The sequence below is a fragment of the Lampetra fluviatilis genome, chromosome 4 (genome assembly GCF_964198595.1).
Source record: "Lampetra fluviatilis chromosome 4, kcLamFluv1.1, whole genome shotgun sequence".
Classification (NCBI taxonomy): Eukaryota; Metazoa; Chordata; class Hyperoartia; order Petromyzontiformes; family Petromyzontidae; genus Lampetra; species Lampetra fluviatilis.
This window is the reverse complement of record NC_136278.1, coordinates 3255485-3399663: the sequence shown is the minus strand read 5'-3', so window position 1 is coordinate 3399663 and position 144179 is coordinate 3255485. Positions and strand designations below refer to the sequence as shown.

The following is a 144179-nucleotide window of genomic DNA, read 5'->3' as shown; positions in this document are numbered from 1 at the left end:
AGAACGAGAATGGCAGCCAAAAGAGTGAACACGTCAAACAAAACATCAATGACACACATTAGTTGGGTCTTTCGGTAAAGTCACGTAGATAGGATCGTCCTGATGACGTTTCGATCACAACACAAGCGGTTGTCCTGATGACGATCGCTTGTGTTGTGATCGAAACGTCGGAGTTTTTTGTTTTATTTTATTTTTATTAATTTGAACCGATCTACGTGGCTTTACCGAAAGACCCAAAGAATATGAATTCCGGCAGTCACGAAAGCTTTAAGGCAAGATCTACGACACACTTTTTTGGGACTAAATAGTAAGTGTGTCTATGTAACAGAGGTACGTGAGCGATAAACTTTCTCCCCATTATGGACACTGCCCACGGACATCTGTGGAAACAGAGCTTTACAGCTCATAGGATTGCTTCAGTATAAATACATATTCTGAATCTGATACTGGTCGCATTTGCCACCCCGAGGTGGAACCAACGAACCCCCATTGGATCATGGGCTCAAAAGCAGGGGATGGGCTTTTGTGAGCGGCGATAATTTACGGTGGGATGTGCGGTACACGCAAGGACATCACTGCTAGGCCGGCTCGGGCCACTGACCACGAGCGGGTCCGATCTGATTCTTTATGAGTATGACGTGAATCTCTTAAGGAGACAATAGTGGACCCACCCTGACCTCTCCCACGACAGCCTGTGCCCTCCTCTCCCCTCCATCGCTTGCTTTACAGCTGCCTTTCAATACAATCGGCTCAATGTGATTTACACGCGCGCGCACTAAGACAAAGGTCCCCGCATGAAGCCTGAATAGAATGTTGGGGCAAGTGCCGCTAGCGAGCACCTATGAAAATCCGGCAAAGCGCACGCCCGGCCGCCTTTGTCTCCCTGTGTTTACACATCGCACCCCCAGGAGGCTGAGTCGACCTAGGGGAGGCCCAGGACCGGCTCAGACATTCGTCACCGGCGTTGGTGGCCGGGAGAGGGAATCGAACTTAGGCAACACCGGGTGTGTTGTGCAGCGCGCTGACCGCTGCGCGCACCGCAGGCGCGCGCGCGCAACAACCACAGGCTTGCACAAACATTTTGCGCAAACAAACACGTCCTTTCACTTTCCCTCCCAAATGCGTTGTACAATGCCAATGCATACACCGTTACAAACCGCGTACACCACCATCACCGCGTGTACACACTGGAAATAAACACAATTATAGTTTTACACATTGATTTAAGTATTTGAAAAACAAGGAAACCGCATACACACACCGGCAATACACACACGTGCACTGTTATCTGCACTTATGTGTACGCATTGGAAACGAAATAACAGCAAACGTTTGAAATTAATGAGCAGCATAGCCCTAAGCTGGTGATGGGAATTCTACTTTTTTATGGCAGGGCCCAGTATTTCCACTATCCACAGCACAATAATCGTCGACCCTCTCACCAAATGATGTAGCCCATGTAGATGTGCAGTTATAATTGCGCTGATTCATGCTGCTACCAACATGGGCCAAGCCAACCCCGGTTTGTATTTGAACTCATGCCCTCACCACTACTACGACTAGTACTACTCAGAGGTGGGACAAAGTCATTGTTATGCAAGTCCAAGTCGAGTCGCAAGTCATCAAATTCATGACTCGAGTCTGACTCGAGTCCAAGTCACATGACTCGAGTCCACATCTCATAGGTGGGACAAAGTCATTGTTATGCAAGTCCAAGTCGAGTCGCAAGTCATCAAATTCATGACTCGAGTCTGACTCGAGTCCAAGTCACATGACTCGAGTCCACACCTCTGGTACTACTACAGCACCACGACTACTGGCTGGCAACTCTGCCAGCCGAGCGATGCTCCCTGGGCAGAGGTATCACTCACCGCTGCGGTAAACGTCTCAGTTCCCGTTCGCAGTGCCGCATTCGGACGTGGTATAAATTCAAATGGCATCATGCATTTTTTATTTTTAATCAACAACTACTACTACTACACCCGGACGAGCGAACCCGTTTAGGCGATCGCCGCTATGAGAACTCGAAAGAGGAAGGGGGTGTTTTTTGTTGTGTCCCTCCCCACCCTATTCCACAGCCGAGACTGAATGTCCACGCAGCCCATCGATGCTGTGCAGATGCTGGATTGGGGAACGTCTCAATCGCAGTGCCGAGACAATGACCGCTTGCCCACAACGCCATTATTCTTGCGTTGCTGACATGGCTCGCGGGCTGCCCAACCGGCTCTCTTTGTCTTCACTTTTCTCTCGGTAGCATTTTCCCTGCACCCCCCGCCCCTCCTCCTCCAGCCGGCTCCCCCTCCTTGCTGCTGTCAGTTCGGCATTGTCAGCCTCACTGTGACCTTGGCATGGCGGAGACGGCGCAAGTCGCCCCCAAATGATCTCGGCGAGAAAATGATGGTCGAGTTCCAGCCGAGTTAGTCCCCCCCCCCCCAAACCCACTACCCCAACCCCCCCCCCCCTCCCCTCGTCTAATAAAGATGTGCATCTGTTCCCTCGTGACCGCTCACCTCTCAGTAAACGCGATGCCAGCCGCGGTTGCATTTCTCCGAAAGAGGCAACAACAACAACAACAACAAATCGTAAATAATACAACAAAAATAACAGGTCTGTTGGAACAAAAATTGAGGGTTACGCGTGAGACATCGTCGATGAAGATTTGGCCTCCACCTGCAACATCTTGATATCTGGAGACGCCTTAACGGAGACGTCTTAACGTTGTAGGGGGACCGGCCGCATGGCAGCACACAAGGCAAGGCCGTTGTTGTCCTTTAATTAAAAGACGACTGCGTATCTTTCACGCAGTCCGACATCATTACGCGCATTCGCCAGCGGAGAAGCTGATTCTCAATTGGGGTGCGGGTGAGGGGACGGGAGTAGAGGGATAACGAGTTAAATTAAAACTTGGCCGGTAATTTGGCATCGGCACAGCGGCGGACAATGGGCACCTTTCACAAAGGGGGGGGGGTCATGGGATCTTCAGTGGCCGGCAAGGGGGGGGGGTCCTGGCTTGCGACGTCCAGATTAATGTCACCTCCAAAGTGAGCGGGTGAGGACCAACCTTCTTTGAGCCTCTCTCTCTCAAGCCACCCCCCCGTCCCCTCTTTCTCTCGTTCCCCATCGCTCGTTCGTTCGCCCCCACTCGTTCCACCGCACGCACGCGCGCACGCGCGCGCCAGACACCCCGCGGAGTCGTCAAGTGACAGCGTCACAGAGCCTCAATGACGCGGCCCCTTCCGTCACCCCCCACCATCCTCCTCCTTCGTTCCCTCGCTCTCTCTCTCTCGCTCCCGGCCCGTCTCTCCAGCGCACAAAGGCTGGCCGGAACCTCGGCCTCTCTTTCCCACACTCCCTGCGTAACCCGCGGGAAGTGTCATGCTAAATAGATACATTCTGTGTATGTGTGTGTGTGCGCGCGCGCGTGTGTTTAATTTATTTATTTGCTTAGCATCTTAATGGAGAAGAAGAGGTTTTATGCAGCCAACAAGTTTATTTGAGAGCTGCCCCCGCGCCAAGAGAATGCGGGACATTTTGTGTTCCTCGACTAGGGCATGTGCCCACTGCTAAGCCGTGTGCGGTAGGATGTCTTTCTCTCTCTCTCACACTCACTCTCTATAGGAGCCTCGATTCTTCGCGTGAAGGTGCCTCGAGGATGAGCACGTGACCCCACGGACACCGTGGAGTTCACAGCCCGGCAGCCCTGCCAACGTGTGCGGCGTGCGAGATGAGAATAACCGATTTTAGTGGCTGATGGGGAAATCACGAACCTATATATTCAACTGTGTCCGTAAATTATGGGTGGGGAACCTTTTTTCTGCCAAGGGCCATTTGGATATGTATAACATCATTCGCGGGCCATACAAAATTATCAACTTAAAAATAAGCCTGTTATATTTGGTCAAACATGTAATTAACTCAACCCTAATGTGATGGCTTGAACTGCTTCTCTTTGGTGAGGCGTGCGATGTTAGCTGGTATTGATGATGTTGCCACTCGCAACTGCTTTTCCAGGTTTGCTCCTAGATTTGTTGAATTTCGAGTCCCGCCTGCGGTTGCCTTGGCAGGGCCACACCAAATGATTTCGCGGGCCTCATACGGCCCGCGGGCCGGACGTTCCACACCCCTGCGTAAACATTAAAGCATATCAAATGATTGTTTTTTATAATACCATACTGTGCAGAAATGCGTATCCATTGATACAACTTAAACGTTGCACAGCGCTTATGTCAGATGAGATCGTTCCCACGCAGTGTGGGTCTTCGGGGTTATTTGACCATACTTCACCGCCCTGGTCAGTGTGCGTTGGTGAATGCGGGGAGGTAGAGATTCGGAAGCGTAGAAGTACAGTACAGCAATGCATTTTGCAGCATTTCCTATCCGAGGCCCACCACATTGCTACAACGGAGCGGACTCGTTTCAAACGCAGCCGTGCGGAGAGAAAGAATCCCATACTCTTAGGTTTTTTCGGTAAAGTCACGTAGGTAAAAAATAAAATTAAAATTAATAAAAGTAATAATATAAATAAAATAAAATACAAATTTCACTTGATACAGTAAATCTAGCTGTGACGGTCCCACCTGATGACGGAGACTTGTGATGCCTCCGAAACGTCGTGATTTATTATTTTATTTCTATTATTACTTTTATTAATTTTAATTTTATGTTTTACCTACGTGACTTTACCGAAAAAAACCCTAAGAGTATGAATCCTTGCCGCCACGAAAGCTTCAAATCTAGAAGAAAGAATCCCGATCGAATCAACGCTTTAAAACAAAGTAGCTCTGAGCTGCTGGGCGCGCGCGTGCGAAGCTGCTGCGGCAAGCCACGCTCCGAATACTAACGAGTCAGAGCCCCCCCCCCCGCTTCCACAACTCCCGGAACCCCCCACCGGAAGCTCCCCCTTGATCAGGACACACACACAAACACAACCATCATCTACATCATTTTATCCCCCCCCCTCCTAACCCCCCGGGGGTGATCCCTTGCGCGAGATGCTTGATTGCTCAATGAGGGATGGCGCGCACGAGAGAGAGAGAGCTGGCGAGCAATTGCCCGTGCCAAGCGGGGTCCTCCTGCCAGCGATGGGGTCTCGTCATCAAAGGAGCCAAGGGCTACCGTGGGGGGGGGGGGTGAGGGAGCGGTGGCTCATCGCGAAGCCAATTTCCCGCATCTGTAGCCGTGCTCATTTTGCTAACGAAGCGAGTGACGTCGATATTCGTCAGTGACGTGTGTTGTTATTATTTGCGCGTGTGTGTGTTTTCTTTTAAAATAGACTTTGAGTCAAGCGTGACGACGATGGTGATGGCTGCTGCTGCTGCCCGCCAGAGACCAAGGCGTGACCGGCTGTGACGAGAGGATATGAAGGAGCCTGAATGAAGACAAGTCAGTCACGAAGATCGTTCAGTCACTAAGATAGTTCAATCACCTTATTAGAGACTTCTATGCACTGAGGTAGACCCACAAATGATAATTTACTGTTTACAGTACACGTGTGTGAAAATTAGTTCGCCGAATGGCTGACCTGACTATATTAGCGGGATATTGCGTGGCCCGTCACACGAACAATAACTAAGAGTGGACTAAAGTGGACACATTTTTTAGAACTGCTTTTTTATTGTTTAGTTTGTTGTCCTTCCCCCCCACACCTCCGATTAGTACGGTGCGAAAGAAGTTCAACACCCCGTACATACACACACATGATTGACAGAACAGACGAAGGGAATGCCTTCATAAAATCCACAGAATACGACTTGACTGCACATCCACGGGCTGTCTGTGAATCATCTATGGCAACTGCTGGCTAAACGAACACTGGCTTGCACCCCTGGGGTCATTCTTCAATCCGTTCCTGGTTTTGATGGTTCCGTCGTCAAAATGTCGTATCGATCGCCACCACCAACACAGTCCCAACAAGATGGCATTGCTTTGATTTCACCTCCACCTTCAAACTAAACTATTTCTATTTTACTAAGTAAGGCCCTCTGAGCTATCGTGCTCTCTTTCAGAAACGATCTGGCCAACAAACGAAGTGGCTTATCATCGTGTGGAAATTTATAGCAGCCACATACTCTAAACGCACGCTTCTAAATGCGGAGATGAAAACCGGAGGACCCGGTGAAAAATCCACGCGACGACGGGGAGAGAGACACGCAAACTCCAAATATACAGCAGCAGGCGTCAGGGTCGGGATCGAATCCACGTACTCCTGCATATCAGGCGAGGTAGTTAACATCTCATAGCCACTGTGATAATGATGAGAGAGAGAGAGACACGCAAACTACAAATATACAGCAGCAGGCGTCAGGGTTGGGATCGAACCCACGACCTCCTGCATATCAGGCGAGGTAGTTAACATCTCATAGCCACTGTGATAATGATGAGAGAGAGAGAGACACGCAAACTACAAATATACAGCAGCAGGCGTCAGGGTCGGGATCGAACCCACGACCTCCTGCATATCAAGCGAAGTAGTTAACATCTTATAGCCAATGTGATGATGATAAGAGAGAGAGACACGCAAACTACAAATATACAGCAGCAGGCGTCAGGGTCGGGATCGAACCCACGACCTCCTGCATATCAGGCGAGATAGTTAACATCTCATAGCCGCTGTGATGATGATGAGAGAGAGAGACACGCAAACTACAAATTTACAGCAGCAGGCGTCAGGGTCGGAATCGATGGAACGGTCAGCACGTTAGACTTGCAATCCAGAGGATTCTGCTTTCATCCTCCCTCCGTAGCAGTTTAAACAAAGGGCGCATTTCTATAAATCCACCCCCCCCCCAACTCGTCGATGAGTGGTGGAGTAAAGTGTGGGTCCTCCCAAGTTAGCCGGTGTGGAAGTGGCACCTGGCTGAGAACCGTCCTCCACCACAAGCACACGAAAACATGTTAACACTTATTTGGGATTTAAAGCTTTCGTGACGGCAGGGATTCATCTTCTTGGTTCTTTCGGTAAAGTCACGTAGAATGCAAATAATAAAATAATAAAAGTAAAACGTGATAAAATAATTCTCACGACGTTACTGCCACAACGCAAGCAGCCGTCCTCAGGTGAAGAACAGGTCTGTCGAGAAGACAGAGTCTGAATGAGACAGAGTCTGAATGACACACCCCAGACTGACCTGTTCTCCACCTGAGGACGGCTGCATGCGTTGTGGCCGAAACGTCGTGAGAATTATTTAATTGTTTTATTTTTATTATTTTATTATTTCCATTCTACGTGACTTTACCGAAAGAACCAAGAAGATGAATCCCTGCAGTCACGAAAGCTTTAAATCGAAGTGTTAACATGTTTTTGAAGCACGCTGTACAAACCGACGATCACCCTCAACGGCAGAGCCCGCAGGGGCAAGGCTTGTTTTTTTTTTACCGAAAGCCGATGTTTAGTCTGCCATGCATGGATTGTGACATATGCTCATGGAACAGAAACTATTCACGTGATTGAATTGCGAGCAAGTTGCAGTGTATATAAGGGTAAAAAAAAAGCATTTGTTAGTGTTCTGTGATAGGTACTGATTTAGCGTGCATAAATCACATTACACTCATAACACTGTCAAAGCTGATAAACATTGAAACGAGCTATAGAGAGTAACGCAATTGCAGTGTCGCAACTCAATTTGGAGATGCAAAAACAAAGCTTTGTTGTGAAACAGCCCCAGCTAATTCTGATATTATTATTATAACCCCAAAAAATCACCGATTTCTCATTTTAGGGATCACAATACTCTTTTAAATAACCTTTATTTGGATAAAATGTAATCGTACTCGGAATGTGTTTCTCTTTGCCAAGCCACCAACCTGATTCCGATTCCAGGCCGGAGGAATCCGAGGAGCTATAAAGCTCTTTTCACCGATGTCATTTAGACGTGATACAAACGAGACGATAAACCAGAGACGGAAGAAAAACAATCGCATCGAATCGTAATTTTAGTTTATTGAAAGTGTGCAAGAGCGATCTGATCACCAGCGAAGGTTGCTGGAGGGCGCATGGACGCAGCACATCCAAAACATCTCAACGGGGGCCTCTCCATCCGGCACGACCTCGTTTAACACGGTAGATGCGTTCCTGAAAAGTGCCACGCTAAGCGAAAACCCCGTTAAGCGAGGAATCGCAGTGTTACTGAATCACGCATGGACACTATAGAATCAGCCTGCAGTCATCCCACGACAAAGGACTGCGATGGGGATACACCGCTCTGTACCGTATCGTTCCGCGTACTGTATCACACTGCTCAGACGCACAGATCAAGGAATAATTTCGCCGTCGATCTTCCAGAAACCGCGTTATGACGGCCGCGTTCCGCGTTATATCGGGCGTGTTGTGCTATCAAGGCACGTTCTACGTTGTGCGAAAAGTGTCCCCTCAGAGAAGAACTGCGTTATGGCGAAAATGGGTTAAGCAAGGACTTACCGTACATTATTCAAGTATTTTTATGATTATTACATGATAACATTTCGATTTAAAGCTTTCGTGACTAAAGGGATTCATCTTCTTGGTTCTTTCGGTAAAGTCACGTAGAAGGGAAATAATAAAATAATAATAATTATTATATTACTATATTACTTCCCTTCTAAATAATACTTATTATATTATTTTCCTTCTACGTGACTTTACCGAAGGAACCAAGAAGATGATAAAAAATTTTAGGGCGATGCACACAATGCATGCAGTGCCAAGGTAAAGGATGGCAATATGATGACTTGGCCGCATTGTGAGGGTGATCCTGGTGTGCATCTGCTTGGCCAGGATGCTTATGTGTGGCCCTGCTTATCCACGGCCCTCCGTCCCATTGTCATGCTAATGCCGAAATGGAGTAGATGACACACGGCTGTCTGACATTCAGTGCCGCTTTCTCATGCTAATACCACGACGCCTAATCCGCGCCTTGTCTGAATAATAATAACACCGCTCGGCATCAAAGCTCTCGTGCAGATTTCAATGCCTTCATTATTCCGCGTTCGAAAAAAAACAATGCCACCGCGATGGGCTAAATCAAGTTGGATTTTAGCCGTCCCTTCAAATCAACCCGTCCCCAGTCCGAGTTCGCGTAGACGCCATCGACAAAGATCCGCCCCGCGTAGACGACACATAGGAGGTCGAGGCAAATGCGACGCGCGAGCAACTCGCGAAGCGAAGGTGGACACGGCGCTCGAGACAGCGGCGTGCCCTCCACCACGCCTTGCCACCTGTCCAGACGCCGCGCCAAGTCTCTCGATTGAGGCGACGTCAACCGAAGAGAAGCCCCCGGGGACCGTTGCGGATATTCGCCACCCATGTTAGCCGTGGCCAGGCATCGAACCCGGGTGGATGGGATTTTATTGCAGTGCGCCAATCGCTACACTGTCGCTCCATCCGACGAAGAGTTGTATCCTCCGTGTGGCCTACGCACGCTATGAAGGCTGGCACGTCGTGCGAGGAAATCACCGGGGTGGTGTAATCATAACCACCGTACATATACCTACACAGAGACAAAGATCCCCCCTATAGCCTGAACAGACTGTTGGGGCAAGTGCTGTTAGCGAGCACCTATCTATGAAGGCCGGCACGGCACACGAGGAGGTGGATGGCCAGCATCACGCCCAGCCGCCTTTGTCTCCCTTAGTGGCGATGTTTACACACCGCACCAGGTACTCATTTGAGGCTGAGTCGACCCAGGAGAGGCACAGGACCGGTTCAGATAATCCTCACTGGTGTTGGCCGTGAGCGGGAATCGAACTCGGGACGACCGGGTTCGTAGCGCAGCGTAGCGCTAAACCGCTGCTCAACACACTCAACACACACACGCGCGGGCACCCATGGAAACTCCCTTGTGGAGTCGGTAACGCAGGTGCCACCACGAGGCTTGTCAAGGGCCGGGTGGCAATCGTCGCGGACCACAGATGGACGGGGGACGTTGATCTCGGCTTGCGGCGTCTTGACTGCAGCTCGCGGCTCGGCCGATGCTATCTGGGGCCCCATCTGTCCGGCGCGCGGCTCCTCTGGGCAGTAAACAGATGCACTGATTATCTCTTGCTACCTCACTGACATATGGCCGAGAGTTGTCAGAACACATCACGGGGGTCACTGGACAACGGCCATCCACACCCATGGGCACGTACGCGATACATGCACCGCTAACCGGGCTTGGAAGAATAGTGGGTTTAAAATGTTGACCTTGAGCGATGAAATGTCTATTTTTCACTTTATTTGGTCATTTATTTTCCTATACTGCATTGCTTCTTAACTCCGCCCACCCACCTCACCCCCTTCCAAATCGATTTGGACATCTATTGTACACCTGTGAAAAAGAGCTTAATAGCTTACCGGATTCCTCCAGCACAAATGCATCTGTTTCCGATTGGCAGGTCACACTTGGTGGGGTAAAGTGTGGGTACTCCAACGTCTTTCTAAACGCCGAGGTAGCGTGTAAGGGTGTACCTTGAAGTGTAGGCCCTCCTGCCAACAACGGTGCGAGCGATAAATTTCAGGGCTGCACCTTTACCTATACCTTGCCTGAACAGAACGTCTCATATTTGTGAACAGGTGCTGTCGAGGAAATCTGTTTCAGGGCTTATCAGGCACAAGCAAGTCTTTATCTGAGCCAGGCACGTTGGCATACACAGGTAAGTATCCGGCACTTTGGAGGCAACGGTGAATGACGTACGGCTGTGAAACTCTCACATCCAATGGACTTGTGAGGTGGCCAGGAGACGGGAGTTCAACAAAGTGGTTTGAATCCGTCTGTGTGGAGCTTTGAATGTCATCTCCGAGGCTGCGCGAAGTTAGGAAAACGAAACACCTCAGAGGGTGAGTGAAATACGTGGACGCGCTTTCGGCTCAAGTTATTCTGAGCACGATTGTGAGCGTGGTACTCCGGGGGGGGGAAACTAGATTGCAGAAATAAATGGCGCAAACAACGACGGACGAAAATATGAACCACATTGTTGATGGCATAATTAATATAACAACCAGTGGAAATGAGCCACGTGAATTGATCGAATAACTTAATAAATAAAGGCGCGCGATGGTTATAGACGATAATTTAGATAACGAACCGTAGGGATTTGTCGCCAATGATTGTTTTCGTTAAAAAAAAATGTGAAACGCAATTAAAGCTCCCGTTGTTCAGTGGGCGAACAAATGGAACACGAATGAAGCATTGTCCGTCGCTCTTGAGATCTTGCCAAGCAATCTTGACGTCGAAATCACCGCACCTCCAATTAGCGCGGTCGGCTACTTACCGTGCGAAAGAAGTTCAACACACACACACAGAGACCCACCGAGACACACAGATGTGCACGGTTGGTTACGTACGGTGGGAAAGAAGTTCAACACACACACACAGAGACCCACCGAGACACACAGATGTGCACGGTTAGTTACGTACGGTGCGAAAGAAGTTCAACATACACACACAGAGACCCATCGAGACACACAGATGTGCACGGTCGGTTATGTACGGTGCGAAAGAAGTTCAACATACACAGGTAGGCAACGTGCCCCGCTCACTAAGACGGCGGTGATCGATGTGACTCTCGCACAGATGCCCTCGGCCACGTGGCTCCGCAGGGCCGCAAGCTTCACCCCGACGATTGCAGCAGGCCGGCTGCCCCGCATCTGTGTGGTGGTGGTGGTGGCATCTGTGTGTGGTGGTGGTGGCATCTGTGTGTGGTGGTGGTGGTGGCATCTGTGTGTGGTGGTGGTGGCATCTGTGTGTGGTGGTGGTGGTGGCAGCTGCTTCCAATGAGCCCACGTGGCGGCCCTCTCCTTCTCAAAACATTGCCGCTTATTTTCATTCGGGGTTTTCTGAATTGTTCTCAAAGCAATCACATCCCATGTGCGCTTTGAAAATACAATAATAATAATCATCATCATGGTCATAATGCTTAAGTGTATTGTAAGTATCTTTTTTTTTTCAAGATTGACTTTATCAATTTAACGTAAAAATGTTAGGTTCTGCCAAAGGCTGTGCGTCGTCCGGCGTGGCGAAGGGATTTGCTTGAGGAGACGCAAGGGCACTCCGAGCCACGCAAAAACCAAACTACCTCACACCTGATAATTATTTTTTTACCCATTTATCTGGCAACAAAACTGACACCTTTTTTTTACAAGGAGTCATGTTTGCATAGACCACAATACCTGCAGTCGTAATGCAAACAAAAAACATAGCTCTGATAATGTATGCACTGTCCTTGAAGTTGATTGGTCCACACCCGATACAGCTTTCCTTAGAGCCTAGTCTCACATGGTGTTGGATCAGATGACGCCATGTGAGACTAGGCTCTAAGGAAAGCTGTCTCGGGTGTGGACCAATCAACTTCAAGGACAGTGCATACATTATCAGAGCTATGTTTTTTGTTTGCATTACGACTGCAGGTATTGTGGTCTATGCAAACATGACTCCTTGTAAAAAAAAAAGGTGTCAGTTTTGTTGCCAGATAAAAGGGTAAAAAAACAATTATCATATTTGTTCTTCTGGCAAATGAGGTTCCAATGGTGTAAATACCTCACACCTATTGCTTTCCGTGTGAACTGTACGAATATTAGCGACGTCGACTCAACGACACCGATCGCAAAGCGCAACTCGTGTCTCTCCATTTCACAATTGTGTACATGCCACGTTCGCTACCATTGTGACCTGCTCGGCAATTAGAACTTGCGTCTTTTTTTCTCTCTCTCAGAATTGAATGGAATCATTTGTAATGCAATGTACATGCCATTATCAATCCACTGCTGAATGAAGGCCTCACTGTTCGGTAATGGAGGCTGCTTGACCATACTTCACCAAGCTGGTCAGTGCGCAGTGAAGGCAGCTATCGAGTGTGCAGGCGGTGCAATTGCACCGATGCCCGCGGGCCGAAGGGGCCAAGGTGCCGGGATACAAAGGGGAATATTTGAGATACGGCAAGTCCTCGCTTAACGTGTGGTGTTGACACAACGCGTGTTCGCGATAACGCGGTTCACATACAACGTGGAACGGGAACTACTTTATTGAACTGCGCAACTGAGCGGTGTGATGCAGCCCGCGGAATGATACAGCAACGGGGGGGGGGGGGGGGGGCGCACGCTAATCCCTGTTTATTTGTCCGACCATCTCACCGCGTGTGCGTATATCGCATCTCGCCAAACTTTATCGTTGCATTATTTATGGCGAAATTTTCTCTTGAACGCGTTTTCCGAACTTTTCAGGAACGCATCTCTCCTATCGTGTTAAGTGAGGACTTAATATACGGAACTCCATTTCATTCATTGCACCACAGTCCATGCCAACCACGCTACGCCACTGTCAGTGTGAGTTGGTGGTGAAGGTGTGTTCAGATCACTCGCCACTGATGTTTTCCTTGGCCGGAAACCAAACTGAGGTCACGGAGTGAGTGCAATGCGCTATACACCACCCCCTGGAATATTGTATTCCATGACATTTCCCTGTTGATGTTTAAAAGTGAAGGAGCTTAATGTTCAAATATCTGGAAGAAACACGGGGCTGCAAGGCTCCAGTGAATTGGAGAGAAAAAATGTAGCGTTTGATAGGTTCGCAGCCTGGATAAACAAATAAATAACTCTCGAAACAATGCACCATTATTTTCTCTGTTTTGGAATTTCCACGAGCCGAAATCAACTTTCCGAGTCTCCATATGCAATAGGCTAATAACATTTGATATTTAAATGTCACATGTAAAGCAGAGTAATGTAACTATTTTACAATATTATTTTTCAAACATATGAATAGAGATGTTCAATAATAATAATAGTAATGTTGGGAGTGCAGGAGCAGTGGATCTGTGCCACGAACCCGGCTCTGTGCTTCGAACGTGGCAGCGACTTTTATTTTATTCCAGGCAACGGTTCACATCAGTGGCCAAGTATAGTCAAGCTTCCATCCAGCAGTGGAGTAACAAAGGGCTGTAAACTACTGTGCAGTAATCTGGAGTGAATGCCAAACTTGAATTAGTGTCAAATATTTGAAATATGTATTTTTTTCCAGTCAGTTGATCTTGTAAAGTAATATTTGTTGACTCTATAACCATACCCCAAACAGCATCCATATTGATCTGTAATTTAAAACTCCCATATACTTTTCACAACCGCTAATATATTAAAGGGAAAAAAAACACGCTTTCATTCATTTTACAGTGTAATTTTAAATGTTTGCATTTCTTGTCTTGGAGGTCACCAGTCCATGAAAATTCGGATTTCATGGCATTACATATAATTTTAAATACCAGTTTGACTCAAAAGAAGAAAAAAATTATACGCGCACAAAAACAAATATGACCCACAGAGTGATACAGACTCTGTCGGAGCAAAATTCTGCCAGCGCTCAACTTTTAAGGCTCCCAAGGGAATGCTACAACTAGCAGCTTCGCGACGCCGCATTTGTCCCCCCAGTGCTGATGTTCACACACCACATCAAGCACTTATTTCAGGTTGAGTCGAGCTCTGGAAAAGCCCAGAATAGCTGCAGATGGCGCTTGCCATTGATGTTATTCGCGGCTGGAAAAGAAATCCAGGTCGCAGGGGTCGGAGCATACCAGTGCACCACTGCTCCACGTCACACGCAAACATAATAGTCCCGAATTTCTCTGTCTCGTACGTCATGCAACAGCTCAGCCTACACCAATAACATATTGGTTGGCCAAGTGGTTCGAACATCAGCAGGGAGTGCGTAATACAGGGAGGGCACAGCAGGACGTGAACCCCTGGTGCTACGGTGTGGTAGGTGAATGCAGCCTGACCAAAGTTGTCTCTACGCGTGACTATGTGTGTGTCTCTCTCTGTGTTATCTCTCTCTGCTTGTTTGTCTGTCTGTGTGTCTCCGTGTCTGTGTTTTGTCTCTCTCTCAAATTTAGCAATCTTTGGATGAACGCAATCAACCAGGTAGGGTGTTGACTGTTGTGTTAGCCGACTCTCTGTGTTGTATTGCATTATATTTCTAAGTGTACTAGGTTTGTTTTCTCTTTCATTTGTACCTGGTGATGATTGCTTGTGTTGCAATCGAAACGTCGTATGCTATTATTTAATTCATTTTTCTTTCTACGTGACTTTACCGAAAGAACCAAACAGTAATTCCTGCAGTCACGAAAGCTCCACATCAAGTTTATCTCTCAGGGTCAAACAAAGTCAGAGTCAAAAGTGAGTTTCCAGCCAAAATGTGAATTGAAGCGGTGCTCATCGTCCATTTACAGCCCTGAGTCAGTGGTGGCAATTCCACGTTCCTTTGGCGGGGGTGAGTATAACCAAAGGGTAACCACTGTTAACTGCCACACAAAGTTAATTTTATTGACCCGGAGGAATGACAAGCTGACGGTACCCCCTAACCAAGATTTGAACTCGCAAACTATCTATTGTTCACTCTACTGCTGGCTCACCTGGCCAAGTGACACCCCAGGGCTTAATTGGTTTTTTACCCTTCTATCTGGCAACAAAACTGACAGCTTTATTATAAGGAGTCATGTTTGCATAGACCACAATACCTGCAGCCATAATGCAAACAAAAAACATAACTCTGATAATATATGCACTGTCCTTGAAGTTGATTGGTCCACACCCGAGACAGCTTTCCTCAGAGCCTAGTCTTACATGGGTTGGACCAGATGACGCCAAAAGGCGCACAACTCAAAGACAATGCACCATCAGAGTATGAGAGCTCGGGGTAAGCACATTATCAGAGTTATGTTTTTTGTTTGCATTATGGCTGCAGGTATTGTGGTCTATGCAAACATGACTCCTTGTAAAAAAGGTGTCAGTTTTGTTGCCTGATAGAAGGGTAAAAAAACAATTTTCAGCTGGGTCTGTCTGGGGCGCTGACCCGAATAACAGTTCTACAAATTCTTTGGGTCTTACGGTAAAGTCACATGAATAGGTTTAAAAAAAAGAATAATTTTACAAGTTTTTTGTAACTTCGTTTTTTGTCTTTTTTTTACCTATCGAGGTGACTTTGCCGAAAGACCCACATAATATGAATTCCTGCAGTCACGAAAGCTTTAAGTCAATATTTAACAGTTCTACACCCAGCACACCACATCTGGTATACCTGTTGCTATGGCTGTGTCTACTCGTCATCACGTGTGCAATAATTGAGTGTCATTATGGAGAATATAAGTGTAGTGACGTAAATGGTGTCTCTAGGGTGTTCGTGCCAGCTACTGTTCGAGGAGTGCAACTGTGTGCCTGGAGCCTCTCTCCAGCACCAGAGTAAGTGCGGCATGTCAGCCAGACCTAGGGGGCATAGTCCTGGTGGTGGCCTGAGAGAGAGGGCAAGGGAGGACCTGAGTGGGACACGTGGTGCTCGGTCGAGATCCTTCGGGAAAGGTCTCGAAGGAGGCGTGGCCGAAGGCGGAGCGAGGCCACGCCCAGGAGCAACAAGGCGCAGTCTCGGTAGTGTTCTTGGCTCGTCTGTGGAATCAAGCCTGGGTCCCGCGTCTCGTCGTCTCCGGGTCTTCGTCTCGAGTTAACTCGCTGCTAGCATAGTGAGCCACATCGCCTTCTATAGAACCCGAGTTACGTTCAGTGTTAACCGCTAGAGAAGTTGTTAAATAAAGGTATTGCCTCCCAGTCCAGTGTGTGTGCCTCCGTGTTGAACACTACATAAGTAACAAAATAAATAAGCAGACAAATACACGTCCTCCCTTTAACACGTAGGCTTTCGCGGACAATATTATCCATAATAAAAAAAAATTGGGGTTATATCGCGTCAATATAAATGTGTCATTAAGTCCGCCACCACCCGACACAACCAATTAGTAAGATTTGTCAGGAAAACAGAACATGCCAATTTGTTACTAGTACAGCACACCGGTGTGTTGGAGAGTAAATCCGACACATTTAACGACGCATTTATATTTACGCGATCTCACCCAAAAACCTGTCGCTCCACATAAACAATTGAAGCGTTTTAAACATCCCATCAGCCGCACAGCCTTGTGGGAGTGCACGTAGAATTTCATCAGCATTGGTTTAATGCGTCAAAACTCTTGCCCGGTTTTGCCACTCAATGTTTCATCAGCAGTCAGACTTGCTTTGACTGGATACATATATATGGGGCTAATAGATGAGCACCATTTTAGCAGCAGGACATAACGTTGACTTTTGCCAAACGAGTGAGAAATTAAGCCTTGGTAATTTATTATTTTTAATTTCATTGTTTTACCTACGTGACTTTACTGAAAAAACTAAGAGTATGAATCATTGCAGTCACGAAAGCTTCAAATCTAGAATTAAGCCACCACCACCATCAGCACCCGGAGCCTCACGGGACCTCAGACATTTCAAGGGGCTCACAACGTCGTCTAGACGGCGCCAGTGGCACCTCCACACCACCGCCACCACCTTTCTCCTACCCTGTAAATAAAAAAAACACCACCCCCAATAATACGAAACCTTCGTCTTAAGCAACAGATAACAAAGCGCACATTCTGCTTGGCACGTTCCACGCGTGTGGCGCCGCGAGAGGCCCCTTGCCTCTGCCCCCGCCGGTTTGTTTTTGTGGGCTCGGCACTGGGACTGCCCCCGGGGGGGGGGGGGCGTGAGCACAGGCGGTAGGAGAAGCAAAAAAAGGGTCGTGTGTGTGATTTTTTTTCATTTTGTCGGGTGGAATGGGAGGGGGGGAGGCATAACGGTGGTGGTGGTGGTGGTCGGGAGGTGGGCTGGCTGTAGGAGGGAGTTGGGGAAGGAGGGGAGGGAGGGAGGGGAGGGAGGGGAACAGCGCCACACGTTTCCACTCACAGACGGCTCCATTCAGGGATCCTCGCCCCCGCCCGCCTCCCGCCGGTGAGACGGGGGCTGTGTGCCCAGGTTGAAGGAGAGGCGCGGAGGGAGGGGGGAGGGGGGAGCAGTGCAAGTGGGGAGGAGGGAGGAGAAAGGGGCTTCGAGAGAAAGGTGGTGGGGATGTGGGTGACGGAGGGGAGGCACACAAAGAGATGTTGTTCCGAGGATCGGAAAGCAACACGCAAACGCAAACACGTGGTCCGTGAGGTGGGGAGGTAGCCGGTGTGGTGGGGGAGCAAGGAAGGGGCGAGGGGGGGTGGCTGGACCCCCACCCCCCTACCCCCATGACCGGCTCACGTCGGGATGAAATTTTTTCTCGGCTCGCCGCGTTACCGCGCAGCTAATTTATCCGGACTGCGGCCTGGGTACCGAGGGTGGTATAGCCTTACTTTAATAACTCAGCACAGGGCTTACAGTCTACGACGCGCATATGACCCCACGTTTGGCTCACATTCGTGACCGCTCCTTTTCAGCCCTTCGTTGGCAAATCAATGACCTGTTTTGTTTTGAGCAGTGACGCCACGAAGCCAAATATTCCTTAACTTTTTGACCTGCCGAGGTCAAAGAACTGTTCATCAAAAAAAAATCTGCTGCACTTGAAATTTAGTTTTCTGAAAATCGCTAAATTATCACTTACACTTTGTCCTGTGTTACACCAAACAAACAACACAGGTTCCACTTTATTCAACATACCGACAGAAGAGGGATTCATTCATACCCGATTATAACGATCGTGAACATTGCACATCTGAAAGGGCTCAAGGCAAACGTTGTTGAACGTGTCTCACAAAGCTTCGCACATGATCTGAAGTCATATTCTCCGCACTCCCATTCAGAACCAGCTCCAACAACTGCTGCATTGTATCCCAACCGCGCCGCGGTGGTGGTTAATGCTTTGGCGCACTGAGCTTAGTACCTAGACTATCGCGACCATTGTGAAGGTGGTTGTGTTTATACTGCGAATAACCTCAGCAACAATACGTCCTGCATCTTGTCAGATTAACATGATCCGTTGTAATTTATATGACTACATTGAGCCCTCTCTGGCCATCATCGCACCTGATAGGCTCACAGTGATGCCACCACAATTGCTCTGTTTAAGACCGAAGCCAGGGGGCCTTCTTCACTTTAAGATGTTTTTTGTTCATGTTTTTGTTTTTTGTTTGTTGCGGTTGCACCCGATTCAAGAGCCGAATGGCTCACAGGGCTATACCTAATAAATGAACTTGAACTTCTTCACAATTCTGACTCATCGCCTGAGGATGGTGGAAATCACCAGCGAAACGTCGTCCTCGAATTGTAAATGTTGTGGGTTTACTCTCCAACACACCCGTGTGCTGAAGTGGTAACCAATTGGTTTGTTTTGTTTACGTGACAACCCTTATTAATGGGCTGCGTCGGGTGGTGGCGGGTTTAACGACGCATTTATATTCATGCGATATAACCCCAAACAAAACCCACTGAACTTACACTTGCGACCCAGTGGTCGCCGGTTGGATCTCTCCCGGCACGGCAGTGATAACAATGGGCTGTTCTAGATTTGAAGTTTTCGTGACTGCAAGGATCCATACTTTTTGGTTCTTTCGGTAAAGTCCCGTAGGTGAAAATAAAAAATAAGAATAAAAATAAGAAATAAAAAAATACAATTTTAAATAACTAAATTAAATAACGAAGTTTCGATTGCAACACAAGCAATAATCATCAGGTGTAAAAATCACAGCTAGAAATGATGATCGTCGTGATTTAATTGAGTTATTTTTTTTTAATCTTATTTTTTACTTTTATTTTTTCACCTACGTGACTTTACCGAAAGAACCAAAGAGTACCAATGGGCTGGTTTCTTACATGCCCCTCCGGCTCTCTTCACCCAGCAGAATGCACGGGTACACCACAGTGAGCGGATTCGGCAGCCCTGCAATTAATTTCTCACGCGTGGCATAGTGCGTGCATGTTTTGCATGTGAAGATGACGTCGCCGTTCCTGCATTTATAACGCACGCAGCCTGTGATAAGACACCTACTCAGAAGAGAGAAAAACATTAACCACTCAATTTTAGGCAATAGCAGGACAAGAAAAGTTTCACGCTCATTCGCGTTATTATATGCATGTTGAACTTCTTTCGCACCGCACGTAGCCAACCGTGCTAATCGGAGGTGCGGGGGAAGGACAACAAACTAAACAGAACAACAAGCAGTTGTAGATAAATTAGTTTTCAATCTATAAAGCGTGGGTACTGCCATGTCTTCCAAGACATCGAGCGAGCGTGGAGGAGTAGGACACTTGCCCTCGAGACCCTATAGATCGGGACTCTCCACACATCTTTCCGCTATCAGTAGCGTGAGCAAGCACTTGCAGGGCTGCACCTTTACCTTGAAATGTTTACATTGCCTCTGCATTTGCACCTTGATTTTGCACTCCCTATCGGGTTTTTTTGCATCGTTTGCTGTTGTAACTTGCTGACCAGTCCATGCTGAACATTTGTGAAAAAGAGCTTCATAGCTCATCGGATTCTTCTTGCAGTCTAAATAAACATTCTGATTTTGATTATCACTCCGTACAATGGCGAAGGTGACGAATGAGAGGGCTATGTGCGATGCTTTCCACTCATTCCGTTGGGGACCTGCCTTTCTTGGTTTTCGTGCACGCGTGCCAATGCTGTTAGACGAATATAATTTGGGAGTATCGTTCATTCGTAAATTCGGCGATATACGTGGCGGGCATCTGTTTCACTGGCAGCCACTGGAGAGATCAAATCGCGTTTGGTCCCGAGGTCTAAACCTTAAATCCGTTGTGACTCCTGCACCACGACAAGAAGATGAAGTTGTTTTTCATTCTCGCAGTCGCTCAGATTGAAAAGTCCATGTTTATTAGTGGCTGGCAACTCCTCCGTCACTCCCTCAGGGGCAGCACAGCAACATGAGGAAGTTAAATGTTTTCTAATGAGGTTAACATCGATGACTAAACGGTATTATTTGTAATTAGACGCGACGCGTTGGAGGAATTGAGAAACGCACCGATTGGTTCTGATTTCGCCCACAGCGAAGATGGAACGTGGCACAAAGATGTTCGTATCGATTTAGTGTTGTGTTACTGAATGCCTTGACACGACTGAGCTTATTTTTTTCTCTAAAAAAAAACATCAAACTGTTAAAGAAAATAAATGCGGCACTAAACCACAGTTGCACAATGCCAATTCATATTTTCACATTTTAAAAAAAATATATCAGTAAGTAAATTAAAAGGTTGGCCGGCAAACCACGGGCTTGCAGGAATCAGTTCAACCATTCATCCAACTGCAGCAATACGAGGCTCTAAATAATGCCCAACTATTCATACTTGTCAAGATTTCTACAAAAAATCTTTTGCAGAAAATTCCGAATCAAGAGAGGCCAATGTTCGCCCAATAAGGTGCCTTACAATGTGGAATGAAGAGGATCGCCATAACAGATTTTTATCTATAATCTTCGCAAACACACGCACAACCATGCTTGTGTTTTTTTATATTTTTCGCCCTGACCTGAAACTTTTGGTCAGATGCCGGCTTTAAATATGTGTGCGTTAGTTTGGTGCAAAGCAACAACAACAAAAAAGCCAAGTGTTTTTGTCATTACCACGTGATTGCATTCCACACGCGTGCGGTATTAAGTGTGCACTGCCAACGAGCCGCAATCCTCAACACCGCTCGCACGTCCTGTCTCGCGGCTCGTTTTTGGCCGATGTTCCTCCAGTTTCCTTCGCTCCCAGAAGAGTTGCGGTGATCGCCAAACTTTAAAGGCCACTTATCTTCCAAATCGCACGACTCCCCCGCTTCCACCCCCCTCCCCCGCCCCTCCACACCCCCAGAATAGAGTAGGGCACAACAAATTGTTCTAACGTCTTACTTTCTAAATGTTTTTGTTCTCACTCAACCGGCGCAGCGGAGCCAAGGAATCGCGTCGCTTTGACGCCATCCGACTCGGGACAGGCGTTTCTCGATCTCGAGCAGGAGCGAGGAGTTGTCGCTCGCAGTGGGGGTTCGTCGTTGCCAACTCCGTAAGGGAACCTCAAACGAGTCGCCAGGGCAGACGTTCTAAAATCGACAAACAAAAAATGTCAATAACAATGTTTCACAATTACACAAAGAAACCCGGCACAGGGGTGACCCGTAACGCACACGCGAGTGGGAATAAGCACCGACGACAGCGCAATGCCCTCCCCTCATCCCAGAAAGTCGACAAACTTTGTCACCGCCGCTCGCGTTTTGAAAAAAAAAAGTTGTCGCCAAAGATCTAGCGGCGAAAGTCGAAAACTTTTTTTGGCAACGCCCCCCCCGCCCCCCCCCCCCGTGACGGCGGCGTAGCGCGACCGCCGCACGCGGATTTATGAATTTACTGCCGCAGCCTCGACAGGGTAACTCACTCACGGCGCGCAGGCTCACACAAAGTCGTGGCCGTGTTCAGTCGGCGCGCCTCTCTGCTGCCCTTTGTCACAGAAGGGGGGGGGGGGGTTGGTTGGTCTGTGTACAAAACACGCCAGTCAATCCATCGGGCGGCTGCACACGAAGGCGCTGGAACAAAAGCAGACACGGCGCTTGCGGTTCCATCGCTGATCTACGCCGACGGCTCTCGGCTCTAGCGGCGTAGACGAAGAACGCTCCCCGCCCCCCCCCCCTCTAAGGAAATGAGTGACCCAGAGGGGCGCGTGGACCCTCTGCAGTGCCATCACCGGCCGGCCTCGTCCCGCACCGCCGTCTCAATCGGTCTCCAGAGGACCTCCAATTGGCGAGTGTCAACTCAAACGAGACACGGGCAAAGGCCAGAGATTCCGTCCATTGGAGTAACCGAAAAAACGAAGTCAAGAGTGTGCCAAGACGGCGTGGGAACGCTTGGGGTGTAATTGTAAATATTGTGCTTGATTGTAGCGAGCGGAATTCCACGTAGCTGGGCAGCACAGAAATAAAACACTGGCATTTTTCGTCATATTTTGCCAAACATAAAATCACGGGACGCGAGTCTCGTCATAGGGGAATATTTTTGTTATTGGCAAGATGAGAGTTGCCTGCAATCACCGGTTCTCCCAATGTATGAGCGGTGCACACGAAACCTCGTGTTGCTACGTGAGCTCATCCACGCTGAAGGCCTCTGGGACAAAGGGATGAATATAGATATCAGTCACCCCTTGGGGGATTCTTTTCCATCCAGCCTGGGAAGGTTATGGAGCACTGCTTACTCGGGGTGCAACAATTCACCCCCGATGTGATTCTGTGTCACTATTCAAAACAATTATAAATAATACTTTTTTTTAAATGGGTTGCAAATGTCAACATTCACTCGGTGAGAGGGCGTCCATTCTCTTCTGCTGCTGCTCAGATGGTCTGGAGCTCTCTTGCCCCAGCCAAACATGCTGTAGACTCCCTGCCCCTGGCCAAGCCCAACTTCAAGGCCTTCTCTTTTTCGTTCATGACTGACTGCCTCCCTCTCTCTCTAAAAAAACAAAAAATAAATATGCTGAGTTTCTAAACAGAATCTTGAGATGCGGTCACATTTAGATGCGATTTATATACTGTGCAGTAAATCCGAATTGGACTGTGTCGAATGTTCTGACTTATAGTGTCTGAAGGGGTCAGGCGAACCCATTGCGTACAACAAAGACAAAAATCACCAGCATAACCTTAATAGACTGTTGGGGAAAGTGCTGTTAGCAAGCACCTATGAAGGCCAGAACGGCACACGAGGATCTTCTTGGTTCTTTCGGTAAAGTCACGTAGAAGGGAAATAATAAAATAATTATAAAAATAAAACATAAAATACAATTCTCACGACGTTTCGGCTGTCTTTCCGACAGACCTGTTCTTCACCTGAGGACGGCTAATTGCGTTGTGGCCGAAACGTCGTGAGAATTATATTTTATTATGTTTTATTTTTATTATTTTATTATTTCCCTTCTACGTGACTTTACCGAAAGAACCAAGAAGATGAATCCCTGCAGTCACGAAAGCTTTAAATCGAAAATTAGGCACACGAGGAGTTTGGGTGGCCAAAAACACGCCTGGCCGCCTTTGTCTCCCAAGTGGCGATGTTTATACACCAGGTACTCATTTAAGGCTGAGTAGACGTAAGGGAGGCCCAGGACTGGTTCACATAATCGTCACTGGTGTTGGCAAAGCGCACTCGACCACAGGCACCGCTCCGCATTGCGTACGACACACACAACATGACAAACGGAGATGATTTTCAACGGAGAGAGTCAATGCATGCGTCCGTGAGCTTTGCGAATCGATGCTAAGGAACGCGTCGATTCATCATCTCGTGCTCGCCATTATAGAGACACACTTTGCACCACACTGGGCCAACCTCCATGGCAGCTCCACAAAATAAAAATGACACATCACTGCCGGTGCAGAGTGGAAACTTTGAGCCACAATCTATAAGAAAAACACGTCGTTTTGTGCTTTCAATCTCTTTCGGCGTCTCTTGTGTACCATTAGGCCCACAGAGTAGGCTCGTAATGTAAATTCTACACGTGCACCATGCGGTTGAGTAAATCTTGAGCATTACTAATTAAAGCAGTTACCGACCAAACTGTGGGGGCCACGTTTGCAAAATGCGAAATTTAAAAAGCCATGGGTTGCAATCTCGCGTTCGTTTTTAGGGAAAATGTTATAAAATCAACTACTTTATTTTCACCGCGGGTTTTATGGCACAGAGCTGTCGTTCACTCCCTCACGCAATGTGGAACGCGCTCATAATCATGTCCCACAAATAGGCAACGTTATCAAATCGTGTGAAGCTGTCGGCACCCAATAGCCATGCAGAAAATTGTCACTTCCAATCGGCGGAAACGATTTAAAAAACTAATTCAACTGTTTTTTTTATTTTACCAGGTAAGACCCACTGAGCTATACAGCTATTTTTTTCAGAAGCCACCTGGCCACAAATGATTGGTCGATGAAGCGACTTGTCACGTGGCAATGTACAGCAGCCAAATACTCTAAGCGCACGTTGATTCTAAACACGGAGGGGAAAACCCGAAGACTCGGAGAAAAATCCACGCGACCACGGGGAGAACATGCAAACTCAAAATATACAGGCGTCAGGCTCGGGATCGAACCCACGACCCCTGTATAGCTTGCGAGAGTTAACATCTCACCACCACGGTGAAACTCGTTACCATGAGCATATGTTTTTTTATTAGGACAATATCTGTAATTAAATTCAAGATAAGCAGGGACAGCCTTCGAAGTATAGAGCGGTGCACCGATGCATCAATATGTAAAAACCGATTCGTAAGTCGGCAATACACACGTCGAATCGTGTATGTTAAGAATCAATGTTTTGCGATTCGTTTGACGCTACCTCTACAGCTTCTCATGGCCGCTACTTTTACCACAACATGAAGACAAATCACTTCCTGACTCGAATCGCTTTCCAGAACCTCGACTTATTCTTTCGGTCTTTCGGTAAACTCACGCAGATAGAATTTTTTTTAAATCACGACGTTTCGATCGCAACACGAGCAATCGTCATCAGGTGAAAAAAATACAGCAGGCAACCTGCTGAGGCAGGAAGAAATGTAGCGAGAGAGCTACTGCAGCCAAAGTGAGAGCTCTCCCGCGACACATTTTTCTTGGACTCTGTGCAGAATCGATGGGTACAGGGACCAGGGCCAACAGGAGAGTGAGTGGGGTGACAAGGGAGAGAAAGAAGCTGATGACGAAGTTTCACCCCGTACCTAGGTGGAACTGCGTCCAGGTTGAACTGGAATGGGGATGTAGCTCAGTGGCAGAGCGCACGCTTCGCATGTGTGAGGCCCCGCGTGGCCTGGACAAAACGTCTCCTTGTTTTCATTCGTTATGATTGCTGAGTACAGATCCAGAAGCCCAACATGTCAAACGGTCAGCATTGAACAGCACTACAATCAAAGATGTCGTCGATAAGAGTCAACATATTTATGGAAATTATCAAGTTTATTAGACGTGATACCGCAGGATGGACTTCCAAATTCGAGCAGTGCGTGGAAGAAGCCGACAGAAAAATGTTGTGACCTGCCGAGTGGTGGTCGACCGGAGTGGGTGAGACGAAAATCAGTCTGGAGTCCTCATCGCTGAAGGATAACTCAACGAGTGGAATTATATCAGGATACTTGGGAAATTTTCTTTATAACTGTAGAGGTAAAACTTGCCTAGGAAATTGAATGAGAAATCAACTTGTGATTTGAAGAAATATGATCGTTGAATTTTTACCAAAACACTAAAGACCCAGATGGGACTCGAACCCACAATCCCCAGCTCCAGAAGCTGGTGCCTTATCCATTAGGCCACTGGGCCACATTCGTCAAGCCCTGTGTTCTTTGTGATGACCCCTAATGTAGATGAGATGTCACTTTCAAGGTACTCGGAAGTAGCCCAGGTAATGCTTGCTTCCAAGTGCCGCTATCGAACAAACGGGAAAAGGAATTGATCTGCGAGATTTCCGAGTATATTCTTCAAATCAGGCCATGACCCCGATAGCCCCCTTACACAACGAGGTCACGTTACTGGGTTCAGACTGAGCCAGTGTGGTGGGGATGTAGCTCAGTCGTAGAGCGCACGCTTTGCATGTGTGAGGCCCCGGGTTCAATCCCCGGCATCTCCATATCCGAAGCTTTTATTTTAAAATCCATTGGCTGTGCCCATGTCCCTGTCATTAACTCTCGTAAATATTACCATACTCGCATTTTGCCCGTCCTAGGACGGTACATGTTGTGTACGACGTTTATTGTGAAAATTCCGTCACAGTTCCTATGATCATTGTTTCATTGCTCTTATGGCTTTATTTTGGTGATTTTTCGAAAAGTTTTTTGGTTTGGCCATGTTTGTTTGTTGTAGCACAGTTAGACTGATGGCCTTAATCTAAGTTGTCTTGTGGTTGTTGTTGTTGTTTGACTTGCATCCCACTGGGATTTTTGCACACAGCGTTGGTGTACGGTGCTTTTTCTGCAATATTTTGCTGTCTTTTGTTGGATTTTCTGTTTGCACTTAGTCACATTAAGATGTTTTCTTGTTCATGTTTTGCTTTTTGTTTGTTGCGGTTGCACCCGATTCAAGAGCCGAATGACTCACAGGGCTACACCTAATAAATGAACTTGAACACACACGCAATACATCGCAAGCCTTTCACAAGCATTCCTGCCCCCCCCCCCGTCCAATAGCTGCTGGACATGCCAACTACGAAATAAATATGCACCCGTTTTATTTCCGACTACAAATATTTTTTTATCTTATTGTGGATAAACCGAATTTGCGATTAACATTTTCTGCACATTCTCAGGCAGCTCTGTGCCCCTGCCTCCGAATGCCTCACCACAAACACCTGCTCCTCAAACTCAAGGTTTGTTTTCACGTCGAGAAAGTCACCAAATTTTACTAAACTGGTAACCAAGCCCAAGTGTGCTTTTCCAAACTCTTGGGACAGTGTTATGTACGCGAGCACCATCTTGGTCCAAACACTCCGCGTCGTTCTATTTCACGAGTTAATTTCTCAGATTCCTGCGCATAACGAGCGCGTTTAATTCCAAACATTTATCTCCAAACAGGAAGGCTGCCAAAGCAGCCTCCATCGCTGGCACGCCAACTGACATTTAATTTCAAGCCACCGATTTCAAACCGTTTGCAGCAATCTGGACTGCTCGTTAAAAAGAGTTACATTTGCTGATATAGGAAATTGCAGATAAACATCACAACCCCCGCGACACATGGCAGTTCCCCCTGCTCTGGTTGGGCTGGCATGAAGAGAGCTGCAAGGAGTTGTGGTCCACTGACATCACCATCCCGGTCGATTGGCCTCTGGGACACAAGACAGATGGAGTGCAGCAACAATGTACAAATCTTGTTTACATTTAATAACCCCACATATCCAAAGTTACAGCAAAAATAAACACCGCATATTGGCACTATTCACTGGCCTGAGATTAATAGCGATCATCAATCGGTTATTTATGTATTCACGTGATTTAAAAAAAAAAATCTGTAGCCTTGCCACACAGCTGTGATGAAACATCTCTTGCGGCGAGTTCCATTTGTCATAAAAAAAAATGTTAACAGCATGCATGTACACGCGCGCACACGTCTTTCACGCAGAAAACTATGAAATACATCAAGGGAAATTGTTTATTTCACGTGAGATGTTAACCCTCGCACAAAAGAGTAGGAACTAGTTTAATGTTTGCAATGTATGCAATGTATACATTTATCAGCGTTGAAGAGGAGGCCAAATACCCTCTATAACGGGGACAATCAAAAGCCACCTTCTGTTGGAGGTCCTTCTGCCAGCAGTGGTGTGGGTAAGCAATTGCGGTCGCTGCACCTTCACCTTAAAACAAATCGATTGGTTTTGTCTCGAAGTGCAGCGTAATTCGACTGCGTCGATCTCCGTTCGCTCCGAGGACTGAGAGACGTCACCGGACGGGTGACGCACGTACCCCACTGTGACGCACGTATGACGCACGTACCACACCGCAGAGGTCGCAAACGGGTTTTGATTCCTTACCCGTACCCGGCCGCACCAGGGTCGCAAACGGGTACCCGTACCTGGCTGGGTACGGGTACGCGAATCGGGTACCCGATTGCGACCTCTGGGATGAAGCCATGTTGCAGGCGCGGGTGGGTTGATTCTAGGAACTTGAATTGTGAGAAGAGACAAGACGTTGGGAAATGAGTGACAAACGGTTACTCACCAGTGACTCACGGCCTGCCCGTACCCGTACCCGGCCGCACCAGGGTCGCAAACGGATACCCGTACCCGGCCGGGTACGGGTAGCCGGGTATCGGGTAGGGTACGGGTATCGGGTACCCGGTTGCGACCTCTGGGCTCCTGCCACAAGAGACGCGGCGACGGTTGAGTGAGAAACGGCGGGCGATGAGAATCTCTCTCCGTTGCCGGAGACTCGCGTTCAACGTCGCCGGACATGGCTGGAGGCGACGGTGGGGAGTGCGTGTCAGAGGGTGGGGTGAGCGATCGAGTGAGCAGTGAATGCGTGAAGCTGTGAGTGAGTAGGGTACGGGTATCGGGTACCCAGTTGCGACCTCTGCCACACCGTGACGTCCGTGTGCAGATGGCCTTAGAGATTTGTGGGCCACGCGTCGTCCTCAGGAGCACCACAAGCATCGCCTGTGCGAGCCGGGAGGCACGGGGACGGCTCGCGCATCCTCGAGCATATTACGGGGACGAGATGTTAACTACCTCGCCTGGTATACATGAGGTTGTGAGTTCGATCCAGACCCTGACGCCTCTGCTTTCTATTGGAGTTTGCGCGTTCTTCCCTGCGGTCGCGTGGATTTTTCTTCAGAGTCCTCTGGGTTTTTCCCTCCACATTTGGAACGGTGTGTTTTGAGTATATGGCGGCGATACATTTCCACGCGATAAGCCACTTCGTCGAGCTATCACTTTTGTCCAGGTCGCTTCTGAAAGAGAGCTGTAATACTCGGTGGGCTTTAACTGGTAAATAAGAAAAAGTTAAAAAACAAAGGGACGATGTGGCTGAATGAAACCTTTTATTGGTAAATCTCTGGAATTAAATGAAAGAGAATCACACGGGAAAAAAGATCAACCATTTGCCATGAACTTAAATGAAAACCGCAGTCGATACACTCTTTTAAGGCCAATTCCTTTTTCGTTTAAATATGTCTTCTCAGCACGTTGACCAGAATGTAACCCACATTCACAATATACTTTCTCCACAGCATTTTCATTTTGAATTTGTTTCGCTTACTCCCACTGTGCCCACACACATACTCAGTAAAATATTAACCTTAAGACATATGGCAAAACGTGAATCTTTTCGATGCCACAAAAATAAAATATAAAAAGGAAAGATAGTTTAATCTGCTTTATGTTATTCATGACAATTGAATAATGGAGTAAGATAAGCGGTCACTGTTCATATCTCTATATGTAATTCAATAAAAAAATGCAGACTGAATAAGCACAGTCAATTCTCGATTATCCGTTGGCGTATTATTTTGGATGTGGATCAATCGCGCTTCGTTCAATTTGCTCCTCTCCTCGCTCCTCGCAGGACGGTGACTCGGTGCCCGATCTCGACCGTGTCGCCAAATGAACCGATTATTTATCGGAGCGATAAAACCAGACGACACATCCTCAATACATTTTCACGGCCAAATTGACAGGTTTTTGCATGTCCCTCGTTATGTTTTTTCTGGGGCACCCCTCCTCCCCATGTTCCCAGATAATCGAGAATTGTCTGAACGTGCAGGTGTTTATGCGTATACATTAGACACCAACAAAGCACATTCCCCGCATGTTGATTACTTAACCGCCTCTACTCACTCACGGCCGGCATGCAATTTTCCCTTGAACGTACCCCTGGATTACCACTTGCAGAAACCTACACATACGTGCGGAATTATCACAACGTAAAGGTGCCAAGAGAACATCGGCAATCGCATAATCCTAACGGTTACATGGTCAAGGCAAACGAATCGGGAGGCTCTGGTCTAACAACATGCCGGTGGCCAGCACAGCAGAAACAAATGTATCATGATGGAACAATCCTACTAGATCACTGTCACCTCCTTCTCTATTTTTCATCAAATCCCTCGGGTTCCAGTCTCACCCGACCCATCAATCACACAAAAAATAAACACCGGTTTGTAACTAAGGCAATGGCGTGCATTCACTGCCGCAACTGTTGGCATGCATGTTGGTCGGAGTGCCCGCGACTTGCGCCCTCGTGCCGTCACAGCACCGGCCCCCCCCTGGAGGATGACGAGCCGACAGCGTTGGCCCGTTTTGGCCAATGGGGCAACGCCACAGCGACGGCCAATTGGCCGCCTGCGCCGAGCCCGTAACGTCTCGCCGCTTCCCGTGCCATCGCTGCCGTCCCCCCCTCTCCTTCAGGCCCGGAGCCCGCGATTCTCCCCAAAACCGCACGTCCGTTCTCTCCCGAGGCGCACCGGCGGCGCCGGCGACGGCGGCTTCGGTGGCGGCGGCGCCGTCAATGGCGGTAGAGCAGCATGCGCTGGGCGCAGGCGCGGCCCACGAGCCCGGCGAACTCGCGCACCTCCCCGTCGTCGCCGCGGCCCGCCTCGCCGCCAAGCCGCTGGTAGCGCCCGTACTGCATGGGGTGCATGTTGTAGAGCACCAGCAGGCGGGCCAGGTCATCCCCAGGGTGGTTCTCGTCCACTGTTTGCGGGGCGGTGGAGGGAGGGCGAGGGGCAAATGGGGATGCGTGGCGGAGATAATAATTTCACTTGTTTGTCCGGCAAAAAGCCTCGTACTGTGTACGCGCCGTGCGAAGTTTGGCAAGAGCGGAGGAGCAGGCCAAAATACCCTCCAAGAGGGCATCTCTAGAGTTCCCTCTGGTGACGGCACTCTCGCCAAAGCCGGCATGAGCGAGCAATTGCAGGGTTCCGCCTCTACCTCCGCTGTGTATGCAGTCACACGCACGTGTATATACATTAAGGCACGCATATAAACACAAGAGGCACAGGTGTGACATGATAAAGACCAAACGGATATAAACACAGGCAGCTGTCCCGATGGGCCTGCTATTCACTGTTTTCGCTACCAATCATACAAAGCTACTTCCTGCTCCCTCATAAAACCACAAATACCGAGAATTCTCAATTTCCTCCATCAGCTGGGCGCACGTCGCCCACGTGCGCGGAGCGGAGCGAGCGGGGCAGCGATGCCAACTTTGCCGCCATGAACCGGATTCGCCAGGAGCGGGAACATGCAGCAAATTCAGCGAGTACGCACATTCAGCGAGTACGTAAACTCGCTCGCAATGACGCGGGGCCGCGTTACCCCGAAGGGTCCTGCAGCGGACATTCGGCCTTGTAGGCAGCGGCAAGTAGAGTCCAAACGTCCCCGCAGACACGCTCGTTAGTGCAGACCCATTTTCCTGTCAGCACTCTTTTGTCCAAGACGATGAAACGCGATCTAAATTTACTTTACAGCAGTGAGGTCATTTATGCTATTTTATTAACGGCAACTTTTTGCGCGTAGAAATATGCACCGCGCCAACCTGCCCAGTCGAAAGGGGCCGCGCTTACAACTGTGCTAAACTAAATCCAGGCTTCGGGGATCATCCGTCCCACTGGGCTCATTTCCTCCACGTATCCCTTTAATAAATTCCTGCAACACGGAGTGCATCGCTCAGTTTTCCCGCGCGCGGCGCACGGTTACCAAGTCATGAAAAGCAAGACGCGGGTTTTACGTCCGGCCTGAGCCCCTGTCTGCTCGCGCCTTAAATCCACACCCTCTCGATCACGCACGCTCGCAGGCTTGCATGCACGCACGCTCGCAGGCTTGCATGCACACACGCACACGCACGCACCCACGTGCACGCACGCCTGCCAGCGCGCGCAGCAGCTACGGGCTTCCGCTTGCGCTACCAACGGAGGTCACGGACCTTAAATGGGAACGCATGCAAGTAAAGCCGAGTTCCGAGGGCGCAATACTGCTTCGTGAGGTCATTATCAGCAGCGTTATGTCTTGGTGGATGGAGCGGTGGGCACGGTCGTTAGCATTGCATTGCACTCTGAAACCAGGAGGCCTGGTTTACATTGCCAGCCATAGCGGTGAAGTATGATCAAGCAAGCTGCATGACCATCATGGCATTGACAGGCCTTCACCCAGCAATGGATTGACATAAGAATTAAACTATTACAGCTTGGGGTGACTATATTTTACGTATGTTTACATTTGTTAAACTATATTTTTTTGAAAATCACACGTAATTTTTTAAATGTATTTATTAATAATATATGTCCGGAATCATACATTTGTGAAGTCAACAGTTGCCCAGTAGCAAATCGTATGCACATTATATGCACATTTTATAGTGAGGTTAATGGCATGAACAGAATTATAATATACAAACTTAATGGTAAAAACAAGATTAAAAGAAATAATTAACTCTCGAGTCGAATCGTGATCCCAAAATTGTGACACCCCATCGAATCTCTGGGGAGTGAATCATTCGATACTTAATGCAGACATCGTCACAATAAATGAGTTTGCGTGTTTAATTGAATTCACAGCGTTACACATCGACACTGTTACATGTCATTTGTAGATTCCAATCACCTTTCGACAGGAAGTGCCAACGAGTGTTGGACAACGTTATGGAAAAACATCAAACGGGAGCCATTAGCTTTTATTTTAAGAATCTGCAGCCCCATCCGGACGGTGGAATGGAATAAGGCGAAAGTGCTGAATTCAGCTTTGCCCGGGCGGCAAAAATATACGCGAGAAACACAGGGATTCACACTTGGCATGAGGAGCGCGATGCTGACACCTGCCCTGCACTGTGCCCCTGCATCCAGACTTATTATAAACGCCCCCCCACCCCCCACCCACCCACCCAGTTGCACTTCCTGTGCCAGATATTCCGAGAACCTTTTTCCATTGCCATTTTTTTTTGCTTTAAAAATTCAGCTCCTGCCGCTTTAGGTGTCTACCCTTGACGCTGACTTTGGATGCGAGCCGCGAGAAAAAACATCCTGCATTTAATTTATGGACAGGCTACGGTTACCGTTGCCTCCGACTCAAAAAAACACACGCACACAAGAATAACAGTCGGCATCAAACACAATGGGGCCCTTTGTTGAGAGATGTTGAATCCCGGCAGCCGGCAGAGCCTGCGCCGCTAACACGACTGTGCCGCGCGTTCGCCGGGACCCCCCAGGGCACAAACGCGGTGTTCGCGGGAGGCTGCTGCAGAGGTCGCAAACGGGTTTTGATTCCTTACCCGTACCCGGCCGCACCAGGGTCGCAAACGGGTACCCGTACCCGGCCCGGGTACGAGTAGGGTACGGGTATCGGGTACCTGATTGCAACCTCTGGGATGAAGCCATGTTGCAGGCGCGGGTGAGTTGATTCTAGGAACTCGAATTGTGAGAAGAGACAAGACGTTGGGAAATGAGTGACAGTTACTCACCAGTGACTCACGGCCTACCCGTACCCGTACCCGGCCGCACCAGGGTTGCAAACGGGTACCCGTACCCGTACCCGGCCGGGTACGGGTAGCCGGGTATCGGGTAGGGTACGGGTATCGGGTACCCGGTTGCGACCTCTGGGCTCCTGCCGCACGAGATGCGGCGACGGTTGAGTGAGAAACGGCGGGCGATGAGAATCTCTCTCCGTTGCCGGAGACTCGCGTTCAACGTCGCCGGACATGGTTGGAGGGACGGTGGGGAGTGCGTGTCAGAGGGTGGGGTTAGCGATCGAGTGAGCAGTGAATGCGTGAAGCTGTGAGTGAGCAGTGAGTGAGCAATTAAGCGATCGAGTAAGCAGTGAGTGAGCGCGAGCAAGCGAGCAGCGAGTTAAAAATTGAGCAGTGAGTGAGCAGTGCGTTATACACTTCGTTAAATTATTTGTGTTAAGCAGGAACAAAGGTAATTCATACGTACATTTTTTGTTTTTAAGCAAGTTACAAAGAGCATGTGTGTATAGGGTACCTTTTAAAGCGGAAAGGCACTGCAAAGCATACGTGCAAAAAATATGAAAGTAAGCTACTTTGATTCATATTGAATATCCGTAATTATGCATGTATGCACCGCACATAACACCCGTTAGTATTCCTCAATATGGATTAACAAAATCAACTCTGTCGTAGCGCATGCATGACTGAGTGGAAGTCATGTTAATGGATGAGCCTCAATGACGCATTATATATTTTTGTTGTATGAAATTATTTTAAAAACAATTTTTTTTTTAAAACAACCTACTTATCATTCCATGAGTAGTTTTTGGTAGTGTACTGATTGTGGTGGTATAATGCGCGGATATATGCTTATATGTATGTATGTATATATTTATTTTCTAATTGCAGGAGCCTCATTAGTATCTCAGAGGAGGAAGGATCTACAGCTACTAAGGGGGGGGGGGGAGGCAAACTTCAAAAAGTGCTGTGAAGTCTGCTGTCATGTCCATCTATCGTTACGCTTCCTCATCATAACGATCACACACTCTGGCAGAGCGGAAAACCGAGCATTGATTTATGTGGCCAATTAAAACACTTGCGATGGCCAAGATGCTCATAAGACACTGAAGAATCAATAAGTCATAAGAATCATGACACGGCGAGGCTTTAAATAATCTGACGAAATCTCCGCGGTCGTACAAAATCACCAGCGCGGGAGATAAGCAAACGTCCAGCACAGGGCTCTCTCTCGCTCTCTCCGCGCGGCAAACGCGACGCACGTGTTCGCCTGGCGTGCACGTGCGAAGCCCACATTGTCTCTAGCTGCCTAAGTGCGAGGGTACCGAGCACATCCGCGGCCAAAAACCGTCCGGGAAGAATTCACAAAGCGCTAAGGCAAAACTCGTGGTGCCCGGCCACCGAAGTCCACGTGAAGCCAAAGGCCGGGAGATCCGTTGACAATCTCCTCTACAGATAAATGCTCGGAGGAAAAGGGATAGATACAAAGAAAAACTAACATTACTTCCCGCTAGGCCCAGATCTACATCTTCAAGCAATTTCATAAACATATGAGAGTAATTTCCATCAGGTCTGAATTAAATTACTCTCTGAAAATTGCGGTTTGCTGCTTGTATGGGGGGGATTTGGACAGTTACACAGGACAATTTAAGAGGAATAAAAGGCCTCTCTTAACACACCGAGCTTTGTAATACAACATTTGTCTGCGAATGGATACCTTTCACGTGACAAAATCGACCCGAGGCATTTTCAAAACGTCGCGAACCACTCAAAAATGCTCTATGGGCTGGAACCTTTAATGGCCCTTTCCGATGGGGACAAGGCATTCTGACGTCTCCACAAGTTCCCTTCGAACACGAACGGCCAAATTCTGAAAAGCTGGGGGGGGGGGGGGGCGGTCGGCGGCACTTTATTAACCTACACACGGCTCGCGGACTCTGCACAGGTTTGGACACCGCTTGCCAAGACGAATTGCGTCAGCCAGAGACCCACTCGGCTTTGCCTCGAGCACTTGGCAGGACACGCAACCGACATGTAGTACCAGGCCACGAAATGCCCGGCAGCAGAGAGAACGGTGTCTCTCCCAGAGCCACGTTGGGCTGCGTGCCGACACACTCGAGGCCACCTGACATCTACGTCAACAGCAGAAGGGGGGCTTGAGATCGACAAGATGCGGTGATGTCTCCCTTCCCACTGCCCCACCACCACCACCACCACACCGCAGCCACCCGTCGAAATAAAATAACAGGGTTTAATTATGAATTTTGGTGAAGCAGCATTACTGCGGCTAGTGCATCAAGAATAAAACTGCTTCGTAAAGATAGTCATCCTCACGTCCGATTAGCACGATTGGCTGCGTACGGTGTGAAAGATCTACAACGCACGTACATTCTCGCTTCGTCAACCATCACAGCGTTCGAAGAAGAATCGTCGTTGGGATTTGGACATTACGATAAGGCCTTTCCCATTAATCTCTTTTGGGTTCTGCTTTCTGGAGCGCCTCGCGAAGCAAAGGAAACTAAAACGTAAATATAATCCCGGGACTGAGGCAGCCTTTTAAACAAGCTGCCGGGAAAATTGCTGCTCAGATGAAGCAGAACCCCCAACTTCCTGTGCCCCGGGCAGGGAGATGGGTGCGATGTTTGGGTGTGAGGCGCGCTGCTGCCCCGTGCCAGCGACCCCCACAATCTCTGCCGCTCTCAACGGCAAGGCACGGGGAGCGTGGATTTCATTTCCTGTGGGGCGAATTTACGGAGACCAGAACACCCTTGCTGTGCAAAGGGTCAGATTCACTGGCAGCAGCGTGCAGCTTATTACCGCAAAAAAAGAAAATCACCCACCCCCCCACCCCAAAAAAGGCCCTTTGTGTATGCGGGATTTGTAAAAGTTCATCGGATTCTAACAGATAACTTACACAAGCGCCAATCACAAAAAAAATATGCCACAAACGTATGATTAATGTCAATATAATGTATACATTAACCTATTCATACAGTAACATATTCATGTATACTTTAAACGTAAACATTGAGGGAGAACGTGAAATTGATTTGCACATATATTTTAATGTCAATTACATTTGGTATTCCAAGGATGTGCACAAAAGTATGGCATTTCAACTTTTGGATGAGTCTCAGAAAATTTGAACCAGAAAAAAAAAAGCCTTCAGAAAAAAAGTGCCTTTCATGCGCAACAAAAAAGTCATCTCTAGCACTTAAATTTAATTAATCTTAGCTCGGAAACATTTGTGCAAGCCATGGACAAATGTCTTAAGAGCCCTTTATTCGATCGAAGGGTCAAAGATAGCACCATCTCCACTGCACGGGGCGCTAGCCACATGGGAGAAAATATATCACAAACAATAAAGGGTCATTCAAAACCGTGACGCTGGTGCAGAGCCAAGGGGTGTTTACCAGGAAGGAGACAGACGACATCTATCAGTTAAGCAGCAATCATTGAAATAAGTCACCGCAGACGCAGGGACTTGAGATGTTTTGCAAGAATCCAGACGCCTTGCCCTTCCTGGCTCTCTGTGGACCTGTATAGGGGGCACGGGTAATAGCCTGCCTCGATGGGTCAAAGGGCAGCCTCCTGCTAAGACGTTTAGACGTTTAGATGTTCAGACGGCAGAGCAGGGGTGGAACAGGGCATAGGCGAGGGCTCCACACAAATCTGAGTCTGCCTGCACTTGGCGGATGCAGGGCTCCTACTTAAAAGACACAGCATGGTCTAATCCACAGATATTTATTCTGAGTGGCTGCATAAAGAAACATTATATTTCACGGCAATAAATAAACTGCCATTTCTAGGTGCCCATACAGTATATACAGAGGTCTGGTAAAATACATAAATAGGGTGAAAGCTTTTGGCTTCACTACACCGTATCTCTGAATCCAAATTTGCTTTGGCATCCTCATATGATTATCAACCATATTCAGTCCACTGTTGAATGAAGGCCACCCCCAAGTTGCGATTCCCATGTACTGATGGTCCTGTAATGCCACGATCCAATTAGCACTTGCGCGAGCCAATTTCATTGCTCCATCTCCACGATGGACGCGGTCGTTGGAGTAAGTGGGGGAAAAAGAGGGGGGCTATTCCCGCTTTTGGCTGCCACTTTGTCGTTGGTCTCATGCACCGGCTGTCATCCCTTCTAGCAACGTGTCCTCTCCTCCAAGCCACTTACTTTTCTTAACCATCAATATGATGTCTTTAACTTGTGCCTGTAGGTTACATGTATTGTAATATCAAGAACGTGGCTCAAAACCTGGTTTTCCTGTCGTGGCTTCTTATTGCAGTTGGTATAAGTGGTCAAGTGAAGGTTGAAGGAATCGCATTCCGACTGAAACGGCGCGAGGCACGATTGGTTTTTATGTATTTTCTGCTGGCGTGTGCGCTCGCGCTCTGAATGCCTCTGTCGCATTAGCGAACAAATAAAATAACCAGGCCTAATCACAGTGTAAAGGTGAAGCCTTGTAATTGCTTGCTCATGCCACTCCAGGCGGAAGGGCTTGCAACTGGAGGCAGCACGACAGGCCCTCTGGATTGTATTTGTCCTTCCGTTCGAAGTTGGCCAGACATTTTGGAAGGGGTGGAAGTACCCACACTTTGCACCGCCACGCGACCTCCCAATCGACTCACTGTGGTGAAACCATTTATACTGCTAGGTGGGCAGAGGTGACAGGGGGGTGGATTTAATAAACGTTCCCATTGTTGCAACTACCACTCCGGGAGAATGAACCGAACCGGCGACCCCCCCTGGATTGCAAGTCCAGTGGTGCGATCCTTTAAATCGCAGGATGAACCCCAAACACAGTATCATAGGTGCAACTGTACACACGAGTGCTGTACCTTCGTGTAAACGTGTTACATTTTTTTTTCTTCTTGGTTTTTTCGGTAAAGTCACGTAGAAGAGAAATAATAAAAATAAAACATCATAAAATACAATTCTCACGACGTTTCGGCCACAACGCAAGCAGCCGTCCTCAGGTGAAGAACAGGGCTTTCAGATGCTGTCTTTCCGACAGCCCTGTTCTTCACCTGAGGACGGCTGCTTGCGTTGTGGCCGAAACGTCGTGAGAATTGTATTATGTTTTATTTTTATTATTTTATTATTTCCCTTTTACGTGACTTTACCGAAAGAACCAAGAAGATGAATCCCTGCAGTCACGAAAGCTTTAAATCGAAACATTTTTTTTTATTTAGAACTGCTCTTTGTGTGGTTAGTTTGTTGTCCTTCCCCCGCACCTCTGATGAGCATGGTTGGCTACACACGGTGTGCAAGAAGTTAAACGTGCGTACATAAAAATCGCCGCTAGCGCCAAAAAAAAACCATGATAAAGTGCCGAATGGGAAAAAAATGTTTTAAATATTTTTTGTGTTCAATAAAAAATAAAACATATGTCTAAGGTTTCAGATGAATTTGGCTTTGCGTTTACATTCCAGACTTCACTGCCTGACAGATGAAGCAAGAACTTTCCTTCACTTTTTAAGTATGGGACAATATTTCTATTCAACTTCTTATAATTCTTGACTTCAAACAGAAAGCAAAGATTTTTTCACGTAAAATGTTTAAATGCTAAATTAAAGGATTTATCAGAAAATTTGTTGGAATGCCACCGAGGCATATTCACTCTCTAAAATTATTTGCACAAGTGCCGATATTCAGAATACGTGCATTCCATTCGCTCTGATTTGGCGAGATTAAAATTCCAAACACCTTCACAAATGGGCAGGAACTCTCTCCAAGCATTGCGGACTTACAATGAAATGCATTTTTTTTTTAACACAACAGATGTGGTTTCAAGATAGTTCTTCTTCTGGACACAAGACCCTCAGCGGTCATTTGCCTTTGCCAATGATTTCTGTAAATGCAGGCCTTGCAGGACGTGAAGCTCATTAATAACTTCCATCGAGCTCACATATACCTCAATAAATGGATCAATAAGCTTCGTGATAATACCTGCCATAACATACAGAAATGTACATTACGATCTGGCAAAGCCAGTGAATTGACAACAGCGTACATTTTGTTAAGGGCGGGAGCTTACACAACATTCGAATGCTCCCACGCTATTCTTGCTGGTACACAACAGTGATCTTCTCTTTCAATGCTATGTTATCATCATTTCATTGCTAACATTACCCAAGAGCCACAGCGATCCGGGCACTCATATTGGTGGGGCTGTGCTATGATTCATAACTATTGATTTTGGGAATTTGTGTAGTTGTCATGGCGTAACGTATAGTGTCCTCGGAGGGACACACAACATTTTCTGGGCATAGCAATAAGTAGCCTATTCGTCTATCATGAACATAGCATGTTTGAAGATTCGTAAAAATGTTAACGCACACCATTGTTCAAAGCAATTTTTCCCTTGCAAGTAGACATGTTAAAGCAAATAAATAAGTAAAACATTTATTAACGTCAATAATTCAGGGTGCGCTCGGGGTGTGCCATAATTCAATACAGAGCACAACGTAAAAGTTTGGGTCTTTCAGAAAGGTCAGTACAGATTTGCTCTGCAGATGGAATATTAAATGAGGCCAGCACAAGGAAGATCTCTTATTTGAAAATGACAGGCAGAAGCTCGATAACCTACGCACGCATCTCAAGCCAAGTATTTATTATTTCCTGACGGTCGGTGGGAACAAACCCACAGGGGTCGGACGACTGTCATGCCTGCCCTTCCTGGCAGAGCCACTCGTTTGGAACGCAGCAAACCTGGCCGGGGTGATACGGGATGACGCGATTGGTACGCATGAGCAGCCTCGATGCCCTCAGCGTAACCTCACCTGCGCCAAGCGCACGTGCGTGTGTGCACACCGCGGCAATGCGGTTGTCACGGCTTGCCAGGGAACACCGAATATTTTGTGCGGTGGAGGCACGATGCCAAAAGGGCGAGTGCCGCAGAGACTGCACAATAAGCCGACGAGCTGGCAACGTTCTTCTCAAATGTAGCACACGCGATGATGCCACCACGTATCGCGGTCGATAGCTACCCGCATGCAAGGTGAATGTGGGCTGCACGCTAAAGCTGCACAGCTCAGGGTGCGCCTATCCCTAAAGTGGGTTCCAGGTCACCCGAAATATACCCGTGGGTGGCTGGCATACCGGGTGATTCAGTTATAGATACCCCCGATGAAATAATAGGGAGAGATTATAGAAAGAAATAACACCGTTTCGAAGCATCTACACGTCTCCTACAAATCTCAACACACCATGGAAAACTTTGAATACCCTCCGCCGGAGGTTTCAGAGCCATTGCTTTCACAATTTTTAGCGAGCTTTTGGAAGACAGCAAGAGGGTCATTATAAATCAGAAGGGAGGGGGAGGTTATCTATAAATGGGTGACCCTGTTTATGAATAATGAACGGGTGTAAAAACATGTTCGCGTTATATCGATAAATTGCAGAAACTTGTCAAACAGGCCAGGATTAGCGGTCACTTTGTTTGAGCACACCAGCTGCGCCAACTGCAAAGGATCTGCACCGATATACAATTGACAGTTGAGTCATGAAAACGTGCACTGTTGCTACGAGTGATAACAGAAGTACGAGTTTATATGCATGCAACTGCCGTGATATCTTCCGCCAAAAACGACCCAAGCGAAAGTGCTGTCGTGCATCGCACGTCTTTAACTCGGTCAACAGCGTTAGAAACGTTCAACATTGTACAGGCACCCTTGCCAAGTGTTGATCGAGTGTACCTGCTGCGTAGGCATGCGGGAAACGTATGCATACTGCGATGTAAGCTATGCGGCAAAAACGGAAACGCACATTTATTTTTCAATCCACAAAAGTGTGAAACTGTCATTTTTTCAGTTATCGAGCACGACTGCTAAGGACTCGCGGAAACATTTTGTACTGAAGATCATGGGGGCAATGAACCCAGGAAAATGTTCGTATATTTGCGTAATGTGCCTGTGTGACTGATGAATTAAACAATTGGGAGACAGCCGCTCCCCGTGCGCTGGCGCTTAGGCCATTTGTCACATCGATACACACATATATTAAATCTGCACATTAAACCCTAACATGACGAACAACAAAGGACCGCAATCGATATCTATTTAGTGACCTTGAAAGGACGCCTTTACAAAAGCACTATCTCACGAAGCAAAGTTTGCATGACAGGCAGCGATCAATCGGCTAATTCTGTGTCCAGTAATGTTTGCCTATTAATGCATTGGGATCCGGGAAGGACCGCTGAATCTTCGCGTCCGAGTGTGCCAGCCTGCGCCCACGTGAGCCCCAGACGCGTGCACGAACACGGGCGTACCCGGAGTAATTATTGCCAAGTGCTCTTCACACAAGCATCACGCTCATGCGTCCCACACGACGCCAGATCAATACACGTTACTGGAATATGCCGACCCAAATTACGGCCCAGTTAGCTTGACAAAACGTGAGAAGTGAAATTCCGGGGGTGGTGGTGGCGGGTGGTGGCGGGGGACATGACGAGGACGTGAGCCTCAAGCTCGGAGAGTGAGAGAGAGGCCTCTCGTATTAAATCCCAACCTGAGGAAAACAGCAATTGCACAGTTTGCTTATTTTTTGGTCCAATTTCATCGAGTCATCGTTGCCTAAGATTGTTGTGCGCTGCCAGGGGTTTTTATTGGAACGCTGAGGAGGCCTCATGGCCACCCAGGTAGACAATGTCTTACCGAACCTTATAATCCCATACCGGTAACGTGCCAAACTAGAGGACAAAGCCCCCCCCCCCCCCAAGTCAATAATTCCGCGTTTCGTTTCCACAAAAAATAAAACGCGCGTTATAGAGGGAGCCTAAAACGGTGGCCGTGGAAAATTTTCACGAAGGTCTCCGTAGCTCGTGGCGCGTGAATGCAACCATTATCCACACACACACACGGCGGCCAATTCAGCATTGTTTTCAGAATAAAGCTTGCATGACCAAAGTGTGCTTTACTCCGTTAAGTTATGAGTGGGTCGACAAAGTTCAACTTTTTGGAGGGGGGGGTGGGTGGTGGTAAAAATAAAAGCATTCAACTGCAACAATATTTTCTCCGAGGTTTATTCGGGTTATGAGCACCTTGAGAGACGACCATTAATTCTGGGAAAACCGAAATTCCTTGTGCGGACGTGTGGCTGGGTGGTCCACAAGGCTGGCACGGTTACCCAGGGACCAGAGCTTTTGAGATTCCATGGGTCAAACTCGGCTCGTATGTACGTAGGCATGCATGTTGAACTCGACTCATGTATCTATGATGCACGTTGGACTTCTTTTGCACCATATGCAGCCAACCGTACTAATGGGAGGTGCGGGGGAAGGACAACCAACTCAACACAAAAAGCAGTTCTGAAGAAATTCGTTTTCAATCCATATTTAAAAGGCTCAATCTAAAGTGATGCAATGGACGTGGCCCCAACACAGGAGAACTGGGACGTTCACTGATGTTAAAGTAAAGCATTCACCGCCTCAACCAAATATGTAAACTTACTTTTTATTACACATCACAAAGGGCAATATAATTTCTAGCGGGACAATATGTTACAATATTTCTACATTTGATAAAAAATGTATCCACTGACGGAGACATGCCCTTCACAAAAATGATCCCGTTGGTTTCTGTAACGTATGTATATACTCCCCATAGTTCATTAGCAATCAACATTGTAGATATGTTGAAGATGAAGCATGGCTGGGTGGTTCAGGGGTCACAGTCATGAGCCAGAACAGCTGGGATCCTGGGTTCAGATCTGGGCAGCCACCTATGATTAATCTGAGTTCACAAGTGTACTTAGTTGATGGTCTGAGCAAATAAAGGTTATCAAAAACCGCATTAAAATTTGGCTATCCAGGTTAACTTGGGCTAATTTCTAAGTTGTAGATTGAAAAAAGTATCAGCTCGACTGCCCATGCGATGAACATTTTCCTGTAGCAGGTTATGTTGGAAAGTGCACCCCGAGCGTGTGGATACAAAAATTGTATTTGAAAGATACTCAGAAGTTCTCTGAAATATCTATCTGTGAGATATTCTCTCATGCACAGGGTATGGCCCTGCTCAGCTAGAGTTCCGAATGGACGCGAATTGTACAACTGGAATAAGAGGACGACATTACTCCACATAAAAAAAACCAAAGCACACACAACAAAACTATCTTCAGACGATGCCTGCCTTTTAAACCACAGCACCGGCATCAATAGCATGCGCTCTCTAGCATCAAGCTGTACAGCTCATACACAGACACGCCGTTGTCGGATCACAAAGATCCAACGAGCGATGAAAATACGGTGCCCGCTTCACTCTCAACGCAATTAAGAATGCACGCATCACACACTGGGCGTTCTGACGTGGGATGAAATTATGTTGCGAGCCCTGCATTAACACGCACACGCTGGCACATTCCCCACGGCGTCTCTCCCACGTTTTCATCTTTCCCAGGCTCGTGCCGTCAAAACTGGCAAGCGACGGACTTGCCGCTGTGAGAGGCAGCATTAATTAGACGGCTTTGTGGGAAGTGTGGCCATGCGTGTTTCTCACTGCCTCCCACACCACCCCGAGCTCCTACACATCGCCGCCCATCACACGCGGCGGAGTGTCAACGACATGGTAGAAACCTTGCGCTCAGCCGGGAACGGGATCCCACCCCCCGCTCCCCCCCCCCCCGCTCCCCCCACCGATCCCCCCCCCCTCTTCAAACACCCAAGCCACGAAATGCCAAGAGCAAGAGTACAAATCATAACTGGAGCTTCGGCGGAATATTCGGGTTACGGCAGGACACGCACAAGGACCGGCTGACGGAATTCTCACATTGCATTTTCATTCGACGACCTACTCAATTCTGCCTCGTAGTTTTGCCGAATGCTAATGAATGTTGGCAATAACGCGACGTTAGTCTGTGCGTGCAGCTGAACAAACGAAATACAGCCGGCTTAGTTTTTTTTGTGTGTATATATATACAGTTATTTGGTTCATTTATTCATTTAATATGTTCATTTTTTGGCTATTTCTACACCCCAATAACATTTTCCATATTTTATTGCTATTTCTCGGCAAAAAAAAGCTAAAGGGGAGAGGTGCAGCCACGCAATTTTGAAGGAGCTTCACTGCTGGCAGTGGGACCTCCACTTGGGGGAACTTCAGGCAGCCCCCCTCAATAGGAGAGTTATGCTTCTCTTTCACGCGGGGCGAGACGTATTGGAAGAGGTGAAAGTACACACATGTCACCCCACCGTACGCGACCCGCCAATCGACTGTGCTGTACCCGCGTATACAGACAGCTGGGTGGACGGGAACCGGGAGAGTAAGGAAACTTGGGTCGTTGCTACAACTGCCACGACCGGGAGTTCGAATCAGACCGGCGTCAGCGTGCTAAGGCACCAAGGCAGAAACCCCGCAGTTATACGGTGCGAAAGAAGTCCAACGTACATACACATACATACTGTCCACAGATCAACCAAATAACGAACAAGATTGCGCGTATAAAAGCCCCAATAACTTTCCACGGATTTTAACACCAGCAAGCCAAAATGCATACGGATGAATCCCAAAGGGCAAAGGGATCTGGAGTGGAGATGGCAAGGCAACCGAACTGCATTCCACATTCACTCGCCGGTCCCTCAACCCGAGTCCAGAGCCCGGGTCTCATCCCCTTGGGGACATCAGAGCCGGCCCTGCATTTAATTGTTAGAAATCCTTGCAGGGGATCCGCCGCGCACTTAATTACGCCTGCCGTTTGATGCTCGCTGATGACGCCGCTCCCGAGCGCGGTGGGGCCTTGATAGCCGGTGATGCATGGCATGCGCAGGCTAAGTGAAAATAAACACAATTGCAAAGAGGCAATTCGTCCTCTCTGACACCGACAAGATAAAGGGCAGTGAGGCGCGGCCGAGTATATCCAATTGAAAGAGATACCGTCTTTAAAAAAAAAAACTTATCTCTCAACTCGCTATCCTTTCCTAAACCCAATTAGTGTCAAATTTCTGTTTCTTTTCCTTTTGGATGGGGTTCGTGGCTCAGCTCATCTTGTTAAGATTTTACGGGGTTTTTTTGACGCGTAGGCATCTTGGGATTTTTTTTTTAAGAAAACCTAAAAAACAAGAACAATTAATCCCAGAAAATAAAAATCAAACGTGCATGGTCTATCCATTGGGAACTGTGATGCACAAATCCATGTAGCTCCCGCACGCCAGCTCATCTCTTCCCCCCCATCGTTGTGGTGAACATCCTCTCAGGCCCATTCCCTTCTTTGGCTGCCACTGCATAATTCGTCTCCACCACCAGCCACCATTCATCCCTTCCAGCAACGTGTTCTGCCCATACGCACGTAATTATATCTTAACAGTCAATATGATGTCTCAAGCTTGCATTTGTTCTCTGATCCACGTGTTGCTCTTGTATGTTGCACTTCTTTCGCACCGTACGTAACCAACCGTACTAATCAGAAAGGACAACAAACTTGGTGTAATTCCGAGCATGCGCCGCTCTCCGTGCTTTTCCGTAAACCTTTCTGCTTTTGTTCCATTGTATTTGTCAATGGTCATGTTTCTGAGCCACATGTCAGAGCTGTTAATATGCTTTCAAGAAAACAAGAAAACTTTCTTTAACCACATTGGGTGCATAGCTTCCATTAACGAGTTCAGTTTTCCAAAAGCACCCACCTTTTTAGCCATGAAATTGTGGTCCCGGTATATACCCTCATTAATTTTCGTAAGTTTTTGCTCGTAAAAGTGTAAAATAAAATGTAACAAAAAATGCAGTTTCCAGTCGATTTTATTTTTGGCGTTTGACTAGATCTAGCGTTAGTGCATTAAACGAAAAAAAAATCTTCAACAGTAAAATGATTGTCCTGTTATGTTTGTTGCCACTGCAAAGCTAAACATTGTTGCCATGTGCGCAGCATGCACGGTTCTTCACGCGCACTCCGTGGCGTTGTGAAGGATCGCAGAGCTGGGCGTGTGACTCGAGAGAAAAAACAAATCCGTAACATTCCCAAAAGCAAGTCATAAATAAGACCCACGGTATAATTTGTACAAATTTGCCGGATTCGTACTTGCTGAAGCCAAAACAAGCCCATCAAGGCGCAATAAGCCTGATAAGAATCTGCTGAATTGAGCGCGACCAGCTCACTCGCAAATAAACAGAGGCGAGAGTGCAGGCAACGTACGAGCATGGGCAACGTATGCACATGCAAGAGCACTCCACAATGCGCGTAAGCAGGTTGAACTTCTTTCGCACCGTACGTAGCCAACTGTGCTAATCGGAGGTGTGCGATGGACAAAGGTGGCGTCAATGAGGCTATATCTCGGGGGTCATTCAAGCATTCAATTATTCCCTTTATTCGATTACAAATTAAATCACCAGGACCAACCAATGTATATCCAGTGCTATATCAAGTACTTCCAATGCAGGCATCAATCCTCACTCAACTAAACTTTTAACTACTTTTTTTTTTATTTTACCAGGTAAGGCCCACTAAGCTATATAGCTCTTTTTCAGAAGCAACCTGGCCACAAATGATAGCTTATCATGTGGAAATGTATCGCAGCCAAATACTCGAAGGTACGTTTTCAGCATTGGAATGTTTTGGCCAATTCCAGTTGCATTGTAAGGAAACCAGAAAACCCGGTAAAAACCCGTGCAGAAAGGAGGAGACCCATACAAACCCAACACAGAAAAGTGCCCGAGTTGGGAATCGCACCCAGCCCCTTCTTGCTGTGAGAAACGCCACCCTGCCTGCCCAAAGCCAGCGCTGATATAATTCGAAGTTACCCAGAACTCCTTTCAAAAAGAGAGCCGTGGTCTCTTGTGCGCTCTTAACCTAGTTTTAAGTAAATGGAATCAATCCATCTATTTACTTGAAATTATATTTTAGCTTGTTCTATTGTGTGCAGCTATACGTATTTCAGCTTCATGGTAGAAATATTTCTTCTTCGGTTCACCAAAACTTTTTTGTTGTTGTTGCCTTTTCAGCAGATTTATCATTGCGGTGCATTCACAAGAAGTGGATTTTCTGTTAAAAGCTGGGAGAAAGTAGCCAACGGTGATGGCATTGTTATTATAGCAGTGGTTAAAGCTATTATTTAACAGAGGCCAGAACAAAAACGGACCAACGCGTATTACTGTATCTTTCTATTTATCTCTGACACGTTTTCTATAAAACAAACAGTTCGAATAATTTTTTTATCCTGCACACTTTAACGACGCACGGCACTCTCTTCGATAACGTTTCACCAAGTTATCTGCGGTCGCTTTGTTTAACGTCAAACAAAAAATGTCGATTGCACTTGAATCACAATGAGAGAACACACTGGGCACATTTATAACTTAAGCAAAAAATGTGTCCCAATAGAGAGATGTGGGGGGAGGGGGGGCGTGGGGGGGGTTCACAAGTTTTTTTCGAGCGCAGCTGAGCGGATCTGTGGCTTCGGCAGGTCTCGGAAGCTAAGCAAGCTTGAGCCTGGATGGTGTCTGGTCCAGCGGTCATCAACCTGCGGCACTTCACTGAGGACTTGCTTCGTCACACGTTATTTATTAAGGACCACGATCTCTCGTATGCACGTCCATTGCAGCTCTTGAAATATTGAGGGTTTTTTTAATTGAAATTTTTTTTAAATGACCACCAAGCATGGAATAAATGGTGGGAAGTAGAGAACAGCCCAGCAAAATGCAATGCAGCACTGTACTTCTATGCTCCCGCATCTACGCTCTCCGTGTTCACCAACCCGCAACGACCAGCGTGGCAAAATACGGTCACGGATACTCCTCTTGACCCACTAGGTGCGGGGTGGGAGGGCCTTCATCCAGCAGTAGATTGGCACGTGTGACAGAGAAGCTGTGCACTGTTACTATGGGGAGGCGCTCTGTATACCCCGGCTCTTGCGATCGCTCCCTACGGGAAGCCAGGCAACGTACGCAAGCGATCGCAATTTACAGGCGCCTTGGTATTCCTTTTTCCACTTTTTTTTTGGAGGCGTTGCGAGGGCAAAGATACATGAAAAAAACATAACAACGACAATAAAAATGAAGAGTGATGAAGGCTCGGTCGGAAAAAATGTTGATTCGTATATGTTGCACGCTTTGCTTCATTAACTGCCGTATATTTCGACGTTGCCGAACTTTCCCTGCCCGTCGTTACTCTCCACCGGCTATTACGCACTTGAAACAAAACAAAAAAGGCCAATACTTTCCGTGCGATACGAGACCTTAAAGAGTACGGTGAAGTGCTACTGTGTATTCAAAACAAAACAAAAAACAGACCTGAACTCCTGACCCTTAAAAATGGAGCCCACAGGAGGCCCAGCCCAGGGTGGAACACCGCCACAGTTGCACATCTCACATTCGTGTTGTTCTATTGTACGGGGGGGGGGGGGGCCTTTGCCGGCTGTGCAGATAAAAAGAACATTCCCCTGGTCCTCCTCCCGCAGAATCCCATTCAAGGACTTCTCGTCGTTTTATCCCCCCCCTAGGACACGCTTCCTTACATCAATTCGTCGGGTGGCAGAGGACGATGCTCACGATGGCTTCTATCGAGCGGAGGACGACGAATTCGCAAACGAAGCGCCGATTCGTTTTTTTTCCCTCTCTCTCTCATTAAAAAAAAGGCGAATAAAGCTGTCGCCTTTTTTTTTGCGGCGGCGAGGCCGGCGCGATGAACGGGGCCCTCAAAGGAGGCGACAGGAGGAGGGCGTCGCCGCCACCGCCGCCGCTCGTTTGAGCCGCTCTCATTAGGGCCGCGCCGTCTCGCCGGAGCTGACGTGACACAGGGGCCGTCATTGTAAGCGTCCCCAACTCTCCACGGGCCAAATTGAGCCAGCCTTCGGGCACAAAAGATCCACAAATAAATTGAGCGAGCTAATAAACATATAAATAAATAACCACTCCTTTTCGAGGGGGTACGCGGCGGAAGGGGGGGGGGGCTTCAATTTGGCGGCGGCGGCGCACGCGAGCGAGCGGATGGACGGAATAAATGTGCAACTATGAGATCGCACAATGAGGAGAGAGCAAACGGGCGGAGGGCGATGCTGGCGGAGGGCGAAACCAAAACCCGGGTTTGGCTCTTACTCAAACAGCAGACGGGGGACGGATGAGCCTTTATGTAAATGAAGCCAATAATTACCCGAATGCATGCCTGGCGGGATTAAAGCAAACAGAGAATGAAGTGGTGCCAGGGCTTTCCAGCTCCGTGAGTTTTCTCCAAATAGGCGACTTAATTTCTCAACGCCTAAGCCGGTCCTCTCCCCCCCCCCCCCCCACCACGCCACCTTCAGTTCACACCGATTCCCACATTACCGGGGCAGCGGCGGGCGCATTCACGCGCGCGTGTGAAGCACTGATCCCGATTACGCCCACAGCTCGCCCGGCCTCCCAAAGCTCCGTAATCTCCAGAGAGCCAAAGGGGAGCTCCGACGTGGGCCGCCGCGCAACTCCCATGCCCCCGAGTGCCACTCTGATTATTCCGTTAAGCGCACACACACGGTCGCGCGTTCTATCGCGGGGCTCCCCGTCGCACAACGGGCCCCGAGATGCCTTTATTCGCCATCGGAAGTTTGGCAGAACCAAAGCTAGAACTAATTGAAGTCAAGGCAGATGTAATGGGCGTACGTTATCAATTATCGATGGAGAATTTGCTGCCAGGGGGCAACGGGGTCCAGCAAGTATCGCGCATTCCGCACTCACAAAGTACAGGTTTTGCTCGCGCACACAGACACAAGAAACTTGAAAAATTTTCTTTACATATATATACATACACACACACTCGACCCCCCTCCTAATAGATATTTAAGATAATATTTTAAAATGTATACATTCATTGGAAGAAAACTATTAGTGTGAAAGCTTAAAATGCATTTTTTTTACTGCAACATCAAAAGGGTGCGGCTTCCGTCACATGTTTCCCTGCGCGCAAATTTGTATAACCTCAGCAAAATAAAACTGACACGCATTGTAAATGAGGTGTCATATACGAATCTTTGCGATGGGGTTTGACAGGCCGTTAAATAGGCGAGCCTCTACATCTACAGACATTTGTCAAAGCCTTAACAGACTGTAGGGACAAGTGCTGTTAGCGAGCACCTATGAAGGCCGGAACGGTACACGAGGGGGTGGGTGGCCAGCACCACGCCCGGCCGCCTTTGTCTCCCCAGTGGCGATGTTTACACACCGCACCAGGTACTCATTTGAGGCCGAGTCGACCTAGGGGAGGCCCAGGACCGGTTCAGATAATCGTCACTGGTGTTGGCCGTGAACGGGAATCGCCGGATTTATAGCGCAGCGCGCTAGCCGCTACACTACCGCTCCCCGCATAGCAGTACAATACAAACATTTATTTTCATGCATTTCGCTCAGATGCTCACCATGTAGCTCCACAGCCTATACCAGCTGCTACACATGATGGTCGCCCACTCCAGCACTATCGAGGCTCAACCTCTGCTTAGCTTCTGAGAACAGCTGAGATCAGGTGCATTCTGGGTGATTCTGATGTAGGCTATTGGTGTGAAGCCTTCGATCCAGCAAAAATACAAACACGCAGACATATTTAAAGTCAAGAAATATAAATACACAGAGCATATATACATGCATAAATAAAGAGAATGATAGGCCCGATAAGATATCCAGGCAGACTCAGAGGAGTTGGGGCCCTTGTAAGCAGAGTGGGAGAGAGATGGTTATTCTACCACATTCGCCAATCAGCCTGTGACGACACACGAGGGCCAGATATCGAACATCTGTCTTGGCACGGATCCTCGGTTGCGATCGAGGCACGATTGCCACCGAGGATCTTACCGCCCCGTGCGTGGTGCTACTCAGTTGCGTGCGCGTGTGTACGAACGTGTGCGCGTGCGTACCTGCGCTGGCGTCCGCGTTGAGCCGCGAGTATTTATTGACGTCGAGCTTGGGCAGGCATTGCGGCGCAGGGATCCAGGAGTACGTCTCCGGGCACAGCAGGTCAGCTGGGCCATATTGGGCCTGCGAAACATCGCGAGACAAACAAACGTTTATAAACAAAACCTGACGGCCCATCATCATCCTATTTACAACGTTTACCGTTGCTGCTACTAAATCAGTTCGCGTGTAGAGGAGAAGTAAATTATTGCGTCGCAGAATCGTGAGGTGGCGCCGGATTGGGGAGGCCTTTGTCCAGCAGTGGATTGACCATGGATGATGATGATGATGATGTCCTTGATTACTGCGTAGGTTTTTTGGCGGTTGCGCCGATGCGTTTTCACGATGCACCACGTGTTGTCCGACGTTTTGCTCCATGAGCTCGGAGCTTCTTCAGTTCCCAAGGAGAGCTAAACAGTTACCTTCATCAGGCATGTCGTCGGGAAAAGCGCCACTGTTCATCAATATATTCATGGTGGCAGCCTCAAGCACATCGAGGAATTTTATTTAATACGTTTTTAAGCAATGTTTTATTTCTTGTCGGAAAACTTATTTGCACCAGAAAACTGAAGGAGCTTCACCCTGGGCGTGTTCACTCCAGCGGCGTTTGTTTTGTAAAGGTGGGGATGGTGGCGAGGGGGGTAATGTGAAATACATTTTTAAAAACTGTAATTACATTTTTTATATTGATTCATGCGTTTTTTAGACTCAACTTTAATATCTTGGGCCACTTGCTGCCCTGCCCAAACATGGTACTGAAATCCACAGCATTGCAATTTTCATCAACTTTGTTGTGCCCACCGCACCGGTCTCCTCCACACCAACACATTGCAAGTTTCCATAGCAAAAAAGATAAACATCCACGGTGCATTGTGTCAACAAGCAGAATGTCATTATGCCCTAATGCAGTAGTAATGTATCAAGCAAGGACTGGGTACCCTTCCGCAGTCCACGCAAAATAGCCCAAGGACAGCAACAAAGCGTTTCTCATGCGAAGCCAAAACAGACTTCGTTGCGCTCGCTACACGAGACGACCGTGCCGGAAATCAATTCGTCAAACTTTCTTCACACTGGCCGCGACGACCACGACAAGGATCTGACACAGGGCGCATAAATAAAGAGGCTCCAATTTGCAGAACTAGCGGCAGCCTCGAAGGCCGTAATGCGTGGGCCGCGGTGACTTGTTCTCCTCTCCCAGCCATAATGAATTCCCACGTAGCGAGACGAAGACGATGACGGCGTGTGAACTGCAGTGGGGTTTAATGATTGACTCATCAGAGGGAGTCAGCGCAATCGTGGGCGGCGTGATTGAGTGGGCGGGCTTGCATGGGCACGCAGGCGGGGGAGGACCCTCGCCCGCCCGTACCCCGGGGGTCACGCTCACCCAGGGGTCACGCTCACCGTTCACAGGCTTCCCCTCCACCCCCACAACCGAGACATAGATCGCAACGCGGGCAGCTCTCGGATGTGTTATCGGGTTTGTACCGTGCGTCGGCACGATGTACGACGTTTTCGCTCCACGCGCTGGCAGCTTCTTCAGGAAATGAATGAACCATAATCAATCGAATCAGTCTTTATTTCACGCGGCCAATATCGCCTTCAACAAAGGAGACAACAGCGCACATTGCAGAACAATGGGAGCAGTACAGGGGGGCATAGAGCAAAAGGAATGAAGAAAGAAACCCACCACGACCTCAGCCGCTTCTCCCTCGATTAGACAGCACTGCCTGCTGCTGCTGCTGCTGCTGGAGTTGGATGGAGCAGCTGATGAAGCAGCCCGTAAACAAATCAGAGAGCTATATAGCAACAACCGCACAAACCTGCATAGTCGTAACGGCACAGGCAGTCACGAGCCTCAAGCGGAGTGAGCTGGCGGACTCAGCATGGTCACCAATGATTGCACGAAAACCAATCACATTCAATTTAGTTCTGCATTTAAATTGCCTAATTTCCAGCTCTCGAAATTAAATATATTGGTTTGACTGGCATATGCATTTCTCTGCGTGGCAGGGCACGTGATAAAAATGCTGCCCCTTAAATGTTCTGGCCAGAGGTAGCATTGTGATATCCGCCTGCATGGGGCATTGTCTAACACTGCTGTGACTGCAAGAGATCACAGTGATAATTCGTCTCATGTCGTGACAGGGGGATGGCTCCATCGGGATGTAATTGCAGAACAAAATATATAATTTTAAAAAATCAGTCACGCATAGCCATATCCCACGTGCAAGCAATTATATAATGCAGACGAGCCCTAAGGGCTGATCTGCCCTATGGGCGAGCAGGGCATACAGAACTGCCACTGGCTTAAGCAGTTGCACTCAAACCTGCCCCGTGGCTCAACAGCCGCAGTGGACCTGCCAGTCAACCAGGGGTTCCCATGCAATCCCAATCCTCCCCGCACTACTTCCCCCCCACTCCCCTCCAGCCTCCCATGTCCCCCACGCTCTGCGCCCAAACCCTCCCTCATCCTTCTGCCACTTCAGCCACTTTTAATGAAGTTAGTTTCAGGTTACCCGGACGAGACGCCTCGTCCGCGCTCGCAGCACAACAATATTAAAAGTCCTGTGGCGGGCTTCTCACACGCGGCACATAACTCTTCACTACCCGAAGTGTCAAACACCGGCGTGTAATTCATCATTGGCTCATGCGCATGAAGTGATTCTTTCGCGCCAAACTTATACACATATAAAACATAACGTCGGGCATGTGTGCATTTGCGTGTGTGTCGGCTCTGCCCGCCCGACGTGTACTCTTGAACTGGTCCATGCTGGTGAATGATGATGCAAACAATCGTTTGCCAAAGATAAGCAAAGCAACCGACATAAATGAGCTGTGTATAGCAACTGAGTGAGCAATGGCCTCATAAAGTCATCTGGATCTACCAAGGATCAGGACGATGCAGATAATTACGATGTTTAGCTCACGTTGTTCTTATGGGTGGACTACTCAAGGGGCGGGGGGGGGTTTCAGTGGAAATATTCTGGGGCTGCGAAGACCAACTTGTGATATCGTAGCTCAACAATAGAGCTGTGTTACCAAACACGCTCCGGTCCTCCATGACTGAGAAGCTTCCGCATTGACCGACCCTCACGGCGAAAACTGTGCGGTGATGCCGAGAGAAAAGAAAAACGTTCGTTCTTCCGTTATGCCCGCAGATCTCACCCGCTCAGCAAGGTAAATAACTAAATAAATGCTGCCTGCATGATTTACACCAAATTTCCTGTACCAGGGACACAACTGTCAATTGCGTTCTCGCGTGGTTTTACTCAGCCTCTGACAAACACAGAAACCAGGCCATTAGCGGTGTTTATTTTAAAACACACAAATGGCGGACAACCTCACGGAGCCACACGCACGGTGTCGCGCCATTCAACGCCACGACCCGAGCACGCTCGTATTGCAGATTTCCCAAAAAGAAAAAACGGCGCGTGCCGCATCGGAGTGACACTAAGCAAAACAAACGGCGCAACCAAGGCCTGTTCGCTCGCCTAAAATCCTGTCGCTTGCAATCCAGAATGGACTCTGTCACTGTTAACATTTGCCAAGTTAAATTTGCCTTAATGTCTGCCAGGTGTTAGTAAATGCATTAGTTCTCAGTCACGGCACTCTGGTCAAGCTAACGAGCAGCGACATTTACGGGGGGGTGGGGGGGGGGGCACAATAAAAAAATATTAACTTGAATAAACGACGCAAATATTTGAAACATTTTTCTCAAAAAAAGTTGATCTTTTTTTGCAAATAATTGCCCTTCTTGAGGTAAAAGGAGGCAATACTTGAGAGGAATTACCTTCCTTTGCCCACTTTATACATGTAACCTCTCAATTAACACCACGTTTATTTTGTTTAACCAGCTGAAAACTCAAGAGACCATAATAGTGTAATTTGCTAGAATCACCTGGGGCATTCGTCTTCCAGTAGGGGGTGGTGATTGCTACGTGTAATCCCAATTGACCAATTTGTGGGCAATTTCAAATTCGGCAAATTTGTACCCCGACGCTCGCTCTTGAGAATGTCGTCGGGGATCTTTACCGTCCGCTGTGAAGCAAGATGGCTCGTTATTATTATTATTATGGCAATGCATTGGCATTGTTAATCAGGGCGGCCACTGGCTTCGAACTGTGAACTTCTGCAACAAACGGCGAAGGGCGCTGCCGCTGGGCTGCCACGTCACCGCCCGAAGCGTGAGCGAGAGTCCAACGCGCACGCCAAATTTACTATTGCTTTGTGCCGAGTGAATTGGTGACTAAGCTGTGACCATCGTAATCGGCGCTTATGCGATTCGCTTGTAATACTGTGGAACCTACGGTATTTTTCCACAAGTTTTGCCCCCCCGCCCCCAGCCTTTTTGGATGCAATCTCCGATGAGCTGGATCAGCTCCCTACTGTGGGCATCCCAAAAAATGGGTTGGCAGGCTACTAGGGCCATACAACAATTGAGGAGTCCATCATTAATAAAATCCTACACGCGTGGTGTGCGTACTTAATCGTGCACGTGAGCATCAGTTGAAGTGTCTGAAATAAGCGTTTGAAATCGTGGAACTGTCCAATGGCATCTCATTCAACGATGAAACGCCACCTTTGTCCACACAGCCAGACGTTTAGAGAAACAGCTGTACGGGGGCCTATGAGGCATTATCACGGCTGTGAGCAGCCTAGGAGGCATAACGCCTCAACGGGTTGCAGACCGGGCAACTTTATGGCTTTCGTTTCACTATTCATGTCCTTCCGACGCTCGCCGCACTCAAAGGAAATGGGGAAAAGACTTTCCAGGCACGTGCGCTGCGGCGCGCTGCGTTCAACGAAAAATAATCCGATTGTGTTTGCTCAAAATACAATTTGAGCACAAAGCATCCTGTCCACATGGGCCCACATTACGCTTGAGTCAACACACGCGGCATGGGCCCGCAGATTCGTCCTCAAGCGCGAAGGTATGCGAGGCTCATACCTGCACGCAGACAACAATAAACGCGTCCACTGAGACCACAAACCACGATGGTCTCCTCTCCAAATCAGATGCACTTTAAAAAAAATTGAAAACGCAATTGACATGAAAAGTATAAAAAGAAGACAAGGATGACATTTTTAAATATGAATGGAAAAAAACGCGGAACAAAAGCATGTTGAACAATACAGAAATAAAGCTTTTACATGGCTCAGCAACAGAATGAGTGCCCAGATTAGACAGCATTCATTAATTTATTCATCCGTAAAAAAAATGCCTTTTTTTTGCAGTGTGGAAATAACTGCATCGCATACCAGGCTATGGTTTTTTTTCAACGCTTTGTTGAAAACAAAGCATTGAAATGTAATGTTTGCATTATGCACGCGGTACACATTACTCGCAATGCATCGCAACAAAAATTGGTCGGCAATTACACGAGAGCGTGACAGTTGCCCGCCACCTCTTTAAAACTGTGTTTTGCTTTCACCAAGACGTTTTAATTTAAAATCTTTGAAACCGAAGATGAGTGTCTATCTGCCGCCCACCTCTCCAGCCACACCGTGTTTGCTTGTAAAGTTACCCAGGTCAGCCTGGCCACGCAGGGTTTATTTACTTTGCCCCGGCTTTGCCGCCAGTGTCTGACGGCGGCGCGCACGTCTGTCTGCGAGCGCTTACGCATGTGCCCAGCGTGTGAGCGGCAGTACGCGCAAACGCGTGGGTAATCACGCGTGCGTGTTTGTGCAGCCCGCGCGTGTGTCATACCACCGCGTGGTTACGCGTGCGTGCACTCGCGGTCTAGTATTTGCATGCACGAGCCTCTGCGAGACCGCAAGTCACGAGTGATGTAATTGCAGGCCCCTTGTGGGCTTACGCCGGCGTAATCTACAGGTGCCTTCCATGACGATGGGGCTGTGTAAATGGGACAGGTGTTAGGCAGACCGGTCACTCCGCCACATAGAGACTGCATTACATCCACCTACATTACACCCACGACTGCATGAGGCTTTGGCGGATGATGTCAGGAGATGGTTGTGGGTTTTTTTTCACCACTCATGCACATGGAGTTTGCAGCTTCCGAAATGTATGCATGTATGTAGAACTTATTTTGCACCGTACGTAGCCAACCATGCTAATTGGAGGAAATTTGGTGAATTTCAGGCTATAAAATCTGATAAAAATCGATTAGCCAAATTTGCACGTTCCTCCTGGTATAATTTATCCGTCAAAATTTTTGTCTTCCGTTCGCACATGTGACCGTCGCCAAATCGTCGGCAAAACACTCACTCCCTCGCAGATTCCCCGACACACGGGGCAATGCACCGTTAATGGTGCCAAATGGGAACCAATTTTTAATTACAACCCAATCAGGAAAAAAATTATGAGAACAGCCTTGAGAAAATTGCTTGCCACCCAAACAGAACGTGCGACTGCACCGCAAACCGAGAAATTTGGCAGGATCGAATATATAATTGAAAGGAGAGAAAAAGGACCAACCACACCAAAGAGATTAAAATTTAGAGGCACTCAGGAATTCACCAGTCCTCCCGAGACCTTAAGCGGTAATAGGAGGAAGGTGTTCTGGCAATGTTTCCCTAAAGGCTCGTTCAGCGTTGAACGATTCCTGAACGTGCGCCCAAAGCCACACACAGGTATGCTTGATTGTGCGGTCTTCCTAAACCCATCAATTGCATTCAACGCGACCCTCATGGTAACATTCGAATGGGCCACATATTAATTATTCAATGACCACAATATTACTTTGCTGTTTGCGTCGCGGCCTATGTAAGCACGATGATAAATACGATAGGCATTGTATAAAGTCTGTACCATCGCAGAACACATATGAAGGAGCTTAAAAAAATAAATTTGAAAAAGCTCATCTTATATCAAGCACATTTGCTTAGTTATTTAGGTATGCCATGACAAGCAGGATAGACATAGTGAATATGTTCTGAGATTAAATGCAGAAACTGAAAATATATATTAATTTAATGGACTTAAAATGATCTGACTTCCTTCTTTGACCTTATAAGCATTTCTGTGGGTAATTAGCAGGGCAATAATGACTCAGACATACCGCAAATATATATTTTTCTGCACCAGTCACAAAGGTTACTGGAATTGTGAAATAATCCCAAAGGCAGGCAAGCCGGCATTCCCACTTTTCTCGTGCGATTTCACAAAGACATTACGTCATGCGTAATAGCCAGACGCTACGGGCTAAGGGAGACTGCCGTTCTCTCCCTGCGCTGCGCAGTTTCCACTTTATACTGTCGCGTGAAGGCGTGCCCTTGAAATGTCCTTGAAATATCATAGGCACAGTGAAGGGCGCCACGGTGGCGAGATGTTAACTACCTCGTCCGGTATGCAGGAGGTTGTGGGTTTGATCCTGACCCTGACGCTTGTATATTTGGAGTTTGCATGTTCTCCCTGCGATCGTGTGGATTGTTCTCCGAGCCCTCCGGTTTTTCCCTCTAGATTTAGAAACATGCGTTCAGAGTTTTTAGCTGCTATAAATTAACACGCGATAAGCCACTTCGTTGAGCTATTATCTGTGGCCATACAGCTCAGGGGGGGGGGGTTATCTGGTAAAATAAATTGTATTTTATTATGTTTAATTTTTATTATTTTATAATTTCCCTTCTACGTGACTTTACTGAAAGAACCAAGAAGATGAGTCCCTGCAGTCACGAAAGCTTTAAATCGAAAAATGAAAATAGTAAAAAAATAAAAACCTTAAACCCGACATGACAAGCATCCTGCAATGAAGGTGCTGCAGCAGTGGTTGAGAATTGACTGTGGGATACTGATAAAGGCTTAGAGAAATGTCCCAGGCCAGGAGGGACTGACAAACAATTAAAGGAGAACCTTCAACGGGATGCGGCACACAGGGAGAAGTCTATCTGTATAATGAAACACTCCACGTGATGAGACCTGTCAGTGCGCAAAGGAAACAGTCTTGGCAACACGAGATGAGAACACGCACGTGCAATTGTATGAAAATTTTAAGCGAAGACCCGTGACATCATTGCACGGGTGTGCCACAGTGTTCTCGTGCAAATGCAAAAATCGGAGAAAGAAAAAAAAATCCACATCTTGTGCAATATTGACAAATGCCCCCCTTTGTCTCATCTGCTAGCTGCCAGCTCCCCATGGGCAAAAGAAACATTGTATGGTAATTGCTCCAACGTGGGTAGACGTACGGATACTTCAGTAAAATTTGCACCGCGCGTGAGACAGCCTCGTGATGGTTCAGCCAAGGCGCGTGGCAAAGATGAAAAGGTGCTCGGCTCGCAGAGGAGCGTGCAATTCGGCGTGTCGCCAGCAGCCTTCCTCAGCGAGCACTGCGTTCTCCACCGCCGTTGGTTAAATATAACCACGGTGGAATCGCCGCAGGAGCAGCCGAGGCGCTCCGACGTTGCGTAGCGCGAGCGTTCCCGTGAAGCTACCGCGGACACACGCCGAGAGCCCGAGGCTGCCGGTCAACGACGGTCGCAAGTTTTTAACATCTGAGACGAAATTCGCCGTGGAGTTAAAGAGTTCCTTCCATACACGCACGCGCGGTTCAATAACGAACGTTTCCATGAAAATACAAACCGAGCGTCGCGCTAAGTCAAAGGATTCGGAGGAAGAAAAAAACATACCCTTGATGATGCTGCGGCCTGGCACTTGTTCCTAGGTCTGAAGCACAAACGCAGCATGGGTGGTCGGTACTACGCTAGACTGCTCGCTTGTTGCATAAGTGTTTACAAATGCGGAGAGGATGGGGTCATGAGGAGCAAATCATTTTTTTTTGTAGAGGGGAAAAGATAGGACCTCAAATTGTAACAATTGAGCCTTTCTCATCTGGGGAATTTCGCACATAAGGTCAATGCATTACTTTCCAGGGAAGATGCATGCTCCCGTATCATCAATGTAAGGCCTTTCCATCAATGCACTGCTGAATGCAAGTCGCCACCACACCTTTCGGTCATGGGGATTATTTGACCATACTTCACCATAGTGGTCAGTCCGAAGTTTGTGAAGGAGTGGAGGCCCAAGATTGGTCCAGATATCGCTTGCCACTGATGTCAGCCCTTGGCTAGGAATACAACCCAAATGCAGTAAACATTAACAAGAAGACTGTCATTTTAACCTAATCAAACGCACTAACATTAACCGTGAAATTATCGACCTGCAAACAAATGCGCACACTACTATCGTAGTAGATGCGGGACTTGTTTATGGTGGGTGCTGCCACGGTGCCAGGGTTGGCACGCCAGAGTTGCACTGCAGAGGTCGCCGGTTCGATCTCCTGCCTCTGTGCCGCCAGCAGTATAAATAGATGGGTACCTAACGGTCGATGGGAAGGTCACGTGGTGTGCTGGGGTAAAGTGTGGGTACTCCCACCTCTGTCAAGATTGTCTGTGCCAGCGTGAAAGATTCGGCCAAAATCCGCTCTGGAGGTGGGCTCTGTGGAGCTCCGCGTAGTGCACCTTGACCACTCGGTGCTGACCTCTGTGCCACTTAACGCGATGCCACGATTCAGGAGCACTGGCCAACGCGCGAACAGAGGGCAGGTCTGCACGAGCGACCTCGCGAGAGCGGTGCGCGCGCGATGTAGGCAAGTAATCGTCGTGAGAATGTCGTTTGATTGGCCCGCGCACCGACGCTTGGTATTTTTGCCTGCGTGACGGACGCGCGGCCGTATAACGTGCTCCGCTGCAAAAGCTGCTGCAGGTGCACGACGCACGACCTGCAGCGGCAGCATCGAACCACGCGCACGCCGCGCACAGCCACCGCCGCAGAGAAAGTTGAGTTGCCTTCATCGAAACGGCAAAAGCCAATGTGTTCACACAGCCCCTGTGTCCGTCCGCTGCTGGACGGGGGCCTCCCCATGCCGTGTGAGACACTTGGGGGTTACTTGGCAACAATTCGCCAAAATTGATCTGCGTGGGTTTGGTGAAGGCACGGGAGCCATCATCGTGAAATCGGAGGAGGACACTACAACGACGAATTTTGCTGCACTGCCCTATAACCGCCCACCAAACTGTCCCACTTACTCAAGAACTATCCAGGCTTAACCCTGCTTAGCTTCCGGGGATCTGATGTGATCGGCGCATACTGTGTGGTTTGGTCTCCTGCTGATACATGGAGAACGATAATTCCCTGTCTAAGCCAAGCACGGTTGGGGTTTAAAATATGCTTCTTTTTTGTTGTAAATCACATGGTCAGCAAGACATTTGTTTCACAGAGAGGGCAAACGAAGGTCATATTTGTTGTCAGTTTGAATGTTTTTGTAATATCATGTTTATTCGATTACAAATTAAATCACCAGGACCAGCCAATGTATACACAGTGCCCAATCAAGTACTTCCCATGCAGGCATCAACCCTCACTCAACTAAACTTTTAACGATTTTTTTTTTATTTTACCAGGTAAGGTTCACCGAGCGATAGAGCTCTTTTTCACAAGCGACCCGGCCACAAATTATAGCTCAACGAAGTGGCTTATCATTTGTAAACATATATCAGCTAAATACTCTCAACGCGTGTTCCTAAACGTGGAAGGGAAAATCCGGACGACCCGGAGAAAAATCCACGCAACCACAGGGAGAGAGACACACAAACGCCACATGTACAGCAGGCCTCACAGGGTCAGGATCGAATCCACGGTGCCTCCTGCATACCAGTCGAGGGAGTTAACATCTCGCCACCGTCATAGTCCCAGTCGTACGATGCCACAGTCCATCCCACAGCCGCACGTGAACTGATCTCAGTGCTCTATCTGTGTGATGGGGTGTTCTATGTGACGTGTTTGCTCTCCTTTGGCTACCATTGCGTTGACCAATCTGATCCATTGCCCATCGTCAGCCACTCTTTCCAGCGATCCGTTTAGCCCGAGCATAACTTACTCCTCTTCAGCCAATACAACGTATCTGGTTTGTGCATGTAGAATGAAAACTCAATGCCACCCTTTGTCTTTCAAATTCTTCTTCTCGTTATGGCTCTCTTATTGCGAATTGCGTTCCGCGTAGAGAACTGCCGGGACCCACATGCACTCGCACTGACAACGCTGATAAATCGTTGAGCTGACGCACACGTGGCCAAGATTACAAGTCTGCATTTGCCGAATGGGCAGGTTCTTTTATATTGATTTTTTTTTACAATCGGTCTGTTGGTGTGATGAAATAACTTTCGGTGTTTCTACCTTCATTTGTCATTTTGTAATGTGACATTAACTGGCTTCTGTACAAGACAAAAAAACAAAGCACACGTGTTACAAAACAAACAATAATCCCTTAAACGTGGACGCGAAGTGCACGTTTCGTTTCACTGTGCGGCTTGGTTTTTTTTTATATCAAATAAAGGGAAACCAAATGCTACTGGTATTGATTTAAATAAATAAATGGTACAGAAATACTCAAGTCAAGTGGAATAAAGGAAGTTGTCAAAACCCGGTCGCGAATAAAATTATTAAGAAACACATTTGCCAGCGACGCAAAGTGCCCACCTCTAGCCGGTCTACATTTGGGCGCAGTGCAAAATGAGTCGATACGGCCCCAGGTATATTATTATTATGTTCAAAAAGAACGCGAGTGGCACAAAATAAAACACAGCTTTCAAAACACCCTGAAACTTGAATGCACGGCTGTTTGTGCATGCACTTCGCATGCACGCGCACGCACACACGCGCGCGCGCGAGCGAGCATTGGAAAAGGTATTGGAAAAACACACGCGTTTCACATTACTCATATTGCAAACAATATTCATTTCACACGAACACAATTTGGCTTTTGTTGTTTTATAAACTAACAAGTGAGGGCGCGTTTTCCCGCGCGCAGGATAAGAGGCACGTAACGTTGCTCATAGCCCCTTATTCAGATATAAAAACCCAAAGAGAAACGTTGTAACTGGCGTCTGTTTTCGTAACGACGTCTCTGACAGTTTCACCAGGCGCCCAACTGTCAGAGACCAAAAAGGAGGTTGAAGAAAAATTGCGTCTTCAAATTATCATGCAAATAAGCTTGACGCACACCTGCGAGAAGAGAGGGTCTGTTCACCAAATCTACTAAGTTTAAATATTGACCAAAACAACAACAAAAAAACATCTTATCAAGCGAACACAAGAAGCTGTCACCAAACATCTCTGCCGGGGCTCTCTAAAACTCATTACTTGGCGATCAGCTTATCGGAACAACAACGTTGCCGGCTCTGTGTTATCTCTGAAATAATAACAACCGCTCTGATAAAAAAAAATCTGTTTTTTTTTGAAAGCGCACAAAGGGCTGACCACTACTTGGCAATGTTCCCACAGCCCAGGACGGTGCAAAGCAGCTGGGCATTACGAGCTCTTCTGAGATCCTAAAGATAGTAATCCTTTCTCCGTGCCCAAGAGAACTTTCACTTTAAGCCACACATTCAGATATTGCCACTTGTTACGCACAACACATCTCATAGTCCTCTATTATGGACATCTCATAGAGTTGATGAAAATGCCCGTGCTTCAAAGGGGAAAAGAAGAGCAACGGAAAAGGACAATTCGCCAAAACCTTTCATCACACGGACACGTTCGCACTCACAAGTTCGTCGCGAGATGCGGTTGGTATTTAGACGATATACGAATCCACACAAACTAGATAAATCAGCCCGCGTGAAGGTGCTGGGTGGATTAATACATCGCACGATCGTGATTGGTGGCGGCAACTTGGGGAGACATTAATCCAGCAGTGGATTGACCATATCAGCTGCTGCTGCTGATGATGAATCCAATTGTAGTGTATTGTACGACAACCTCCCAACTGGGGTTCACGAGACCTGACACCGGAGTCGAGAGACAGTGCCAGGCAATGCCAGATTTGCAGAAGTCCTGTAAACCCACCGTGGAAGCAATGCCAGGTGCAAAAAATGAATGGCAGCGCTCAAGTTTTAGCTCCGGCACAAATTGCAATTTGAATTCATAATGGAAGCATTGTACCGATTCCGCAGCCTCTCCAAATAATAAAATGTCTTAGTCTAAATTACGCGAACCATTTGCGACAGCCATTTGGGTTAACAGAAATGTTGAAATAAATAGAAGTCAACGGAGGGAACGTGGATTTCCCCAGTAATTGCCACTATAAATACTCATCATCATCATGAGCTGCAGCAGCAACAGTAATGATTTACTCACTACTGGATGAAGACCTCCACCCCACCCTGCCCCCACAAAGGTTAGTTGTAAATACTCATATATAAATATTAACTGCAGTGATTTCAAATTCCAAAGCTAGACTTGCAGTCTGAAATGTTCGGTTTTGACACAAATCCAGAAGAAATAAGAAATAAAACGAGGAAGCAATTTCGCCGAGAAGGCATCTGCGTGCACGTGGGCTACCTCCTGAGAGACGCGAGCAAGGCAGCCAGACACCGAGGGCATCACCCTTCGCCCAGGCCTGCCACATTTCTGGGTCTCAACTCTGGCCCGTCAGCAGAGAGCCGAGGTCAAAGGGCACACCCGTACCTGGCAAAAATTGCGGGCTGCTCTCACCCCCCCCGCACACGCCCACCCCTCCACCCACAGCAGATTTTCACGCAAAATTAGCTCACCCCTGCAATCTAGCATGCAATCTAATTCCATGGGCCAACCGAGCGAACCTGAATCGATAGCTTTTTTTCCAATTGTTGGGTCGTGCGCACAACACCCCATTCATAAAACTGCACATGCAGGCCACGGACGGGCAAGCTGCGGCTCAGCGTCGATGGAGACTGAGTGCTGGACGATCTGTAGCTTTGTCTGGCTGGTGTATCACTGGGCAGAGGGGGCGGTGTAGCCCCAGCAAAAAGCTTGCCCACGCCACCAGTGGGAGACAGGCCTCCTCTAGATAGTGTTTCGCCTAACTCTGCCATGCTGACCAAATGCCTCGGAAGAGCTGGGAGTAACCACTCTTTGACCCGCCGCACAAAACCTGCCGATCGACTAACTATTGCGAACCCATTTTATATTGCGGGGGGGTGGGGGGGGGTTAAGAAACCTGCACCGGTTTATCCACTGCCACGCCAGGAGATTGAATCCAACCGGCGCCCCGTGGCTTTGCGAATCAAAAGTGCTAAGCATCCAATGTGCTAACCATTACACCGTGGAGGCATCCCTTGTACAGCGAGGCTGCTTCTCATTTGACCAGGTTTTTTGGTACAGGCGTTGGCGTGCGGGACTTCAAGCCGTGATCTCTTGGCACAACGGTTCACATCCTGCGGGGCCGCCGGGTCACGCTTCCTGAGCACCTGGCACATGTGCCTTCCGCACCCGACGCCATCTCCAATTGTGTAGCCGCACAACCAAAGATTAACAACGTGGCGCTCGGTTCCGGTGGCTAAAGCCGAGTCACAGGCGATTCAAGTCGTCGAGAACACCCAATTAGGTGCACAAAGTGTTTTGTCGCCTTTGATTTTTTTTTTTACTCGCTGCCGGACAAAGTTTTGCGTTTAAACTTTTCGAATGTGGAAATGCTAAGTTAGCCAAGGAGAAACATAATACTCTTCATCATCAGCCATGGTCAATCCACTGCTGGATGAAGGCCTCCCCCAAGGCACCGACACCCCTACGATCACGCGATGTGACAATCCACCTCGCACCTGCACACGAGCCGATCTCATCGCTCCATCCCCTCAATGCACGTCCACTCGGACGCATTCCATTCCTTGGCTGCCACTCCATCACGATTTTGACCATTAATCCATCGTCCCTACGAGACACCTCCTGCAAAAAGCCCACTTACTTTTCTTAACAGTTTGATTGATGTCTTTAACACACGCATGCTCTCTAATCCATGTGTTCATCTTTCCGCCTCTCAATGTAATTCCAAGGATGCGATAAAAAAATTAGTTGTCATAAACTTCTGCCTTTTGTTATAACACTGCTTGATGAAGACCTTCCCACACCTTGTTGATTATAGAGGTTGTCTTACCATCCTTTGTCGGGTTGGTCAATGCAGGCCAGCGAAGAGGGAACCCAGGACCGGTTCAGATATCACTCACCACTGATGTTAACCATCGCGGGGAATTGAACTCGGGTCGCCGGGTTCATAGGGCAGTTTTCTAAATGACTGCGCAATACATGTACCCAAAAATAACCTGAAAATAAAAAAACCCATTAAACTCAGTCTGCCCATCCTGAAACTATGGTTGAAGACTGATAAGCCAAGTTAATTGGGTTCCTTGGGATGTATTAAGAGAGCAGACCCTTTTCAGACATTGACTGAAATACCATTACCAAGGTGTCCACTAATAGAGCAATCCAAATGGGCCAGCCTTCTGGACAAACATCCGCGTGCGGCTGTGCAGTCTGGTCACGTACGCAACGCAAACGCACAGCGGGGCAGAACCAACCGGGGAGGACAGCGCAGACAACCTTGTAGCTTGAATTCCATCACACGATCGCCAAAAGGGTCAGCGGACGAGAGGTAGCCCACATAGCCAAGACAAAAAATAACCCAGGTGCAGCAGAACCGCTCGCCACCTAATTTCACCCTGCCCCGTTCCTTAAAGCCATCCAGCTGTGCCGCGACAAGGGCATAATCTGCCGTCTCTGTTTATAAATCTCATCGCCCTGCACAATGGACGGCCGGTCCGGGGGCAGTGTGAACGTTTCCAGCAGAACGGGAGGGAACAGCGCGAGCGGTGGGCCGGCTTCACGGGTGATATGGGGACGTGAAAGAGACCGGTAGCTCGGGTGAAGCGGCAGAGTGATATGAGATGAGGTTATCAGAATCAGTTGGCTTTACTTTGAAGGAATATATATTTCAATGGCCCGGGGCTGTGTTTGTCTGACGTGCCGCCCCTTTTGTAGAAGCAGGGTTCGACACGTTTCGCATCCAACGTTGGATTATAAATTAAACACCCACCCGCAGCTGGTGGAGAGCTCAAAGGTATAACTAAATAATTAAGCATTTGATACAACTTTGTACAGTAACACTGAAATTTACATTGACGTGTGTTTCAAATTCAATGTGAACATTATTTTGAAAGACAATTTAATGAAATCTCTGCACAGCTTGCAATTACACAGGCTGGCGGATAATTTTTTCACAAGACAGATGCAATCAAAAATAATTTTATGGGCAAAGCACGTCGCACCCCTGTGTTCAATGTAAACATTCCAAAACAAAGCCTAACTTATAAAAAAAAGAGCCCTTTATCACACCCATACAAGATTACACCCAAAAAAACTGAAAATGTAAACAAGGCGTCGCCCATTTGCTTGTCAAGCGGCGATGTCACATAGACAAGACGGAGTGGATGGATCGAGTGAGCTAAGCTCATCCGAGCCGGCCCCCCAGCCACCCACCCATCCTCGCAGAAAAGCCACCGCTGCCCTTTCACTGCATCACCACAGATGCCACGGCGAGCGCCGCCTCCGTGCCAGGGCTAATCAGGTTGCAGCTCCGGAGACGGCTCGCAGACACGCAGACACTGACCGCCGAGTAAAAGTAGCTGACCCTCGTCCCATTAGCTGGCCAGACGTGGCAATGTCAAGGTTTGCCGGGCAACCAGGTCGGCATTCCTGGGTTCTCCCCCCGGTGCTCGGGTCACTGACCCGACCCTGTACACCGCGGAACCGGCCTCTGGGTTTTTTTTAAGGCCACAGAGATTGCCATAGCTCAAACAGAACACGCAATCTCCACAAATCCGTCCCTCAAAATTGCATTGCCACTGGCATTTGTTCTTAAAACTATTTGGAAAATATTTTTTGTCGCTCGAAAAAATTAATTTGTATGAAAGAAAATTCTAATATTCTCTACGGCTAAAGCGCATCCTTTCATCTGTGGTCGTGAATTTTGATGATCATTAATAATAATAATCACCATCGGTGAGTTAAAACAAATGAATACCACCCTGAAACTATATATTCATGATACAATAAGCACGTATGATTTTCACACTGAACAAATCAGCACCCCCCCCCCCCCGCCCATGAATCCGTGCTGTGCACACATCCTCGCAGCCTTCATGCTTGATGGGCGGGTGGCAATTACTCAAAATGCGCCACTTGCTCGCCAAAATACGCAAAGGCCTAGGTACAATGGCCCCCTTTGTAGCGCGTGGCAGGCATACAGTCAAGCTCTCACGCCAAAGCCACATGTCCACGCATGAGAGCTGCATCTTACTTCATATTTGCCTTGCACTTTAGGGTTGCGCCGGAGCCTGCCGCTTACCGCTGCGGAATTACGAGCGAATATTCAAGCGTAGGGACCGTTCGATGTGGCGGTCAGTGTGTGCCACGGAAGGCGGGCAGGCGATGTGGCGGGCACAGAGTGTGCCACGGAAGGTGGCCGGGCAATGTGGTGGGCAGCGTGTGGCCACAGAAGGCGGTGGGGCGATGTGGCGTGCAGCGTGTACCATGGAGGGTGGCCGAGTGATGCCCGAGCTCACATTTGCACTATTTTTATGTGGTCGTCTTGTGCTCTGCAGCCCACACGTTAAACAGCGAAAACGTCTCCCTGCTCGTAAAGGCGCCGCGGTTTGGTTTTTTTTACACCGCACACACAATGTGATACACTGTATTCCGCAGTACACAGTGGAGAAAGTGTAAAAATAATTAAATCCTTTAAAAGCTTTCGAGATAAAAATCGGCGCGAGTAGCTGCAATATCCTCTCGGTAAAGGAAAGGATAAATAACCTATTTAAAGCCAGAGTTCATGACTTGCCGGGGATTCAATTTCTTCAAGTTAAAAATATGCTTGCTTAGTGAGAACAAACACACTCTGATCCACTCCAACTTGGATAAACAGGCCTGACCTTTTTTAGGCGGACCTACTGTAGAGTTTTAAACACTCCAACTAAGGCGTTGTGAACGTCCAGGACGTGCAAAAGGCCATTTTTGATTCCATTCAATAAACTCGCACGTCTGTATTTCCTTAACATTGAACGCCGAATACAATGCATTCGGTGGCGAGACGACACCGAGGCCTTGCACACAGGGAGTGATCGCCTCGGACTACTACTGTTGATTCTCGAGTTAAATGCGGAACGGCCACCCCACCGGACCCATATAGGGCCAAATCTGCGGGTTTGATTTACGATTGGATGCACCAAGCGACCCCTAGTGGTGACGAACAGTAAAATATCGCACGGCGGGCAATTGTTTCCCACTCCAAGGCGAGAGAACTATTTCTCCCCCGCTCTCACCAGTCAAGGTTCACGCCCCGCATTGCTCATCCCTGTACAACGTTCATGTTATGATTGGTTCTTTCGGTAAAGTCACGTAGAAGGGAAACAATAAAATAATAAAAATAAAACAATACAATTCTCACGACGTTTCGATTGCAACACAGGCAATCATCATCAGGTGTGAAAACCAAAGCAAGAAAATGTTTTTGCTCTGGTTTTCACACCTGATGATGATTTCGGTAAAGTCACGTAGAAGGGAAATAATACAAATAAAACAATACAATTCTCACGACGTTTCGATTGCAACACAATTAATCATCATCAGGTGTGAAAACCAAAGCAAGAATTTTTTTTGCTGTGGTTTTCACACCTGATGATGATTGCTTGTGTTGCAATCGAAATGTCGTGAGAATGTTTTTGTTTTATTTTTATTATTTTATTATTTCTCTTCTACGTGACTTTACCGAAAGAACCAACAATATGAATCCCTGCCGTCACGAAAGCTTTCAATCGAAATTTAACGTTCATGTTCTCGAGACGTAATCTGAAAGCTAGGCACATTTAAATAACTGAATAGTGATGACGATGATGTCAATGATGGATAATATGCACGCTTTTTTGAGCCGCTTACCGCCTCTCCTCTGCAATTTTGCGCCCCTTGTATAATTTGGCGGATTCAACAACAGACAAAGAGCTGAGTTCACCTTGTATCTCATCTTGGGGCAGGAATGGATGTAAAAGCCCATGTAGTAGTAGCGGAGTGCCGGCGCCTGCGTGTACAGCTGCCGTGTGAACGCCACCTCTCTGCATCGAACAAAACAAGACCGACAACAACAAGAGAAGTTTGGGTGAAGCAAGCGAACTCTGCAGAGGTCTCCACGGTCGGTTGGCTGTGCGCTACAGCGCTCCGGTTAGTTTTCGAGTTACACCGAGTGGAGTTTGTCGAACAAAGACAAGACAAAGCTTCCCCCACCCCCCCCCCCGCCGTATAGACTTAACAGACTTTTGGGGCAAGTGCTGCTAGTGAGTATCTATAAAGGGCGACACGGCACACGAGGGGGTGGGTGGCCAGCAGCACGCACGACTGCCTTTGTCTCCCTAGTTACGGTTTACACATGAGTACTCATTTGAAGAATAATTGACACTTATAAGGCAAGCAAGTAAATAACTCACGCGATTCTAAAACCTAATATAAGCACGTAGGCTCCTGATTTAACCACGGACACAAATATTAACCTAGGGGAGGCCCGGGAACAGTTCAGATAATCGTCTTCTGTTGGCCTTGAGCGGGAATCGAATGCAGGTTGCCAGGTTCGTCACACAGCGCGCTCACCGGGAACACGACCGCACATCACGCTGAATGATAAGCGGTAGAAGCAGAATACACATCGGAGAGCTACACGGCACGCTGGTGTGGGGGGAGGTGGAAGGGAAATCGTTAGATGCCCAGTACTCAGGGAATTTTTTTTTATTAACGTTGATAAATAACGATTACTTATAACAGGGAATAGCTAAATCATAAACACGCCTTTTTCCAGAGAACATCTTGCCGGGAATATACACATTGTACCGGACAGATGACAGTAGATTTAATAAACCAGAGCCGTTAAACATTTTTAATATTTCATGTAAATTTCAGTTAGCGAGCTGGCTGATGGGACAGAAAAATAACATTTCACACATTTCCTCCAGAACTAATTTGTTTTCCCATTTAGAGACACCATAACCTAATCATATGCTTAATTATTTAAATCCTATATTGACCACGGCATCTTCTCAACGAAGCTCTGGGGAGCGCGTTGCCATGTGCCACGGCCTCCGATAACACTGGTCAACACACTTCTTTTGGCATAAGGTATTCCAACGGTTTTAAGGTAATTTTGGGGTGCTGGTTCCAAATCTGGCATATCAAATATTACATTTTCAATAAAAACTGCAGAATAAAAATATTAAATAAATGTGGATATCTACATAAAATGATATTATAAACACAGCATCCTAAAAATACAGCACCATATTTTATAAATAAAGCAGTCACTGACTCGCAACAACTTGCAATCATAAGCGACAGAGTTAATTTCGGGTAAAATCAATGAAAATGTGGTATGCCGATAGCATAAAAATGAGATGTGATAGGGCAAATCTGAGATCAGATTTGGAATCAGCACCCTGAAATTAGTCTAAAACAGCTGCAAAAGTCCAGGCCAGAATTTTGTTTTGTTGACCAGTGTTATGCTTGGAAGGGCATCTCCCGCACGCGCCAAAGCGGGCGAGCGAGCGAGCGGGCGTGCAATGGGCAGGGCGGCACGCCTGCTATCAAGCCACCGCACAGCGGCTCTGGAATGTGGCCAAACAAAAGGACACTAAAACAACTCGAGTGTCTCCATTAGCCGGTTGGTGGCACTTGAGGGTTAATGTAAAAGCAGTGAGCGGCACAGCTGGGCCACTCCACAGCACGAGCAGACAAGCGGCTGCGCCATCTGGTACACTGCTATACGGACACCGCTCGGTTTAATATTCCAGGTTGTCCACGCCGCATGTGCTCCGTTTGATTACGTGATTTTGAGGACGTCAACACACGGACAGACGGGTGGCTATTCAAAGCCTTGCGATAGTGTTCAAAGTTAAGCAATACGCGGAATTAAAAAGTATTTGTGCGTGCATTCAAATACTTAATCAAGTATTACATACTATCGTGGTAGACTGTGGATTATAATGAGCAGCTTTTTGTCATTCCACTGCTGGATTAGAGCCTGCCCATGCCATTTCTAGTCGTCAGCATTGTTTGACTACACCTCATCACACTGCTCAGCTGGGATAGTGAAGGGTGGGGCGGGAAGCCCCAGGACCGGTTCAGATATACGACTTGCCACTGAGGTTAACCGTGAGCGGGAAGTGAACTTGGGTCGGTGAGTTCATGGTTCAACACGCTAATTGCTGCACCACCGTTCCACTGTGGGTTATAAGAGAGTAGAATAATTCGCCTTCCGAACCAATGTTTTCCAGGAGCATTGGCAAATAATGGCAAATTCCGTATCGGTTTCAGTTGTATGAATTGCTCTCAGCAGAGCTTTCAATCATGGTGTGTGAATACTCAGAAAGTCCTACAGGGGTGACATACAGGGACCCCAATATAAGTCACAGATGCAGCAGTGTTGTGGCCACAGCCTTACAGATCTCCAAAATACCTGTTTGATAAGTGTTGGGTTTTTCAGAGCAGAATTATAAAGACATCCCTTTGGGTGGATTTTTTTAGTTTAGTCGTTAAAAAACATCGAGAATCTTAAGCAAAGGAAATGTTAAATTAGGGAACCCCTTTAATGCACTGCAAAAGCCTCGTTAGTTGATTGCACTGGGGAAATCTGAAGCAAATAGATCAATCAGGGAATGACGAAATGTTCCAATGCATGCGTAGGGAGCTACCAAACACTGTGGTGAACCAGTCTCCAGGGTAAACGCACGCAATTAACTTCCAACTTCTCATTATTGAAATCAGATGCGAACGTAATTTGATACTTCATCATTTTTTGCTGTTCACATCAATTTCACGATAATTCTGTTGTGAGCCCGCACAGTATACTTTGAGCACAAAAAACCCGTGCAAACAAATGGATTTTATCGCTAGAATCCAAGCACCGACTATGTTCACAAAGTGTTGCAATAAATAGGCAAGGCGATCAATACTAGTCCACAGCGGAATACACTTTAGGTGTATGAATAATGCATTGTGCATTGCACCATTAAGACGCAATCATTGTGAACACTTGGCAGGCATTGCAGTCAGATAAACTAAAGTGATAAAGCACCGCAAAGACGCAACAAACTCTGATACTCCAGGTGAAGTGGTAGTAGGGTTAATGTATGACCTATGCTTACACTTACTTGCAGCCCTTTGTCAATCCACTGCTGGATGAAGGCCCCCCATGCCTTGTCTCGGTCATATGGGTTGCTCGACCATACTTCACCACACTCTTCAATACAGCTTGGTGAAGGCGCGATGGCCCAGGATCAGTTCACATATCAATCCGCACCGATGTTAGCCGTGGCCAGGTCGCCAGATTCATAGCGCTGCACGCAAACCACTGCGCCACCGCTCCTCAACCCATACCGAAGGCACTTATATGACTATTTGCGAAAGGCTGAGTGGACACACAACCGATCATCCACATATGCATGTGTGCTGAACTTCTTTCGCACCGTACGTAGCCAACCGTGCTAATCGCAGGTGCGGGTGAAGGACAACAAACTAAACACAACAAGCAGTTCTAAAGAAATTTGTTTTCGCTTGGTGGGTGAGCAAAAGACAGGGGACTACCACTGCGGTAGAAAGGAGGCTGTGTAACATCGGGGGTGCGGGGGCCGCGCCAGCGCACCTGAGCGCGGAGTAGATGCCCATGGAGAGGAAGGCAAAGTCGGGGTCGTAGTAGAGGTACACGGAGGACAGGCAGCGCGGGAGAATGTCCAAGACACCCACGGCGATCAGACGCCCGTCCACCCAGTACTGCTGGTGGAAGGAGCCATAGCCCACGTCAGGGCCATCTGCCGCGTACTCGTCCTGCGCACGCAAACACGCACACAGGCACATATATATCGGAGGTATACACATTATTCCAGAGCCCCAGTGTGGTCGGTTCATCGATTCGTGTGTAGTTTCTCACTCACGATACAGCAATACATGCGGTGTACGTTGTATATGATCAGATCACGTGCCCCTGCTGACCCTAACGAAATTTATTTATAAATCGAATCATGACTCTGAATCACAACAAAAGCTGGGGGGAAAGGGGACGCGATGGTAAAGGCGGGTAGCACAAATTAATGCATCAGAGAAGTACAATACAAACCAACAATGGATTTTATTATATACTGCCCTCTCCTCCCTACCACATGGCCCCGCATCCCTATAAGCAACCTATTTTTGAATGGTCATCACCCATGCAAATCTCAATCCTATTTAGCTCTTCAGATCTGGAGATGAGGTCGGGAACATTCTGGGTCATTTGCCTCTTGGTCACAATCGAGCGGCTTGGTCGTAAATTCCCCGTGACTGGCGTGCGCAAATCACGCTGGTAAGTGAAGAGGGATGAAGGCCTCCTTGAGTGGTCATCATCTCTCACGGTCATGCGGTGTAACTAAGACCCCCGGGGGTGGGTGGCCAGCACCATGCCCGACCGCCTGTGTCTCTCCAGTGGCGATGTTTACTACACACCGCACCAGGTACTCATTTGAGGCTGAGTCAACCTATGGGAGGCCTAGGACCAGTCCAGATAATCGTCACTGGCGGTGGCCGTGAGCGACAATCGAACTCGGGCCGCCAGGTTTACAGGGCAGCGCGCTAACCGCCACAACTACCGCTCTCCACAATGCGGCGCAACAATCCACCTATGACCTGCACACGAGTTAATTTCATCGCTACATCACTGCGGTGGACATACTAATGCGGGGGGGGGGTGGGGGAGGATGCTACCCTTTGGCTGGCATTCTGTTGTTATTTTCGCCCACCATCCATCACACCTTCCAGCAAAGTGTCCTACCCGACCCCACTTACTATTCTTAAAACTCAAAGTGGTCAACTTTACCTGCGTATCTTCTATAATCCACAACGCTCCTCTTTCAATGCAACTCCAAGCAGGGGGGCGCACCCATGGATTTTTAACGACCTTAATCCCCGTACGAGCCACAAATGAGCATTCACCCCAAGTGACCCTCTGTTCAGGGGTTACAGGGGCCCCCCTCAGCACAATCGTTACGTGCGATGCGCGCCCTTCGCGAAAAAGGTGGTCCTTCCGGCGAATGATGGATGATCGTTCTGCGAGTTCGTAGCAAAGCTGCACGTTACGTTGCTCGCGGTCCCGCGTTCCACAGGCCGGCAAGCATTACAATGCTCGCATTGTGTTACTGTTTAGTGTAGGTTCCCGGCCAAGTCAGACCCATTAAGCGTCATCAGAAACCCGGGCAAAACACTTGAGTACATAGAACTAAAGTGTATATGTATTTGGAAAAAAACGGAACACATGTAGGCAATCTGTAACCTGGCAAAAAATACACTCGTATAATTAATTGGTGTAACTTAATAGTTTGTTTTCATGCGCTAAACAAAACAAAAGATGCAGGAGCCTCTCACAAGGTGAAGGACGGGCGGTGAGGACGGCGCCACAAACAACCGTACGTGAGCGGCGCTACCTCACGATTAGCCAGAGCTGCCACGCGTCCTTAAAGTGACGACCGTTGCAAAAATGGGACAGCTTTCCCAACATCTTGGGCATAAATATTTACCTGCTACCATCAACTCAGAATTCTCGACTTGCAACGTGACTTTATTAACTGTACGCTTTCCCACTTTTTTAAATGTCAGCCAGGTTTGCTGTTAGGAGCTCACAGAGGGGTCTGTTTTATTTTGTCTTGCACCCCATCGAGCAAGACCGGTCAAGTGAGCATTTTGTAAACAGGAGAGCCACAGCGCTCCAGATAATCACAGCGATGGGGCCGTTTGTTGCGCATTAAAAATGTGATTTGCGCAAGACGTTTCAAATGAATGCACGGCAATACGTGGCAAATATTGTCGAATGGCTAGAGTTCGCAAGCACGGTGAAGGAGTTGTCACGTGATCTTTGGGGCCCATTAGGGGTTGTGTTTTGAAATGTGTACCGCTGAACACTAGGAAATATGCTTTGTGATATAATTTTTATTTTTATTAAGTTCTGAAAGACTTAAACTGTTTCTTGAAATATTCTTACTCAGAAAAGTTTTCAGGGTTTGTAAGAGCAAATATTTGTACGGTAGTTCAAAGTATGATTTAAGTTCAAATGTAAGGCTCCAGTTAATGTATACCACGTAAGTTGGCATTACATTTATTTGACTCAAATAGTACCAACATTGGTAGGTTATAATCACCCCACCACCTCGTCACACCCCAGCAACCCCATGACAGAGACACAGGCAGAAGGACAGACGGACAGAACGGACAGAACTAATGCATCAACGCTGTCAACCTTGGTCGAAAAGCGTGAACAATCCACTTTTGTTCAAAACATTTCACTACTTACGAGTGAGGTCACTCGAGCACAACTTATCTCACAGCAGACCTAATGACAGGTGGCAAGCAAGCAACAGCCTAATACAATTTCATGGCTTGTGTGGCTTTCTCGGCTACCGAGCACTGAAACTCGACCCCTCCAGATGTGACTTCCCCGATTCATATGGAAGGGAAGTTTTGTTAAGGAAGGCGAGACACTCAGCCAACTCAAACAGGGCACACGCTAGCAGAGTCAGCGTGGAACAATGCGGTGTTCTACCATCTCTGGCTTCAAGTCACCGAGCACTTGCATTTTTTTACATGCCCCAAAATAAATCTCTCAATATGCGCTTATGCGACTGAAATGTGTCTCGGAGAGAGAGAGAGTGAGCGCAGAGGTCTTGGCGAAATATTTAACTGGTCCCTAGATACAGGAAGAAACAGTTTGTATCTAGATGAGTCAACTGATGAGGGCTTTTAATTTACAGCCTTTTCCCAATTCACTGAGAGGTGGAATGCTGCTTCACAGCGTAACCCTGAGGGACACCGCCTGCTTTTGGAGGCCTTCATCAAGCAGTGGACAGATCATGGCTGAATATGACCATATACACGACCCAAAATAATGTATATTCACAACAATTTGTCGATTCACTATGATGTAAAACTCCCCACGCCATTGCCGGTAACGGGGGTTATTTGACCACACTTCTCCAAGCTGGTGGAGGGGAAGGCCCAGGAACAGTGGAGATTTGACACCCCGCTGATTGTTAGACGTGACAGGCAATTGAATTCAGGACAGCAGGCTCATAGTGCACTGCACTACCCACCGTGCCACTGCTCCACCCCTCACAAAAGCGTAAAAACTACAGCAACTCTCTACTTAGGGCACATTACCCTACACGGAACCCCTACGGCGGATCAATTAACCATCTGTACGGTTCCCATGGTAACCAGAAGTGGGGGTGGGGGGGGTAGGCTGTGCTTCTTGGCACGGGTTTATGAAATGTTACGAAAAGTAAACATGTGAATGCAGCTCGCAGTGTATATTTATATGTATATGCTGGCCATGCATGTATTTCATGGAATGCACCTCTCCCGTTGAGAAATCTAAATGGTGCATGAAGACTCAAAACGAAAATACGTGTGTGTGTGCGTGTGTTTGTTTCCACCTTCAATTGCAGTTTCAATAAAGCCATAGTTTGACTGGATGCAGCAAACAAGAAACATTTCCAGCTTTTTTCCCACTAAATTTCAACAGCAGGAGTCACGATTAGCGCAACGAGGAATGGAAAACGTCTCATTGAAAAGGCCAAACAACACATTATGCGTCCATTAAGCACACACATAAAAACGCAATTATGTAAGCTCTACGGAAAGTAGTTTTTTTTAGAGAACGAAATGCCACAAGTAACAAAAAACGTAAAAGCGCTTGAAGCTTATTCATAACAAACAAGCCATTGTCAACTATCAATGAGCCTCCGCCGATCAAAGAAGACGCGGCTCCTGAAAAATCATTACCAGCCGTTTATCTCTCAAATTAGAAACTAAAAGTAAACTTTTTATTTCACCAGGCAAGGCCCACTGAGCTATACAGCTCTTCTTCAGAAGCGGCCTGGCTGCAAATGAACGCTCAACGAGGTGGCTGATCATCGTGTGTAAATTTATAGCAGCCGGATAGCAGCAACTGGAGAGAAATCGACGCGACCACGAGGAGAGACAGCGAGAACATGCAAACTCCAAACATACAACAAGTGGAAGGATTGGGATCGAACCAACGACCTCCTGCATACCAGGCGAGGTAGTTAACCACCGCGGCGCATCTCATAAACCGCGCCGCGCATTTGAAAAGGTGCCATCCCCGGCTGGCAAGCGGGAGCCTCCTCCACCACCGCCGCTTGTATGTATATATGTACGTTGAACTTCTTTCACACCGTACGTTGCCAACCGTGCTAATCGGAGGTCCGGGGGAAGAACAACAAACTAAATGCAAAAAAGCAGTTATAAAGAGATGAGTTTTCAATCTAGATGATGATTTAAAAGAGCGTTCCAGACGGCCGCAGGAGCTCATCTGAAAGCGCGCGATGCGGTGACCGTCTTTGCTGGACGGCTAGCCAAAAGCCGATTTCAGGGCCGCATTTTCACGGCGGGGAAACGTCCGCGAGCGCGAATTCATTTTCATCTTTAAGGGGGCAATCTGGAAACAAATTGATGGCAAATTGTAAAAGCTGACACAATTGCGCATTATGCCACGCTGATGTGTTTTGGTATGTTGATTGCTGGCAGTAATTGACTCGCACATGTGCAAGTGATTTAAAGGATCGTTACCAGTAATAAAAGTATAAGGGGGAGCGTGGCATTGGAGCAGCCCGTTCCTCCACCACCAAGAACAACAATGGCCGTTTTGAAGTGCTTGTTTGAATTACGCCTACAGTTAGCTTTTTGCTTAAATTCGAGAATATTTTTATTTCTGCGTATAATTTTTTGCCGGCTTTCACGGAGAAAGGTATATCTTGTGCTGTGATGTGTATTGTTTTTGCACAAAATTTAATTCACTTAATGCCGAGTTTAATTCCCAACTCCGGCAACTTATCCGGATTTTAAATAGCGCAGCACATGTGGCGATCAGTGTTATTTACACTTTATAACCTGTTTAATACTTTTAAAAAACCATGCAGGAACCTGGAAAATATTAGAAACAGTTTCTCAGTGTGGGATAAATATTTTGATAACCTATGCCACAAGTGTGGAAACGTTTCCTTTGCTTTTGGCCTTGAATGAGCCCTCTGTATGAACGACTTTTACTTAATCTGGGTGCTTTTGCTTAAAATCAAGGCTTTAATAAGCTGGAAAAATACAAAGGCATTCGAAGGTGCGTAATGTATACATAAGGGGTACGATGACCAAATCACCCAGACTGTGCCCGATCTCTTCAGAACTCAGAAGTTAAGCAGGATCTAGCCGAGATAGTGCGTAGATGGGTGACCACCATGCATAGGCTGCTGTGGGGCTACACTGGGAGTGTAGCAGAGGTCAGCGTAGGGCAGCGAGGCAAAACACATTGCCGTACCATGCTTCTCTGTCCCCATATTCACACGCTGGCACCGAACAGTGGTGAAGTACAGTGAAAACAACCTCGATGACCCACATGCCGTGGGGGGAGGCACTTCATCCAGCAGCGGATTGAGAAAAAGGTCCACGCTGTTGCGACTGCACATGAGCAGGTGTCAATAAATAACTTCTATTTGCCAATTAAGACAGTTGCGAATAACCAATCGTAGGAAGGGCTCGAGCCAGGGAGCACAGGAAGCAGTACGTCCGTAGGTCGCAATCAGACAGCAGTGCTGGGATAGCAGTTCTGCCCAGAGAGAGAACGCACGCTTCAGCCAGGACACTGAGGTGGGGTCCTTTTTCGCACAGCTTTAGGTCTCCTGGTTTTGGGCGACCCTTTGACCAACGTGGCCAGTTTTTCTACAGCGTTCGCCTCCGACAGCAGCACAACTTTACACTGAAGTCTCATTCCTGTGGGATCGTCTTTTACGGGTTTATCGTGCCTCCCAGTTGCAGACAGTAGCAAGGACAGACGGATGGAAGGAACCAGCGAATGCACAAACGCTTTCAACTTCACTTTAGAAAGCATTAAAAACCAATGCTTTAAAGAGACGTTCAATTGTTTAAATGCCAATGATGTTTTGGTTTAATTGGGGGAGGGGCGGGGGGGGATTTGAATTAAGTTTAAATCTGCTGGAAATAATACTATTGATTTACGAATACTTTGTAAGCATCTATGAGAGATGGTTAAAAGTTCATCAATGTAATACTCTCAAAAAGCCCTGTAATAATTCTCGGGTACACAAGTGCATCAGAGATCCAAAAATAACACCCTGACTCCAAAGAAAATTACTACTTTTGAAAAAGATCACCAGTTCCCAGAAATTGGCTTTAAATGTTCCATAAAAAAGCTTAAATATTTAAACTGGACAAACAAGCACTTGAACAACAACAAAATTCGGCCATGTGAATACACAGGGCCATACAATTAAATCGTGTTTGCTTTAAAGTATAATGGCATAAATGTTTGTCATTAACGCTATCACGAATACCGTTGGAAACATCAGTACTTATTTCAATGTTGTGTTTATATTCTGCAAATGCGCTCTGCATATTTGTGTCACGTGAACACGTATACACAATGCAAGAAGTGTAATGATTATAACCCCCCTGATTCAGGAAGGCGATTCAATTCAAATAGCGGATTTTTTGTTTGCCATTGTGGTTGTTGTAGTGGCCACTAACAGTGACTGCAAGGGCCACGTGAACCTATCCCACGTCACATACAAGAATAAGTAAATACAAACGAAATATTTATTATTACACACTTGTTCGTTGTGTGTAACAATCTATGTTCATAGTTGAATCAATTTATTTCATCATCATCATCGTCATCACACAATGCAATGAATACTGTAATGAGTGTAAGATACAAAACTGAGAGCCAGTCTAAATATGCAAGCACAAGTTGCACTTCAATGATGACAAGTGCATATTAATCAATTGTTCTATGCTACTTCTATGCTCCAATGTCAAGTGTGGGCTAAATAACCCCCACGAATAGCGTGGCACAGGGAGGTTGTTGGATTGACAAAAGAGCTGTACGTGTATAAACAGTTCAAGGTGCATCCCTACAATTGTGTGCTCACATCACTGCCGGGGGGAAAGACCACCAGTAGAAGGAGCTCTGGAGCGAGCCAATCATAAAATGTATTTAGCATATACACTTGTAAACAAATAGGTATGCAAGGGCATTTACACAAGTTAATTGGAGATATCCGATACAGTACTCCTTTGCACAACACGAGTTAATTCCCTGTTTCTGTTGCAAAAAAAAACTTTTTGGAGAGCGACATTGGTTGTAATTCTGTCTCGACGTTTAGTCTGGGAGCAGGAAACCGTCACCCACACCAAGTGCTTAGCGTGCCCTGACAAAGTGAGGGCAGCTCCATCGGAAACAGGGGCAAGGCACTGCGGCGACGAGACAAAAGGCCGGATGGTCGTCTTCAAACAACACAAACTTCAAATTAATAAAAAATAAAGGATTGACAGCGTTGTTTGAAGTTCACCATCCTGCAATGGCTGTGTCTGGTCGCTCGCCGGAGAGAGAATAAGAATAACATCGGGCTTGCACGAAGAACCCACCCTTCCACTCGCTCCCGGCTCACAGAAACCTCGCACCCGAAGCCTAGAGCCATTAACTTGATGGTACGCAGTGCTGGGCAATAAAAGAATAATGCATAATAATTTACAGCCCTCTGTGAAATTCAATACTTGGAAGGGATGTTCTACACTTCATCCCTAAACTGTGACTATGCACGTAACTTTTGTCGGTCCACTGCTGGATGAAGGCTTCCCAATACGATATTGGTCACGGGGGTTGTGCTTGCATAAAAACTTCGCCACGCTTGTCAGTGCACGCTGGTGAATGGAGAATCCAGGATCAGTTTCCGATATCGCTTGCCACTGATGTTAATCGTGGCTGGGAATCAAACTCAGGTTTGCTTCATTCAGGGCGTGCTCGCTCTCCGCAGTGTAGCTCAATACCCCACAAGGGAACAGAAATACATTTCTACCGCACACAACGGAATACATTCGTATTGCTGAAATTAATGAATACGACTTTGTGACCGGGAGACACTGTTCTGTGCCACCGCTGCTACAAGCAGAATATCACTCGAGGTGACCAATCGCCAGGAGTCAGGCGGCCACACGGGCCAATCCCAATTGCCCACGAATCCTGTCGCACTTGTGAAAAAGCTGTTATCCTTGAATGGGCTCAAAACTAGCGGCTTATAGTTGTCATAGGCTGGCCACAACCACTGGAAGGTTACTTCAGGGAATCAAACACGCGGTCATATTATTGAACATTAAAAATCTGAAAGGCGGCAGCCAAATCACATTTTATGTAACCGCGCGGATTTGACGCCAGACCACTGACACGCCCGGGTGCACACACAAGCGCCCGCTTACACGCACAACGCGCGTGGGGCAAGCGTGGCCACGGGGTCCACAAGCGGGTGTGCAAGCGTCATCACCATCGTCAACGAGAATTCTAGTGTTTATAAAAATGACTGTACGAAAACGACACAGGAGCACACGTGGATTCACTTGTCTTCGAGGTCACGGTCGGATGTCTTTAATCCACTACCTGGTTGGGGACATTCGAGATTCTGTAACGTCATTGGTAAAGAGTAGGCCCGTTCAGTGGCCGTATCTGTGCCTAAATCCTACACTTGAGAACAATGACCGCATGCAAAATACACAAATGCATCAACTTAATAACTCTACAGTTGTTTGTCAAACCACTCCTGGATGAAAGCCTCTCGATGGCATGTAGGTCATTCTGAGTTGTTTGACCACACCGCACCACGCTGCTTAGCAAAGGTTGAAGTGGAAACCCATGACCGGTTCAGGTATCACTCACCACTGATGTTATACGTAACTGGGAATGGAATACAAGTTGTTGGATTCTTGGTACAGTGCTCTGATAAATGTAGCAGTCCGTTAATAAATGTTCAGTTATTCAGGTCTCAGGTCTCATCTGGTTTTAAAGAAATACAACTGATGTGAACAATTAACTTACGGCACCGACGAGCCAAATACTCACGCGGAAAAATAATCATCTCTGAAATACGCGACGTGACGATGGCAGTCGGCTTAACAGCCACTGAAAGACATCCTTCAAGGTACGGCGATGCCAATGATCACCGCGGTGTACTCTGATGAATCACGGGGATGAATGCGTGCCAGTGAAGCCCGGGTTTATACATGAGAAAAGCTGTCCGCGCCGCGTGACGCATCCATCGGACGCGGTTCGTGGAAGCACTGTCCCTCGTGCGGTGCTTTTAAGGCACCTTTCCATCTGCCCGTCCACGCAACACTCAGGCCTTTGAATCCGTCCCGTTGCCCTAAACTTTCATCTTTTCCTCTCACATCCTGTTTGCGTTAGAGCAGAGCTGAAGCGGCACGTAAGATTAGCTTAATGTGACGGACCCTCTCTTCCCCCCCCCCACCACCCCTCACTTCGCTCTCTCCCACTCGCTCAGTCTCTCTCACGAACAATCTTGTAAAATGAAAGCCGAGCACTTTTGATGTGTTTTTCCGATACGGCCGCCTGGCATGGGATATCTGCAACATTCAACGTTGCCCTGCCTTGTGCAAACGCCGATACCGCCGGACGGCATTCACTCGGGGCTACGCTCGGCTTTCAGGGCGCGTCGATGGAAAAAGGGGGAAACGCGGGTGTGCTGCGGAGAGCCCGTCTGAATTGAACTGGGGGATAAGGTGAGGTCAAGCAAATAGAGACGTCACAATTCAAACAAACCCCACGAGCCAGACACCATTTTGGTGGTCTGTCAGCGGCCGGCTCACAGTAGCCCACGCAAAAAACGCCGGGGCCAGGAAAATCAAAGACCGGTTTGAGGGAACTGGCACTGTTTGGACATTCATCTGGGGACTTGGCATATGGGTGGACGGGGCCTCATAAATTGTATTCCCGTGAAGCATTCACACACATCACCCCATACAAAATTGTCTTTAATCAATTGCTATGAGAGCCCAGATTTATTCCCTGTCTGTTTTTCCTCCGGTGCCAGTGGCGGCACCCGAAACATTTTCACTTCCCGCGACATTTATGACCGCCAATGTTGAAAAGTAGGCATAGGTGCATTAATTGACCCAGAGCGGAGAGGTCAACGTTTGACAAGTACACGTACGTACAAGCAGTGTTGATGCTCCATGCAAAGTTTCAAGGCTATCATTCACTGTCAACAATTTGTTGCAGGCATCAATTTAAAGATAAACTACCTTGCTAGTTTGTGTAATTCTCAAATGCCGCATGTATATACACAAAAACGTTCTGTTAAACGGTCTGCAGCCTAATGGCTCCTCGCAATAATTACATTTTAAATGCTGACATTGGTTCTGTTTGACTTGTTTTAACTGGCTCTCGTAAAGCAATAGGTAATGAGATTCTGGAAAAGAAGGAAAAAACCCACACACATACACACACACACGCGCGCACACACACACGTTGCGCTATTCAGAGCAGGCCGACCGGCCGGCGTCACATAAATAATAATATTTGCCGAGCGTACGCGCGTAGCCACAGCGGCTACAGCTCGAGCGGAGCAGCATGACGCCTCGCTCTGCTCGAGCACAGATAAGCTAGTCAGGGGCTGCCAGCTCTCCGGGCCAAATTGCCTTGACGCACGTGAGGAGGCCCCGTGCGATCGCCACAACAACGCTGGCGCGCAGCCAGCCGGCCGGGCAGTGGCGGCGCGCGCCCGTGCACGCGCACGCGCCTTCGTTCACACGTACCTACGTCGTGCGCACGTTCAACTTCTTTCGCGCCGTACATAGCTGACCGTGCAAATTGGAGGCGCTGGGGGAAGGACAACAAACTAAACACAAAGGGCAAGTTCGAAAGAAAATTTGTTTTAAATAAAGATTTCAAAGTGCATCGCTCCACTGGCTTCCACACATCGGAGGGAAGAGTGTTGCGGACGGCCTGCAGAAGCGCACCTGGAAAGCGCACGATGCGATTATCGTCGTTGTTGGATGGCGAGCCAAAAGCCCCTGGCTGTGAGAGGATGACCGGAGTTCGCGTGATGGTTTAAAACGGTACGCGCGAACTCACGTGAAAAACGGACCCAGTCCGAGGGCAGCCGCGCTGGCGCTAGTGTCGTCCACCGCCCCTCCCGCGCCCCAACCCCTATCCCCCCCTCTGCGCGCCCTGCGGACGCCGCCACTGCGGTCTGGTTGGCGGCCCGCCGCCGCCCGCCCGTGTTTTCAATGGGCCCCCTTCTTCTCGCTGCTGGCTCCACGAGGGTGCCATTACCCCGCGTGCGCGCGCGGTCAATGGGCCTCAGTCCGCGTGCCGCGGCGGGGGGGTCGGGGCCGGCGCGAGCCTCGCTCGGCCCGCAGAGGCACTGAGGACTTTTTTGTCAGTTGTAATTTCGTCCCCGAAGGAACCCGATGCAGGGCACACACGGTTTCCCGTGAACATCAAACGGCGCGCTCGCTGCAAGCAGGAGCCACGCCAGCACCCCCCCCCCCCCCACGAGCGTGAACCGCGAACGCGAAAGGTTGATTCAATATCCCGACGCGTCACGCGTCGCCATGCTTTGGTAACGTTAAACGGCGTCTCCATCGTCCGTTGTCATCGTTGTCATCATATTTATACCGCACTTCCCACGCAGTACATCTCGAGAAGCGCTGCGGCAGTCTAGCCAAGGGAGACCCCCCTGCTAGCAGATGTCCTTGTCCAGCACAACATAAACACGGAACCGGCCTGCATATGGGCATTAGTCTGCCAGTAGGGGGCCATGTTTGCGAAGTGGATTTTTCCCAATCAAGTAATTTGCGAGTAGCCCATAAAATGTTGTCAATTTGGACACCGGCAAACACGGCCTAGTCTTTTTCACGAGGCTCTTTAACAGCCAGTGTGAATTCGACGGTGAGTATTTTACGATTAATAAGACACGCATCATTAACCACGGGCAGCTGCCGGGCCCGGACCGCGACTCTCTGCAACGATCGTCCTCCACCAATGCATATAGCGCCGGGGTCGCGTCACCGCCACCGCCACAACGTGACCGTGAGGTGGGACCGCACGGTGAGGGTGTTTGCCGAGGGTCGCTCCGTCCGGCAGGCCCCACCCGTGACGCCAGCGCGCGCTCGCACAATGGGAGCTGGCGCTGCCAGATTCACCCGGTCGATGTGAAGCCATCTTTCATGTGCGAGGTCAACGTGGCCAAGGCCTTCCTTAATGCAGACCAAGTGTGCAGCCTGTTAAGCAAACAGCGGGGTCAAGCCCGGAGCCAGGCGGGTGCAGGGAAAGGTGCGATTTCGTTACATAGGAAAAAAAAATAAAGAATCGGCACGGTTTTAAGCGCTTCTCTCTCTCTGCGAGGAGGCTCAACCCAGCACGACCCTTGTGCACCGCGTAGTCTGGCGCTTTTTTTTCTCAGCCCGCTTTTAAGTAAGAGGCCTCCCCTGGGAATGAATTACTGTTCGCAGATAATACATTGGAATCTTAAAAAAGAAAACTTCTGAAAGAAATTGTACTTCTTTTCGGGATAGCGTTAATAACTACTGCGGCAAGCATAGTTTTTCTGAATTATTATGAAAGTACTGTAGCCTTCAAAAACTGTGTGAAAAGCCTGCACCTAAAATAATACGATGAATTGAACTTTTTTTTCAATTACGCATTCATCTTAGTATTATTAAAAAATATCTGTATATTTGTTGAAAATTTTAATAACAGCGTGACCAAAAGGAACTTACTTTTCAGAGCACGAACTTCATCATGCACGACCAGCATTTGCTGGAACGATCAAGCCACATGAAAAATGGTTTGGACAGTCGATTCTTTTTTTTGATTCTCCAGAAAAATACTTTAAGCAACCTTTACAAGGCACCTTTGTTCGAGTAAAAACACAGAGGTGTTACATACGTCGTGGATGCATTAAAACCTGGTGCTAGCAACTGGCCCAGAAACTAATCATCATTGACACTCGCTGCAGAAAAATGAAACATAACAGATCGCGTGGAATATTGTAAAAGATGGCGTTACAGTTGCACAACCTATGCCGATACCTTGGGCTCTTGCCAGGAAGTTCACGGGAGATGTGGTGAATGTCGCTCTTTTGTAGGATAACGACTACTGAAACCAGCGATGCCGTTTTTCACCCAGACCCTGCTTCTTCGCACTCGTGTGTTCAGGAATCCAACGTGAACAGATGTTCCAACGTGCGGCTCACAGCCCAAAATGCAGCGTGCATCGACAATGAATGATTCTTCACTTCTTGGTTGAGTAATCCAATGGTCGTAATGGGTACGAAGTGGTGTTCTTCAGTGGTCTTCTCCGCAATATTGATGGTTTTGTCTTTTGCTTGTTGTTGCTTGCTTGTGTTCACGCTGCCCCACGGACCTCTCGTGCAAAATAACCGGGCAACTGGCTAAATGGCACCATAACCCATGTAAACAAAAAAATCTAACAAACTCAAACTCTTCTAACAAATGGACAATTGGTCAATTTGGCAAAGGTCATCTGAAGGCATCTCACAAGTACTTTCTGATGTATCTTGTAAAACAGCTTACAGCTGAATGTGTTTTATCCACATCAACAAGTAAAAACAATCATCCAATATCTACTTTTGTGGGCCAATGTCTGGCACGTTGGGGTGATGCACGGCTCTGCGAGAGTTCCGATTGTCTACCTGGTGCCGACAGCACACTTCCTATGTCAGTATGGGAAAAAATACAAAATTAATTCCATATTTATTTGCAAATGTTGGGCAGTGTAAGTGGCATTTCTCAAGATTCCTGACATTTTAAATAACCTATAAATGATTGAAAAATAAATAAACGCACAATGGGCTCTCACCTGGTTACAGGAAAGGTAATGAATTAGATTGAGGTCACTGACTTTGAAGTCATACACGATAACAGTTTTCTTGTTTGGGAGTTCTAATGAAAACCTCTTGCAATGCACTAAGAATATGGCGCCCGAAAGAAATTGTATCAGCATGCCGAGAGTTTTCGTTTGGTCTAGCAATGACTATTTTCCTGCTGTTTAATTTATTTCCTGCAATGCTTGCACTATTCACTGAATAACTCTCATTAAAATATCCTTTAAAAGAGCACATACACATACATCTGAAAGACGTATGAGCCAGCAAAAATATCTCTCGCCCTCTGGAAAAAGCTGGGAGAGAAAAAGAAATGCCAAGCCGTGTGACAGCGGCAACACCATCAGTCCATGAACAGCGCGCCAACAAAATGCGCTAATATTGTTTTCATTTTCACATGCAGTCTCATGCCTTATTTCAAGATAATGGGTGACAGACCAGATGCGTATCTTTGCAAGCCCGTGACGCGCGTGAACATGGTAACATGTTTCTCTTATTTACGTTCCACTGAAACGCATGCGTGACCCTGTGTTTGTGTCGCTTGTGCCGTTTCTGTCTTATCTCTCGCCTTGCCCGTGTGCGCTACACTCTATTCCAGGTTCCCAAAGTGGCGTACGGTCATAATAACGTCGCCCTTTATTTTTTCCGCCAGATGGCTCAGTGGTAGAGAGAGCGGCTCGCAATCGCAAAAGGTTGCGAGTTCAAATAATAATAACTTAAATAAATCTTGGTTGGGGATTGTCTAGGCAAAAGCGTCCCTCCAGGGTCGGTAAAATGAGCAACACTGTGTGGGAAAGCAACCAGCGGAGGTTGTCCCGATGAATAAAGACACTCCCACCATAGAAATGTCAAACTTCCACCACTGTCTCAGGAGCGGTGCAATAAATCACTTCACTTATCTCGCAAGCCTCGATGAGTCCAAAAGCACATTTTAGGTGGGTCCCTCCATTGGGATATTTGGCCAATTCCACTCATGATGTTTTTTTGGCCGCGCGTGGAAGGAAACCCGAAAAAGCACTCGAGTCTCCGCACGGCTAGAATTAACATTGGCCGCACTGCCACCTCCTGGCTCCCGCAGAGCCCAGGCCGACGACACCTTGTATTCCCAGGCAAGTCGTCCTCCCATCCAAGTGCTAGCCAGACTCAAGAACTGCTTGGCTTGCGCGAGCCGCCGCGACCGGACGCATTGAGGGCGACGTCGCCCCAAGTGCGACGGCAACGGCGAGAGGCTGCCCACAAGTGGCGCGCCGGAAGTACGGCAGGCAGGCAGGCGGGCGAGCAATTTTTTTTCCTTCTCATTTCGTGCCGGTGACGGATATTTTGCCGGCGTGTTCTTTACGTGCAACAGTATTTAGCCGTCGGGTGATGCTGTATTCAAACATTTTACCGTTCATTTCTACGAGACTTATTTTGTCGATTTTTCGGGGTTTTGCGAATCGGCTTCAAGGCACAGAAGCCCACACCCACTGCACAATTCAAACGACGAGTTCACGGGAAAACTGTTTTACTTGTTGTGCAGGCATTGTAAACCGCGATGACTATAGTTTAATGTCGGGTGGCTCTGCTGATTCAGACCCAGGATCTGAGCAGTGGTGCCTCACTGCTCTGACATGCATATTAGCCCCCCCCACCCCCCCTCACTAGCCCCCCCTCCACCCCCCTTCCCCTCATCCCTGAGTCAACCTGCCACATTTTTTTATTCTTGCTTATTTTCTTTACCAATTCTTCGGGAAGCTTTAAATGAGCCAAAATGAACTCATTTTTCATGTGACTCCTTCGAGGGAGGGGAAAACGTGTACTTGGTCATTACAGACGCCTAAATGAGTAACAGGAAGGCCAACCAACGCCTGCACGGTCGTGATGTGGAATATGGAAGTGAATTCGGCATTGTCCAATGCAATGCGGCGAGGTGAAAATACACAAATAGCCACGTCTGTTACACCACAAGAGGTACATTCACACGTCTGTCAATTCACAAGGAACCATCCACGATGCACAAATGTGCGATTTACAGTCGCATAGCCTCGCCTGACTCCGGCAATAATTGCACAGATTTTCAGTTTTTTTCCATTTGACGTGAGTTATGAGCTCCCCGCACCAATTAAAACATTGCCCTAATAATTGCAACATTAATAATGAGTGCAGTGTCAAAAGCACAAAATCCCCTTTCATTGACAAATGTGCACTATTTACACAAAAAAACCAAACGCCTAAGGTACTGACGTGTTAGCGCACTGCCAACAGCACACAATGGCTTGCTGTGATGAACCATCGAGACGGCTATACTTAAATCCATGCACAAGAAAAACCACGATCTCTAATTGACGACGTGTGTTTTTTTATTCTAGAAAACACACATAGAGCAATTACAGCACCCCTTAGTAACAGTGCGCAAGAACATCGCGAGCATCTTGACTTGATCAGCCGAAGGTTCAACTCTGATGAAATAGTGTTCAATGGGCCAGACTCCGTATCGGCTTCCCAGAGAAGAATGGAGTAATGCAGTGGCTGATTGAAGGCAACACGGCAAAGCCATGTAATATGCGCTAAACCGGCGAGAGTGGCCGGGATGAAAGTCTGAAGAGAAGGCAGGCAGTTCCTGGCCCACACATTCCTGTTTCCTTTAGTAGCCGACTTCCCTTAATTAAACCCACCTGGCCACCTACACCTACCTACTTAAAGCCCGTCCCTACGACCGCCAGGTGCCCCCCAGAATAATCCGCTTGGCTCACGCTCGCCGGGGTTCGATGTCCCCGCGCGTGGGGATCAACGTAGCCGGTACGCACCAAGCGCGTGCGCGCGCTCGCAGACACGCACACACGCGCAGGCTCTGCCACCTCTTCAAACAAAGTGTCACGCCCTGCGACTAAGCAGACGGGCAGAGCAGACGGGGCAAAGCAGGGATGGTGAACGCGAGCAGCGCGGCGGGAGAAAATTGGAAACAGCACCGGGGGAAAACCGGCGTCAACGCGGCCGAAGAGAAGTGTCCCGCTGAGGAAGTCGTACATCAAACCCCTTAAATCGACGGCCAAAAAACTCACCGGGAAATGTACAGTTACTAAGTGCCAAACCCTTCACATTCAATCGCGAGATGACGGTCCTGGCTGGGCCGGGCCGAGATCATTACGGGACCACAGTGCGGCTAAGTGCAAGAGATGGGGGGGTCGTGTTACTTTCTGCGCATTTTCCAAACGCCGGGGGCCCGCGGGCACTTTTCAATCTCAAAAGCTTCTGTTGGCTAAACAGTAATGCCCGCTCGCGTACGCATATTGACGCCGCCTGTCTTTCATTTCACAAGTAGCCCATTGAACGCGCCGGGCAGCTGAGTGGAAGCCCACACCGACGGGCACCATCTGAAAACTCTATGACGATGTCACTCATTGTACGTGTGCAGCCCTAGGTGTCAATCCACTGCTGGATGAGCGTCTCCCCCACGCCGTGCAAGTCGCGGGGGTTATTCGGCCGAAGATCACAACGCTGCTCAGCTCAGTCTGGTGAAGATGGCGATCACAGACGTGGGAGTGTAAAAGGACATTGCAACAAATGTCTTTTTTTCCTGCGCTGCCCAGAATATAGCCCCTGCAGCGGCCCAGAACGGCTGTTGTGCATCCAAGCACGAGTCAGTCTACACTCCCGCTTCATTTATGACTTCTGACAAATCGGGCACATTGCGAGCCATTTGGTTACACGCAATCTTACTTTACTTGACCGGGTTTTATCACAAGGACGTGGGAAAGACCACTGCCAGATATCACGAAAATATGAATCCACGTGGCATCCAAGAGGCCACTTCAAATTCAATGGTTCATCCAAAAGAGGGTGGGGATGTCAGCAATGCACTTCTCGGAAGACAAGCGCAGGACGGGAAGAAACCAAAGAGGTCACTGCGGTCATCGCGTACAGCCCTGGGTGGATTCAGAATTCAAAGCCGCAAGGCTGACGGGCTTTTCAGGAGCGGCCGCCTTACGCTACACTCGATCGCACACAAGAGAGAAGAAGACGGCCACTTACGTGAGAAGGGGTCACTGCCATTGCGTCTTCTTCCATAACACTTGTACTACAAAGGTTCAAGGCCCTGGAGCCCGACCCTCGCCTTTAAGCAACACTTTAAAGTTGTAAACAAATCCCTCGATGAATGAGCATTAGTTATCTTCAGTTGTATTGGGCGCACGAGGATTTAAAAGCTGTGGGATTATGAAGAGCCACGTGACCGCTCAGAAGATGCATTGATTGAAATCGATTCTTATGATGACGATTGATGCAATGTACCATTGTGAATAAGGATTGGTTGGATATATGTATGAGCTTTTGTTAAATTTATCTGTCGGTGTCCACGTTTCTGCTCCACTACTTCACAGCTGGTGATATGCACCTATCGAAAACTTTCCTCTCTCGGCACACTAGCAGACTGCTTTTCATTTATCGAAATATGTTTTCCAAAAGCACTCCAACCTGCTCTAGCTCATCTCTATTTTACAAGTTTCATCCTTCTCAAATATCCAATAATTTACTGAGATATACATAAAAACTCACATTTATCAATAACATACACAGATATAACACTCCGATGTGTTTTCCAGTTGTGTCCCTCCCACAACTGTTTTATATATATTTTCATTAAAATTGTTGTACAATACATATCATTGTGGTAAAGATCTATTTTAAGCGGCAATAAATAACATATTTAGTAAAAATGTGGCCAAATTACACACAAGGTCAAGTGACAACCTATATTGACCAATCAGTCCCACCTCCTTTTGTTTCCCCACCCTACAGGAACCGACCAATTATTTGGCCTCACCGTACCACACTAGGTGCAATTGAGTAGACACAGAATGATGCATCATTTGATTGACACACGCATCAAACCACGCACTTCGATTATTGACAGATTATGCAAATCCCGTGCTCAGGTGAGATTGGGGTTAATTGCGCCAACAAGGCAATACAAGATTGAACAACAAATGGGGCATTAAAGGCTCGATTCTTGAATCAAAATGACAGCCCCCAACTCATTACAATTCATATAATCACAGTGGCGGTGGTGGTGGGGGCGGGGGAGCTAATCTTTACGCACCACAAAAGTGAGCGGCGGCGGCGGCGGGTTAAAGCGCGTTGCCACGGCCTTACCTTGAAAGGAGAGTTGCACAGGAACCGCTTGAACTGACAGGGCCCAGGCGTTGGCACGACGGCGCAGGCGTGGGGCGTTCGGTCGGTTGGCCGGCCGACGGCGGAGGGGAGGTAGCGGTGGAGAAGGGTGGGGGGGGGACGAATGAGAAAAAGTGGCCGGGAGAAAAATGCCACAAGATTAATAGGGTCAATAACCCTGTACTAACGGGCGTCTAACAAGGCAGGTTATTCGAGACGCAATCTCTGCTGAAACCCTAACCAGCGTGGGCCTACGGGTGGCCTGACCCCGTCTCAGAACTACCCCCTGCTGCCCCGCGCCTTGGCAATTCAAACCTCATTATTGCCTTTGACAACTGTCAAACAAGACACTGAGCTGAAGTGCCGCAGAAAGATTTCACCAGAGAAATTCCCCAATGGCACTGCTTGTTTATATTTTTCTGTTGGATCGGTATTTTTATTTCCATTCTACCAAGCACGGTTGGCAGCCAGATGGCATAAAGACCTGAATGGATGCAGCTTCGTGACATTTATTTGCAGTAAGGCAAGCCTCTGTCATGGTGTCTAGCCCACATTCACTTCATTTTTTTATTTTGTTCAATTTAAAACAAACACAACTGTAATTTTAAAGCAATAAGGTAACACATACATTAACTCAGCATGTAAAATATGTTTTTTTTTTACTGTATTTGATATTCAATGAAATAACATTATTTAAACCTTATCAATCCATTGTTGCATGAAACCTTGCCCAAGCTATGCCGGTCATGGAGGTTGTATGACCATACTTCACCATGTTGGTCAGTGCGGGTTTCTTCAGATACCACTCGCCACTGACATTAGGGCTGTAGCCGAGTTTGAACCCGTCGTTGGGTTCATAGCGCAGTGCGCTAACCACTGCACCATTGCTCCATCCCACAGTATTCGCTAATAGTCTCAATTGAAACCACGTAATAAAGGCTACTAAATACATCAAACAACCTTTGAGATGACGTACTTTATAGGTATATTAAAGGAAATATAAAAAAAACATTTAGAGGAAATTATAATCTTTATATTGAAACACTGCACATTCAGAATCAGATCAGAATAGGTTTCTATACCGGAGAAATCCGTTGAGCTGAAAAGCTCTTTATCACATTATCTGTATATAATAAAAAACAAGTGAAATTTCAAAACACAGTGAACCAGGAAGCTGGGTGGTTCAGGAGTCAGAGAACTGACATGGCACTTCTGAGAACCAGGGTCTCAATCTGGGTGTGAGCCACCATTGCTTGAACTGAGCTCTCGATCAGTTTGCTTTGACGGCATCACAGTCCAGTCACCAATGCCGGCAAAAGAAAAACCCAATCACGTGCTGCATTCATAATATTTACTACATTTCAGCTCTGACAATTCATATGAAAATATCAATACGAGCGCCACGTTGCAAACATTTCTCCGTAGCAGGGCACGTGGGAAAATGCGCCCGCTTAGTGTGCGGATTAAAAAAGAAAGTCAAGTGAAAACAGGTCACAAGTACGTAGTTCTAGAAAATCTGCCAACTCACAGAGTGATGCAATGGCTCCACGAGCGTTCCAGCTGGACAGTGTCTCATGACGTAACACCGATGGCACAATGTTAACAGAATTGATGCATCACAAGGGCCACCTCCAGCCAAGCCAGAATTAAAGCCACACCAACGCCCCAAGTCAACCTCTGTCACGAACTCCCATAAGAAGAGACCCTACTCCGCCTGCTTCTTTTAAAATCTCGCTTGCGTCTCAGTAAGGGCCCAAATCCAGCGGTTCTCAATTCGTGGGTCTCGCTCCACCTCCACCCCCTTACCCAGGGAGGCGCTAGAGCCTTTCAAGAGGGGCGCAGGCTGTGACATGAATACTGTGCAGGAGACATTTTTACTGTGTACGGTGAAAATCAGCACCATGATGTAGATTAGAAGACAAACTAATATACAACCAAAATCAAATGCCTTACGAACATCGTGTTGACTAAAACCTTGGACATATTATCTTTCTACGTATCTTGGTCATGATTGGAGGAGCCACCATTTCAAGCAGATTGAGAATAACTGCCCTACCTTGCATCATTATAATAGGGGTTTTCCCCTTTGGTCTGGCAACAAAACAGAAACCTTTATACAAGGAATCATGTCTGCATTAACCACAATACTTGTGGTCAAAATGCAAACAAAAAACACACTGATAATATATGCATTGTCCTTGAAACTGATTGGTCCACACCAGAGACGGCTTTCTTTTGAGCCTCGTCTCAATTGGTGCTAGACCAGAGGACGCCAAAATGCGTACAGCTCAAAGACAATGCACTATCAAAGTAATGAGGGCTCGGGGTGAGCATCTACATCATTAGACCTCCTTTGCCAGTACCAAAATATAATTATAGGGTTTTCCCCTTTTTTCTGGCAAGAAAACTGAAACCTTTTTACAAGGAATCATGTGTGGATTAACCACAATACATGTGGTCAAAATGGAAACAAAAACACACTCTGATAATATATGCATTGTCCCAGAAACTGATTGGTCCACACCAGAGACGGCTTTCTTTTGAGCCTCGTCTCAATTGGTGCTAGACCAGAGGACGCCAAAAGGCGTACAGCTCAAAGACAATAAACTATCAAAGTAATGAGGGCTCGGGGTAAGCATCTACATCATTAGACCTCCTTTGCCAGTACCAAAATATAATAATAGGATTTTTCCCCTTTTTTCTGGCAACAAAACTGAAACCTTTTTACAAGGAATCATGTGTGGATTAACCACAATACTTGTGGTCAAAATGCAAACAAAAAATACACTCTGATAATATATGCATTGTCCTTGAAACGGATTGGTCCACACCAGAGACGGCTTTCTCTTGAGCATCGTCTCAATTGGTGCTAGACCAGAGGACGCCAAAAGGCATACTGGCAAAGGAGGTCTAATGATGTATATGCTTACCCTGAGCCCTCATTACTTTGATAGTGCATCGTCTTTGAGCTGTACGCCTTTTAGCGTCCTCTGGTCGAGCACCAATTGAGACGAAGCTCAAAAAAAGCCGTCTCTGGAGTGGACCAATCAGTTTAAAGGACAATGCATACATTACCAGAGTGTGTTTTTTGTTTGCATTTTGACCACAAGTATTGTGTTGAATGCAGACATGAATCCTTGTTAAAAGGTTTGAGTTTTGTTGCCACAAAAAATGGGAAAATATATTATCATATTTTGGTACTGGCAAAGGAGGTCTAATGATGTACTTGCATCATTACTTAAAACATTTTCGTGGGTTTTGCACAAAAGAGGACACTTGCCACAATGGCGTGTGGGGCATTTGTTTTTGCAAAAATACATCCGTGTCATCTTCACAATGGCAAGTTTGCCTTCGTGGAATTTTAGGCACCTTAAATTTAAAATATAGGCCATGACGGAAGTGGAGTTATTTGAAGATTCGCAGGCCTGGTGGATTACTAACGTGCTGCTAGCACAACTCTGCAGGGAGGGCATGCGCTGTTGCGGTCATCTGGGAGGGAATCACGTGAGAATATGCAGTTAATATAAATGCTGGGCAGTGCAACTGCTTAGTTTGCAATGCACAAGAATTATCAACACTTTGGCATTTATTTATTTTTGTTGCTTTTACACAATGTTCCATGTTACCCTCTTTCCCTCGCTGCCACATCTCAAGTCCGTTTAACCCCAGCCCTATTTTACGCACACAATTTCCAAAGTGGAATGTTTTTATTTCCGCCATGGTTTTCGCGTGGGTAAATGTCTTTGTTCTCTTGCTTGATTTATGCAGTACATAGCCAGCAAGAACAAAGTGCGCAAAAAAAAACGAGTGCTAAGGTTCGCAGCAACACTGGAAATCTAAGCAAGCTGGGCCCATTCCAAATTCTACATTTTGTCCCAGATTAACAAATCGATGACAGGCCACCGGGGTGATTAATGAAGATCGAGGATGGCCTTCACTCCTACGAGCAGCAGCACATGGCTTGGAACAGACGGGCAACAGCACTCCGAGCCAACGGCAGCACGAAGCCATGAAACTATCTGCAGCAAGGATGGATTACCCGGCACTGGCTAAATTTCATTGGGCACTACATTATCAGCATGCTCATGATCCCGATGCAGAGAGACTGCCCTTCTTTTCTGAATTTGGCAGACAAAAGGCGAGGTGGCTGGAAAAAACTAAAAAGGTAATTTGTATTTCTCTGCCGTAGCTTTAGCCAGGACGTGCTCAGATATAAATTAGAGTTCCGGCATTAGGATTGCATAAATCCGGCTGCCAAGTGGGCTGGCGGGTCACGTAGAATACGGTTGTTTTGCTTTGGTTTTGCAGCCCAAGATGGCTGGCGCCACATCATCATCATCATCATCCTGCCTTATTAATCCTGCAAATGTAGCCCGACCCCCGCAGCGGCAAGCGAGACTCGGGAGGATTTGCTTTGGGGAATCACGTGCCTGGCAGGGCATGGCACAACTGGCTCTGTTAAACCTACAGACCATCATCACAACATGCCAGGCAAAGCAGAAACTTATTCACACATGCAGAACGTAGCCCGGGGCACAATAAGCAGCCAAGTGAATGTTTATATATTTTGTGCTAATAATGATACCCATGGGCTCGTAAAAATACTGTTCACATGATCCTCTCATACGAATTAGGTGAATCTTTTAAGGCATATCCAACAATAGGCAAGATGAGATGACGGAAGCATGTAAAATTTCCTGTCAATGACATCGCTACATTTTTAACTCATTGCTGCTGAACATGTTCTATTATTAAAGTAACGCAGTCGGTCATGGAAATGCAAAAGACAATAATTACATTCGGTGGCTTTCCTGAAAAAAAATATCAATTTGTATTCATTATTTTATTTGTTTTGTGAGATACATCAAGCTGAGAATGTGGAACACAATGCACGGGCCAACACATTAACGCATTTTTTCGTTATCACAGATTTGAGAAAGGAACATGTTTTTAATCAAATTAAAAACCCACTTGGTGGGGTCATCTTTGTTCCCATGAGTACTAAAATCCGTGCCAGACTATCAAAGGACGCTAAGTCCTTCTTGCCAAGTTCTTGCCATATGGCCTTACACGAGCTCTACTATATAAAACACTTTCATTGCATCAATGTGTCTAGGCATGCAAGCCATCGAGTACAAAGGGTCGTTCAGTTCATCGGCCAAGAGAATTGAAACTAAACGTGTTTACAATGACAAGGGGCTTCGTGATGATGGCAGAAGTATAAATGTAAACGTTGAGGTGCAGATCCATATTGTTATTGCTGTTTAACCAACTTACATTCCAACTGTGATATCAGCGGCATGTCACGAGCCATAGATATTTCCAAACGTAACTCTGTAGTTTGCAGCGCGCCCCCTAATATCGGAGGATGGCCCTCGAAGATGGTATCAAAGAACTACTTCCGAGGTCATAAACAGGTCTCTTTATCTACACCCGCGGCACACCTTTTACATGCTGTGCAACGGTTGTTCGTCATATGACAATCAATCTCATAACGAATTTGCCAAATTATGTTAAAAACTTAATTTAATGTGATGGGGGATTTTTGTACAGTCATTGGTAACTGAGCTGAAACCATATACGAGAACCCGGTTTAATCACCGGCGGCTTCCTGGATATAGCTTAACAGACTGTTGGGGCAAATGCTGTTAGCGAGTACCTATGTAGGCCAGCATGGCACAAGAGGGGGTGGGTGGCCAGCACCACGGTCAGCCGCCTTTGTCTCCCCAGTGGTGATGTTTACACACCACACCAGCTACTCATTTGAAGACGAGTCGAGTTAGGGGAGGCCCAGGACCGGTTCAGATAATGGTCACCGGTGTTGGCCGTGAGCGGGAATCGAAACTTGGGTTGCCGGGTTCGTAGCGCAGCAGCGCAGCGTGCTGACCGCGGCACCACCACTCAGCAGCGCCAGCGCGGTGCTTGGACCTCTGAACCAACCGGCTGCAACCAAGATGTAAATCCATCTTCACAGTTGTGGCACGACACCAGGCCCCGGAGTAGTTACATTTCTTTTAACTATTTAGATAATTTTTTTCCTCATATGTAAACGTAATACTAACATGTGCATAAAATGTCGGTATGGCCTCTGCAGATTTAATGCCAGGTAGGCTCTTTAAAAGCAAGTTAGTGTGAATTCCAGTGGGTGCACACAAAAATCCACCAACAAAAAAATATATGACATGACGAAGCATGCATCCAGATCAATTTGTTTGCATACTAACTATTCTTGGCCCATTTCAACAGGGTATATAACACTTTGTTTGGTGAGTGAATGGCGAGTAAAAAGAATTGGCCAAAAAAATGCAATTTAAAATAAAGGGGGAGGGAGGTGGTCTTACTTTGACTCTGCTGCACAGCGATTAAACCGGGAGAAATGCCAGTTTAAATGGTAATTTGCAAAGGTCGCATGAATGAAATATTTACAAGATTGCAAGTCAGGAAATGGGAATCTATTGCCCAATAATCCTATCCCATTTTTTTGCACTCCTCCAATCTGAATTCAGCACCCATCTTCAGAGTGCCAAGCGAAAGCGGAAGGGGGGAGAGGGCTTCACGTTTTTTTATCAATTTAAAAATAAAAATCCTAAAGCTTCACTGCAGAAAAAATTCGCAGTGCCGTGCAGTTTTCCCAGGCCATTTCGGAAAATGTCCCAACACTTTAAAAGCAGCAGCAGCAACAAAAAATGGGCCCAGAAGCCACAGGCTGACGAAAAATGAGAATTACCTCGTAGCTTTAGCATATGCCTTGCAATTACACTAAGATCCACACACTCCTGTGCAGGTCGATAAATAGCACAAGATGTAAAGTGGAGAATAAGATTTGTTAATTGGCTAGACTATGGCTGTGTATTGGTCCAAACTAAATAACCCATATGAAGGCTTGTTCAATAATTGGTTCTGTAAAAATATGGCTTTGATTAATGTACAATTCAAACCCAGAAAAATACACAAATCCTAATGTTTATTGGTGTAGTACCTGCTGCTTATTTTCAGCATATATCAACAAATAAATAAAACTAGGCATGTAATAAAGCATTGATTATTTAATTAATGATACGAGTCCGTGCTCAATCCGCTGCTGCATTAAGGCCTCGACAAGCCATCAGCATCTCTCACAGTCTTGCAATGCAAAAATCCATCCAGTAATTGCAAATGAGCTGAATTCATTGCTCCATCTCCGCATTGACTGCCACGCCGTCGTTAGTCTCGGCCACCGGACGTCATCCCTTTGAGCGACGCATCCTGCCGATGTGGACCACATGAACCCTGAGCCAATGGAGGCTCTGCATGTACCACAATGGCAAAAAATAATGAAATCTGGAACTGAATCGAGTCCCTGGATCGTGAGAATTGATCATACTGCAAGGAGGGCAAATCGTTACATTGTTAATCATGGAATGTGCAGCAAATGCATGTGGCAGTGAATAAAATATGGGCGACTTGACCAACCAGCACCGACCAGTAAAGTGAAGTGTGGTCAAATATCTCCCATGAGCCACGTAGTGATGCTCTCATCCAGCAGTGGATAAACAAAAGCTGGCCACTGTCTGTAGTGGCTAGAGGCATGCAACAGTGCAGTATCTAAGTTGTGGACTGTGCATGGGACTGCCCCAGCGTCTGAATGTAGACTTCACACGCACACACAGCCGTCTGTAACTTGTACGGAATACACAAATGCACCACAGACGCCCCCAGAGGCTCAGACAAACATAAAGAACCGAGCCAGCAGAGAACACAGGAAAGCATTAATTACGGCCTATAAAATGATGACACGCATGCCGAAAAGTGCGTATCTCTTAAATTCCACCTTTTTATTTATGGGGAACAGGAAGGCCAGGTTATTTTTATAATCCTTCATCTCTCCTTGCAGCCCTCGTCGAGGGTGGGTTTAAAGCACGCATGCACGCTATGAACCTTCTTTATTTCTCCACTGTGAATAGCCTTGAAGAGAGCCTGACTCCTCTGCTGATTTGCAGTGTTACTTTAATGTAATCTCAGATTAGCTGTTCCCATTTTGAATGTGTTTGTCAGTGTAAATTTCAACTGAAGAACAGACTACAAAAGCGAGACACGATGGCTTTCATTGGTTTATTAGATATACGATGATTGAAAGTAACTATGCGATCAAGAAAAAAACTTGTTTCCATGATGACTAATGGACAAGGCTGGTGACAGAATGAAATCGAAAGGAGAGCACATGCAAAACAGAATGACCACTGCAGTGGAGAGAAAGGTGATGAGATCTGCTAATGTGCAAGAGATGGATTTCAGCATTGCAGGATCATCTGCAATGGTACCAATGTGGGGGAGGTCTTTATTCAGTAGTGGGGAGATCATAACTGAAGATGACGATGAACCTACTGCTCTAATTACATTTTTAAAATAAAAAGCCATGTCGCACAGATCTGACTACACAATTGTAAATTTTAAAAAATGTCTCCCCTTCTGTTAAATATTTACATATTCATTTCCACCATTACATTCCAAATGTGATATCGGCATGACAAAATATGACAAAATCCTTTTGGAACAACTCACAGCTAGTGGGGTATCACCCTGTGTCTGAGTGATATGCAAGGTCACAGCAGTGGACCTCTTTATGCCTCACTTGGGACAAAGAAATTTCACTACGTCTGCAAATTTGCGCGCGTTACAAATTGAACTATTATTATTATTAGAATGGATCGTTCTGAAAAAAAAAGAGGATTTGCACAACTCTGAGAGAATCCCAAATAGATGCCTCTTCTCACGACACGACATTGGTAGAACAATTGGAATAGAATTGGGGGAAATCTTTTTTTTTAAGACCAGAGGGTGGCACTCGATATTTGACATGTTAGGCTAACCCCTAACAGATCATTCTCAGATTCTGCAGGTGTAAATGGCCAGTCAGTATATCTCTCTTTAAAGCAATGGGCATTGAGTCGAGACCATGCTTTCGTACCGATATCGATTACACGCTTAGGTAGCCAGGAAGACCAGACGCCCTCGGCAAGTGCCATTGGCCAGAGGGTTGCGCTAATGGAGGTGAAGGGACATAAAAAGTTGCTGAAGTCTCGTGAGAAAAACGGCGCGCTGAACATTTTATTCTGCCCTAAAACAAACTTACAAATGCTTACTTTTTTTCTGGGTTGCATCAGATCATCCATAAATCTGGCAGCGGTTTTATTTTTGTTACACTTTTCTATAACAAAAACGTATTTCCAGCTGCGCGAGTTTTTATTTTTTTTTAAAGGCACCGCCGAAAATAATTTGCATTGTCGCTAGCGACCTGCCGGTGGTCACGTTGACTCAGAAGTCGCGAGGCCTCGTGACAAGGGACTTATGCGCAAGGGCACAATTAGCGCAGAGACTAAGCGGGTCACGAGGGAAGGGATAGGAATGCTCGAGTCTGCTTTGACAGGAACTCATAGGCAATTACGAACAAACTATTAATATTCCTTATACATTTGAGCGCATAAGGCACGCTTCATTCGGAGCCGATCGATGCTTAACTGTCAAATTCGGTTGTTCGTATGAAGAAAATAGTCGATGGACAATTAGGTGTATTGTTACATCGCAGGACCACGGCAAATGATGGTGGCTTTTATTCAGCCGTGGATTGATCCTCAATGCTAATGATGATGATGACAGATTAGAGTAATCCAAAATACGTTGCTGAACAGGCATCTAATATTAATATTAATTTATGAATGCATACAGCCCTGTTAGATCATTTGTTAGTCTTTCAGCTGAAAGGTGTTTATTTATGAGATACTTTGTTTATTATTGTGTGCTACAACGAAAGCTGCAAACGAAAAAACACAATAAAATGATCCCTGCAGAAGAAAGGCTCCAGGAAATGCAACCACGACAAAATATCCTGTTCAATAACACAACAAATATAATTTTCATCATCTACATCATTTGTTTAGAGAGGTGACAAGAGCATGCTTTGGTGCACATGGGGATGGATAGCAAGGGTCACACAAGCTGCCAATTGGCCCACAAGCTCTGCGCTGACATGGCACAGCGTGGGAAGCCGGCCAATTGATCTGGCACCATAGTTCTGAATTCATGCCAGGTTTTTAAAACGCACGAACAACAAGTAAAAAATTGCCGCGCACAAGACAAATGCAAGGAGCTTAAATCCAATCACTGTTAAACCACAACCACAAGACTTCTTTACGGAATGTTAAAATTTCACAATATTTGAAATACGTTTTTCAAAATGAGACATCAGCCATTATCAATCCACTGCTGGATTAAGGCCTCCCAAAGGCTCTGCCATCTGTCATGAGCCTTTGGCAACACACCTTGCACCCTGCACACGAGCCGACCTCACTGCTCCATCTCCACGCTCCATTCCTTAGCCGCCACTTTGTCGGTAATCTTTACAATTGCCCATCATCATTCCGTCCACTTACTTTTCTCCACGGTCAACATTTTGTCCGATTTGTGTCCCCGTGATCCACGTGCTGCTCTGTCTCATTCCCAGTGTAGGTAGCAGTTTGAATTGGGAGGTTTTACCGAATGTCATTGCAAATTATTGAATGCCGTCACATTAAATACACAATTATTAATTTTGACATCGTCCATTTCATTTTTATGGGGCATTATCAAAGTAACTGGTGGCAGCTGTACTACTTTAGAACTCGCTTACCATCAATATGGCTAATGGGCAGTAAATGTAGTTTTTTTTTTATAAAACTGGCAACAAAAAATATCGCTGCTACTCGAAACTGTTTAAATATATATGCAGTATAATAATGAGGAAAGATGTTAAAAAGCAGGGGATAATTATTATATTTTACAGCCCTTTCTGGATTCACTATTGGAAGGTCTCCCCATGCTATTTTCATCATGAGGGCTTCATTTTACCATACTTCACCATGGTGGTCAATGCGGGTTAACAAAAAGGTGGGGGGGGGGGTCTAGGCAATGACTGGTTGAGACCATCACACGCCAGTGATATTAGCCGTGGCTGAGATTCAAACTCAGGTCGCCAGGTTCAAAGCACAGTGGCACAAACCCCCAGATTACCACTCCAACCCATAAAATGCGAGCATACGAGCAAAATTTATAAACAACGCAACATTTTTTTATACGTGTATTTTTTGCTTTAAACGATGTGGTCGCTGGCAATGATGACGATGATGAAGGAAAAGAAACGCACCTCCTCAGAGCAGCACTGCTCCGGAGCGTCGTTGTGCACGGCCGCCTGGTACTTGGCATAGAGAGCCGCCGACGCGTCAAACGAGGCCCTAAACGAGTCATTCTCTAGCGAGCATGGCACCAGCCTCAACTTTGAACGGCGCCGGGCCACAGCGAGGCAGGGGCAGGGGAGGAGGCACACAAGGATGGAGTTTAGGCAGCGTGGCTCAACGACTGTGAAGCCCAACACATCCTTCACACCTGCTCAGAGGAGAGTCCGTCACAAGAAATCAGAGCGGTGTGTCGGTGACTCTGAATGGACCCACACGACAATAAGCACGAACAGCTGGGATCGAGTTAAATCAACCTGCTCTCGAATTTTCAATTCGCAACTTATTTCCACAAGCTTGTCGTTGGGAATTTGTCCAACGGCAAAAGCATACGGGCCATCGACTATTACGGAAGATTTTGTTTCAAAAGAATGTTCGCGCAGGAAGTAGCTTAATTGTTTTTTTTTTGTATTTTTATGTTAATTCAAAAGCCAGCTGTTTTGCTCATGAGTGGATTTCCATACTCGAGGTGAGTCAGTAAGATCGTCTCTCTTTCAACCAGGCCAAGGAACAAATTTGCGGATATTTTTGTGTTAAAGTCAAGATTTAGAATTGGGCTCCACTTGGGGCCTACCACAGCCTCCTCCACAACCCCTTTCCCGGTAAGCGCGCATGCGACGGTTCGTCACCCGAGCGCCCACGACGCGCGCTAGGTCTCTAACCTGCTCCTGCGAGGGTTTGCTGGGGGGGTCCTTGTGTACGACCACCTGGTAGCGCTTGTAGAGGAGGTAGGACACCTGGAAGCTGGCCAGGAACTCAGAGCTGGGCGGAGACGACCTCACTAGCCTCACCTGAAGCAAGGGGCCACCGATAGGAGCATGCAGCGGAAGGGCCACACGATTCAAGAGGGTGGGGGGAGTGGGGGGGGGGGAACACAAGGCAACATAACGTTTAAACGCAAAAACACAGACTGTCACGGGGACAACGCGTACTTACCAGGTCACTGTAACTCGGCACAAAAAACATCGTAAGAGCAAACAAATCATAATTTCAGTGATGGGAAAAACTGAACCCATCTTAATGTATAAACCACCATTTTCCACTATGTTTGCAATGTCTTGGATATCTGCAGGAATGAGTCGAAAAGTGACTCGAACCATCTGATCAAAAAGAGGCCATTTTCTCCGTTTAGTATCATACGAACTTGCGGCATTATTTGAGGGCATTGGTTTGAAATGACAATTTTTTGGGTTCCGTAATAATTCTTGGTTGTGACAATGTTAACGAGCATAGCAGGAAATAGGTGGTGACCATTCAGATACACGTGGAGTAGAACTGAGTGCAAAATAATACAGGACTGGTTTGATCGTTTCCTTTTCATCATGACTCAATGGTACAAAACAAAAAATCTGCGGCTGCAAAGTGCACGTTAGCTAAGCGCTGACTTGCTGACGACTCACCTCCAGCGTTGAAAGACACGGAATACTGTACGAGCATGCAATATTAGTTGCTGAATCTTAAGAAGAAAAATCCCACCACATCAAAAGTGAATTGGCCATTCCTTTTCCAATGCCACTGTCAAAAATCACATTCCTCATGAGTGACACCCATCACACAAACAGCAACAGTGGCGCAGGCTGCGGCCTCCAGTCTCTGCGAAAGCCAAACGGACCGCAAATCTTCCCCTTTTGGTCAGGCGCCTAAACACACACACGGGGTCGCTAAATTTACCAGAGAGAGGGAACTTCCCGCAGGCAGCCCCAGTGAGGGAGTACTGAAGGGACCATTGTTCACGCCAGCACGGTGCGCGCCAACAGCAGCGGCTGTGGCGGAGGGGAGCGGTGGCGTAGCGGTTAGCGGTCTGCGCTACGAACCCGGCGACCCGAGTTCGATTCCCGCTCACGGCCAACACCAGTGACGATTGTCTGAACCGGTCCCTGGCCTCCCCCTAGGTCGACTCAGCCTCAAATGAGTACCTGGCACGGTGTGTAAACATCGCCATTAGAGAAACAAAGGCGGCCGGGCGTGGTGCTGGCCACCCACCCCCTCGTGTGCTGTGCTGGCCGTCATAGGTGATGCACGCTAACAGCACTTGCCCCAACAGTCTGTTAAGGCTATACGGTGGGATCTTTGTCTTTAGTGGTGGTGGCTGGTGAAGGAATGGAGGGCGGATGGAGGCAGGCGGCCGAGCGAGCGAGGCGAGCGGGTGGGTGAGCGAGCGGACGAGCAAGCGGGTCGGCGAGCGGCCTAGCGGGTGGTCGAGCGGACAAGCAGGTGGGCGAGTGGGCCGCGAATCAGCTGGACAAACAGAGCACGCTCCCCGCCGCCTTGAGCTGTGAAGCCGCATCGTGAAGCCTTACGACGCGCGGGAGCTGGTGTCATGAAGGAAACGTCCCGTCTGATGCGGCTTCATTGAGTTAGGCCCAAGGTGTCGGAATGAGGAGTCATGGAAAAAGATCCCCCCCCCCGCCCACACTGTATACGCACGACAAAGGGTGAAGTGGATTTATTTTAGGTATAAATACAGGGTGCTTCAAAAAATGTTAACACTTCTGAGAATTTGTAATAATAACACAAGACCACCTGGAGAAGATTCCAGACATGCGTTGACAACGATGGCGATTAACATACGTTTGTTATCATGTTACTCTGCATTATCCGTTCTTTTTTCCATTAAAAACAAGTCCCATATGAGTGTTAACATTTTTTTAAGCGCCCTGTATAAAGGGTGTAACGGTGCGTAGGCCAATTGCCAAATCAGCTCCGAATGAGCAAGGAGAGTGTTGGGATGGGTGACCACCGTGCATAAAATATGAGTGATATAAGCCGCCGTTGAGAGCAGCATGAATCCATTGTTGTATTGTACTACGTTCCCATGCCCATGCTCACCGCCGTCACCAACCTGTACTTACCAGCATGGTGAGGTAGGGTCAAATAAGCCCCAAGACCGACACACCGGTGGACTGACAAAAGGGCCATTATACCTGTACACCACATATATAGCATGAATATGTGAAGATGCACTGGTGCAGATGTAAATCTATTCTTACGCTCACAATACATGACTCCAATCCCAAACGCAATAATCTTATGATTTACAAATTGCACACAATTTTACACAAGCAATATGTTAATGTTACATTTGCGCCAATGGAGCGAACAAAATTCGACAAGCACAAAAGAATGAGAAACAATACGAACATGACAAGAAATAACGTTACAAAACAGCCCTCGAATCGCCAAAATCAATCAAATCGTTTGCTTTAAGCCTCTTTAAAGACAACTGGCCAGCCTGCCAGAGAAGGCCAAATATTCTCCAAAGGGGGCCCATGTAAGTGGAGGCCCTTCTGCCAACAGTATGTACGTATTTTTAACTTCTTTTGCACCGTACGTAGCCAACCGTGCTAACGGGAGCAGTAGCGTTGAGTAAGCAATTGCAGGGCTGCACCTTTACCTCGCGTTGACATGCAAGGGGGTAATCAACACTTTGATAATGTACAACAAAGACTCCCACATAGCCTTTTGCAGACTTTTCGGGGCAAGTGCTGCGAGTGAGCATCTATGAACCTACAACCACTGCTGTGGAGGCCAGCAAGGGAGGTGCATTGGCGCACGGAGTAAATAGCAGGAGAGCAGGCGACGCAGTGCGAGTCAAGGTTTCGGATGTGTTGGTAAATTCGACTGAACGAAACAAACATAAACTAACAATGATCGCAATTACACCAGAGTACACGTAATTGCAGCATAACCTCAAGTGAAAGACTTGCTTTATTCATATTCAAATGTTAATTATCCCTAATGAACATTGGCTACTTTTGTATTTTTCTTCCTGTTTATTCAGTTTTAAAAAATATATTTATTTATTCATTTATATGGTTAATGGCCACATGTGATTTTCTAGTTAAGAAAAATAAGCTGCCAAAACGCGATATTATAGTTCAAGGAAATGATTAGAATCCAAGAAGTAAAAAAAACATTAATAGCAAAATGAAGCAATTTTGGCAGCAGATAAAAAAAACTGATCTGAAACTGTGCAAGCGAAGTGCTTGTAAAGTCATAAACATTCCAACATTGGTAAATAAGCGTCGGCTTTCTTAAAAACATGTTTGCTTTTGAAAAAATACGCCAGCCAAATTGCCCCCAAAACAAAGAGCCGGCAGTGCGCTTGTGATATCAAACACCGACAACATTTCCATGCCTAAGGCGGGCAAGGCCCCCGTGAAATCAATGAAATTATACACAACACATTAGCACTGCGCTCGCCAGCCCACTCAGCGGCGGCAAATCCAGTCTCCCCAAAGCCGTCCCGACGGTCGCTCAAGTGGCAGCCGTGAGTCTCCACACGAACGCGGGCGGATGTGCAGCACGCATGGCTCACAAAGCCAACAACAAAACATTACCGCCAGGAACAAGTTAATGTGAGGGGGCCACGTTTTGTTTGTTTGTCGCTTTGTTTAACCGCCGAGCGCGGCGAATGGGCGGCGAGACGACGCCGCGACAATTATACTCTTTCCTTTCAAGAGGTTTGCGACGGTCAAATCAGATAGTCGCACACGCACACACACACACAAAGAATAATTAGTGCAAAAAAATAATTACCGGTACACAAAATGCAACATGGGAGGAGAAAAATAACAATTTAGAAAGCGAATAATAAAAACAATTCCCCTTGTGACATCTTAAAAAAAGAAAATTTGAAAATATTGTTGAGATTTTTTTTTTCAAATAAAGCCAGCATCCTGCCAGAAGAGACATGCCCAGACAGATGGGTTCCGTCGAGACAGGTTCACCACTAATGGCTCACAATGAGCACTCGTATGAAAAGCGATCATTACATCTCTCAGCCACAATAGCCGCACGCTAAGCATTGTTTATGTCGCATGGCCTCTTTTTTTCTCCCCCTTAAAAGCCATTGGGCTCCTTCGGGGCTGGATCTCCGATCACACTTATTTTTGCCTTTCATAACCTACAGGAAGACAGTAAATAACAGTGCACTGGCTCAATATTTATCGCGGCATTATTCAATATTAAAAGCACGCAATACATCATGGCCCTAATGCATTGCACATGTTCAAACTTTACTGTAAAAAAAAAAACTGCATGGTTAATACTTTGATAGCATAGTTTACGTTTTAGGTTTCTCTTAAAGGGTAGTCTCAGACTGCATTTACTGGGCAAGGAGTCCCTGAGTGCCATATTTCAGAGAATCACGAAGTATTGCTACACAGGACCCCAACGATTACCAACCTGCCTTGCCCTGGGTCAAAATATTACCCTAGTGCCCTCAATATGGTACAAGAACACTTAGAAATAATAATAATAGTAATTTTACAGCCCTTTGCTAAACCACTGCCTCATGAAGTCCTCCCCGTGAAATGTCTGACCATATTTCACCACACTGGTCAATCCGGTTCGAAAGGGTGGCATTAGAAGTGGCCGGGAATAGAACTTAGGTTGTCGGGTATCCATGTCGGAGTGCGCTCATCACTATGCCACTGCTTCACCCCTTATGCAATGTAAGTAAATGAACACTCAGCCAGTTATGTTAACAACCACCCCCCTACCACCAACCTGACTAAGTGCATCCACATTAAACGACCACGTAAAGCAATCGCAATGTAGAAAGTGGGCTCCTTACTTACCCGGTACACAAACATGAGATTTAACTGTTTAGCATGATGCAGTCCCCTGAACGACAATAAACTTCCAAAGCTCAATTTGGTCTCTCCCCGTTCTTTATGACTAAACCCGACCAGTTAGAGAGCAAGACTTCATCCGGCCAAGTTTCAATGCGCATGACTTTAGATGTCCCACAGTGCAATGAAATGTTTTATGTATTTAATTGTGCAAGTCCGGCTGCGCTCCAATTACGAGTTTGGCAATAAATTACATTTCAGCTTAATAATGCACGCCCCCATGGCCTCGCTTCCGCTGGCATTTCTCACCAAAATCATGCAATGATGAGATAGACAAAGATCCCCCCCCCCACCATATAACCTGGTCAGACTCAAGAGGTAAGTGCTGTTAGCGAGCACCTATTAAGGCCGGAGCAGCACACAAGGGGGTAACGTGGCCAGCACCACCACACTGCACGCACACACATGCCTGGCCCAGCGCCACATTTTGCTGTAGAACAAGGGGCCTCGTAAGGGAGATCTGTGTATCTGCTCGATAAAGAGAAAGGTGGAGAAGCTCTGAGATTTAACAAAATGAGACGTAACAATGCATCGATAAATATCGATTCTTAAGCTGACGATGCAGGCATCGTATCGCACGTGTAAAGATCACCGTTCTGAGATTCCTGTGTGTTATATGTTAAGGAGGTTTCACGTGATCTCTGTGATTTGATTAAATAATCAAATGACCAGTCTAAAACGTGACGACAATGTATGTTATTTCTGAGGGTGAGAATCTATACGTGCCTACTTCCAAGTATTTAAAATCTCATGGCTTAGCTGGCAGAGACCACGATGGACAAATTGACCAACAAATGGACCACAGATGCCAGGACTGGCAGATGGAGGGAACAGAAGGGCAGAGAGATGGAGAGATTTATAGCCAGAAGGACTGCCGGCCAGACTGGGAGCGACTGACCAAGAGATTCACAAGCAGATGGTGAGACTAAACCGGACAAGCAACAACTTTGAAAATACATAGGACTTCTTGATCATGACGACACGTGCCAAAGTCGCATGAAAGAGACTCATGCTCAAAGGAAGTGGATGAGTCGGCGTAGTTTATTGAGAAGCCACTTGTTACCGCCTAGATTCAATTGCTTGAAGGAGCTCCCATCACGTGGAGCGAAACGTCGGACATCGTGCCAAACGACACGCGGCAGGACCCGAAAACACATCGGGGATCTATAATCCGCTTGCTGGTTACAGGACAAGTCGGTGACACTATGGATTGAGTGCGTCAGCACAAAGCACGGCGGGGCTTAAGCAGTGAATGCACCTTCGGCAAGCCGGCGGTGACCAGGTGATGGATGTGACCCCTCGACACAGGGAGATTCCTCGCAAGTCGTAAAGTCCCTGCAGACATTTCATTGCAATATCGTGTTCCTGCGCCGCACTGCCGCACACGGGCATCCTGCTCAACGCCTCCACCTCATACTCACGACATATATTACGTGCAAATCGGACGGTTTTGCGTACAACATGAATTAGCCCGGCCATAACTCGCCAAGTAATTTGGGGTAATTATCAGGGCAGTGGGCCTCACCAGTCAAAGCGCTGGCGTCAACCCGCTCTGAAGTAAGACGTTAAAACCTTCCCAACGAGACCCACAGTCTCCGGGTAATGCGAGTGCCGCCGCTCCTCGGGGCTCGCCACTTTGAACAATTACCCCAGTCACTTGCAATCGCGGCAACAACAACGCTCTCTTGTGGCGCCCGTCACGCGCGGCACCTCCCGCGGAGCTACCGTTCGCTTCCCCGGCGCAAGCACGCAAGCACGCAACGCATGCAGCAAGCAAGCACGCACGCAGCGCGCATGGCGCTGGGACCGGCCATTCCATAAGCCAGAGCAGAACACGTCATGCGGAAGATGCACGTTGCATGTATGATGAACTTCTTTTGCACCGTACGTAGCCAACCGTGCTAATCGGAGGTGCGGGGGAAGGATAACGACCTAAACACAAAAAGCAGTTCTAATGAAATTAGTTTTTAATCATGATGATTTAAAAGTGCAAAGCTCTAGTGGCTTCGAAAAGTCGGAAAGAAGAGCATTCCAGATGGCCGCAGAAGCGCATCTGAAAACGCGCGATGCAGTTACCGTCTTTGTTCGACAGTTCGCCAAACGCCGTTAGCACATACTCGTCAGTTATTATTCAGCCGTGATCTGTCCATTGCTAGATGAAGGCCTCCACCCTCAGCCAACGCCATCTCTCACGGTCCCACAATGCAACGATCCACCTGGCACCTGCGCAGTTGCTCAACTCGCAGCTCTGCTAGAAGTCCTCGCAGACACGTACACTCCCTTGGCCGTCTCAGCAGCGTCATCCCTTTTAACGATGTGCCCTGCCCAAGTTTACTTAAGTTTTCTTTGCAGTCAATAATGAATTTCTGTAGGTTTTATTTGTTCTCTAAATCTTCTTTCTGCCACTCAGTGTAATTCCGAGCGTTCACCTTTTTATGCTTCTTAGCGCACTTTTCAGTTTTATATTCCACTTTATTTAACAATGTCCAGGTTGCTGATCAATACATCAATGCAGGAAATATAGACCGATTATAAAAAAAACTTACATTCAAAACAATGAATCACACTAGACTTAAAAAATGCATGGGAGGAAGCATTTTTGAATGCTTCCTATATAAAACCTCTGCACTTCCATAACAAAACTTTGCAGCCATTAACAATTACATTGATTGTGTTTATACAATGTTCATTCTGAAACGCTCTACCCCCTTGCGCAGAAACCAATCGGCGAGCGGTCAGGCATGTTTCCACTAACAACTAACCACAGTTCAGTTGTATTTGCTTACACGCTTGTGGTCATTAAAAACAGCAATAAGAAATCCCCAGAGCTGTCCCCTGCGCAGGAAACAAAAACGGGGGGGGGGGGAATAAATTCCATTTTGCCCAACACTCCAAATGAGCTGTTTACTTCAGACCCTAGACTCCCTGTGTTAGACCCCCCCTCCCCCCACCGGGGAAGCAATGCCACCCACAAGCGACAAGCAAGTCACTTACGAATTATCCCCGACAGCATGAGTGTGGCAAGCACCGGGTTTGCAAAATATAAAAGTGCGTGTGCTTGTGGACCGGTAGGAGAAAACACATAGCTCACTGTACGGACAAATATCCTCTTTCATACGTATTTTTGCAAGGCCGCGTTACGCCACGCGGGGTGGAAGGTTCACGAAGGAAACCACAACGTGACCCTGGTGAACGCAACGTTAGCGGACGCAAAATAACAAAAAACAATATTGTATTGGTGTGTTTTTTTACTCGAGGCAAATACAATGTAAACCCAGTTTGGCTCTATCGGGCTGCTGCCACGGTGGCACGCTGGGATTTTATTTCCACAGGTCGCCGGTTCAATTCGAAGGTCTTGCGCGAGAGTTTAAACGATGAGCCCGTTTCTTGAATCCCCCAGCCTCAATCCTCCATGAAGTATAAATGGGTTTACCACGGTTAGTAGGATCGGCAGGACGCTCGGTTGTGCTGGGATAAAGTGTGTGTACTCACGCCTCTTATGCGACGTCTAGCCTGCGTGGAAAAATAGGTCAAATACTCTCTGGAGGTGCTTCTGCCAGCAGTGGCATGAGCAAGAAGTTACAGGGCTGCAATTTTACCCTTATTTTTTACAGACAACACTTTTGGGGATTTCGCACAGAAGAGGGATGTTAATGTCCAATGAGAATTATTTTAAAAGGCCTCTTCATTAACTCTTGAATGGCTGCGAGATTTAATTCCGGAAATGTTCTTGGGAAAGACTGTCACTTTTGTTTCTTGTAACGTTGACTATCCACGCTCAACCCTACTTAGCTTTTGAGATCAGACACGTTTCCAGAGGTAATTTGGCTACAGGCTTGAGTTGACCACTTTAAAAAAAAAAATTCCAATTGCGTAAACTATACTCGGACCTCTTCTGCAACTGACAACAAACTAAACGCTTTAATTATTCATGTAAATAGTTTGCAAGTGGATACCATGTAAACACTGTATATTTTTGCACTCAGTTGTAGCAACACATGCATGGCAATGGTGCTAAAATGTCAGAAACAGATGAAATACTTACACCTCCTGGCTGAAAGGCATTAATTACATTAAATCAACCAAGCAGACGATAAGGCCACCACACTGCCATCGCCAACAAGGGCTTGCCACGATCAAACAACCGAACGGTTCCTCTCGCTCACCTCCAGCTTGTGCTTGCCATCTCTCGCCTTGTGCTTAGTGACAAAGTCCTCCAAGGTCTTTGGCTGATTTGGTGCTTGTTGCTCAGGGTGCTGCCCGGCCTGTCGGTGCGACAGGCCGGCCAAACGCATTCCCTTCTCCACGTTGCTGAGTGCCCCAGCGTCGGACGCAAGGCCGTCGGATGGAAACGGAGCAGACAATGCAGAAAGACGTTGAGCAGAGGAGGACTCCGGCTGAGAGCTGCCCGATGCTTGGTCTCCACTCTCCATGCCGCCCTGCTTCTGCTGTTTCAGCATCCTCCTTTCCCTGCGCAGGTCCTTGGCCTTACGAGCCATTGGGCGGCTGGGGTCAGCGCCCACACCTGTACCCACGGATCAAAACGGTGACCAAAACTCAAAACTCCTGTTGATAATTACCACGTGGATCTTCGTTGTGCCACAACTCCTTTTATTTACAAACGTAAAAAAAAATTTTATCAGTGGCGGGATGGTTTTATGATGGTGTCATTTGTGACAATAGTAAGCCAACAATTAATGAGATGCTGTTAACGTGCAATAAAAAAATAGAACGTTATGTTTCTGATCCCAAAGCACCATGAACTCAACAATATGACATTGCAAGTCGTTACACATTCACATTAAAATAATTTACTCCAGAATGTATGATACTCATAATTGTGGTATAAGATGCCCTCAAGTGGCAGAAACAGTCCAAATCTGCCACCTACTGGCTAGCAAGGCAACTGATGAGTAAATCTAAAAACTAAATACTTACGAAACACACGAGGTTTTATTGGGGACTAGATCGCGTCAATATTTTCGCAATCTACCCAGAAAAAACCTGCATTATTAATTATTTAACACGTAGGCTTTCGCGAAAAATATCATCCATAATACAGGTTTTTTTTGGGTTAGATCGCGTAAATATATCAATGTGGCGGTCGCCTGTTGAAGCTAGATGTAACTACCGGCGAAACGTCGTACTCAGATTGTAAATGTTGTGGCTTTGCTCTCCAACACACTGGTTTGCTGTACGAGATACGAATTGCCATGTTCTGTTTACGTGACAAACCTTACTAATTTGCTGTGTCAGGTGGGGGCGGGTTTAACGACACATTTATATATTTACGCGATCTACCACAAAAAAACCTGTATGATGGATTATGGATGATATTAGTCGCGAAAGCGGACGTGTTAAAATGGAACACATTCAAAAGGAATTCGTTTGGATAAATGTTCATCTTGCAAATGACGTGGACAAGATTTTAAAAAATTCATAAAATGACCTTTACAAATGCACCAACAGCAAACAAATGTTGCAGCGTACAAGTACGGTGCTGTTGTCAAGGCATTGATGGATGTTGATGTTGACCTCCCTAATGCCTGCAAGTGGCAGGTTAAAGCTGGATGAGATAAAAGGATTTGCTGCACTGCCCCCTGCTGCCCACGATGTAGCAAGGCAACAGAGTTTAACACAACCAGTTTAAATTTCGATTTAAAGCTTTCGTGACTGCAGGGATTCATCTTCTTGGTTCTTTCGGTAAAGTCACAATAATAAGAAAATATATATTTTTTTAATTTCCCTTCTACTTGACTTTACCGAAAGAACCAAGAAGATGACTACCAGTTTAGCTTAAAATCGGTGTCGCAATTTTCCATCAGTTTGATGCAAGCCGGTCACCCTTGAAAAACAAGAGCATGTTTACATACTTGTCATCACGGGTTGTTTTGTAATGTTGTAACCCACCTTTTGTTGGTTTTTTTACATGAAAGGTAAATATTAACGCAGCGTGTTACTGTAAAAACTAAAATAAAGCTATGAAACCATGTCTCAGGTTAGAATTTACCAGGTTTGGGGGGCCTCTTTGCCTTCTCTTCGGACGATGGACCAGATATCTTCGGCAAAGCCCCGTCAGATTGATCGACTTCTCCCACAATCACCGTGTCCAATTGGCTTGGCTTTTCCACCGGATGTGGCATGTGGCACGCAGAAGGGTGCTCGTCCATGGGCACCTCAGTGGGTACTGCGGACACCAACAAACAAAACCTCACTCAAAATATTAAAGACAGAACTGACCGGGTGGCTCAGAAGTCCGAGCGCTGAGCTGCCACTACTGAGATCCATCCTGGGTGCCCATAGATGAGCACCCAGCTGATGGCCTAAACCCAGTGACCAATGACAACACGCAACAAAAACATCCCCTTCAAGTTGGTTCTGCACTTACAATCGGCTAAATTCCAGTTCTGATCATCCAACATATCGGTTTGACTGTCGTGTGATGACCATTGCTCGCTTTGACACAGTGGGAAGGTCCTGCCGCTATTGTACAAAACAGGTTACTTGATGGCTCTGTAATATTTTCTTCTCTCGCCCATTCTCTAAAAGTCTAAGGCAGGGGTCGGCAACCTACGGCTCCGGAGCCGCATGCGGCTCTTTACGGGCTGCTTCTTGACGATATGTACGTATGTACAGTATGTACTCAGATGCATTGCGGCTCTTGAAATACTGAATTTTGTACCGAATTGGAAAGAAATGGCTCTTCTTGTTATTTTGGTTGCCGACCCCTGGTCTAAGGGTTGCACTGCTCTGCAACAGATCAGAACGTATACGTCATCTCATAACGTGATGATAGCAACATCGGGATAACACTGGGGGGGAAATACTTGTTTTTAAATGTAAATCATAATGTTTTCCCCAGCTGAATGGAGGGGATCTGACAAAATTATATATACACGGTGTCTTCAGCTTGCGCAATTTACCCCCGGCAGCATAATAAAAGGCTGCTTAATCTTAGTTTCCTTATCTACTTCCGCCCCCGGCATCACAAAGCTTCAGTTTGAACTCCGTACGTTGCGCCCACCCCGTTCCTCACATCGCCCACACACTCACCATGGCCCCTCCCCTCCCTCCATCCCCCGCGACTATATAATTCCTCGTCACAGCCATCTCTTAGACACACTTAAGCGGTTGTGCTTTCGCTACGTTGTCCCGACCTGAAGAAGGACGCTTGTGTTGCGCCCGAAACGTCGTGATTTCATCTAATTGTTTTCATTTATTTGATTTGATTTTTCACCTACGTGACTTTGCCGAAAAAAAAAAAACAAAGAGTAATATTCCAATGATACAAGACAATGGACGAGCAGTTGTGATCAGTCAACTCTTTACATCGCCGTGCCACTTTGAAATCTAACAGAGCAAACATTTGCAAGCAGCAAACACCTTAAAATATTGCAATCCAAATAACTATTCACTGTCGTTTTCCTTACAGATGTCTCCATTCGCAAGGTACATGGTCATTCGCTTCAAAATCTTCTTTTGGGATTTGGAGAGTCGGTAATCCAGAACTTGACACCTGTGAAGAAATAAGTTTGGACATTTCTTAGCCATGCTGTCTTTTCCCTGCCAGATCATTCCTTAACTCAATTTTCATAATGAGTCAAATAAAAATTCTACAACAATGATACACCATCACATTACCCCTGTGCACAAAGTATATATTCCCCCCATTACTGCCTAGACTAGTGGACGGCAAACAAGATAAGAAGCTTCGATTTAAAACTTTCGTGACTGCAGGGATTCATCTTCTTGGTTCTTTCGGTAAAGTCACGTAGAAGGGAAGTAATAAAATAATTAAAATAAAACATAATAAAATAATTCTCACGACGTTTCGGCCACAACGCAAGCAGCCGTCCTCAGGTGAAAACCAGGTCTGTCGAGGCGACAGACGCTGTCGTGAGAATTATTTTATTATGTTTAATTTTTATTATTTCGTGATTTAATCTAATTGTCGCCTCGACAGACCTGGTTTTCACCTGAGGACGGCTGCTTGCGTTGTGGCCGAAACGTCGTGAGAATTATTTTATTATGTTTTATTTTTATTATTTTATTACTTCCCTTCTACGTGACTTTACCGAAAGAACCAAGAAGAAGATAAGAAGCGCCATTTTCTTGGAATTCAGTCAAACAAAATCGATATTTTTACCGTGAATAACGTCACGAAGCAGTCCCTAAAAGAGCCGCACGCAGCTCCAGAGCCGCAGCTTACCAAATGCAAATAAACAGGACACGCAAATTGAAAGTGGTCAGCCCCAACGTACATTATTAGCGCAAGCCAAACACCGCATAACTGCCATTCTCCATGCAGGCAAACCCGAGAGAATATGCTGCTGTTAAAACTGGTAGTCCGAATTAAATTTACTTGTCAGCACCCAATTACGGTGATATTTGTTCTGCAACATCAGTACCAAGGGAACCGATTCGTAATTATACAAGTGGAGAGTCGTGGGAATTCCTGCAATGCCTGTCTTTCTGAGCCTCTGGTCTAATCCCACTGCTGCTACAAAAACGTGTTATTCTTTCAAAGTTCACCAAAGGGCCAGTAATATTAAATCACGGTTCTCATATCTTTGCAGCAAATGAACAATGGTACAAATTTGTTTACAAAAAACTAAGGCTGTGTGTGTTGCAAGTATTCAATGAAATGCATTTTGGAGTCAACAACACGCGATTTAAATCACTAAGGACAAGTTAAGTTATTTTGTAAAGCCAAGGATTTGATTTGACAAAATAAAACTCAACAGTTTGATTTCCAAAGCCAATAGTGTAGGAAATTACAAACATGTCATCTACTGCAAGTGGACATGACACAACCGTAGAGAAATCATGAATAAACCCAGGCTTTTGTTTGCCAATATCATCACCCAACTGCCAAACACACTGCAATGCCTACTTATTTATACAATTCAGTTTCCTACAAAGGATCAGGAAACAAACACAAATAAGTCATATTGACAGTTAAGAAAGTTAAGTGAACTTGGGCAGGACGTGTAATTTAGAAAGGATGATGGCTGATGACTAGTCTGCCGATAGAAAGGCTGCCAAAGGAGAGGATACACCAAACAGGATGACCACTGCATAGATGGCGCGATGAGATCAGGGCACATGCAGAAGTGTGAGCGATAACAACCATATGGGAGAGGTCTTCATCCAACATTGGACAGAAAATGGCTCATAATAAAAGAAAAGGCAAGGAATAACACACTATTTTCTGCCAATTCAGTCCATTGCCATGTCCAGAGAACTTACCGTATGGTATACTGAGGACAGCAGGTCTTATCCATGATGGGCTTGTACAAGTACTCGCCACTCCTTAAAAAAGATGACATTTCATATCACCATAAACTAATGAAAATCAGCATAATCTAGTATCAGAAAGCACATCACCAGCTCTCCAGCCATTTAAAGTTGTGATTCGATTCAAGATATTTAAGCTTTGTTTTATATTGCGGTGAATGTAGCGACTCCGTGTGGCTACGGCGATGACGTTAACACATTTCATTTGTGCATGTACAGCCTTTTCTTGTCAATCCACTGCTGGATGGGAGCCTCCCTGCAATGCGTGGATCGTGGTGGTTATTTGATGGGGAGCAGAAATATGGTTGTATAGAAGTACAGTAGAACAATTTACTTTTCTGCACCGTCCTCTGATGGACCAGCATGTGTGCAGGGTAAGCACGTGCTGCCTCTGACAACCTGGCATTCATTATGGGAATCCATTCAAGTGCTTGCAAGGTTCCACTTTGAGATATGCTTAACTGATGTATTCGTTGGTAATAACATATACAACATATGAAACGGCATGCATGATGAGTTTAATAATTGATACTCATCAAGGCATAAATTATTACACGGCTTTGAGACTATTAAGACTGCGTCTGTCATGGCAATTCATTTAACCCAATATCATATTCACAAGCGGTCACATGTCACGTCTCGTATGAACTTTGTTTAAGAATAAACCCCCTGAATTACAACATCTAATTAAGATTGAACCTTCCAAGAGGTCAAAGTGAAAAGTAAGCAGCTTACTTACCTCCTCCAGCCCCGGTCTATGAGATCCTGGTAATCATGTACTGTTAAGGCATGGGCCCACATCCCTTGGAGACATGACACACAGATTACAATTAGAGACATGCAAATTACGGACCAAACATGACCTGCAAAACCACGCAAGATTCAATCAGTAATAACATCCAAAGCAAACGAAAACGTGTCAGTGCGACAATTATATAGACTGGGAAGGACAAAATCACGGATGGTGAATGTAACATCATAACCAGAAGATTGTTTCACAATAAGTTGTGAGTAATAATACAATTGCGAATGCAACAGTTGCATTAATTTATCAAGCACAATCCGATCGTAAGGCTTTGAAGATCCTGGCAAGGAGAACGAACAGGTTTGCACCGCATGCCCCTTGAACTGTTCATAATTACAGGCCTTTGTCAATCCACTGCTGGATGAAGGCCTCCACACATCCCTGTACCATGTCGGCCAAGCAAGTTGTTTTGGTGAAACAGGGTGGGGATGGGTGCAGGGACCGGTTTGGTTATCACTCGCCACTGATGCTGTTGTAACCTTAAGAACCTTACGACACATTCAACGCATTCCTAAAAAGCTATAGTACTGTAAGGCAATAATTGTATAGTCAGTATGCCAAAATATATAGCCATATTAACATTGAATACAGAACAGTATAAACAATTAAACCCGAACCATACCGAAACCTTTAGATACCATTTTTTTATCCATTATCATATTACAAGCCTAAGTATATAATTACAATCTCATCAACTCTAACTCCTACAACCTATATTCATAGCCCTATACATAGTAAAGGGGCGTCCATAAATGACGTCACGCGATTTTGGCCGATTTTTGACCCCCCCCTCCCCCCCTCGTCACACGACGTCACAAAAAGTCAGACCCCCCTCAAATATGACGTCACAAAGCTCTGCCCCCCCCCCAAAACCAAATTTCCATTTTGAAAATAAAACATGCTTCAAATCACTTTAAACTAAAACTATTGTCATTGTAGTGGGTATTTAATGTGGCGCTGCACTCTGATGTTGTAGAAGAAAACATGTATTAAAAAGGCGTTGGAAAGCTGAAATTTAGCATAAAATTCACTTGAAAATAGTAAACGTCTAACTAAAACTGCAGATGTTCAGAATATTACATTGAAATTATCTTATAATTATAAAATACTAGCTTTACTACCCGGCTTCGCCCGGGACTTGGATTTTTGTCTTGGATTAATACTCACTTGCCATGCAAAATATATCCATTATTGCGCCCCCCCCCCCCCCCAAAATACAAAAGTCTATTTTTATACGTTTTGCATTGTGTACAGTCTGGAAACTACCCACATACCAAATTTCAAGATTGTAGCATGTTGGAAAGTATGCTAAACATTTCGAACAGACACACATTCACAAATTCCCCTTATATATAGATTAAAAGTAATTATAACTATAAAAAATTATTGAAATTTTGTAGTAAAACGAAGCATAATGGAGAGTACAATTATAACAATCACATATTCATTTCACAGAATGAAAAGCCCTGGTAGAATCATGAGAATCAAAATGTTTAATAGCAATCATTCAAAAAAATTACGAAATGTATGCTTCTCCATTCTCCCATGGAGAAGCAAAATGCTCCTTCATGAAGTAAATAAAAGGTGACCTTAGTAAATTTCAATAATCAAATAGTTAATAGTGAAAATTCATAAAAATTAGTGTTTTTTAACAATTCTATTTAATTCATATTTATTTAAAGTTGCACATTTTGATGTGACGTCACACATCCTCACAAATGTCTGACCCCCCCCCCCCTCGGTGCGTGACGTAATTTATGAACGGCCCCTAACCCTAAACTCCTTGACCTTATAAGCCCTATTCATAGCCATACACAGTAAGTTCAAATATCTACAGGAACCAAAACACTCAAATTCACTTCCACAATTCTACAAGTTCAAGCTCTATAAACCAAATCTCTGCAAGCTCCCCAATAAACCAAACACATGGTGATATAAACTCTACCCCAATAATCAGAGGTGGGACAAAGTCATTGTTATGCAAGTCCAAGTCGAGTCGCAAGTCATCAAATTCATGACTCGAGTCTGACTCGAGTCCAAGTCACATGACTCGAGTCCACATCTCATAGGTGGGACAAAGTCATTGGTATGCAAGTCCAAGTCGAGTCGCAAGTCATCAAATTCATGACTCGAGTCTGACTCGAGTCCAAGTCACATGACTCGAGTCCACACCTCTGCCAATAATCCCTTACCCTAAAAACCCTGACACAAACGATTCAAACCTTAAAGCTATTGAAACCCCAAGACTAAAACCCTTTATCACTTAGCAGAGTACAGTATCACATCTGCTTGGTTCTTTCGGTAAAGTGACTTTACCGAAAGAACAAAGAAGATGGATCCCTGCAGTCACGAAAGCTTTAAATCGAAATACAGTATCACATTTACAATGTAAGCAATAACACTTAGAAGCGTTCCCCAATTCACAAATTAAACGAGGACATGAACCCCGTGTGAGGATGACCTTAAGTATTGCTGATGATGCTGATGATGGCGATGCAGGGGGTGTTATCAGCTGCTCTCAATGACATCTCAGAGATGATGATGATGATGTTTGGAGTGATGGTGAAGATGATGCTGAAAACAGCAACAGCAGTGAGTATGAACGTGCCAGAAGTTGATGTCAAATGCCCGTCTAGGGATGATAACGATGCTGCTGCTGCTGCTACTAACACCAGATTCAGCAGCAGCATGAATGAATGAATTGTCCCTGTAGCTGTAGCCAATGCCGGCACAAAGGCTAAGGCACAATTAGCCGACGGTCAAAGCACACACAAGACAGACAACCGAGTAGACAGGCGACAGACAAGCATGACAGACGGGGGAGGGCTGGTGTGTGTGTGTGGGGGCACAACAGATAATAATAATAGTATACCATGCGATACACTCGAGGTTTCTCCGCCACAGTAGCCACACGAGTTTCCGCCGCTGTCAGACAGGTACTCGACCACGCTGCGCATCCCTATCGTCGACATTGTCTCCCTTCACGGTGGTTTCTCTCCACCACCACCCTACCCTCTGTGCTCTCTACACACGCGGCGGGGCTCTGTCCGAGTTTCCCCTTCCGGACGAACGACGAGGAGGAGGAGGCGGCGTGGGCGGAACGGGGCCCGGGGTCGTAATCGGCTTTCAAGCGCGGGGCTCGAGAGCGCCGCGAACTAGGCAAGGGCGAGAGGGCTCTTTTGGGACCGTCCATAAATGACGTCACGCGATTTTGGACGATTTTTGACCCCCCCCCCTCTTCCTTGTCACACGGCGTCACAAAAAGTCAGAACCCCCCCCCCCACCCCTCAAATATGACGTCACAAAGCTCTGCCCCCCCCCCCCCAAACCAAATTTCCATTTTGAAAATAAAACATGCTTCAAATCACTTTAAACTAAAACTATTGTCATTGTAGTGGGTATTTAATGTGGAGCTGCACTCTGATGTTGTAGAAGAAAACATGTATTGGAAAGCTGAAATTTTGCATAAAATTCACTTGAAAATATGCAACGTCTAACTGACCCCCCCTCCCCGCCTCTAGGTGCGTGACGTCATTTATGGACGGCCCCAAATCCTTCTTTAGGGCCACTATCAAGCCCCCAAAGGCCAACAAGCGCTCACGGTCGCGCTAGATTTCCGATTACGATCCCACCCGCGGCACCTCCTTTACATTTCCCACTCCGCAAGGGCGGCGCCTCGCGTCGGGCTCGACCAATCAGAGCGGCCGTGCCATTCGCTCCCACGCGTCGCCATAGTCTCAACCAATGGGAGCTCTGGATTCCGCACGTGCTGCGCAACAGCTCTACGAAATGCAAAGCCCGTTGTGTTTCATCACAAATGATAGTTATTGCGATCGGGTTTTATAAAAAGTAATTTTATGACGCTGTTGTTAAAACCCCCACCACCACCACCAACATAATCTAAACTCACCGCTGCTCCACTTGCCCGCGTCACCGCCGCAGTAGCCGCAGTAGGATCCCGAGACGCACCTCGAGAATTGCACCAAAACCTGCCAGGCCCCAACCTCCCGCGCCATCGCAAATGCCCCTCGCTGCTTGCGAAGACTTCGAATATGAAACGAGCTACAAAAAACATACAAAGAGCCACGACTACACACGAACACGATCCTCTGTAAAAGTGCCGGGAGAAGCAATCGCTTTAGCCGCCGTGTTTTGCCTTTTGTGTGCGAGAGCGCGTCCGCTAGCCATTGGTGTTGTGGATTGGTTGATGTCTCTTTTCCAGTGATGTGTAAAAAAAAAATGTCTCACTTTGCGAAGAAGTTACTCATTGAACAATTCCTGTTGGGCGGTTTCGCTGCCCTAGTGGGTGACGTGGGGGGCACGAGCAGATGAAGCAAAGGGCAAAGTGTAGAACCCCCAAGCAGCTCAAGAGCCATCTCCCCCCCGCCGCCCCCCATGGATTGATGGAAAATGTGCGGTGCATCGAAAAGTTAAATTCAATCCCAAAATTAAAGCTAGTTAAGTGAAAGGCAATTCACCTCGTGTAAATATCGTCTGCATCTATCTTGCCACTCCGTTTTTTTAATCAATACAATGTTTCTGTTATTTCACATCATCGCTATCGCTTGCCTGTGCGTGTGTTGAAAGTGGGGGCCCCAAAACGTAATATCTGCTGCGGGGCCTCTATGGCTGTCCATAAATGACGTCACGCGATTTTGGACAATTTTTTACCCCCCCCCCCCTTCGTCACACGGCGTCACAAAAAGTCAGACCCCCCCCCTTCAAATATGACGTCACAAAGCTCTGCCCCCCCCCCCCAAAAAAAAACATGCTTCAAATCGCTGTAAACTATTGCCATTATAGTGCGTATTTAATGTGCCGCTGCACTCTGATGTTGTAGGAGAAAACATTTATTCAAAAGTCTATTTAATTAAGTAAAACGTGTTGTCTATATGTATTTAAAGTTGCGCATTTTGATGTGACGTCACATTTCTCAACCCCCCCCCCCTTGTCACACATCGTCACAAATGTCTGACCCCCCCCCAGGTGCGTGACGTCATTTATGGACGGCCCCTAAGTCGGGCCCAAATTGAATCATCTCTCACAAGAAAGACTTGCGAGCCTGGGTATTTTGAGTATTTTAAATAGCATAATGCGAAAAACTCAAGAGACCATGAAATTACTCTCATCCCACTAGCTATTTTAACCACGAAATCAGTATCTTCAAAGGTTAAAATATGTCTTAAACATTTTATACTGAATTGTCTTTTAAATAATTTACGTTGAGTTAAATCAGTTTCATGATGCATAAAGACCACGCTTGTGGCATGTTTTGATGCCTACAGGAAATTACATCCACCGGAAAGTCCGCATAACTGATGCGTGTATATAGCCCAATTGTTTAAATGAGTACAGCATTTGAAATACTCGTAACTAACAACACAAAAACACTGCATAAAAAAATATACACTGAATAATAACGCAATCTTAATAGGTCAATTCAGATCACGCTGTGAAGAATTTCACACTCCGAAAATATTTCCCCAAATATGTGAGCATCCTTGAATGTTGCAAGGGAATTGCTGGACAATTACGGTCAACCTAAGCCAGGTCGCTCTTTGCAATTCTAAATTCTTGACCCGAGAACCTAATCCCCCACAGGAAAGACAGTCGTGAGAAATGAACCCCCTGGCTGTAATCTGGTGAGTTGTCGCGCTTTCCATAAACGAGTCCTCAAGGATTTATCATTGCTCATGCTTAGTAACCTCGTTCATTCACAGCGACAGACACGGATGCATAGTTCTGCGCCAGTCACTGTTGAAATATTGAGTTCCTAACCCTGACCTTTTAACCACAGGCCAGTTCTGCCACCCCCAGCCAAGACTACGTGGACGCAATGTGCAGGGAGCGATCAGGCATGCTACGGCTCACATTAACACCTCCCGAAGGATGTCCAATTGACATCGCTATGTGCGTGCCCATTGCTAGCCTTTGATAGTGTGGAATGGGGTTGTATTTGAAGTGATGTATTTCGACCTGGCACCGTAGCTCCTAGCAGAAACTGTTCAACCATGATCGCATAGCTCTGTGTTTTCTGGCGATTCTCACTCGTTTTTTTACAAATGAGACTCCAGATGTTTGACATCGTTCTGGCCCAAACAACCGAGCTTTTTGTAGTCCTTACCAAGTTTTTTTTGTGCTTCCACTAATGGTAACGATGCTATCTGGGGAGCAGGCTTTTGCCTTGTAAACGTGTCGCCATTTTATTTACGATTTTACACAAATTGCCACAATTAAATATAGACTATGAAAACACAAAGTGTGTACATTCACACACTCATGCATTGCATTTCATGATAAATTGCAGCCGTAATTGTCAAAACACGGTGCGCAATATGCAATAATGTCCAACCGTGGCCTGTATTGTGTGAGATGTCACGAATAACGTTGTCCATGCCTGCCAAATCCCCAACCCATGCTGGTTGCAGTATTTGCATTTCTCGGTTCCTGACCCCAAAATCATTATCAAATGCAATGCAGAGCAGTGGGCACAATCTAAAATCTGGTTAATGTTACATTCCCCACGAACCCTGCCTTTTTGAGGTTAAAGTCAACCATGCTTATTTTAGCTCTAGTTGATTATCCCACACGCGGATATATGTATATCTGTGTGTGTGTGATATGAATTATAGGGATTGCTTACACTGATAGCAAAGTGGTTTGGTGGTTAAGTGAGGAATCATGCATTCCAAAACAGTAGATTTGGTGATGCTGCATTGGTGATACAGGCACAATTAATTAACAAAAACGCAACATAGCACATACATGTGCTCGAAAGAAAGGCCATCGTTTTAGAGGCAGCGCTACATACAAATGTTTACAATGTTTTTGTTCATTCCAAAACAGTACTTTACTTGCTGGATTTGCTGTAGTTCATACTGTTATCCGCTAGGTGGGTCTACAGTGCTGCTGTTACCAAATTGCCACCTCTCCAGGAGCCGATCATCTTCAATGCTTGACCAACTAAGGATTATGGTCGTGGGATAAAGGGTTCTGAAATTTCGATTTAAAGCTTTCGTGACTGCAGGGATTCATCTTCTTGGTTCTTTCGGTATAGTCACGTAGAAGGGAAGTAATACAATAATAAAAATAAAACATAATAAAATAATTAATAATAACATAATTAATAATAAAAATAAAACATAGTAAAATAATTATTATGTTTTATTTGGATTATTTTATTACTTCCCTTCTACGTGACTTTACCGAAAGAACCAAGAAGATTGGTTCTGAAATTCAAACCCATCCAGTTTTCCATGTATTGCAAATGCAATGTCACGTACAATCTATGACAATGTTACCCAACTCCCAGAGAAAATAGTTTTAGGTGTATGTACACGTGAATGAAATGAAGAATCCCAGACTAAAAAAGTGTATTTAATGGTGGGTCATGAGGTTTGAAGCTGAAAATTACTGCCCTAACACGTGTGATAGAATACCTTCAAAGCAAGTTATTTGTATATTGATGTGCACATTAATTAAGTCTAACAACGATTCATGGAAGTATCCAAGGATCCCAATGCAGAACCCTCCTAAGAAGATTTTGACACTGAGTGAGGCTTTTCTTGCTTAACAATTGGCGTTATTACTCATCATCATCATCATCAGCCATTATACTAAACTGATTTTATTTCTAGACTTAACAAAATTAACTTTCAATTAACATGTACTCAATTTATATATCCCGCATAAACAATAGACAAGCATTATTGTACAATAACTTAGATTTTGGTTTTAAAACAATGCTGAAAAAAATATAAACAACATTTAAGAGAGCTGAATGGAGCTGTTTTTTTTTTCTAATCAGCTCGTATGCAGGTGATATGTTAATTTTTCCTCACGGGATTGTGAGAGATGGCAACGACTTGGGTAAGTCTTCATTCAACAGTGGATTAATCATGGATGAAGATGATGCTCATGATTTTCGAGAGAAGAAAAAAGTTGTTCCTTAACACAAAGTAAATTTTAAAAATCCATACGTATAATTTCTGATTGAAAAAAAATGACCACCATCATCCAACGTCAATCCACTGCTGTATGAAGGCCTCCCCAAGCTGCTGCCACTTCGAATGATTCCGTGATGTAACAATCCACCCAGCACATGAACTAATGTCTTTCTTTAACGTACATTTATGTAAAAAAAAAACCTCATTTTTCACCATTAGATTTTCTTCCCCTCAGGGAATTCATTTAACGCAATCAAGCATGCATTACCGTTGCATGTTCTGAGATGTTGTGAGGAAACAATCTTAAAGGCACTCGGAGGCTGCCTTCAAGGGACACATTGAGAAACTGGTGTCCAATAATTTAAAACATAAACACATGGCATAATGATGTGCTACATACTGGGAAAATAACACGTTAACTTAATGCAGCGGTAGACATTTCAACAACAATTATGGTCGAAAGGAAATTGTACGCCACAAATATCTTCATCATGTTCAAAGGAGTGAATCAAATTCATGCAGTAAATCGTAGCAGTTTAATGCTCCCAAGCGCATTGTGATTGCTTCAAATGTATGCGTGGATACCAATACGAATATGGTGTGCAGCCCACTTTGAAAGAAACCTGAGCGTTGTTAAAAATGAAAGCGTTTGGGCATTATAAAAAAACCCTCCGATCTTGGATACAGGGAGAGCTCTTAATTCCCAGTAATTGAGTTCTATTCTATCAGCAGACACTTGGTCACGAATCAAAATGGGGACATTCATGTTTGACTTTGGTTGGCAAAGCCTTTATGGTGTGGAGGTTAAATTAATTTACAGAATATGCGATGGATTATTTTCCCATTTTCCGTAAAAATTCGGGTCTTTACTCTTTTTTTATTTCGAGGTAGAACAGAGTAACCTCCTGTAACCTTCCGTCATCAGTCATGTCCAAATACAGCACAATTGCATGCATTTAATATATTACCCAAATGTAAGTACACTACACATACGTTTGTCTCCCATAGTAAAAGTGTTATAAAGATAGAATAATGCGATATTCGAACACATTTTTTTTTACAGCTTAAGAACATTTTTCGTGGTTAGGGAAAAGGAAATCAGGTAGCGCTGTACGATGCTGTGCTCCAGCCGTTCCCACACCGGCACATGCGACATGGATGGCATTCTAAGTACACGCGTGGGTGAAGCCAGGTAGCTTATAGGAACGCGGCCGATAAAACTGGGCTCAATGGGAACATTCGCAATTATACAAAAAGTAACAAAAAACTCTCGAAAAAATTGTCAGGGGGGATCTAAGGTGAAGAAGAAAAAAAATCTAAAGCGATGTATCAGCTGCGAGGGTGCACATCCTCCTGTTACAAACAAATACAATGACTTCGTATGGCCGGTGGCATCTGAGTGCCTGAATGTTTAGACACCTGCCCAGTGCACAACATTTGTTTAAAATAAATAAACAAACATCTGTCTAAAAATTTGAAAAGTATATTTTTTCGAGTCAATCAGCCTTCCAGTCCAATGCTTCGCAACATTAGATTGTTTAAAGAGGCAAACTGTCAACCGGTTTTGGCTTTCAAGGTCTCATCAGGAGAGGTTAACTTGTTTAAAACATGTATTTGCTTGTACCCTACCTATATAGTCTCTATAACCTCGTGCCACGGCAGCTCTTTCGCCTTCTTCAGCAGTTGTTTCTTGCTGTGGTTGTCCCACCTGATGACGATTGCTTGTGTTGCGATCGAAACGTCGTGATTTATTTTATTTTATTTCTAACTACGTGACTTTACCGAAAGAACCAAAGAGTATGTATTTTCTGTCCTGTCGCCAAATGTTATAGGCAGAGCCATTCATTTAAGCTCCAGTAACCATAATCAAACAACACAACCGCTGTTGCAGAGAATTATGGGTAATTTATAAATAAATAGACCAACATATGCACATGCTGAAAAAGTGTGAAAACGTTGTCTTGTATTTAGTGAAATATGTTGAATGTGTCTTCTGTTTTAATAGCTTTTTAAGTAATAAATGTACTTCAACACAAGTGTGTGAGTCACTAACCGCCAACATTTGTTAAAGCGGATAAATAATTAACTGTACTGTAATCAGGTAAGGTTTAAGAATGCACGAAACAATGAGCTTGGTGCAACACTTCAAGCACAGGTCTAATTGAGAAGGCAAAATACGTCGTAACAAATACATCGACCAGTGCAGCCTAATTGCCGTTCAGCTTTGGGTTGTATTAATTGTGTTTTATCAGCAGGGCTGGCTCACGGAGTGTGCAAGTCATGGAGTCATCTGAGCCAGGGGAAGTGTTGGCTGGTCAATGTCACCAGGGTCTCCTGATGAAGAAACTCTGTGCTCAGCTTTCATTGATTTCCTCTCACTGCGACTTGTAATTTTCTCTGCAGCACAACGAATGTTCCGACTTCTTTTTTTCCTCGAATGTTTTTTTTTAAATGGCATGCGAGAGGCGTGACTTCTTTGTTATTTGTATTCAGTCGTTGAGTTTAACCGATTTTTTTTTTACGAGTGACATAAGCATTTTTTAGAATACATGCAATTTTATTCAATACAAAATGTCACACAGCACAAGCTGTTATGGGTGCTTTGAGACCTTGCTTGGAGTCCAGATCCCGTGACTTACTATTGATTGTCCAGACTGAATAATTCCTTTTTTGCCATGGCAAGGTGCCACAGTGGCGAGATGTTAACAACCTCACCTGGTATACAGGAGGTCGTAGATTCGATCCCAACCCTGATGCCTGTATAGTTGGAGTTTGCATGTTCTCCCCGTGGTCACGTGGATTTTTCTCCGGGTCTTCTGGTGTTTCCCTCCACATTTATAAACATGCATTTAGAATATTTGGCGGCTATACATTTGCACATGATAAGCCACTTCGTTGAGCTATCATTTGTTGCCAGGTTGCTATATATAATTAAGGTGGCCGTACCTGGTAAAATAAAACATAGTTTAGTTTACAACAAAACCATACCTAGGAAAGTTACGGATGGAATAGGGTGAGGAACAAGCAAAAGAGACTAATTTGGTTGAGTCACTCGAAGCGGGTAGAGGAAAACCATTGCCAGCTTGGGTTTTTGCATCAGGAAAAAACAAAGATGCGTCAGCCATGTCATGTGTGAAAGTATCATGGAGACCCTGAACAAGAGGTCACAGTACCGGAGAGTCATGGAGACAGACAAAATATGGAAAGAGAGCACGGAATGAAGATATATTGTCAACAAACAAACCTCTGGTCGTGGATGTTGCAACTATTACTTAGGTAAATAATGACAAATTTTTGTAAGTGCCAATGCCAGTCTTACCAGTGACCCCAAAAAGTATGTCACGAGAAGTTAAGCACTGACGAAACCCATACCAGTATTGTATACAACTTTTAGTTTAACTGCTGGAGAAACTCGCAAATAAAACTGAGAAACGAAATTGCCTACGAACGGACTGCACATTAATTAAACCGCGCCTAGCGAATCACCCAGGGGACCCCCCAATTTGGTCACGGATTTCTGCCGATGCGGGCTGACTGATGCGACGCGGAGGGTGCGTCCGAGCCGAGGTCTCGTGCCTCGGCGATGTCCCCAAACCCCATCCCCTTCACAGTCCGTCTGTTGGAAACGATTTACGTCTGACGCCCACGGCAACTACCGGCCGGAACGTGCTGCTCCGCCGCAAACGGCTCACGAATTCGCCGTCGCTACTGTGCAAGCGAGAGGAGTGAAGTGGAGAACGGTGGCACCCAGGGGTCATCGGCCGTGCCCCGTGTAACAGGACGCTTGCTCAATGTTGCGTCGGGACTTCATGTTTTGCTCTTACCCGGGAGCAAAGGAACGGCTGGTGCACGGCAACACGTTTACAACAACAAATCCCCTACAAAGCCTTCTTGTCGTCTAACACCAAGTCATTGCACGAAAAGAACATGCTGGGTGCGTTTTCCTGGGCAACTGGATTTCCATTACGTTTGAATCGACGCGAGACATGTTCGAATTGAATGTGCGTTACGAATAAATTATCTCACGATTACTCGTCACGATGTAGTAAAGTTTATCTTCTTGGTTCTTTCGGTAAAGTCACGTAGAATGGAAATAATAAATAATAAAAATAAAACATAATAAAATAATTCTCACGACGTTTCGGCCACAACGCAAGCAGCCGTCCTCGGTGGAGAACAGGTCTGTCAGACTTTGTCTTCTCGACTCTGTCTTCTCGACAGACCTGTTCTCAACCTGAGGACGGCTGCTTGCGTTGTGGCCGAAACGTCGTGAGAATTATTTTATTATGTTTTATTTTTATTATTTTATTATTTCCATTCTACGTGACTTTACCGAAAGAACCAAGAAGATGAATCCCTGGCAGTCACGAAAGCTTTAAATCGAAATTTAGTAAAGTTTCTTTTTCTCAGAAAACTGCAACAACAAAAACACATTGACAGTACTGTATTCTAATGGGTAAAACAACAGAAATTGTCCACCGTGAAGCGAATGAAATTGTTCAGCCCCTTGTCAAATTACTGCTGCCTAGCGAATCACCCAGGGGACCCCCCAATTTGCCATAGGAGTTGTGTGACGATACTTCATTTCACTACATTGGTGAACGGAGAGGGCCTTGATGAGTCCAGATTTCACTCACCGCTGATGATAGTTGCGGCAAAGAATCGAACACATGACGCAATGTACAATGTGCAGTCGAATTTGCAAATACAAAATAGTACGTGATTGAAGATAACACTTGATTTTAATTCCGTATGCCTTATGTAAGGTGAATCTGCAAATCGCCGACTGTTTAATTTAGTTTGAATTTAAATGTTTAAGAACTTCTCATTTGCTCGCAGGAAAGAATATAACTGTACACCATCGCTGATAAACATCGACTTTACCGGCACATGTCCTATCCCCTGCCCCCCGCCAGCTGGCAACACAAAACCACTGGGCACGAGATTTAACATCGACTTTGGTGAGTTAAGCGTACGGGCAGTGCCGTTTCGCAAGTTCCGAAGCTATTTTATTGCAAGGGAGACCCGCCGGTTCATCGTTGTGCCGAATCAACACAAACAGCGCGATGTATTTTCGCGATGGCTTTATGGACTCCAGACCGCTAACCCCCCCCCCTCCTAAAAAAGTATATATCTATTGATTTATAATGGTTGAAAAGTAATACTGTGATCAATCCGAGAGTTATTTTGGTCATTTCAAATCATAGCATCACTCTGTGTGTATTACTTACGATTTACGTGCCGAAATTTAAGTTAACTTTACAATTTGATTGACATGTAAAAAAAAAAACTGAAACATCCAAGGTGAATAGCAATGGGGTAGTTGGTATCGGCAGTGGTAAAACGGTGAAATGAATTAATTGCTAAGAAGGGCCCATAAAACTACAACAGCTACAACAGCCCCGGGTGCTATCATACTTAATCCACCACTGACAAAACAAAACAAAGCAATTAATTCAATTAATTTAATTAACTGTTCTTATGCGCAACATATCATATATCACAACTACAAGGTCTGTTTGGGTAATTAGATCATAAGAATGAGTTGTGAATTAATTAAAATCAGAGATGCCATTTAGATGGACTGCAGGTCCGAACAATCTATTACAGCGGAAAATTATAACAGTGGGAAATTAGTTTTCTCTTTTAAAAAGTCTGCAATATTTATAACGATTATCATAAAGTCATCTCTTAAAATAACTTTGGTCTTCTCAATGCATTTGTTAGCCACTGTCACTTACCGTGACATCTGGTTTAGGAGGAATGCAGTTTTCAAAATGATGATGATTTCGACGATAGTGAAAATGATGATATGGTCATGATTACAAGGATGACAGCTGCAACTAGATTTGTATCTCTATGCCCGTGCTAACCGGCCGACGTCGAGACGCAAACTTTGCTTGCTTCTTTAATTTCTTTTCTGCTCTTTGCATCGAGCAGTAATGCAATATGGTAGCAAAAATGAGACAAGCTTAAGTAATGAAATTGCCAAGAGCACGTTGGGAAATTTATGACGTACGTTTTTTGGTGCCGCAGTTTATGTAACAGCATCTCCCTGAAAGTCTTGGGAAAACAAACCATTCCAAACACTCAGCCTTGGATCCCAGCTCTGATGATGTTGGCGAGAAATGTACAACCTCGTTTGTTAAGAGAACTGAATTAATATAAAAGGCTAACAGAAGATATATTTTTTAAGAGTCGATTAAAAACATTACTTCAAATCGCACTTTACAAAAACAGTAATGTGCACTCTTTTTGGAAAATAAACCAATCACGTTCCAGAATTTCCCACCCCCAAAAACACTGCACTTTGTTTCACGGTTTATAAATTAAGAAGCATTCCTGAATTTAAAATAGGACTACACGTTACAGGCGAGTCGGTCTGAATAGATTCTTACATGTTTGTATGTATCGTGAATGTCTCTCCATGATGAGAAATAGAAAAGGGAGTATATCTCATTTAGCAGAAATGCGTTTGAAAAATGTGTGATCTGAAAGTGGTGCTTTGGTGCACAAAATCTTCCATGGCTACAGCGGGCTTTATATCCGAATAACTATTTAATGGCACATTCTTGTACCCCATTGATTGATTTCTATATATAGGTGGGCTGAACGAAGTATTCTTCTTTTTTTCTGTGCAATTATCTCGTTAAAGCGACGTTGATTATGATGACGGTCGTGTTGCTGTGGATTGTTGTCGCACCTTAGTAACACCTCGAGAGGAGCCACTCCATCCTGTCCTTCGTTAAGGCACTCGGCTATAACCACCAGGGCTCGTGACTCCTCGGCTTGCCGGCAAGTTCCATTCGACCGACGGGGGACAGATGTGCCTCAGGGAACAGTTTTCTTGTGTGTATGTACGTTAGCCAACCATGCTCATCGAAGGTGCGGAGGAAGGGCATTCAAAGAGCGGTTCTAAAGAAAAGAGTTTTCAATCTAGATTTGTTATGGAAGAGTCCACTTTGCACGGCAGTTACGAGGTTTACAATTCACTTTCTTGTTCGAGTGAAGCCCTGCAATTTCCAACTCTCGCCACTGCTGCTATATGGAACTCCACTGTTGGGAGCTCTAGAGAGCCGTCCCTTTAAAGCGTATTTTATTTTCTCCTCTTCTATGCTGGTCAGACGCTTTCGAAGATGAGGCAGCACTCACACTTTACCACACCACACGTGACCTGCTGGTCGACTACTCCGTACCATTTAACGATCCGCCATTGATTTGGAAAATCAATAGAATGACAACAAAATTGTCTGTGAATATTTTGTGAGCGTTGGCAGACATCCACTGTTCTAGAAGCGGCTCTCCAGATCCCCCTCTAGTTTGAGGCCCTTCTGCCACCAATGGTGCGAGCAAGTAAATGCAGGGTTGCACCGTTACCCTTTTCTGTGAAAACAACGAACAGATCAAAGCATACGATGCCCATCGAGGGAAACAACTCTAATTTTTCAAATACTTAAGCTGACCTGATTTTCCTACTTCTTCATGGAAACCCAGCGGGTGGCTGCTTGAATCCGGTGGAGGTATACGTTGTCGTTCACCCATACGAAGAGAACTCCGCCCCACTAGGTCAAAGCCACCCAAATCAAATGTACTGATTGCGCTGTTTCGGCAATATGCAACTCAATTTCTGACATTTATAATGACAAGAAAGAAATGACTACTGTGTAGAGTTTGGGCGGTCATGCCGTGTAGCTCTCCGGAAAATTTGTGTGTTCATGTCCGACGTTTTGGTCCATGTGCTTGGAGATCTATCAGGAAATTTACGTCATACATGATCATTCAATTGATGGATCTAGTTTTCTTTTAAACTTCTCCACTCTGTCATGTGTTATAAAAAAAGTATATATCAGTTCCCGAAAAAAACCTGCTAGGATGTGTAGCGAAAAGTCGAAGCTCATGCAACACACTCGGCAGAGAAACTGAAAAACAAACAGACAGCTGTCGATAGAACTTTGCATTCATCACCAGCAGAGACACAAACAGTGCTCCATTCGGAAAACTGCCCGCTGATGCCATTTCCACTGCAGTGGAAAAGAATAGGGAAAAAATAAAATGACAAATGACTCGTTTTGAAATTCACGAAAATGTATTTGTGTTTGGAAAGACAACTGTCCGCATGTTTTCCGCACAGTGTGATTGCAAACTTTGTTATTTTCCATTTGGAATGCAACGTACACTTTTCAAATGTTGGACAATAGTTCATGTAAAACCACTCCAAACTTGTTGCTTCCCTTTTAAAGTGCGGCTCGTCGTCAATGAGCATTGAACTCAATGGCGGCCCATTGAGGCCTTGGCGGGGGAGGTAGGAAAGGAAAGGCACTTGCTCGGCCGGTGAATTATAAAAAAAAAATAGGTAGTTTTATAAAAATTTTGATTTAAAGCTTTCGTGACTGCAGAGATTCATGTTCTTGGTTCTTTCGGTAAAGTCACGTAGAAGGGAAATAATAAAATAATAAAATAATATTAATATAAAACAATAAAAATTCTCACGACGTTTCGGCTGCAACACAAGCAATCATCATCAAGAACATTTTCTTGCTGTGGATTTCACACCTGATGATGATTGCTTGTGTTGCAGTCGAAACGTCGTAAGATTTTTTATTGTTTTATATTTGTATTATTTTATTATTTTCTTATTTTCCTTCTACGTGACTTTACCGAAAGAACTAAGAATATAGTTTTATAAAAGTTAGGCACAAAAAATAAAATATCATGAATATAACTCAGGTGGGTATATGCCTTACATTCATATACATACATCTAGTTATATTCAAAAACATCTCAACACAGTGCTGAACCGTACATTTTTTTTTAAAACGTCGATGTTGGATATATCATTACCATGTTTCCCACGCCAATCACATCCAGCCAAGCAGAGCACGGCATCGCATTCACGATACACCTCGAATGGTGTTTGCTTACAGTTGCACCGAGTTCCAAAGGCACGTCGTGTTTCTGTGTTCAATAGAGCAGCAACAAACCACCACGCTGTTTGCAGAAACGCGACACTGCAAGAACATTGCACAATTTCACTTCGGCTTAATGCTTTATTCTTGGCAAGAATTGTTTTCTGTCCTTCACCGTGATATCCACAAATCATCTGGTCATCTCTCTGGAGTAGCCTGGATTTATCTAAATTAATGTATCTTCCAAGGCTTTCATAAACGCATCACCTACACAGCTGTTTAATCTGCTTAACCTCGCAGTTAAACCCGTGTCATTTCAAATTGTGATTCACATATTTCCGTGCCATGTCCCAAAAGTAAATACAATGTTGGCAAATCCGCTTCCATGTCTGACATGCCTCACAGATGGCTTGATCTCACATCTGCATTATGTCTAAACATGATGCAGGACCAGCCAAACATTAATCAACAATTTGATTCCTTAGTTGGACCATTTGAACATCAATGCCTTTGAGATGTTTTGTAATAGAAAGTCTGTATTTTTTTAACTTCATCTCTCAAGGTGATTTGGAAATTAAGTTGGTTTTCAAAGATGTATCAGCTGTCAACCGAAGTCTATACCATATGCGGTTTTTAATCATTTTACGTGCTGTGCTTTCATAGCAACATATTTCTCTATTCCCAGCCACTCATTGAAAAAGACACTTCTAATCCCAATAAGTCTCTCGCTTGGTTATAAATCACAAATCGCCTCCTGCCAAACACCGCAGCTGCCGCACACTCTAAGGGAGAACCCGAGCAGTATCCCACCCACCACCTGGACTCACGTAGCTACCTTCCCTTGGTCGGCAGACTCACAGAGACCACTCCAATAACCGCGTTGGTTTCCGTCGCCCTTCTCCACAAATAAAGGGCATCTATAAATAAAGGTCATCCATCTAAAGCTTCAGAGCGTGCAGTCGACTGTTACGCGTCACGCACATTGGGACGCCTCCATCTCGCGAACTCTCTCTCCAACTGTGCGGTCGCCGTTCAACGGGGAGGCTTTGAAATGAGGCTTGAAAGTCGAATTGGATGGGCCACGAGCAGTGACGACGTTGAGTGGATGAATGCCTTGAGCATGGCGACAAGTTCTTTGTATGAGATGATTTGCTCGATAAGACCCATCTGGACTCCAACTGTGATAATAACGAGTGAAGACTATTCCGGGCCGTGTGTGTTCGCCGAGACACCCGGTAACGACATGGTTTCATTTCCAGATTTGCAACAATAAAAACACGCAAATCATCTCAATAAATATACAAATAACGAAAAGGTTGAATGCAGTTATGGACAATTTGAGTCTTTTTTGTAAAAGTGCTTCCAGTTCTGTCTATATTACGCAAACCCCCATAACCCACACAGTTCCTTTACAAGCCGCAAACTTGGCTTACATTAGTTATTGAAAAATAAAGGTGCGGTCCTGCAATTATTTGTGCATGCCACTGCTGTCAGAAGGGCCTCCACTAGAGAGAGCGCGAGAGAACACCTTCAAGAAGGAAATTTTTCCTACTCTTTCACATTAGCCGGTCGTTTTTTGAAGAAGTGGGAGTGTCCACACTTTACCCCTTCACACGTGAACTGCTAATTGACTGTGATAGAACCATTTACAACTGCGCTGATCGTTAAGCCACGACAGCGTCCCCTACATTAGTTCGTACTTGAGCCGATAAGAGCTCTCATATCTGCCCGTCACGGGGGCTGTGAATAGAATGTGACCGAGAGGTCAGCAAAAAAAAACATTTTTGTTAACGGCTTTCTCGATATTTCCCCCCTGACTATTTTCGTAAACACACTCAATCGTAACCCGCACGGTTATGCACGCTGCAACAGCGGGCCCCACTTGCCGGTTTGAATACGTTCAAACAAAACTTGTTTGCTCACACCAATTGCGGCAAAGTGCAACGTTGCACCTTTGTCACTTTTATTTTTTTACGATCGAACACCACTCGGGCGATCGAGGAGGGCTGCACGGGGCCGCGGGCAACATGCGGGGGGGGGGAGGGAGGAACACCACGCGCGCGCGTGCACGTACGCGCACTCGAGAGGGCTCGTTCACGGCGACATTCGCAGCGAGAATCCGCAAAGGGGCCGTCCATAAATGACGTCACGCGATTTTGGACGACTTTTGACCTACCCCCCCCCACCTCGTCACGCGGCGTCACAAAAAGTCAGACCCCCCCCCTTCAAATATGACGTCACAAAGCTTTCCCCCCCCCCCCCCCCAAAAAAAATGAACATGCTTCAAATCGCTTTAAACTATTGTCATTGTAGTGCGTATTTAATGTGCCGCTGCACTCTGATGTTGTAGGAGAAAACATTTATTAAAAAGTCAATTTAATTAAGTAAAACGTGTTGTCTTTATTTATTTAAAGTTGCGCATTTGTATGTGACGTCACATTTTTCACCCCGCCCCCTCGTCACACATTGTCACAAATGTCTGACCCCCCCCCCCAGGTGCGTGACGTCATTTATGGACGGCCCCAAAGCTTCTTTGCGTCCTTTGTTTTATCACTCGACGAGTCATTGTGGTGCCTGGGTAACCCCAGACGTAAACATTTTTTTGCAATTTGTTAACCTTATATATACCATACTGTATATTGTGATGTATTTTGTTTTCTTACGACTGCCAACAATTACAATAGGCAACAATGTAATACTTTTTTTAAAGAAATAAATTATTGATTGTGTTGGCCATGGTGTACCGTCATATAAAAAAAATATCCTGAGCACATTTGTCAGTGACACTGCATTATAACTGAAAAATGTATACTAGGCTGATGCTTTGGGCAATGGCCCTCCTTTTGTAGCGGCATTGGTACGCGCAACATGTGTACTTACCTGCGTAGCAGTGTTGTATGGGTCACGTACACTCAGCTGTAGTGGCGCCCTCAGTCTGTAGGGGACGCAGAACAGCCGAGGGGGCTGTTGAGTGACAGGTGTACGACCCACGACTACAATAACCGTTGACCAGAGGCAGAGGTCGCAACCGGGTACCCAATACCCGTACCCTACCCGATGCCCGGCTACCGTGAGTCACTGGTGAGTAATCGTTTGTCACTCATTTCGGGTAGGGTACGGATACGGGTAGGGAACGGGTACCCGTGCCCGGCCGGGTACGGGTACCCATTTGCGACCCTGGTGCGGCCGGGTACGGGTACGGGTAAGGAGGGGGGGCAACGGTCAGACCCAGACCCTCTCCACAGAGAGATCCAGAGAAATCGAGAGAGTTCCAGGGAGGTCCAGAGAGATCCAGCTTGGAGGGGGTTAAAGGGAGCGGATATAAAAGGCCAGCTCCCGCAGTGTGAGTCAGTTGACGCTCACCTCAAGACTCGAAGACGTCTAGATAGCGCCTGGACTTCCGACCCCCGGCCCTAGTCAGGGCCAGGTCCGAACGGCCCAGTGGTGACACCCGTTACCCTGGCAAGGTCGGGTGAGCATAGCCTCCTCTAGCTCCCTTTAGCGGAGGAATCCCGATAGCAGAGTACAGTAAAACCTTGGATTGCGAGTAAGTTGGTCTGCGAGTGTTTTGCAAGACGAGCAAAATTTTTAAATAAATATTAATTTGATAAACGAGCGAGGTCTTGCAATACGAGTAGCACGTGTAGACGCTTTGTCTGCCGAGTGTCACGTGATCACAAATGACATACAAGTGCTTTGATATACGAGTGCTTTGGATTACAAACACGTTTCCGGAACAAATTATGCTCGCAATCCAAGGTTTTACTGTATTAGTGTGAGGGCACACTAGTGTGAGGACGTATGCTCTAGGTTATTGGGTGGGAGAGGCCGTTACCTCTCTGTGTTAGGACTGTTCTGTATTGTTAAGAGAAAATAAACGGTGCTGCCTGCAAGAAAAAGTCTCTGCCCACTTTGTCAACACTACACTTTTATGAGCAGATATAGGGCATAAATACTGACAAAACCTCGAGTTGATGATCATTATTCACACTGTGAGCCTCTTGTAAAAATGTTCATCAGCCTCGTAGCATTTATTGTTATCTTTCCTTATTAACTCGCGAAAGATTTCTTCGCTGTCTGTTGAAATTGCAAAAAAGGCGCTCTCGACAAGGGTAATGGAAGCAACCAGAATCTTCACGGTCCAGTAGTAAAATAAATTATATTCTGGCGAGGCTGCCCGCGAAAAAAATAATAAACCCTGCCAAGAATGCTGCGGTGCAAACATTTTCAACAAAATGAGGAGAGCGGTTACGGCATGGAAAAAAAAAACATGATCGTGGCTAATTAGAGAAATAATGTCCAAGGAATTTGATGCAATTCATCAACAAAACAGAGCCACGCGCATGAAAATATTTGTTCACGTTTGGCAAGAGAAATGCACGCACAAACCTGACAGGTACATTAACATAATGGACAAGGCAGCTACTTCATTATGCCGTCGATTTTCGTTGCGGTTGTGTAACGTATTTCGAACAAAACCCCGGTGTTTTTTTTATTTGAACAAAACCGGCAAACTTTAACCTGCACTGACACTCGGTCGCACGCGGGCGCGCACGTGACGGGGCCGCTGTCAAGTAAAAACTTTGAGACGTAAACACAAGCGCGCCTCGTTTCACGAACAGAAGAGAAACACGCGCAAACAAACGGTGCTGCGACGTGGACGTTTAGGTCAGCAGAGAGAGAGAGAGAATCACAAACAAAACAGCTAAGGGCGCATTGAGCTATATAGCCATTTTTGCAGAAGCGATCCAACTATTATAACTTATAGTTCAACGAAGTGGCTTATCACGTGGAAATATTACAGCAGCAGCCAAATTATTTAAACGCATGTTTCTAAATGTGATGGGGGGGGGGGGGCAGGAGGACCCGGAGAAACATCCACGCGACCAGCGGCAAGAGAGACATACAAAACTCCAAATACACAGCGGACGTCTGAATCGAACCCATGGCTTCCTGTGCGCCAGACGAAGCAAGTTAGCATCTCCTAGCCACGTTGCCACTGCAAGCACCAGCAGTTTCCAACACGGACAAGGTGGGCATGGACACCACGAACAGCCACCGACTGATCATCCGCCACAGTCCTGTTTATAACTAGTCCTGCCTATTCAGCAACTGCATTCCGAATGTATGCAACAACAACAACAACAAAAACAGCCATTGTTTGTGAAGTCAGGATAGCTGGCCGTCAAGTAACTGCATTACCCATTGTCACTCGAGATTACCGTGTTGTATAGTGTTTATGTATCCCGTAAAAGTATTGCAAGCTTATCTTCAAACCGACGAAACGGATAGCAACGGACTTCCAGTCATGCAAACAGTTTTTGCTGCAGTTTAACACGGAGGAGGCTTTCGCGACAAATATCATCCGTAATAGAGGTTTTTGGGTTGTATAGCGTAAATATATAAATGTGTCGTTAAACCAGCCACCACCCAACACGCCTGATGAAGCTAGTTGTAATTACTGGCGAAACGTCGTACTCAGGTTGTAAATGTTGTGGCTTGGCTCTCCAACACACCGGTGTGCTGTACTCGTGACGAATTGGCACGTTCTGTTTACGTGACAACCCTTACTAGTTGGCTGTGTCGGGTGGTGGCGGGTTTTAACGACACATTTATATATTGACGCGATCTAACCCAACGAAACCTGTATCATGGAGTTTTAGCTTCATGTTGACTGGTGGAGGGAGTCGCCTCCGCTGCGTACACAGTACAACCCGCACGTAAAATGAAAAAAAGGTCTCCATCCACCAAGCTAATTAAGTTAATATTTTCATTTTTTGCTCCAGGAATGTCGTGTTTTAATGACGCTGCCTTGTATGGTACATGCGCATTAATGGGATTGGACTATATCATGAAATATTAAAAGGGCGGCACTCGTTCCGTAATTACAACACCAAAATAGAAACACAAACAGTGCCAGCAGCAGCAGCAGCAGCATGATTTTAAGTAACGGACCGAATCCACTCGATGCGCTTTGCCCCTTTGCCAGTAGCGCACAACGTCGGGACGGCTCTTGGGTGAGCTGCTTAAGTGCACTCTCTGTTATGTTGTTCGTGATTTATTATTATTCCGCCGTGGGTTATTCAAACTTGTGTTTCAAAGCGTCTCCTTTTAGAGGCAAAGAGCACGCCGCGATTCGCCGTAACGATGGCCACGGCAGACCGAGCGCTCGGCTAATAAGGAGGTTCAAGCGCGACACACCGCTCTCGTTACCGCAGCGCATTAGCGAGCAGCGTCCGCTAATGGTAAGACTTGGACATATTGACTTGTTAGTTACGTTCGTGCATCCGCTAAATGAATGCCTCTCTTTAAATTGGACGATGATTAAAAAAAGGCGCACGGTGGTACATTACGAGCTTTTTGACAGGTAACCTGTTTGTACGTTTCACTACCTGTAACAAATGTGAGGCACTGCATCCTGCTATTAGGTGATTTAAAAAAAAATACATATTTGTGAAAACATATTTGTATTTGTATAATTTTTAGTGACGCTATGGGTACATGCGAAAAACAACGCAACTGACAAATGGCTCACGCTGCAGTTCACATCCATCAGGTTAATGCCTAATGTCCTCGGAAAAGAAAAATGAATTTAGGTAAAAATTCATAATTAACGCCCTGGAGAAAGAAACACGCGTGGTGTTAGCTGTTTTGTGACTTGAATGTGGAACACAATATTACGACTGTTCACGGAATTGTTTTGCTTCCAAGAGAGAGCTCTTTGCAATGGAATTTCTAAATACGTGTACTGTACAGTATATTAAAATATACACGTTTTAAATAAACAAGTTATTGTATTAATAATATCAGCGACTACACCTACCGTGGGAAAATTATGAAAACGAAATAATCTTATTATCTATCATTGAATGTTCCTTATTAACATTTATACCTCGTGTTTCGCTATGATAAAATGTGTAAACTCTTTATCACAGCTGATTGTCCCAATAACGTACACTGTGCCATAAATTAATAATAATTACATATCTACACAGTGCAGTGAAAAGGCACTGGAAATTCATTTTTTTATTTAAACATTACACCAACGTAACTCTGCTGGCCTTGTTCCCATTATACTTTTTTTTACGTAAGTAAGTGCGCTGATGTGAGGCATTAC

General features: G+C 46.3%; 1 protein-coding gene and 2 non-coding genes across 5 annotated transcripts; 1 reads left to right on the top strand and 2 right to left on the bottom strand.

Annotated features, from left to right (window-relative positions):
* Positions 1–25984: 25984 nt before the first annotated feature.
* Positions 25985–26057, bottom strand: TRNAQ-CUG (transfer RNA glutamine (anticodon CUG)). Its single transcript has one exon. It is a non-coding gene; the product is annotated as a tRNA-Gln (tRNA).
* Positions 26058–26292: 235 nt separating this feature from the next.
* Positions 26293–26364, top strand: TRNAA-UGC (transfer RNA alanine (anticodon UGC)). Its single transcript has one exon. It is a non-coding gene; the product is annotated as a tRNA-Ala (tRNA).
* A 2889-nt stretch (positions 26365–29253) lies between these two features.
* On the bottom strand, positions 29254–124525 carry ATE1 (arginyltransferase 1). Of its 3 annotated transcripts, none has more exons than XM_078855369.1 (12): positions 124121–124525; positions 120145–120208; positions 119358–119420; positions 117539–117624; positions 116119–116295; positions 114275–114633; positions 105135–105263; positions 93209–93241; positions 73972–74153; positions 70303–70402; positions 51490–51610; positions 29254–30912 (listed from the first exon to the last, which is right to left on the bottom strand). In XM_078855369.1, exons 1-12 carry the CDS (start codon positions 124224–124226, stop codon positions 30725–30727), a joined length of 1608 nt encoding a protein of 535 aa, XP_078711495.1. In that variant the 5' UTR covers positions 124227–124525; the 3' UTR covers positions 29254–30724. The 3 variants fall into 3 exon arrangements, with proteins under 3 accessions (XP_078711495.1, XP_078711496.1, XP_078711497.1); XM_078855370.1 differs by lacking the exon at positions 105135–105263 and adding an exon at positions 104385–104513; XM_078855371.1 differs by lacking the exon at positions 124121–124525 and adding an exon at positions 123083–123268.
* Between the last annotated feature and the right edge of the window lie 19654 nt (positions 124526–144179).

Coding starts and splice junctions, on each gene's coding strand:
- ATE1 (XM_078855369.1), bottom strand. CDS start 124,226: ATGGCGCGGGAGGTTGGGGCCTGGCAGGTTTTGGTGCAATTCTCGAGG. Junction 105,264..114,274: donor ATGGCAAGCACAAGCTGGAG/GTGAGCGAGAGG, acceptor CCCTTGCTTCAG/GTGAGGCTAGTGAGGTCGTC. Junction 51,611..70,302: donor GCCCCAAGATGAGATACAAG/GTGAACTCAGCT, acceptor GATGTTTCGCAG/GCCCAATATGGCCCAGCTGA.